At 40.3% G+C, this 136,981-nt stretch overlaps 22 protein-coding genes across 36 annotated transcripts; 9 read left to right on the top strand and 13 right to left on the bottom strand.

Annotated features, from left to right (window-relative positions):
• Positions 1–3,006: 3,006 nt before the first annotated feature.
• On the bottom strand, positions 3,007–4,507 carry RB195_002813 (uncharacterized protein; the record flags this gene model as incomplete). The annotated part of the gene is made up of 3 exons (XM_064200234.1): positions 3,007–3,221; positions 3,285–3,438; positions 4,352–4,507. 3 exons carry the CDS (start codon positions 4,505–4,507, stop codon positions 3,007–3,009), a joined length of 525 nt encoding a protein of 174 aa, XP_064056115.1.
• A 9,470-nt stretch (positions 4,508–13,977) lies between these two features.
• Positions 13,978–20,041, bottom strand: RB195_002812 (uncharacterized protein; the record flags this gene model as incomplete). Its single annotated transcript, XM_064200233.1, has 6 exons — positions 13,978–14,131; positions 17,363–17,462; positions 17,562–17,667; positions 17,738–17,908; positions 18,639–18,884; positions 19,847–20,041. 6 exons carry the CDS (start codon positions 20,039–20,041, stop codon positions 13,978–13,980), a joined length of 972 nt encoding a protein of 323 aa, XP_064056114.1.
• An 8,204-nt stretch (positions 20,042–28,245) lies between these two features.
• Positions 28,246–33,743, bottom strand: RB195_002811 (uncharacterized protein; the record flags this gene model as incomplete). Of its 2 annotated transcripts, XM_064200232.1 has the most annotated exons (4): positions 28,246–28,613; positions 29,029–29,186; positions 29,450–29,643; positions 33,693–33,743. In XM_064200232.1, the coding sequence occupies 4 exons, from the start codon at positions 33,741–33,743 to the stop codon at positions 28,246–28,248; spliced, it is 771 nt and encodes a 256-aa protein (XP_064056112.1). The 2 variants fall into 2 exon arrangements, with proteins under 2 accessions (XP_064056112.1, XP_064056113.1); XM_064200231.1 differs by lacking the exon at positions 28,246–28,613 and having other exon boundaries at positions 28,892–29,186.
• Positions 33,744–38,321: 4,578 nt separating this feature from the next.
• RB195_002810 (uncharacterized protein) lies at positions 38,322–39,271 on the bottom strand (the record flags this gene model as incomplete). Its single annotated transcript, XM_064200230.1, has 3 exons — positions 38,322–38,403; positions 39,043–39,077; positions 39,185–39,271. 3 exons carry the CDS (start codon positions 39,269–39,271, stop codon positions 38,322–38,324), a joined length of 204 nt encoding a protein of 67 aa, XP_064056111.1.
• Positions 39,272–49,594: 10,323 nt separating this feature from the next.
• RB195_002809 (uncharacterized protein) lies at positions 49,595–56,405 on the top strand (the record flags this gene model as incomplete). 2 transcript variants are annotated; one of them, XM_064200229.1, is made up of 6 exons in its annotated part: positions 49,595–49,748; positions 51,892–51,960; positions 55,126–55,202; positions 55,340–55,397; positions 55,664–55,720; positions 56,305–56,405. In XM_064200229.1, 6 exons carry the CDS (start codon positions 49,595–49,597, stop codon positions 56,403–56,405), a joined length of 516 nt encoding a protein of 171 aa, XP_064056110.1. The 2 variants fall into 2 exon arrangements, with proteins under 2 accessions (XP_064056110.1, XP_064056109.1); XM_064200228.1 differs by lacking the exon at positions 55,664–55,720.
• Positions 56,406–56,410: 5 nt separating this feature from the next.
• Positions 56,411–59,051, bottom strand: RB195_002808 (uncharacterized protein; the record flags this gene model as incomplete). Of its 2 annotated transcripts, XM_064200227.1 has the most annotated exons (4): positions 56,411–56,479; positions 58,665–58,730; positions 58,788–58,889; positions 58,944–59,051. In XM_064200227.1, the coding sequence occupies 4 exons, from the start codon at positions 59,049–59,051 to the stop codon at positions 56,411–56,413; spliced, it is 345 nt and encodes a 114-aa protein (XP_064056108.1). The 2 variants fall into 2 exon arrangements, with proteins under 2 accessions (XP_064056108.1, XP_013292566.2); XM_013437112.2 differs by lacking the exon at positions 56,411–56,479 and having other exon boundaries at positions 58,641–58,730.
• A 6,534-nt stretch (positions 59,052–65,585) lies between these two features.
• On the top strand, positions 65,586–72,544 carry RB195_002807 (uncharacterized protein; the record flags this gene model as incomplete). Of its 2 annotated transcripts, XM_064200225.1 has the most annotated exons (3): positions 65,682–65,819; positions 71,898–72,100; positions 72,472–72,544. In XM_064200225.1, 3 exons carry the CDS (start codon positions 65,682–65,684, stop codon positions 72,542–72,544), a joined length of 414 nt encoding a protein of 137 aa, XP_064056106.1. The 2 variants fall into 2 exon arrangements, with proteins under 2 accessions (XP_064056107.1, XP_064056106.1); XM_064200226.1 differs by lacking the exons at positions 71,898–72,100; positions 72,472–72,544 and having other exon boundaries at positions 65,586–65,828.
• A 489-nt stretch (positions 72,545–73,033) lies between these two features.
• RB195_002806 (uncharacterized protein) lies at positions 73,034–73,402 on the bottom strand (the record flags this gene model as incomplete). 2 transcript variants are annotated; one of them, XM_064200223.1, is made up of 1 exon in its annotated part: positions 73,034–73,402. In XM_064200223.1, the coding sequence occupies one exon, from the start codon at positions 73,400–73,402 to the stop codon at positions 73,034–73,036; it is 369 nt and encodes a 122-aa protein (XP_064056104.1). The 2 variants fall into 2 exon arrangements, with proteins under 2 accessions (XP_064056104.1, XP_064056105.1); XM_064200224.1 differs by having other exon boundaries at positions 73,034–73,285.
• A 114-nt stretch (positions 73,403–73,516) lies between these two features.
• On the bottom strand, positions 73,517–74,032 carry RB195_002805 (uncharacterized protein; the record flags this gene model as incomplete). Its single annotated transcript, XM_064200222.1, has 1 exon — positions 73,517–74,032. The coding sequence occupies one exon, from the start codon at positions 74,030–74,032 to the stop codon at positions 73,517–73,519; it is 516 nt and encodes a 171-aa protein (XP_064056103.1).
• A 175-nt stretch (positions 74,033–74,207) lies between these two features.
• Positions 74,208–74,984, bottom strand: RB195_002804 (uncharacterized protein; the record flags this gene model as incomplete). Its single annotated transcript, XM_064200221.1, has 1 exon — positions 74,208–74,984. The coding sequence occupies one exon, from the start codon at positions 74,982–74,984 to the stop codon at positions 74,208–74,210; it is 777 nt and encodes a 258-aa protein (XP_064056102.1).
• A 145-nt stretch (positions 74,985–75,129) lies between these two features.
• Positions 75,130–75,348, bottom strand: RB195_002803 (uncharacterized protein; the record flags this gene model as incomplete). The annotated part of the gene is made up of 1 exon (XM_064200220.1): positions 75,130–75,348. The coding sequence occupies one exon, from the start codon at positions 75,346–75,348 to the stop codon at positions 75,130–75,132; it is 219 nt and encodes a 72-aa protein (XP_064056101.1).
• On the top strand, positions 75,254–82,386 carry RB195_002800 (uncharacterized protein; the record flags this gene model as incomplete). The annotated part of the gene is made up of 5 exons (XM_064200217.1): positions 75,254–75,319; positions 77,046–77,142; positions 77,628–77,803; positions 81,656–81,773; positions 82,250–82,386. 5 exons carry the CDS (start codon positions 75,254–75,256, stop codon positions 82,384–82,386), a joined length of 594 nt encoding a protein of 197 aa, XP_064056098.1.
• RB195_002802 (uncharacterized protein) lies at positions 75,374–75,682 on the bottom strand (the record flags this gene model as incomplete). Its single annotated transcript, XM_064200219.1, has 1 exon — positions 75,374–75,682. One exon carries the CDS (start codon positions 75,680–75,682, stop codon positions 75,374–75,376), a length of 309 nt encoding a protein of 102 aa, XP_064056100.1.
• On the top strand, positions 80,500–82,349 carry RB195_002801 (uncharacterized protein; the record flags this gene model as incomplete). The annotated part of the gene is made up of 3 exons (XM_064200218.1): positions 80,500–80,668; positions 81,656–81,773; positions 82,250–82,349. The coding sequence occupies 3 exons, from the start codon at positions 80,500–80,502 to the stop codon at positions 82,347–82,349; spliced, it is 387 nt and encodes a 128-aa protein (XP_064056099.1).
• A 4,809-nt stretch (positions 82,387–87,195) lies between the features above and the next one.
• RB195_002799 (uncharacterized protein) lies at positions 87,196–91,682 on the top strand (the record flags this gene model as incomplete). Of its 2 annotated transcripts, XM_064200215.1 has the most annotated exons (7): positions 87,196–87,220; positions 88,901–88,955; positions 89,036–89,078; positions 89,156–89,771; positions 89,833–90,443; positions 90,645–90,836; positions 90,933–91,682. In XM_064200215.1, 7 exons carry the CDS (start codon positions 87,196–87,198, stop codon positions 91,680–91,682), a joined length of 2,292 nt encoding a protein of 763 aa, XP_064056097.1. The 2 variants fall into 2 exon arrangements, with proteins under 2 accessions (XP_064056097.1, XP_064056096.1); XM_064200216.1 differs by having other exon boundaries at positions 89,156–89,700; positions 89,753–91,682.
• A 4,304-nt stretch (positions 91,683–95,986) lies between these two features.
• Positions 95,987–105,475, bottom strand: RB195_002798 (uncharacterized protein; the record flags this gene model as incomplete). 2 transcript variants are annotated; one of them, XM_064200213.1, is made up of 10 exons in its annotated part: positions 95,987–96,070; positions 96,129–96,263; positions 96,905–97,015; positions 97,082–97,199; positions 97,317–97,429; positions 97,493–97,667; positions 97,775–97,843; positions 98,353–98,456; positions 98,532–98,596; positions 105,349–105,475. In XM_064200213.1, the coding sequence occupies 10 exons, from the start codon at positions 105,473–105,475 to the stop codon at positions 95,987–95,989; spliced, it is 1,101 nt and encodes a 366-aa protein (XP_064056094.1). The 2 variants fall into 2 exon arrangements, with proteins under 2 accessions (XP_064056094.1, XP_064056095.1); XM_064200214.1 differs by lacking the exons at positions 95,987–96,070; positions 96,129–96,263; positions 97,775–97,843; ... (1 more) ...; positions 98,532–98,596; positions 105,349–105,475 and adding an exon at positions 96,689–96,838 and having other exon boundaries at positions 97,493–97,684.
• On the top strand, positions 102,505–105,478 carry RB195_002797 (uncharacterized protein; the record flags this gene model as incomplete). The annotated part of the gene is made up of 3 exons (XM_064200212.1): positions 102,505–102,529; positions 103,229–103,444; positions 105,405–105,478. The coding sequence occupies 3 exons, from the start codon at positions 102,505–102,507 to the stop codon at positions 105,476–105,478; spliced, it is 315 nt and encodes a 104-aa protein (XP_064056093.1).
• A 1,052-nt stretch (positions 105,479–106,530) lies between these two features.
• RB195_002796 (uncharacterized protein) lies at positions 106,531–108,599 on the top strand (the record flags this gene model as incomplete). 3 transcript variants are annotated; one of them, XM_064200210.1, is made up of 6 exons in its annotated part: positions 106,531–106,570; positions 106,632–106,747; positions 106,833–106,926; positions 106,990–107,175; positions 107,869–108,240; positions 108,517–108,599. In XM_064200210.1, 6 exons carry the CDS (start codon positions 106,531–106,533, stop codon positions 108,597–108,599), a joined length of 891 nt encoding a protein of 296 aa, XP_064056090.1. The 3 variants fall into 3 exon arrangements, with proteins under 3 accessions (XP_064056090.1, XP_064056092.1, XP_064056091.1); XM_064200211.1 differs by having other exon boundaries at positions 108,185–108,240; positions 108,517–108,564; XM_064200209.1 differs by having other exon boundaries at positions 107,869–108,599.
• Positions 108,600–108,904: 305 nt separating this feature from the next.
• RB195_002795 (uncharacterized protein) lies at positions 108,905–110,298 on the bottom strand (the record flags this gene model as incomplete). Of its 3 annotated transcripts, none has more annotated exons than XM_064200206.1 (4): positions 108,905–109,077; positions 109,274–109,417; positions 110,123–110,186; positions 110,266–110,298. In XM_064200206.1, 4 exons carry the CDS (start codon positions 110,296–110,298, stop codon positions 108,905–108,907), a joined length of 414 nt encoding a protein of 137 aa, XP_064056087.1. The 3 variants fall into 3 exon arrangements, with proteins under 3 accessions (XP_064056087.1, XP_064056088.1, XP_064056089.1); XM_064200208.1 differs by having other exon boundaries at positions 110,266–110,292; XM_064200207.1 differs by having other exon boundaries at positions 110,126–110,186; positions 110,266–110,292.
• A 2,182-nt stretch (positions 110,299–112,480) lies between these two features.
• RB195_002794 (uncharacterized protein) lies at positions 112,481–112,987 on the top strand (the record flags this gene model as incomplete). The annotated part of the gene is made up of 1 exon (XM_064200205.1): positions 112,481–112,987. The coding sequence occupies one exon, from the start codon at positions 112,481–112,483 to the stop codon at positions 112,985–112,987; it is 507 nt and encodes a 168-aa protein (XP_064056086.1).
• A 382-nt stretch (positions 112,988–113,369) lies between these two features.
• Positions 113,370–117,202, top strand: RB195_002793 (uncharacterized protein; the record flags this gene model as incomplete). The annotated part of the gene is made up of 15 exons (XM_064200204.1): positions 113,370–113,451; positions 113,548–113,621; positions 113,808–113,932; positions 114,007–114,164; positions 114,298–114,369; positions 114,457–114,569; positions 115,469–115,546; positions 115,898–116,014; positions 116,070–116,153; positions 116,217–116,279; positions 116,342–116,420; positions 116,552–116,625; positions 116,722–116,818; positions 116,879–117,011; positions 117,091–117,202. 15 exons carry the CDS (start codon positions 113,370–113,372, stop codon positions 117,200–117,202), a joined length of 1,461 nt encoding a protein of 486 aa, XP_064056085.1.
• Positions 117,203–118,172: 970 nt separating this feature from the next.
• RB195_002792 (uncharacterized protein) lies at positions 118,173–132,188 on the bottom strand (the record flags this gene model as incomplete). 4 transcript variants are annotated; one of them, XM_064200203.1, is made up of 15 exons in its annotated part: positions 118,173–118,349; positions 118,410–118,518; positions 118,613–118,774; positions 118,840–118,910; positions 119,002–119,136; positions 120,674–120,804; positions 121,165–121,285; positions 122,547–122,662; positions 127,778–127,877; positions 127,963–128,128; positions 128,582–128,652; positions 128,741–128,851; positions 129,467–129,628; positions 130,041–130,131; positions 132,034–132,188. In XM_064200203.1, the coding sequence occupies 15 exons, from the start codon at positions 132,186–132,188 to the stop codon at positions 118,173–118,175; spliced, it is 1,878 nt and encodes a 625-aa protein (XP_064056082.1). The 4 variants fall into 4 exon arrangements, with proteins under 4 accessions (XP_064056082.1, XP_013292572.2, XP_064056084.1 ...); XM_013437118.2 differs by lacking the exons at positions 127,778–127,877; positions 127,963–128,128; positions 128,582–128,652; ... (2 more) ...; positions 130,041–130,131; positions 132,034–132,188 and having other exon boundaries at positions 122,547–122,660; XM_064200201.1 differs by lacking the exons at positions 118,173–118,349; positions 118,410–118,518; positions 118,613–118,774; ... (4 more) ...; positions 122,547–122,662; positions 132,034–132,188 and adding an exon at positions 130,892–131,097 and having other exon boundaries at positions 127,665–127,877.
• Positions 132,189–136,981: the final 4,793 nt, after the last annotated feature.

Raw genomic sequence — 136,981 nt, 5'->3', positions numbered from 1 at the left:
AAGAAACATGCTTGTGTGGGGACGATATCTTTTGAAAAAAAGGACCATATTCCCTGATATGGAACCATGGATTGCGGCCAAATACATTACATACAGGTATGTATTTGCGCCTCACTTAAAAATTAAAATTTAAATGCGATGATTTCTGTTTGGTCTTTTCCTGAAATGGCTAGATCTGTTTTAATTTAATTTTTCCTTCATTTTTTCTATGGAATTTCTAAATGTTATCCTTAAATAGCTCTTAGCTTTTTTTTCTGCTTTTAGCGGTTGTGGTAGCGGGTTAAAAAAGTTGGTAGTTTTTTTTCTCGACACTACAAAAAAAAAATGACTAGACTGCTGCTCAACAGAAGTGATTCTTTTCAAAACAACCACTAAAAAATAGTATGTATGACTTCACTGTACTCGCAAAAAGTTTGCTTGAAGAGGTGTAATCATAGGAATTTTAAATTATTGTACAAATATTCTGCTAGTGAGCGCCATCCAAGGCAGTAAGATTATGATGGATGAGACTGACAATCAAGTGCATACGGAAGTGGGTTTTATCATTACAAAGATGATTTTCGAAGGTTTATCGATCGAAAAAATGAAGAATAATATGTATATCATTGGTTGAGCAATATCGATTTGAAATGAACGATCTCATGCTACGAGGAAAAAATCTAGTTATATTCAAAAGTTCCTCCTGCTAAGAATCTGAGAAATGAAAGGATGTCGTCAGAAAGATGTGTCGGAAAGTTTGGTAGAGGGAAATTCTGCTATTCAAAACGTTTTTCTTATGAAAAATCTTGCACTGAAAAAAACTCACTATCGAACTAAAAAACACCGAAATGTATTGAATAGTTCTTATCATCTATTAATGCTACACATGCTACCAATGATGTGTTTGCTTTCAATACATAGGTCAACAGATAAGATATTGACTGCTAAGAGAAGAAAAAAAACATCTGACCATTTTTGTTTAGTACGAAAGTATAGCCGCTAGCGATTTTATCGAGGAGTTTTAGACCACTTACTCTTCCTTCAAAAAAGGATAAAGGAAAAAGTGTCTGGCGCTATCAATCCGCCTGGAATGCGCCCCCATGTTCACTTCAATTCAGAATCATTTGAGGTTTGCGAACGTGTAACTAGCCTGTACAATGGCTTGCGAGGGCTAGCCGATGCATGAAGCCAGTGTTTTTATCCTCTCAGACAAGTCTGGTACCAATTTATCGACCCCGGAGGGATGAAAGGCTTGGTTAACGCTAGAGCGGTTTCGAAAATTCGACCGTGCGGTCACAGCAACCTCTCACCGCCTGCGCTACACCCGCTACACCCATTACTCCTCCTTGAAGTATAGTATTTTTCTTGAATCTAGGAAATAAAATTTAAAGAACCTAGTTTTTTGAGTTTGTTTGGGAATTTGAGCTTTGCAGAGTCGAATTTCTAGTGAAATTGAAAGCATGTGTTTCTTGTCTTTTTCTTTCTCCCTTTTTATTTTAAGCATTTTATTAAAAATTTTGAGGAAGGAGGAGTTTTAGGGAAGCCAAACGCACACATATAAACTTTCCTGGCAGAAAGGCACGTTCGCTATTTTCTATTCCAAAGGTTCGTAGCAGATAAAAGTTCAAAGTAGCAGATTTCTCTGGAACTAGTGGAGGCCTGCAAGATTAGAGCTATTTTGTCTTGGAAATTGTAGGACTCAAAACACACATACAAATAAAACCCAAAACCGAAGCTCAAAAACACTCATGAAATAAAAGGTGAAACTTACTTCTTCTCTGTACAGAAAACTATATCACGGTTTTGGGGTGGTGCGGGACCCACAGCAAAACCGTAGAGTTGATTCAGATATTATATTGATGTTTCGCTTTTACATATGGTCCCGTTCCTGTCCCCTCAGCAGCTCATTCATTGGTTCCACTCAAATAGGGAGGCGAGAAGACATAATTGATCTCCGTCCGCACGCACTTGGATGCGGCGCGTGTTCAAGGGTGGCGCGTTGCAACTGAAATTGTCGTAGAGACCTGCTTCTTCCACTCCGTTTATTTACGACAATTAGACGGAGATGAGCGGAACCATGCTGAGTTCATCTACCCGAACCCGAACGCTACGCTTTCGCTATGGGTTTCGCAACACGTCAAAATCATGATACGCTGCCTTCAAAGGCATCGCCCACGAATCTGAGGTGGTACGGATTTCAGGTGGAGTATTCGTATACGGGATCGTAGATTATGGAGAGAGGGGTGATTCCGTCCGCTTCTTCCTAATTGCCGTAGAAAACGGCCTGGAAGATACGGCCTCGAGCGTTTCGGCGCAGTATTTCCTACAATGAGCTCGATTGGAGCGCGCCAGCCTTGTGCACGTGCCACATCCTCCGGGCCGTTTTTTTTACGGCAATTAGGAAGAAATGGACGGAATCATCCCCTCTCCATAATCTACTATCCCGCATACGAATACTCCACCTGAAATCCGTACCACCTCAGATTCGTGGGGTGATGCCTTTAGGTCAGTGTTTTTATCCTCCTTACTTAAAACTTACTTACTTAAAAACAACTTAACTTACTTTAAAACACAAATTACAGGAAAGCAATCGAGTTCTCCTAAATATGTCATAGAATTTTGTAGTTGCTCATTGAGGTCTAAGTGCAAAAATGTACAATATTTTCAAAGTGTATTAGCTTTGAACCTTGATTCGGACCTTGATAAGGATGTACAGACGAGTTCTGGAATGAAAAAGGAAAGGAGGTAAGGATGACGGTAGATTCAACTTGTTAACATCTTTATTGGTGAAACACACAATATTAGAAAAAATAAGGTCTTGATTTCATGCAAACACATCAAAAATAGACAAAACTTATCACAGGGTATCCACAGATAGATAGATATTCCACCACTTGGAAAACTCTTAATATCTTCATTTTGGCAAAGTAATTCGTATTAACTTTTCAATAGAAGAAGAAATTGCAGCACACATATGCCTATATCCAGAAGTTACGACACGGATTTTTCCTCTTTCGTTTAAAAATATTACACAAAAGATTTCTCGTTCTTCCTCTTGAATCGCGTTCTTCGATGATTATTTCGCATGTGCTGAACGAGGTCGGCCGTAAGTCGGAACGCTGCACCACAAACAGCGCAACAGTTCTCGCTGGCGACAGTTACACCCAATGCGGATTGCACCAACGGGTTCACGGTGCAATTCGGTGGCGTAGGTGGAATTGTGGAGGAGGGAAGAAGTGGTCCTAGAAATCTCCCGCTTAGTTCATGTTTGTTAGTATTTTTATAACAAATTTACCTAAACCCACCCATAGCGTGTGAAGGAGGAAGCATTCCTGAGACCGTAGGGTGCCTTGAAGACATTGGCGGCATTGTTGGGAGCGGAAATGGTTGCATAAGACCTCGCCGCATTGCCTCTTCGACAACTCGCTGTTGTTGAACTCGAGCTAGGTGGAAGTAGTTCTGAAAATACGACTATATTCATACTGAAAAGAGGATAAAAGGACACTGTCTGGTGTTATTCTTCTTGGGATCCGCGACCGCGTTCACTTCGAGACAAAATCGTTTGAGATTTACGAACGTGTGTCTAGCCTATATAGTGACTTGTAGGATGTATCAACTCAGTGCTTTATTCTCTCAGACAAGTCTGAAACCAATTTATCGACCATAGAAGGATGAAAAGCTTAGTTGGTTTTGGTGGATTTCGAACCATCAATCCATCTCTCATTAACAGCGGAACCGCCTACCTAGTGCGAAGGGAAGTTTGATTTCCTTCTTACAGCGGAACCGCCTACCTAGTGCTACACCAGCCCCTCTGAAAGAGAAATTCAACCAAAAAAATGACAGGAAGACGAGGAGAATCAGTTCAACACTTTTCCCTCTTCCACTGGGAATCCTTTGATTCCTTCTTGATAGACAAAATGTAGATTTCAAAAGTTTAAGAGTGAAGGGCGAGAAAAAAGTGTGATATCTAAGAATCTAGTATGAAACTGCTAAAATCCAGTGACACCACTTTTTTTGTGAGATTGATCTACATGCTTCCTCTCTTACTGAATCGAAAGGAGATATGAATCCTTATAACAAAGCATAACTAATTTTAAATTCAAAAAAAATCAAACAAATTTCGCTGCCTGGAGAAGGTGATACGTGCCTTAGACTTTTAAATTCGGATTCTCACGCTAAACGATTCATATTCGGTGCCTCGGTACGGTAGTAAACTTTTTAAATCTATCACTAGAACTAGAACTAAAACTAGTGAAAATTCTCGAAGATCGGCCTTATGACTGAGAAAAAATGCAGAATGTAGGTGAAACATCTGCAACAAGATCCCATGAATGAAAAATTCCATGAACTCCCATGAAAATTCACAGCTTACCTGAATTAGAAGTGGAATTGCTGGATTAGGGGCCCGTGCAAAGTCGATTGACGCGTTCGCTGACTGGTGCGGTTCGGCAGCTATTTTATCCTTCACGACGTCGGTGTCAACTGCTGGATTCCAAACTCGCGGTTTTTTCGCCACCGTACCTTCCATAATTGCTGAACATAGATGGACTACTATAAATTCTAAAATAGTTCACAAATTGCATATGAAAATGTTGCAACGATAGGATTAACGTCAAATAGCAGATTATGGAGAGGTAAATGAAAGAAAGTACGGAAGGAGGATGATGAGGAAATTTCTGGAAACTTTTAAAGGAACGATGTTGTCAATTGTGTTATCGCTAGCAAATATATGCGGGGAAAATAGAATCCGCAGAGCATTTTTTCATCCTAGAAATATTTTGCACAGGATCGAGACCATCTCACTTCTCCTGTCAACGCGACGCCATTCGCTGCCGTGATGTGGACCGGGGTCCCGCTGTGCATGTGTGCGACATCAAGCGTCAGTCTTACTGGTCGTTTACATACGAAATGAGGGTCTAGCGCCAGGCGACAATATTCGCAGGTACTCCGGCATACATTATCCATCTTACGAAGGTATTTACACCCCCAGATTGGTATACGGTAGTCGACGCGCAGTTATCAATATGCAGTTGAGATAAATCGGCCGGAAAATTCCGCAACAACACTGAACGTTACCGTAGCTGCTTATGCTAACTAACCTTAATCTATGGTGAGCCGGTGAGTCCCGGGAGAAGAAAGCAATCGTCAGCTATAACGGAATTATTAGGAAGTAAAATCCACGATTATTACCATCATTCGGATATCATTATGATTGCTTTGTGATGTAGTAACAAATCAGAAAGAAAAAGATGGAAAAAAGAAAGAAACAGAGGAGGAATATTGTGCAAGGTGTTGTTGATATTGTAAGATATTGTTTTTTCTTTTTTGGGAAAACCCAATAAGGAAAAAGTTTGATCAGCCCATGCTTTATAGCAAATAAGGAATTTTAATTACTATGTGAAGCAGTCCTGCCAAGAAAACAAGCCGTAGCGAATTCGATGAAATTATATTCAGAATTCCTAGAAAAATGCTCAGAATGTGCTAGAAATGTAGCAAAGAAATATGATTACGAGTTTTACTAGGATCTATTGGATCTACGGAGTATGCGCGTACTGTAACCTAATCATTCCCCAAAACAATCAATTATTGTTTATAGAGTCCAAATAACTTGTCGGCCTCGTCTAAACCATCCGTACGACCGTATTCGATATCTGCTTGCGCAATCTTGTCACACCTTCCTATTGAAGATTACTGTATAATCATCACTAAGTAGGGATAATTACAAGTACAGGTGCCATTTTGGAGGAGGTAAAGTTAACGGAAGAAGGAAGGTTACTGTATGATTATGAATTTAAGGGAAAATTTTGCATAACCATTGCAATGCACGTTTTTAGACAAACCACTGCCGCTGGAAACTTATGCACTCCTCAGCTATTCTGGATTTCACTCAGGTTTTTTTAGCCGCTTCAAAATCCTCCCATGCAAAATCTGACAATATTCCCCGTGGGTATGTCTGTCGTCAACGGGTTAGTGCAGAATTCATGGAAGAAGTGAAGGGAAACTATGCAGCAAGTGAGCGGATGCAAAAAAAGGCGACATCATGGATTTCGAGACGCACTGTGGAAAAATTTTGATTGAATTCTATGTCGACTTCACAAAACCACAGTTATTGTAGACTTAGGAGGTCCTTGGTGATTTTATAAACGAAATAATCCATTTTGAAGCGAGAAACTGTAATTTATTCAAGCCAGTGCCATATTTCAGCGCCAATACCAGATTTCACTGACAAGAAATTGCGTTCCCATTTCTAAAAAAAATGTTCTTACTCGGGCAAAGTGTGTCTTCTCTTTTTGGTTCAGCATTGGTGTGTGTATGTGACGAAGAAAACGAACAAATAAATACGCAGTGCACAACTTGGTTTCTTTTGGAAACTGTTACTCTTTCTGGATTTGTTTCAACGCATGCGGTTGTAAACGGTCTGAGGCCATCGGGTTTGGACGGACTCGATGGCCTTAAACCTCAAACAGAAACTGGTAAATGCATTCGATATTCTTTGATAATCAAGAGCCAGCAGGGAACCCGAGATTGCTTCGAGGTCAGCGTCTGTGTACGTGGGTGCCGTGGTGGGAATTTTGGAGTTAGCCCCAAGTGTTGAAAAAAATCCGATCAAGATAAGATTTGATTTAAAAAAGCTCTAGTGCTTTCTGCGCCTAAGTACCTTTTGCTAGGCCTTTTAATTAATTAATTTAATTGTTATATAGCAAAAAAAAGAAAAAAAAACACATTGATACATTTGCTGTTTCCTTATCAGTGAGGATTAATGAATTAGTTTTGGTGCACTTATTCCGCGTAAACGTCATATTCTTTTCTCTATTTATTCTTCACTAGTATTTTTCCCGCCAATATCGTTATTTCTTAGCGTTCGAGAACTACGGCATTCTCCAAATATATGTAGGAGGACTAAACGCGGCACTTTCGTATCTTAGATGATGTGTCCAACGTGAGAAAAGCTGTTATTTCACGACCATGCCCGAAGAAATCGTGAGAAATCGTATCGGAATAGGGGAACTGTATAACATTTCGTGCATCGACTGATCATCCAAGAAGAAATTGAAATGAATGGACGTGAAAAGAAAATCAGCTAAGTAGCTGGCTGGAAATATGTATGATAGAACTATTGATCGTTCAAAACTCCTATCCTGACCATGACTGACACTCTTTCAAAGGTTCGTCATTATCAATCGTCGTATTGTTTCCTTCATTGGTAATGGCAACCACTAATAAAAATAAAATTAAAATTTACTACTTTTCATGCACTCTCCACGGAAAACATAACAATTCTGTGCTAAAATGTTCCACGGGTTCCATCTTTAAGTGAGAAAAATTAACTTAAATACTTACAAAACCGTTTTCTCAACTCATTCCATGCTATTCAGAAGGAAAATGTTGTGGAAGTAACAAAAATTCATTAAAATACCCACCGCTTATGATCCCATGATCTACAGTAGATGAAAAAAATATGATTGTATTTTTGATTTTTTTTTGGAAGAAGATAGATATTCTTGTTAGGAAAATTTGATAGGAGGTACTATTTATAAACGCTGACACCTACATATAACTCTATTTCTAATGAAGTGTGAGACTTCATTCCGACGGAAGGATTCAGGACTTAATTATCTGGCAACAGTTTCCGAGAACAATTCAATAATTTTCAGGAGAATTCATAAAAATCTTTTCTAAGATTCTCTGGGTAGTTATTTTAATAAGAACTATGCTATAATATAAAGACAGATTTGAATAGAAAAATATTAATAAATTAAGTACAAGTATAAATATAAACGTAATATATAATATATGAATATAGAAATAGGAAATGTATATGTAATATACAGAAATATGCTGAGAAGGAACTGAAAACTGAGTGATTCGGCAGAATTCGGAATGACAATGGAAGTACAATCGAATTAATCAGCTCGCTGGCGAAGAGGAATCATCACCGTACGTACTATTCGCTATATTTACATGGAGTAGCACGTGTGTGTAAACTTCTTTATGTCGCCGTATGAAGATGTATTTGATTTCACTGGAACGTACATACAGTGAAATACCCATAATAATGTCTATTTTGAATGAATGCAGCTTCTATTTTTAGGTTGGAAACATTTTAAAAATACGAATCTGCGCTTGAGAGAATTTCATATAAACTTTTTCCTGTAACTTTAATGGAAAAACATATGAAATTTAATTTAATAGGAAAAATGAGTGAGAAAGGCGCTGAAACTTTTGAATATGTCAATAAAATAAATAAATAAAAATAACGCAATTAAATAAATAGTATAAATCGTTGATATGCAAAACATGAATATGTAGTAGATATATTAGCTGAAACGTTGCTTGATTAGGTGCTCCAAATGAATACGGTAGTTGAGAGGCAAAAATTGAAAAGAAAAACTCGATGGAATTCCTGTAAAAATATTTTAAAAAAGTCTTATTTTAGAAGAAAATCTGCCATTTTGAAAAAGTCTGAGCTGATTGAAGACATCTACAGGAGATGAACCATAAAATTTACTCCGAATGATCAGATAGCTAAGGATTTTGTGTACATTTAAAAAGACCTGAATATTAGCAACCAATTATGGAGATTCTATGTAAATGACAGGTCACATCCATTCAGAATGGAATGAACAGTTGTTAGATTAAAAAAAAATGAAAGAAAACCTCAAATGTAATGTGACCGGATGTTCTCCATCACAATAACAGTAAGGTATCATCGAGTTCTTCCTAGGAATCTGGAATAATCATGGAACTGGACTATATAGAATAGTTCTTTTCGTACTGAATCACTTATAGAAAAGAAATGACCACTTTGAGATTTAGTAAGACAGACGTATGATGAATATTGCATGCTTACTTTTGGGATTTTCTTCTATGAAAAAAAAAATTGTTGTTCTTATTCAATTATTCCAATTTTCATATTTTATTCGTCAGTGCCCCTTTCAGTTGATTTTCTTCAGTTCAACAAAAGATTAGGGAAGAGCGAACTCTGTGATGTAATTGGGACTCTTGTGTTCCAGAAAATATGAAGGCAATGAAAAGTAAAATTGAGAAATTGGAGGGAAAAATGCAGGATCAGTCGTGAAATCATGAGCGAGCAGCAATGCGTATGAGCACTTCGTTTCGCCGTTTTGTGTCCAGCACCAGCAAATGTGATTGAATACGAATATGACGAGATCGAGATAACGAGAAAAATCCAAAGAAAACCAATGACGAGCAACGACGAAAACCACAGTGTTAACGGATCCGCGACAACACGTTCGAGACATTTCGCGGTTTTTCCACGAATGCAACGGTACTGGACGACATCGTTCAGCTCGTGTGGACGAGGCGGTCGTGTTCAAGTGTTATGAGATATGTGAGCTGAACGACAACGAGAGATTCTATCACCATTGTGTGTTTGATTAAATTTGACGCCTCTAAGGGAGCCGACACCGCTATGCCGCCAGTCAGCGCGAGCGTCAAAGGACCAGCCGACACCTCCCTCGAGGTTTTCACAAGCGCCTCACGTATGTTGGACGGATTTGTTTAGCAAATAATTAACACATAATTCCTACAAAGTATGAGAAATTGGGAGAAATAAAGAAAGAATGTGGAGAAATGAGGAATAAGGGACGCTTAGTTAAGAGAAAAAAGTAACACGAACTACTACCAATGATGATATCCATAGTAGTGAATTAAAGGGCTATTCCAGAAATTTCTAACGAATTTCCTCGAAGCACTGCATAGCATTCATGCGTTGCAGAACGGAGCCATAAGGCTGCCGAGTGCGAACCGACCGCTATTGGTTCGACGTTGACAAATTATCCTGGTCGGATATACGATAGGGGCGGATAAACTGAAAAGAGGCGCACATACGTCATAAAAGCATAGTGTTACTCTAACGGTCACCACAGCGAGTTGCGGTACTGTAATAAGAGAATCTAATAATCAACAAAAGTAAGTTCCTATCAAAGATACCGTATTTTCACGTGAAATGGAAATATGATAGGTTTCTGGGAGATGTGTGTTATTTTTTTCTGAGGTCTCAGGGTAAAATTTATTTATTTCTCTCTATAACAACGTTAAAGAGAGAAATAAATAAATTAACGTTAACGTTTAACTATACTGTGCTACCGATAATTTTACATCTATTGGTGCTACGGTACATTTATATGACGAAAAATTTAATTGCACATACTGTAGGTCTCAAAATCAGGACAACAGCATTGTCCTGTTTTCCGTCGCATTATTTACGCATTAGAAAAAGGGATCAAATAATTGCAAATGTTTTAACATGGTCATTTTCAAAGCGACTTTTATTTATATTTTATATTATTTGCCTATTTAATTCACCTTCAATCAGAAACATGTGTAATAATGTAGGAAAATTACTGTTTCATGCCGAATCTTCCTGCGTGATTATCGGCACATACATGGAAGAATTCCTGGAATTCGCTGTGACCTGGAAGATGGAGATGAAGGAGGGAGGGGAGGAAGGGGTGGGGGGAGGGGGTATGGAGAACTCACCACCGTTGACCACTGGTTACTTGAAACAGCACAAAAATCGATAATTTCAACTCTTGGCTTAGTAGGGCCGTGAAAAAAAACTCAGTTAGGTCGTTTATGGGAAATATTTCAGCATGCGCATAAGTGTCGAAATTGAAACGTAACCATAAGGCGATTTTATGTCTCTTACGTCAAAGTGTACGAAAGAGCACTTTTCCACAACAACAGCATTCCGAGACGTTCGCCAGTTTGAATACGGCATTTGAAGCGGCGTGTCGGAAGGATTCAGAGAGTTGTCAATCCGTCAACTGCCCTTTTGCCACCAACAACATGTCGGCATCATATCCTCCAGCGGTTTGCAAGGCACTGCTAGAAGACGAGTCCTACGTAAAAAGCAGTGAAGGTCGATGACTTTTCAAGGATTCAACTCGAAAAGCCTGCTTAGCAACGTTGTGGAGGAAGTAACACGTATCTGGCGCAGCATATATGTCTGGTTCACAGTTGATTAGCATGTAAACGATGATTGTATTTGATTGGGGAGGAGAGAACGAGGCGCAAGATGTCCTCGGACAGGGCCTGTTGAGGAGAGGAGGCAGATGGGTTCGCTATTGAGCAACACTGCGGGAGACTCAAGGTGATGGCCAATCGAGCGTGGGTCGAAATGTGGCCGGGCGTGTTGAGGGGAAGAAACGCATCTGGAAAAAGTTCCCGAATCCATTTATCAAAAATCAAGCAATTTGTCATTGTAGGTGCAATACGAAGTCAGCTATTTGAAAACTCAGCTATCTTCTTCTTTGAGGAAGCAGTTAAAGGTGGCAGTTACACCAGATCCACCTCAAAAGACCGCCGATCGCCAGAAACGCACGCGCAATAGAGCACAAACCGTCTGTCGGTTAACATCCCGCCAATAATGTGAGGTAATGAGGCGTTAGTAAGGGTCCCACAAACCCGGCGATCGACGACTGTCACACACAAACAGACAAAATCAGCTAAACAAATTGACAGAGAGACAAACAATTGGAAAAGTGCTCCATAATTTATTGGAGGGAAGAATAAGAAGGATACCGTAACCCAACGTGCCAACGGCCAGGTAGGAAGGATCTTGCTGAAGTAAGAATACTACCTATCACTTCATTTGATCTATGTCTGATCAAGAAAGAAACAGTCAGAATGGAAAATAAATAAGAATGTGGGTGTTGGTCACGGAAGGAAAGGGAAGACAGAAGCACAAACTGATATCTCCGACCTTCGTAGAGGAAAAGTAGTAATTAATGAGATTGAGAATGGAGTGCACACCTTCAAAGGCTAAGAAGGTATGTCTTTGGAAAAAAGTCTGCAAGAGAGTATGAAAATCAGCAGGAAGAAATGAGCCAGAATTGGAAGCAAACAGGCAGGTCAGTTAATATATTCAAGTGTATCGATGGACGTTGAAATCGATAGTAGGTCGAGGAAATGTTTCCTGAATCCAATTTTCAAGTTCACGGTATTTCTTGCACAGTACTAGCGTATTCCGATTGGGATATGTATGTAAGCCACAGTTATCCAATTAGGTCTCGCTGGAGATCGAAGCAAATAAGATCCGAACACTCTTCCGGCTACCAAACAGCTACATATTCGCATGATTAAATGGGTTCCTTAAACTGGTTTGAATGAGGAAAATTAGAAGCAGTCCAAGGTTTACACGGTCAAACTCCTTGACTCCTTGAGCCGACGACGACAGAAGGACGTCTCTTGAATTGAATCGAATAACGTATGTACACGGGAAGAATTGTCTGTCTGTGCCTCTGCACACAGCATGAATACGTCTTAAGTGGATAAGCACAGATGGCGCGACCCTTCAGCTAATCGCCACCTTGCTCCAATTATGTCACCAGTATTTTGTACGCGATGATCACAGGTTGTGTCGATTTGCATAGTGTTGTCGGGAACGAAACAAATATGTCCTCACCTCCTCGAAGCGATGATGATCGGAAAACACTAATTCGCAGCATTGAGTCAGATCCATTCCTCAACGTTTCGCAAAGAAGATAAAGTGCACTTCGTTGATCACTCCTTATGGGAATGGGCCTACGCTTCCGCCGCCTACGTCTTTATTTGAGAATCGTTTGAGGTTTATGAACGAGCGTGAAGCCTTACAATGACTTGCGGGCCAGCCGATCTATCAAGTAAGCGTTTTTATCCTCCCAGACAACTCTGGTACCAGTTTACCGGCATCGAGGTTTACTGGTTTTCCTCCTTCCTATGCGAATTCATCGGATGCACTAGCGAGATTTGCCGCTTCTGTATGCAGGAAATTCCTGATCTCCTTTGCACAAATGAATCAGGATTTCACCTCGTTCTTCGCTTTTTTAGTTTTTTCGTAAAAAAAAAAACTCCAAAAATTTCTCGTAGACGATCATAACCGCCTAACTGATTTATCAGGACAGTGTTTTATCCTCGCAGGCAAGTCTGGTACCAATTTATCGACCCAGGAAGAATGAGAGCTTGGTTGAAACTAGGGCGGATTCGAACCTCCAATCGAGCGAAAGCCACAGAGGAATTTTTTACCGATTGCGCTACACCCGCCCCTAATGTTACAAATATTTATGGGAAATAGATCCGTACATGGAGTTTTACAGCTAAGTTCGACTTTTTTTTAGTAAATTCACTCAGGATAACGAGTAAACTGGCTTCCAATAGAGTTGGAGATACCAGCTTTAAGCTACGTAGTGCATTGGAAAAAGAATTCCCTGAACAGTGTAGGACGCTTCAGTGTTGAAGATGAAAGATACAAACAGAAACTCCTTTTGGAATCCATTCGCGGAAGTTACTTTAGATATCAAGGAGCAGAGATGCGGGGGAAGAAAACCATGGAATTCTCTCTCTTTTTTTCTTTTCTTTTTTTTTTGAAGAAGCTCTTTGGCCATGATTTCGAAGTTTAACACATCGTGAGTTTCTTCCATTGTTTCTACTGGAGAGTGTTTCATTATAATTTTTTCGCCTTGAATGTCCCGTAATTTCGCAACTAATTTATTTCTGATATAAACAAAATAGCTGGTTTAAAAACAACAAAAAAACCAAAATATTTAATTTTTATTGTTTACCTTCATAGATGCAATCATATATATTTTTTTAACAAAAATACTAGTATTATGCTTATACCCGGCACGACATGCATCAGAAAAATAAATATTAGTAAAAAATACATGGACAATTGAAAATTATCTTAACACCACAAATTAACACCACATATGTGCACTCATCATCATTCACGGAGGCGGAGCGATCTGCGCTGCGCTTCTGTAGCATCTTGATAGCTTTTTCTTTTGCTGTCTCTTGTTTTTTTCATCCCTTTACCCCACAAACATTTCCCCCACTCAAATAAATCTAAAATCGCTGTCACAAGGGTAAATATAGGTATCTGCACCGTCTACACATCTTATAGTGATAAGAGATCAAAAATTTGTGATTATATGGATCATGCGATCCTCAATGGTGCACTTACGAGGGACACGGTAAATACAGAAATTTAGGAAATCAAACAGCATGAATATTAGTCAGTGGTGTTCGAGAATCAACATAAGCATGCAAAGAAGATGTCGACGTTTGCGTGTCAACTGTTTGCCGGCTCACACGACTTCTTGAATGAGTGGAATCAAGGGACGATCTTGAAGAGTAGAGAGAGGTGGTCCTGAAAGGATGTGGTTGTCGAAGTTCTGAATTGAGATTTCTAGAACGAATAAACAAACCAACAAATAATTTGAATGAACAAACAAGTGCAATGGTGAGCAAGTAAAGAAATGCCGGGGAAAATGTAACTGGGGTTGGCCACTTAGAGGGGCCCTTATTTCTCGATGCTCTATACTGCTTTTTTCTCTTAGTAACATTAGCTTACATAGATTCTCTTAGCCTAATGCTTTAGTCTTAGGGCCCCGACTGATTTAATTATTTAATTCCAGAAATAAGGGTGCCACTGCGTCCGCAATTACATTTCACCCGAAATGCCTGGTCACGGCAGATTTAACAGTATTCCTACTCCAACAGTTGTGTCAAAAATACTGACTTGACTTGTGCACCCTAGCACACTGCACCTTTTTAAGCATCCTTCTGCCACTTTTTCCTCGATGGTAGTAATTACCCCTATTTTTCTTGTTGTTTCCTACAGTTTTTCAAATGCATCTTTTTGTTGTTTCAACGTTTTTTTTTCAAATGATTCAAAACAAAGCAAGAGAATTTTGCACCAAGAGAACAAGAGAATCAATTTAATGCTCTTATGAAACATTAAATTTGAATTTTTCCTCCACGTTTGTGGGGTAAAGTGTTTCTCGGCAGTTTAGACCTTCCATATTACAATTTGCGTCTAAGTGGGCCGAATTACTCCCAGGCAAGTACGCTGCGATTCGTTTCGCACCACAATAGCAGAGAGTTCTTCCGTAGTTCAGATTATGCTCATTGGAATATTGAAAATAAGTTCATTTTTGTATTACAAGTGCAGCAAGGTTTGGGCAGTTGACCCTTTCATAAAAAGTGCCGTCGCGGTTGTACAATGGAATGGATCTTAACGAATTCCCGATTGAATATTCTTCTCACTGTTTCAGTGTTATCTCAGTCAGTGTTCCAGAAAGAGCAAAAGCAACTGTATTGAGACGCTGTTATTTAGTTAAAGCTCTTCCAAACGTAAATAATGAGTGCATGTATTTGGCTACTGAATTCGAATCGTTTGGATTTTTCTTCTGAAGTTGAAGGTAGCAAATCAAGAGATTGACGAAGTTTAGATTCCTGTAGGCAAATAAAGGGTTTGGGTTGTGGATTACGAGAATGAGGACAATTCTCTCTAATCGTCCTGAAAAACGGCGCTGAAAGAGTCCTCAGTTCCTACTAGACGTTAGAACGCGCCACCCTTCTACACGCACGGTACCCTCAGCAGCCTATTTATTGGTTTTACATGAATAGGCAGCTGAGGAGATCCCATCGATTTTCCACCGCTCGCTTGTGGGCGCGGCGCGTGTGCAAGGGTTGCGCGTTGCAACTGAAATTGTTGTAAAAAAACTAACGTACAAAGCCTTTAGCCCTACGCCGTTCTTTAGGACACTCAGGACTAGAGAGAATTGGAACGATGTTGCTCGTAGCCTAGAACAAGAACTTTATATTGCCCCACAGAGACCCCAGGATAGTCAATTTCTTATACGCACTCATGCACTGTCTAATGGACAAAATGCATAAATTTTTACGGTGCATATGCTGGATCGATTCAATTTTGTGGTATGCTATTGCTATCAAAAAGAACTGCAGTGTAACCTCCAATCCACCTTTTCTCTCCATCCTCGTTCTCTTCATATTTATAATCTGTTTTCTGAAAAACTCTTCTCGTCAATGACGTTTTCTCAAATGTTAAATTTTGCTAAAATTTGGACGACGATGCTGTCGCAATAATCATAGGAAGTTTTCCGAGGATATAATCCTTCTCAGTGGTGGTCGACCCCGCTGTCCAAATGTATTTGCAAGTTTCAATGCGAGAGCAGCTACCTATCACAGAGGTGGTGATAACACCACCGAAAACGCGAGATAACTAACGACAAAACAGTTCTTTGTCGACAAAACACAGAAAGACTTGGAAATGTTTTCCAGGCCTACATTCACACGAGTGCTTGTCATTATTACTGTTTATTACTGCTTCGAAATGATTGCACATAGGGAAGGGAGGAGAGTTATGGAAGAAGTAGTGGATTAAGTGATGTAAATTACTTCGTTACGCAGGTATACTGTACGTTGTTCTGCGAGCGACCTTTATAACTACAGTATGCTTAGGACTCGACAGGTAACAGCAATAACTAGAAAATGACAGCTACGGCTTGTGTGTAGTTTCAGTTTCGCTTTTCCCCGGAAAGATTTTTTCAACTGCTAGGGAGGGGAGTGTGAACTGACCGGAAGATTATAAAATGGATAAAGGATAAAGTTTTTGCTTTTGATCAACCCGCTTGGGATGCGCCCCCAAGCTCACTTCAATTCAGAATCGTTTGAGGTCTACGAACGGGTAAATGGCCTATATAATGACTTTTGGGGGTTAGCTGATGTGTCAAGTCAGTGCTTTCATCCTACCAGACAAGTCTGGTACCAATTTATCGACCCCGGAAAGGTTTGGTGAGCACCAGGGCGGTTTCGAACCTCCGATTGATCGTGCAGGAAGCGGAACCTCTAACCGCTACACTACACCCGCCGTTATACCACATTACAGCCAGATACATTTTTTAGGAATGAGGTTGTGATAACTCACTGGCAGCTTCTAGCAATGATCGCTAGGTCATGCAGTAATGTCTAGTTGATTTTTTTTGGAAATTGCTATTATTTCTTTCTATCAGAGTTCAGCCATACAAAGATGATTGTCAGGGGTGTCACTGGAAAAGAAGCTTCAATTCCTATGCTTACTGTAGGTTCCAACGCTGTGTACAACGACATGAAGTGTGTTTAAAACTGTACCAACTTCATAACTCTTAGCTTTGACTGATCGAGGTGACCCTTTGTCTATGTTTTCCTTTTCCACACAAAATTCAAAACTTACATGTTTGATTTATGGCTGAACACCCAGTAAACACCCAATCAGCAAATATTTCGCATGTTTTGTTGTGGTAACGAGCAAATAAATGAGCTGGCTAGATGCCAAACTTTCAAATGGCTCACAAACTGTCATTTGAGAGTACATATGTTTATGTGATTTTAAATACGGTGATTATGAGCTTGTTTGGGCATTATCGCTGCATGACGTATGTCATATGACTCCGAAATGTGAGACCATTTCCGATTGTAAAGGACATCGATAAGTGGTGGTTGCTCTAATGCAAAGAGCTCTAGTGGCATTGTTAAGGGCACAACAATTCGGTTACATCTGTACGGGACCTTCTCCGCTTGTGAACAAAAAACATACCGGTAGTTAATGTATGTGACTCCTACGAAGGCGGTGAATGCGAGCAACGCTCCAGCTATTAGAAGAACATTCTTTTGACGATGGAGTTTGACAGAAAACGCTAGAAATGAAATTATGTCAACAAAAATGTGAATTTGATTTGTGGTGGCTATTGATTGGTCAGTTGTCATGACCAATCGGAACAATGCTTGTAATTCACATTCAGCTTTCCTTGGTTTTCGAAGAAGTGCACTTTCAGGCGACGGCAAGCAGGTGAGACCACAGCAAGAAAAAGTTTCCGGACAAGAGAAATGGATTGTGGAAACCTGTGCAGAGTTGTGTTTCATACTAGTGGTATTATCAGGCTGCACAAAAATCCACAAACTTAGAACTTACAGGTTTCCCATCCATATTGGCTTGGCGAAAAAGGAGATCGTGATAGGAAAGGGCATAAGAGCACCTAACTGATGAGGAGTTATGCTTGGAGTTCAACGAATAAATGACGTCATTGTAGACGAAGGTCATGGAGTTTGTTAGGTTTCCACCCGCACTTGTTTCCAGGAAACCCTGGAAAGGCTTGGCACTCATAAAAAGAAAAAAGAGGAAAAAAGAAAAGAAGGAAAACCATCGCCTACCAAAGTTTTCGTAAAATTTACGAGAGCTTTTATATATTTAATTTATACATTCATTTGTTTCATTTTCATATATTTTTTTACATAATGTTGTGAAGCACTTAGAACCAATCATGTGAAGTCATTCCAATAAAATAGTTAGGAATAAAAGGATTTTCCGCTAATTCTTTCACTGTACGATGCTCAAAGATGTGATGATAGCGGTGCTTTTATTACTTTGTCGTTGCAATAAAAGAGAACGCTGAATACGTTGCTCCAGGATGATAAGCGAGTGATTTCCTGTCCGAGCTATAATTTTTGATCTGGTAGGATCAACTTCCAGAAATTCTGATGTTGTCAACACCTTGGAATTCATAAGTGTACAATTATATTGCTTTTGTAAATATCTTTTTTTTTGTAACTTTACAATTCTACAATTGGATAATGCAAGCTCCTATGAGAAATTACCGAGACTACGAATTTTCCACTAGAAATTCCTCAAAAAGATTTTGTGGCTTTTGCAAATTCACTTTTATTGGACTTAATTAGAGCTGGAACTTTAATTCTTCCTAGCTGTATGTAGAGGCAAGTAATTACTGTTTATTACTTATTAAAAAATTCCATCGGTCTATTGCTGTCTCTAGAAAAGTCTGCTGAAAAAGTCAAGAGAAACACAAATGTCGTACCTTTTGGATCTTATCCATTTCGTTGTAACAACACTTTAATCCACAAGCTCTTTGACCAACGCTACACTGGTGGCTGATTTTTGTCAAACTGTAGGTCCTATCCGGAAAATCCGGCCTCCATTTCTCCAATTGATCTTCATCAACCACAAAAATTGGTACTGAATCGAGTATCAATGAGTCACCAAAGTAGAACGTCATTTCTGGTGGAAGCCGATTGTCGTTGAGGAAGTAACGCGTGCCGTCGATCTGCAAAAAATAAAAAAAACTGCACTTTCGAGGGCTCAAGTGTGCGGACAAACAATTGTAAACATCGCTGGGAAGAGTGATATGGAAAGTGCACGTAGGATTGTGGTTCTCCACGTGATATTCGTGAAGATAACGAAAAAGGGCAGGTAATGATTTGCGGTGTGTTTTGTCTACGAGGGTGGTAACTAGCTGCCGCAAGGTCCATCATCCTTTTCCCGCGTGTAAAAGCAGGAGAGAAAAAGACCACTTAGCAGTTGTATCATTCTGAGTGCATACCTCCAGACGTGCGACCACAGCCGGCGTTCAACCGAGTGACCGCGGCGCGTCCGCAGCAAGTCACCTTCTTTTGGCCTGACCTACCCTACCAAATCTCTCTTCCTCTACTCCAACGTGTGTCGCGATCAGTCAGTTGAGCTCAAACTTTGGAAACGGCGTCATAGACGACGATTGTGAACGGAAGCACTGGTGTTCCAATTTTTTTTTGGTTAGTAAACCACGAAAAAAACTCAAAAGTTTCCTTTACTTGCTGGAAATGGTTATTATGCATTTATTTCCATCTCGTTAGTAGTTATTTCCCACTGTTTCGCATAAAATATCTGCCGATGACTTAACAATAAGGTCTAGATTGAAACTGCCGGGATGAGGTAACTGCTCCTCACTGTCACATATGTATAACACAACTTTTTTTTTTACAACTTTTAGCGATTATTTAAGTTCATTGGGGAATTTCTATGAATCGATCGGACTGGAACCAGTTCTGTTGCAGACTCTTTGGAAATTAGCAAAAAAATTTTTCTATGAGAACCTCTAAAAAAGTCCCGTTTTGACAATCTCATGACCTGTGGTCATTCGAAAAACCAACCGCTACGAAAAGAAGGTTTAAGAGCAGAGTGGCATTTCTTCATTCAAAATAAAAGTAGGTTTTTCTCAAGTTATAGACCGGATACTGTAAACACACTCACCTCTAGACCTTTATTCTTCACGATAAGGTTGTTCATCCATTCGATCCCATTCTCATCTTTTCTAATTACCGGAATGGCATACTTTGCCACCAACCGTTTAACAATATTTACAGACTCCTTGATAGGAAAATGAGCGAGACAGGAGAGCTCAGAAGCGATGGAAATGTTCAGTAGGGATAGGAACAGAAGAATCATAACGAAACAAGGTCGAATCACTGCATAATTTCAAAATCGCCAGACTCTTCGGCGTCGTCGATCGGTGTTGGAGCTTAAATTGTTCCTCGGAGACACAGTGGTAGATGTGTAAGTAATACGAGCACACGGAGACGTTATGTCTAACACTTCAGCCGATGTCGACCTTATCAGTTGCCTAGTGATAACAACAAAAAAGTCCCCAGTGCAAATCAGTGGCTTTTGCTTATGTATTACTAAGACTAGGCTTACCTTATCCTTTAAAGGCTATTCAAAAGTGGCTCAAGTAGATCAAATGTTCCTCAAAAGTAAAAAAAGGCAAAAATAAGAACAAAAAGCAGAAACAAGAGCAAAAATTGCAAAAAACGATACTATGACAATTTAGAACGGCGGTTCAAGAATGTACATATCGAAATACTTTATCGGGAAAGCATTCCGAAGAAAAAAATGTAGAAAATTTTGGAAAATTATGAAAAATGAAAAGATATTGTTTCTGACAATGTTGTTGAGAAGATGTTTTCTACTTATGAGTTACATAGCTCCAGTAAAACTTCCTGTGGTTTACTTTGTGACTAATTTTTACTAAGACTAATTTTTGAATCACTCGAAATATCATCGAATTCAGGATAGGATAGATAGAAATACGTCTTTCTAAAGCATTTTTAACTAACGTATGCAGAGTCTCCGCGATAACTTTTTTCAGGATACAAATCAAACCTTCTGTGCTTGGCATCGTCATATTTTTTTCAAATCTTAATAGTCCTATAAATTTAAAAAAGTTTCAGAACATCGTCTTCCGTTTTTTAATGAGACCATAAATTCTTTTTTCTGGAATATTTTACAGTCTAAGTCGGATAACGCACAACTTGAGCTACATATGTACTATTTTTGAGGGACTATAATTACACCGGCTACTACTGCACTTCGGCGATTTGGAGCACATTTGTCATATTTATCCGTCTTTTTGTCGCGCTTAGCAATCAATTGTGGTTAATTAAATGTTGAGCACAGATCTACTTACTGGATTTGGTGAATATCATGGAAATTACGATTGACAAGTGAATGAAATTATGCGAGAAACCTTCTAAGCAACGCGTTCTTCTCTTCCTCCTTTTTCCTCGACAAAACCCAATTCCACTAGTTCCTTTCTTTTACTCCTGAAAGCGTGAATTGCTTCTAAATTTTTCACTCGGATCTATGCAGTCTTTCCGAGAAATCGCTATTAATAGAATTTCTGCAAGGATTTTTTTTGGTGCAACACCTCGTTAATTGACTTGTGTGCTAAATGTATAGGTGTTGGATGTGGTAATTCCAATTTTTGTATTACTGTGCTTTATTATTGTATTACTGCAGTCACAATATGCTGATAGATGGGTATCCACAGTAATGGCTCCAAGGAGCACGTTTAAGAACAACATATTCATTTCACCTTTCGTCTTACTACTAGTGAACAAACATCATCGACAGAAAATATTTATCTTTGTTACTTATTTTATCATATTTTGTTTTTTTTTTGTTATTTATTTTTATCTCACTTAAGCCGTTTCAAATGTCAGCTAATAACTATTGGATGATGGATAACGACTTTTTCTTCACTTTCCAATAAGCGGTCAAGAAATCTTTCCAAACAGCTGCCTCTAATTGTTCTTTTTTTCTAACAACCAGAAATATTATCGCTACGAAAACTTGAGCACAATTGAATCTCTATTGGATCTTCATTACGTGCTTAATGAAACGCTCCTTCAAAACTTATCTTATATGAGTTGGGTTGGGAAGAAATTACATGAAAAATTGTTCCCTTTGTCCTATGTATACACTTATGTATGTCCTTGATAAAGTGGATAAAGGATAAAGTGCAAGTGTTAATCAACCCTTGCGCTTGGGATGCGCCCCCACGTTCACTTCAATTCAGAATCGTTTGAGGTTTATTACAGTGACTTGCGGGGGCCAGCCGATGGGTCTAGTGAGTATTTTTTTATCCTCCCGGACAAGCCTGATGCTAATTTACCGACCCCGAAGCGATGAAACGCTTGATTGGCACTGCGATCATTTCGAAGCATCGATCCATCGTGGATATACAGTGGAATCTCTTACCGATTGCGCTAAACTCCCCACGAGTCCTTGATAGTTAGAGATTTCACGTGAGTTCTTCATAGTTTCCCAGAGGGAAGCGCTATAGGGCAGAAAGAGTGAAGTGGAGCGTAATTGACTTGTCACTTAGTCGTCATAAGATAGCAATATTTTCCCAGTAGACGGTGGAAATGCTGAAGTTAAGTTTTTTTTTATTCTATATAATATGTTGTATGTTCTATGTTTTATTCTAAGTAATACATTTTCCTTCTTAGGCAGTCAGAACAGCACTTAAAGTAGTTTAAGACGCTGAAAATGTTCTAATTTTTGATTGTTTTTGATCGTTTGCGTTCTCCAATCGCTGTCTTTTATAGCGACGGTAGAACCGATTTTCTCACGATTTTTTTCATACTGTCTTGATTCGTTTTTAAGGGAATTTTGAGCTCTTTCTTAGCACCCGTAGCACGATGCTCTAGTAAGTGAAATATCCTGAATATTTAGCGCTGAACAAAGCCGGCGTTCATCATCAATTGTGTTGCTTATGACAGGCCATCTATTTGTAAGAAAGGACAACTCGTTTAAGTGGTAATATAGCACCACGGTCGTTCAGCTCTCAACAATTTTCTGCAAGCCCATACATTTTACTGCATTCATGGGCTCGGATGCCATGCATAAACTAAACGACTTGTCCAACCCAAAGGCCCGGAACACATTCTTTGTTGTTGTGCAGAAGATCGCCATGCTTTGCTGTAGATAACATTCTCAACTTCAAATCTATTCACCATTTTGAATACGGTAAAATATATAATTTCATGTTTAGTCGGCTATTGTTTTGGACTTTTCATGCGCCCAATAGATAAAATTTGAAAAAAAAAACGACAGAAGATTAAGCGGACAGAAAAGAATAACCATGCAAATCTGAACTTGTCCCATATACTTTTGTGAGAAATGTTCCTATCAGCTTTCCTGTTAACTGCATGCGATATTACGATACCTGTGTTTCAGTGGACAAAAATTACTGAACTGCAGGGTATTCTACGACTACTTCCACGGTATCCTTCGTCTAGAGAATAAAATAAGACAATACGCTGATGCTGCGCTGTTTATCCGTTATTTTATGAGGAAAAAAAGCTATCGCAAATATTTTTCGGTGTATTCAAAGTGTTGAAGAGGCTGTTCGGGTTGTTATGTTCGTGCATATGTACATATGTGCACGGAAATAAATTCTTCTTGGAATTCGAAACAAAAACCGACTCTGAATAGGTATAAAATTGTAACATGGGTGTACGAATTACACTAGGGCTACGCATGCCGGGGTCATCTCTCGCATCTTGCCACTGCTTTTCATTCGTGATTTCCGCTTTTCTCTGATTTTTTTGCTTCATTTTCAAGTTTTTTTTCACACATGCAGATCAGCAGCTTACCTGTTTATCTCAGTTCATTACAAAAAACAGATTAATTTTCCAGATTTTGAGCATACTCAGTGTTATCCAGGAAAAGCCCGCTCCGAAAATGGCGGATGCGTGGCTATCCTGTCTCTTCGCTTATCTGTCTACAAGATATCGTCGTCTTAGAGAAGAAGGTCATTATGTGACGCGCCCGAAATCCGCAAAAAGTAGGTGAAAGATTACACTACTCGACATTTATCATCTCTTTTTATTTCTTCCTCATCTAACTCCATTAATTTTCATGTAGTTTTCAGTTTTCTAGGGAATTCAGCTGAAAAGGAAGCATTTGTGTAGCAAATATGTATGTACAATTCCAACAGTTTAATTTTATGAATTTGCGCAAAGTGTGCACGGTTGCGCTTCTTTTTCTTCGCTTTCTTGCAACTTCTTTCAACTGGATCCATTTAAAAGAAGAGAGGAAAGAAGCAGATATTCGGAATCACATGATCTGGCCGGCGAAGTTGTTTGCATTACAGAAAATTTCTTTTTTTTCATGCAAACCTTGAATCTTGCTGCTAATTACGTTGACCTTTCAAACCTCAACTCTCTCTCTCTCTTAATTGTATTCCAAAGAGCAACGGTTACAAAGAAACAGGAATGTCATCTGTCTAGCTTTGATACGGGACCGTGACATAATTGATATTGAAATTTTCGTTTTAGTTTTTAGCTTTATAATTCAAAAGTGTAAAGTAAATAACAAAAGAAATTAAAAAGTGTAAGTAAAGAACAAAAGAAGTATATTGATTTGCGCTAGTTCAATTAGTCAACTGTAAACCTTCGTTGACTTTTTGTTTTGGATTAATCTCCCTTCCCCACTGATAAGGATCAGAGGAGGGTTGTCTAAAAGTGGATAGTCTAGGAAGCGGCGAAATAATCCAGTTTTTTTTTTAAATTTCTTTTAGCTTTTATCTTTGTTTAAATGATCGTTAAAACGATTCTGAATCGAATTTTTAATGATGATGACATTTTAAGGAACTATGATGCAAGCGAAGCAACCGGGACGAGATTGACATTCACGAGATTTTCGTCACTGCTTCTTGTGATTCGTTGACGCGCTGCTTTTGTAAAACGATACTTCACGCTTTGATGCACAATGTAACATCTGTGTAATTATTATTCTCTTTCATCTTATTTTATTTTTTTCAAGTAAACATATGTTGCTTGTACTTGGAAGTAGTTCAATTCCTATGCCTATATATTTTATTCCTTTTCATTTGTTCAGATTACTGTAGTTTTCGAAATTATGGTATTGGCTATGCTACACGCGCTTGTCGATATTCGATAATCTGCTCTACATTCAAACGAAGAACTTGATGTCATACCACAAAGAAGAATTTCATTCGCATGAAGCTGAGAGACTGGAGGTTTAAGAACTCAGCGTAACGATTTTGGTACGCTCACATAAGAAATGTATACAATTGAACACAACTCTCATTAGCAATGGGAAAACTAGCTACTAGACGCAGTGAGAGGGGATCGCATGCATGCATATTTAAATACCCAACTGTGAAGGTCGTAGAAAATTTCCTCTGAAGTGTTGGACGATAAGAAAAAGAACGCTAGGGAATTGAGGGCACCAGTTTACAACTAAAAATAGATTTATGAAATTTATGATTTAGAACGGACGGTTGTAGCGTAGTCGGTAAGAGGTTCCACTGTGAGTGGACGATGGATCGATGGCTCGAAACTGCCTTAGTGCCAACCGAGCATTTCATCCCTCCGGGACCGAGGAACTGGTAAAAGGCTTGTCTGCGATGACAGTAACACTGACGTGGCACATCGGGAACCCACCCAAGCCTTTGTAAGGCTGCACGCGCGTTCATGCACCTCAAACGACTGTGGATTAAAACCGAACTTATGTATAGAGGCAGCGATTTATCACCAACATTCTATCCCCTATACTCGAAAATAGATTCGAATATTCAAAAGTATCTGTGCAAATTACTAATCAAACAGATAGTTCAAAACGAAGAAATCCCAGCCTCTCAATTAGTTTACAAAGAACTGGAAAATGTCTTAGTCTACCAATTTGAGGGAGCCACTGGTCTTTCCTTTTCCTACGTTTGAACTTAAAGTTTTTTTTTAGAATAAGATCTTTCAGGTTGAAGAGTAGTTATGAGTAGTTTTTGTTTGTTCTTGAAGTTCTTTTTTTTTATCTCAGCGCTGACAGCGTGAAAAATGATCATAGAATTGTTGACGTGCATGTAAGTGCTCGTGATAAAATATATAGGGGAACTGTTGTTCATCTTTGAAAATAGGTTCATGACATTTATGAACCTATTATTTATTTGATTTATTAGATTTTTTAAGAGTTAGAGTGATCGAGCTTAGCGCAATCGGAAGGAGTTCTGCAGTGACTGCACGATCGATCGATGGTTTGAAACCGCTCCGGTGCCAACCATGTCTTCCATTCTTCCGCTCATACATCGCAAAGTTGATGAATTAATACCAAGCCAGTCTGAGAGGTTAAAACACTGTATACTATATTGGCTGAGCGGTTATAACTGTCTACGAGAAAATATCTCGAGTTTTTACAAATAAAATCCTTTAATCGTTTGTGGTCGTTTGTGAAAAGAATCGTTTGTGCAAAGAACATCAGGAATTTCCTGCATACAGAAGCGGCAAATATGGCTAGTGCCTCCGATGAACCCGCAAGCGAGAGAGCAGAACCAGTAGAACCTCGTTCCGTTTTCATGGAGAGTAGATGAAGACGGTTCGTATTAAAACCAAAACGATTATGGATGCCCAAGCACTAACTAAGTGCAGCCATTTACCCAGGGAAGTGGCGCCTGCTTACATACCATGAGATAGGATCTAAACTCTGTCACAATGACCTGGCATTATATATCAGAAATCGACCAAAAACCTTTCAAGATGGACCTTCACGAACAGCGGATGCTTTTCAAGCATAACAGTTAAAAAAATCGGCTAGTTGCTGCTTAACGTGGCTCTGTTTGTACTAAACGCAATCAGGCATTTGAGTATACGCTCTGTGAACGTACGAGCTACACAACTTGGACAGTTATATGGCAGAAATTCCTCTTCTCTTCTCACCAACCTTCGATATCCTTCCCGTTACACCACGCAAGAGCCTCAAGCATGAAAGCAAACTGAGAGTCTCAGTGAGAAGTGAGCCTGGTGAACCACCGCCCACTCGGAATGTTACCCAGTGCATTGTCCCCCCATATTAACTTGTTAGCAACAATTGAAAATAATATCGGGGCTGCGTAAATAAGTCTTATTGCTACCTATTCACAGTAGCTTGTACGAAATGCAATCAGGCTTTTGAGAATACGCTCCAGATGAACTGCATGGGTGCTGTTGTCCAGTTCACTGCCAAAGCCAAAGCGAAATAGGTCAAATATCTAAGCATGAGGTCTTACGTAACAACCCTCTGTTTCATTATCCTGAGCTGCCAGCATTGACGGCTTGGAGGTACCGGCGCCACGAATAGCGCGGGAAGCGATAGCGACTAAGTCAAATAAGTCAACTCACATTATTTATTGTATTAGCCTGTCAAACAACCACAAAAGCAACAACAGAATTGCACTCAATGAATATTTGAAGAACATATGTCTTGAAAGGCACTAAAGATTCTTCGATCAAATGGCGAAACAAAAAATTACAAAAACTTTTGATGCTGAGAAGAGTAGGAAAAAGAAACGTAATAGTACTAAAGTAGCAAAAACACCATCTCTTCATATGTATCAACAATGGTATCTCATCACATTATACAACACTTTGATGAAAGCGTTTGGAATGGCTGACATCTATATTGATAATGAGAGATCAGCAAGCGATTTCCCTCAAAACAAACCTTCACTATGCATGTTACCGAAGAATAAAGGAATTTTCACGAAGGCAGAAAGTTTGATATCTTCTTTAGATATACAAAATCATGGAGAATTCTTAAGTCGGTAAATCTTAACCAAATTTAAAACGACATAAATATTCAAATATCATCCAAAAATATCATGGTTCGATGAGAGTCACCTTTTTTCTCAGACATGTCTTAGAAACAAAAGTACATGTTTCCCCGCTCACCCGAACAGGAATTGTTCCAGAGGAGAAGAGATAGAAAGGACCTAAAAAAGGTGGCTCGTCTGAAAGGATGAAACAGATGTGCTAAAAAAGATTTTCTGGAAGAAATGAGAAGCGTGTGTCTTGAGATATGGAATGGATAGTATGTATGAATAATGTTATATTCTCAGAAAATAACAGGACTTCGGAAAGGGTTCGTGGATAAAAGGTGCTTCTTGCAGGAAATCGAAACAGAGAAAGGAAAAGAAAACACAGCAAGGAATTACACTATGCACATCTGACGGATAATGGATAAACAGCAAAAATACTCCTCATACATATATTTATTTTTAAAGTTAATGAGATATGCAGGAGCAAAATTAGTTTGACTACATATTTTTCATAAACGCGTAACCCTTACCATTTCATAGTTTCTCATCCGTCGATGTATTCACCATGAGTGTCTACCACAGTGTTCCATCTTCATCTCAGGGTTACAACTCTCTGGGACTAGAAGGTGAGGGGGGAGAGGATACGGAATCTCAAAGAACAGCTTGAAAGTGAATGAGGTCAGTAGAGAGAAGTGAACAGTTTTCAGCTTCAGGGAATGCTAAGTGTGGTCATCTGACTGAGCGGAATCGGGGGAATAGGGAGGATGGAGACCGTTTCCTAACCCAGGGCTTCAAGTTGGTAACAAGCGCACAAAGCGACATACGAACGTGCGTTGTTGTGGGAGAAGTGAACGTCTCGGTCGATTTTCTCCGATTGCCACAGCCAACACGCAGGGCTACGGTGTGTAGAGTTCAGCGTCGACCGTCTGCTTGTCGGACAGCAACTTCTACTACCACAGCATTTCCCGCGAGACCCAGGCCGCAGATGTTCTGTGTGTGACAATTTGCCGAAAGAAGTGTTTCCGTCGTCGAAGCGGCGGAACCAGTTGTCGACGGTAGCGTGGACAGTGGTCCCCTTGCCCAAGGCCTCGTTCATATCAGCGGCAGCCTGACGTGCCTTATAGCGTTGCTTCATTTCGAAGATCCCTCATAGAAGACGTCGTTCTATTTGGATTACAATGGTGGCGCAACAGAGATGCGGCGCAGTCATGTACTTTTAGATACGTTCCAGAACCACCTAGCTTTTATAGAACAGAAAAAATGGGTGTCTCCGCTTTCAAACGTCATTTTTTAAACTGTAAAGGAATAACTAGCCAACCTAATGTATAATATCCGTAATAGAAAGTGCGGACGAAAATTGCTGTAAACTCGTACCGTAAACAATGTGTAATTCAATCATAAATGAAAAGTCTGGCTCTCAACTCCTAGTAAATCTTTGAACATAACCACCGTGCACAACAAACACAAACGATCACAGATGAAAATATTGCAAAGAATAAAGCGGCACTAGAGAATGATAGAAGTTTGTCGATCTTATCTCGTTCTCTTACAATCAGCTCACAATTTCTTAACGATCGTGGCAGTCGATCCACAATCACATATCGAATATCCATATCTGTATGGATTCGATTGTACGGGGTTTGACGAGCTACGATGAATATTGTGTTGATCGATGACCCAAGTGGCCATTCATAGCGCATTGGGAGTCGTAATGTACATCTAAATTAGATTGCAGATTAAAAAAAAACTCACTGCTGTTCTGAATTGGATGGAAAATTTATGCGAAACAAATTTTATCAAAATAGCCCCAGGAATGAAAGTGGTTGAATCAGAAGAAAGTGCTACCAATTTCCTGATCTACTTTTTCTTCTCATTGAACTGAACTCAGGATCGACCCTTTTATGTGAGAGAACTTCTTGTAAATCTATATATATATATATATATATATATATATATATATATATATATATATATATATATACCTTGGACAACTGTCGCAACTCGCTATAAGCGATACATCGTGTAACCGAAGTTGTGTGAAACGAGGCAATCGAGACGGGTCCGAGCAAACCGGGTCTGATGACAACAGATCCCATGTCACCAAAATCCCTGAGTTTTCCCTCAGTTCCGGTGTGACGACAGCATTTGAGGAATAGTTGCCGCAGCGTAGTTTGACCTAAAACGCAAAGTTTTCATGTTTATTATTAACAAGGCTTGAACACATTGATAAAACGTAAACAAAAAAATTGATCCTAACATACGCTGTGGCTGCCAGCAGAATTCAAAGCCGCGCGGTCTACGGTTTGATGGTTATTGAGCGCACCGTTGTGAACGCTCAATAACCACCAAGCACAGAGCACCCGCACGGCCCTGTCCTTGATGGTTATTGAACTCTGCGAACTCTGCAAGCAGCCTGTAGTAGGGTCAAAGCCAAATGAAGCACGGTGAAGTTACGTAAGCGCTAGAAGCGCTCGAAGCGGTACGGTGGAGTGCAGCGATGGATAGTGCAGGCACCTCTCGTCGCTGCAGTTTGCAGGGGTCCCACCTCGATTCAATCTGCTAGTTCCACCTCGTTGATTGAAACGGATTGGAGCGCAGCCGCTTACGCATGTGTACCACGGATCATGTCGTTTTGTCCCTATTACCCATTGAAGTTTGCGTTTTATTTTCATCGTTTATCAAGTTTTTCAACGCCTCAGATTTTTTTTTACATTTTTCTGTTATTCTAAGTAAGAAAAAACAACTAGTGTCGAAAATGCTCTCGTTGGCTTTTCCAAGTAACAATCGATTTCAGCCAATCGAGAGAAATCAGGGAAAATTTTAGAGAATCTAAACACCACCCTGTAGCGGAAAACGTTCTCCTCCAGTCAGATTTTTCCGGCACATTCACGGCAGTTTTTTTTTTCAACGGTTTATAATCTTTGTTCGCATTATTAAATTTAAAAAAAAACGCAAATGAACTATTCCTCAACCCTGCACTTCGATAATAAAAATGTTTACCTTCTCAGAATTTTCTCAAGATTGGCCACATTGTCTAAAATGTCTGCGATTATAATTATATGTCATTGTTTCCATCACTATTTAATTCCAAATAAATCTATCTATATCTAATCTAATTAAGCCACGGTCTCAGTGTTTTCGATCCGAGAGATCAAGGATGAGTTTTGGTACTGCATTTTCAAATGCATGCGTTCTTTGACGAGCTGCAAAGGGGAAAGTTATACTAACAATTTGTGCTTTCGACAGAAAATGAGATGGAAAATACAACAAATGCAAACAAATTTAGAGGTGAGGAGACTTTGCTTCCTGAGTGAAGTGGGGTTTTATTTAGCTTTAACGAACCGTTTAATGTTGCTAAAGTCAAAATATTGCAATAGGCGATGAACACGATTTGTTTATAGTGTAAAATAATGTTGATTCCCTAGAAATGTGAAACTGAAGTGATAGGAATCTGTCAGATTTTACTGTTCTGTACTGTTACTGTTCTAAGCGACACAAATTTCACCAAATGTCACACAACCAACAGAGACGATTAGCCGAATGCTGTCCTTCACAGTAAGGATTGCATAACAAACGTGTGAAATTGCTGAAAGCGCAATTAAATTAGCGCAGTCGGTGAGAGGTTCCGCCGTGACTACACGATGATATTTGGTTCGGAATCGCTCTAGTGCCAACCAAGCGTTTCATCTTTACGAGGTCGATAAATTGGTACCAGAGTTGTTCGAGAGGATAAGAAGACTGACTTGATACATTGGTTCCCCCCAGTACAGCCATTGTAAATGATAACGGCCGTTCATAAACTTTTCTCTTCGATCGAAATCGAAATCGAAAGGTTCTCGATTAAAGTCGCACGTATAATTGTATCCCTCTAAAGATTGAACAACGTAGAAATAGAAAGAAAACTGTGGAATAATTCCAAGTTTTTCTTCTACACAATGAAGACCGTTGAGGGAAATGTTTCGTTAAAATGAGAGAATGTTTCTTTAATTAGTTACCTACATACAAACAAATCCCATGAATGGACTAAAGCTACATATTGGGGGTACAAATAGGTTTTGAGGGATTTACAAAGATGACGTAACTAGCATTAAACCATCTTGTAACTGTATTCATATTAAGTCATGTTAAAGTGTCATCATTTTCTCTAAAAATCAGTATATATCATTTCGCTGAAGTGTGAACAACATGCCTTCTTCGTGCTCTGGCTATCTCAACCTTTGTGCCTACAAAACGCAATTTGCAGAAAGCGCTGCTCTTTTGTTTTAATTTGAAGAAAAGTGCAGCTGATGGACATCGATTGCTGTGTGAAACATATGGTGAACATGCTCCATCAATCCTCAAAGACATATGAGTACTGGATCCGGTCTTCAAAAAGTAGCGATTTTGACATTAGTGACAATAAACACGTCAGAAGACCAGTAAAGTTTGAAGGCGCTGAGATGGAGGCGTTTTTGGACTATGCTAAGCTCAAGAGGAGCTTGCTGAAACATTGGGAGTGACTCGACAAGTGATCTCAACCCGTGTTAAGGCCATGGGGATGGCAAAAACATGGAAACTGGACTCCGTATGAACTCAAGCCAAGAGACATTGAGCACCGTTCTTTCATATTCGAACAACTGCTCTAAAGGCAAAATTGGAAAGGTTTTTTGCACTCAATCGTGACGGGTTACGAGAAATGGATCCATGATGACAACTTAAAAATAAATAAAAAGCCAACCATTGTGACATTATGACAACCAGAAAATCGTGAGGTAAGCGCGGACATGAACATACATCAAAATCAGAGGCCGAAAAAAACCGAAACAAAAACCGAATATTCGTGGCAAGAAGCTTCTGTTGTGCATCTGGTGGGATCAGCTCGAAGTGATCTACTATGACCTACTCCAGTCTAACGAAGCCCTAACTGGGGAACGTCATCAACAACAATTGATGCAATTGAGCCGGGCAGTAAAGCTCAAACGTCCCCAATATGCGAAAAGACATGACAAGGTAATTTTTTACTACGAGAACGCCCCGACACATGTTGCAAAAATCGTCAAGGAAACTTTGGAAAGTGCTTCATTGGGATGCCTTATCCCACCCGCTGTATTCATCAGACATTGCTCCTTCCGACTACAATTTGTTTCGGTCGAGGTCTCAAGGTCTGGCCCTTCACGTCACTTCACTTCTTACGAAGAAGAGAAAATAGTTTCGATTTGTGAATTCTGAATAAAGCTTCAAAGTTGCAAAAAAAAAACCTCGAAGCTAATTTGTACCCCAGTATCATTTTGGTAGCTCCTACAGAAGCGGTGCGGATTTAATGGATGTCGAGTTATTGTAAGTTTTCATTCTGTCTGCGCAATTCACATTATGGAGTTCCTAAACGACAGCTTTCGTAGTTCTACGTGGTTAACTCAGATTTTTTTCGTCTGAGCATCTAGCAAAGGTTTTGTAAAAAAAATCTCTCAACCTCGTTGATCTAAAAATTGACTTAAATTATGTAAGTTGTCAAGAAATCGCCTTGTTGAAGAGCGCACTACCATCTTTTCTTCTTTCCCATACACAGGATTCAGAATAAAACGCCCTATCAGTCGATATCTAGATATACGCATATTTCTGTCCGTTTGGCAGCTTTTGACCAACAATAGCTATTTTTATACAGATTTTTTTTAAAGTTCAATCAATCCTAAGGATCATAAGAACCAAGGAAAAAGTCGCCACAAACAGGAAGTAACGAGTAATTCTCGTCAATTACTACTGCAACTTTTACAAAGTTTTTTTAAAGGGCGTCATGTCCTTGTCTACGACGATGTCTGCTGCATTTCCCTTGGAGAGGACGATGCAGATGTAATCTATTCCGAAGCCTCTTAATTTCATGAAAGTATGAGTGGAAGAAGAGGAAAAAAAGGAACACGTCTATAGTGATTAGTGCTTGGTGGAATGTAGCATAACTTTTCAATAATATTCTCTGACGATGTAATAACCCCTCCGCGACAGCGCGGTTCAGCAGCGAGCCAGGCAATTTTCAACGGCTATTTTTTATGATTTCGTGATCTTTGTAAGAAAAAAGTTTATTGTTACCTTAGTTAGTCACTTTAGTTAGTTTACTGATTGGTTTGTTATTACTTATTATTATTGCTTCATTGCTGAAATAAAGCTAGCAGAAGTCGATTAGCGCCATATACGCAAAAAAGCGCGCTGTCGTCAATAGGTTAACAAAGTATTAACTAGTACAAAAAAACTAACCGCTTCATTGAACTCTCTAGAAATCAGTAGAAGTAGAGCAACGGCTAGCATCGCTTTGTGAACGGAGACGAATGCCTACATATCCTTGCAAAACGTTGTAGGACAATCAGGAACAGCCTGAAATGATGAATCTCTGCTGTTCACTAACGAATCTACTAGCAACGCACTAGAAGAAACGATGTTTTTGAATGACGTATGACGAAGACAAATGCAGCGACGTGATAGGTAATTGCAGCAAAAATGAGACATTTGAAAAGGAAATTGAAGTGATAAATTAGTATTGACTAACCGGGGAGAACCTGGTTGTATGGGCAAATTTAGAAGAAAAAAGAGTTGAAGAGACAGAAAATATACGTTTTCTTAGTAAATAATCTGAAACGAACTACTACAAACTAAGATCCGGATGCTAGTTAGGAATAGTGCAGTTAAAGTGCAGAATTTCAAAACACATATTCATGCAACTGAGTGCATTTTTTTCAACGTGCTAACATCTTCTAATCTATCTTCGCACGCTTTGCGTGGAATTTTTAAATGTTCCATAACCAGGGTTGAGCTCTTCTACGTTGTTTTCCTGAATTCATTACTTTTAACCTTATTTGGAAATTCTGAAGTAGTGTTGAGCATGTTTCCAAGTTCACGTACTGTAAGAAAATCAAAGTGAAAGATAACTACGTAGCTATATATTTCCCAAAAGGAAAGAACTACATATGCATGGATGAGGGTGAGACTTGAAGTCATCCTGTGAAGGAGATGCGAGGTTTCTCTGGAAATATTCGTCCAAAATTTTCAATTTTTTCAAGTATTCTTTTCTTGAAACCACTGCACTGTTGACTAAATCCGAGAGTTCTTGTTTTGCCAGCTCCTTGGAGGTTTCGTTATCGACGTAAGATCCTCGCTGGTTCCGCCCATTTCTGCAGTCCGATTGATCCAACTACAGCTAAGCTGTGCTCTACGTATGCCATTTGGAAATTTATGTTTTCTTGGTTTGCAAACGAGGTTTTGGTGAAACTTCATTTGTGGCAAGAAGTATATACAACTTCGTTTTTATCAAAGGCCTGAGAATGGCCAGAGATTTCTGGCACTATGGATGTCTCGTCAACTCGTCTTCTTTCCTTGCCAACCAGCGATATCTTTCCAGGTATACCGCTGAGGATCCTCAAACAAGAAAACGAACTGATCGGTCTCATCGAGGAGTGAGCCTGTTGTGTCGCCACGTACTCAAATTGTCTCCTGGTGCATGTTTCGCCGTGATAAATACCAAATACAAATACTATGTAATAATAATAGTAGTAATAGTAATATTATTGTATTATATATTATAAACGTATTATTATTGTATTAGTATTGCAATATTAGTAACAACGATAAGTAGCAAAAAAACACAAAATCAGTTTAAAAAATGGGAAATAAACAGATTAACTGCAGTTTTTTTTTGTATCTGCTTGGGATAGAAAAGGACTAGCTATGTTCAGGAATCACAACACAAGGTTCCAGCAAAACAACTAATAACAAGTAATAATAACTGAGATTATTGAAACTTTCTGTCCAGAAATTAAGTTCCAGCAAACTTCGATGACAAAAAAGAAATCATAAACTCGCCCAAATTTCGTCAGTGGTACATCTTTTCCAGGTAACTGCATACGTGATGAATTCGGCGAGTTCATGATATTTTAAGAAGTAGATCGATGAACAATATTTGAAGAGGTAAGTTTAAGCGGTAACCATTTACAAAATAAACAAAATAAATAAGTACTGAGTAATATGAACATGTAACAGCAATGATGAGCAATGAAAATTCAAAATCAATTTACATAATGGGAATGTTGCTTGTTTTTTTTTGTATCTGACCGGGTGTGAACAAGGGCTGGCTATCTCCAGACTCCAAAAACGGTATGCCGTTCTTGGAAATTACTGTTCATATTTCACATCAACATAATCCTTGGACAAGAGGACATCTGAAATAAATTGTGCAATGTTCACTCGTCGTGCGTGCAACGTTTAGCTGATGAAAAGAAGAATGGCCCCAATCCAGCGGAAGGCAGACAAATGCACGATTTCAGCACACAGTTTTCTGGCACACTAGATTTGTGTTCGCGGATTTTCGTGTGTCACCGGTTCTATACCGAGATAAGCCAACAAAGCCCTCCGGATGTCAACAACATTAAGAGATAGATTTCCAAAGACAAGTCTTGCAAACAAAAAGGCTAAAACTGAAGGTAACGAGATGAACGGAAGCGAAAAAAGGACCAACGAGAAAAACTAAAATTTTCATATAAAATATCGAAATTATCTTACAAGAACATGTCTGTTTGTTCAAAAATAATGACATATAAAATGTGCTCATAATCAAAAAGAACATAATTTTCTCAAATATCATACACATGTTAGGAAATACCTGCAAAAACATTATTTTTTGTACATTTTCTGTATTCTGTATCCTGTATTTTCGCAACGCCCACCGATATCCGCTTTCTGTTAGAAATTGATACTATGGAGAAAATAACAACAACTATAAACATAGACACATCGTTGAATGACATCCTCATCTGCATTGCAACAGACTCGAACAGAATATTATTTTATTAAAGAACTAATCTTGGCTTTGATAGATATTTACAAAGGGTTCTGAAGAAAAATAAACTGCAAGAAAATTCAACGAGGCACTGACAACGATCAGAGTCATTATCTGTCCGGAAAGTTGGGTATAGCAAAAATTGTCGGGAAATTAATATAGCTGCGATAGTTCGTTAGGCAGCCTAAAGTAGGATTTTTGCTATAAAAGTTAGATATTCAGGAACACTGGGTATTCTATAAAGATAAATCAGATAAACAATAGAAGAAGAATGAAAAATGAAAGAAAGCAGAAAGCGAAAAAGATTTGAACATTGTAGAAAAACGAATAATTCTGTTTGAATAATGAGCAGGTTCTCGCCTATTTTCATTTTTCGTTTTGGTTGTCGAAACGAGTAATACTGATGAGAGCTAAAACAATTGAAAGATATATTTTTTGCAACTTTTTTCCCGAAATTCCGAGAGAATCTTCTATGTTTTCACGAATGTAGCACTAGCAAACTTTAGCACATGTCTTTCGATATTAGACGGTCCACTTCTTCTCTTGAAGTGACGTGATTCTTAGAAACCCAAATAAATATTTGTTCAAGATTTGAGAGTCAGGGATGCTCTAATGGGAAACAAAATTCTTTGACAACATCAGGAAGTCTAGTCGAAGTACGAGAAGACTAAGCAAACATAAGAACTTGTGTCCTTTGCCTGGAAGTGAAATGAATTCGCACAAAACAATAATAACAATAACGCAATTATCAAGCATCCATAATGGTTGTTCATTTCATTCTGTGTACTATAACAATAGTGTTATTTATTATTTATTGTTATTTGTTACTGTTGTTATTTATTTATTATTTGTTTATTTTGTATGTGGACGGCTGTGGCGCAGTCGGTTAGAAGTCCGTTGTAGCCACACGGTCGAGGGTTTGAAACCGCACTAGTGCAAACCAAGCCTTTCATCCCTTCGAAGTCGATAAATTGGTACCAGACTTGTATTGTATCAAGGCGAACTATTACAGGAGTCATTTGGGCCACCGAAAAATACTAGGATAACTATCTATTATATAAAGATATAATAAAAGGAAAAATACTATGATGACTATCTATACTTGCACATAAGCTTATTAGCAACCTTTAACGATCTGCCGATGCAAGCTACGAAGATTAAGCACGACGTCATTAAACTGACAGAGACGAGACGACGCCACCCGCTGAAAGCCCTTTATGAAACTGAAGAACTGTTCTTAGGGCTAGGCGAGAGAGAGAGAGAGAGAGAGAGAGAGAGAGAGAGAGAGAGAGAGAGAGAGAGAGAGAGAGAGAGAGAGAGAGAGAGAGAGAGAGAGAGAGAGAGAGAGAGAGAGAGAGAGAGAGAGAGAGAGAGAGAGGGAGAGAGAGAGATCTTGCTGTATTCGGTGTCGTCCACAACACAACAACACAACATTGAACTTTAAAAAGACACCAAAAAAAGATTGAACTTTAATATGGCAATGAATATTGGTTCTTCCGATTAACAGACGTCCCGAATCGAATGTTTACGGAAGAGAGAATGTGGATTAACACCAGTTTTGATTATTTTCGTCGCTTTCCGTCGAAGATCACGCTAAGATGAAGACGAAGTCGAACTATTCTACATGGACCTAGAGAACTTTTACAGAGACGACAATACCTTCTACAAGGTTATTGCTATCGATTTCAACGCCAAGATAAGAAGCGGTAGAACTTCACGGTTTATCGCACCTCCTGCAATGGAGTGAGCTGGAGGAGAGGATTTCTGAGTTCATCATCATCAGTTTATTATTGCAATCATAAAAACAATTCCAGAGGCCCTCCTCTCCACGCTGGCCGGAGAAGTCTTCCGTTAAACGGTACCGTAACGGAATTGACCACATCTTCATCAATAAAAAGTTTTGCCTTTTATTGACTATGATGTGGTCAATTTGACGGATGTCGCCATTGTAACAAAGTTTTGAACCGGATCGGAAAGATGAAGGAAGATTTTCGTCCAAGATGAGAGGAGAGAAAGCCGCAGTGTTCACAGAGCCATCATCGAGAATGATCTCTCCGCTAGCCGGCATTTGGGTAGATACCACAATGGACAACATCGATTGCAAATGTGATCGGCTCGTAGAACACCTTTACGACTGCCCTTAAAAAAGGAAGGTCTTAAGACTACCAAGGGGAGACTGTCTCCTTAACCTCTAGAGCTAAAATGCCACCGTGGAGTTGCATTCAGTGCAGGCAATATCTGGGCTGGTGAGGCTTTGCAAAGAACCAATAAAAGAATACCTTAAAGAGAGAAGGACAACCGTATAGGCTGAAGTAGCGGAGGCGGTCAAGAGCATTCGCCACATCCGACGAAACTTCGAAAATCGTAAACCAAAAATGACTCCTTTCTGAAACCATGACGAACCAATCGCAACATCGAAAAAGGGGATGCAGAAAATCATTCACGACTTTTACTCAGATCCTTCAACGCGCTCAAACCACGTCCACATCCCTCTTCGCAATCTGAAGACAGATAGACATGTCACTCCAGAGGTCCTCCTTTCTGAATTCCGATGTGACATCATGTCGGTGAAGCTTCGTACTTATCTTCACTAGTCATCTGCTTAACCTTTGTAGCGCTTATGACGTATATATACGTGAAATGCACTTTTTGTGCAGCCGTGCTCCGTCTGAGAGGTTAAATGCAATGTTCCTAGGCAATGCAAAACCTGCAATACCGTGCTGTTATATAAGAAGGAAGATCCACATTTCATGGACAACTATCTGTCAACTTACTTACTGTCTGTCATCAACAAGCTCTTCACAAGAGTAAACCTGAACAAGACTGGAATAGCATTACATGAAAGGGATCTATGGGAACAAGCAGGATTTTGAAAAGGATTCACCACGATAGACCACACACACACTATTTCAAAACTCACAGGAATATCGCAAGAGTACAAGATGCCGCTGAACCTCGTTTTCATCACCTTCAAGAAGTCCTTTGATTCAGTTGAGACGGAATTCATGGAGGCCTTGAACAAGCAAGACGTCTCGACTTTATAAACAAAGATACTTCTTGAGTCATGCAGCAAGTTCACAACCAAAATTTCATTCTACAATAATGTCACGATCAACGTGAAAAGAGAGATTCAACAGGGTAACACATCTCACTTCAGATATTCAGTTTTAGGCTCGAGAATGTAATTTGAAGATTGGATGGAACAACATTGAAGTGAAATTTGATGGCCGTTATACCCGCCCCGTTCTGCAAGCATGAGTAGAGTAAGGCAGAACGAATGCTGGTCGAACTTGATGAAACGTTTGAAAAGGTCAATTTCCTCCTGAAGCCGAGCAAGACAAGTTCATGAGGAACGAAATGATTTCTGAAGATCCATTTACGCTCAGCGAAATGGGTATATCCCAACTGCTCCAGCTATCTACGTCTAAGTCCGGAAATTAAGATGATGTACAATCTGTCCATTGAGCTGGGCAGGAGGAGACTGACGAAACATAGATTATTATCGAAGACGTAGTGAAGAAGACGAAGAACCTCCAACCTCGTGCTCATCTGTTCAACAGCACCGTTCTTCCTGTTCTGAAACGCGCAGGAAACCTGGGGTTTCCTCAAACCGAACGAAAATGCACTTAGTGTCGTAGAGTCAGTTGGAAGAATGAAGCCTATGGGCCTCGTGCTTTATGCAAGGTAAACGAGGATTCAAAGTTCAGCCGTACATCATCGATCGGAGACCAGAACCGGATATTTCAAGGGAAGTAAAATCAGATGAGACTGGCACGTGATGCCTCTGAGCGACAATCGTTGTACTGTGAGACTGTGTGTGACTGAATACCACGCAATATCAAACCCACTGCAGGAAGACACGCCGACTTTATGCTCAGCTTCTTCACGAAGTCTTTCAAAACAAGATGTTATGCTTTTTGAGTTCCTCGTGAGAAGAGAAGCCAGAAAGCAACCATTACACATGTTCGGGACCACTACACGAAGTATTATTGGGTCCCGCTCAAACAAATCGGCGAACAACATGTGATGCCAGATGAAAGTGAACTAAACAAACAGACAAAACCTCGTCCAAAAGTGGGGTAGAAATTCGATAAAGGGCATTCGTAGAAAAGACACCAAAGGAGAGAGAAGGGAAGAGGAGAAGAAAAAGCGAAAATGCAATTGAAAGGGCTAGGTTTTTCAATCAGCGAATTTCAAACTTTGCTCTTTTCAAACCTTATAGCAAACGGAGGGCACAAACATCTTCGCTTCACTACCTCAGAATCTTGATAACCCGTCCGTAATAGTTGATGGTCCGCGCACCCCATTTTTGATCCAGCAAATATTTCTTCGATGTGATATGATTTAAATACGGCTATAGAAGAATACCGTATGATAGTACCGTAAAGTAAGATCGTATGGTTTGTCATTGGGGCAATATGGATTCGAGATGTTACTGCATGGAACATTCTGGGAATGTTGCAAGTTGTTCAATAAAAGGGAGAGAAATCCACAGAGAAATGCAAAAATACCAATGGACGTGAATTTCAGATGTTCTCACTAAAGTAGGAGTAATTTATATAAAACGATATTCAAGGGAAGTGTCCGAAATTAAAGGAAAGTTATGGTCAAATCTCACCCAATGCATAAACATCTATGCAGCTCTAGTTAATTCTGGCATGCGCACTAATTGATCTCCCAATTAAAAGGGGATTATCGTATTCAACTTTTTCACTTGCCTTACAGTTAATGGGACATTTAATCAGAGACAAAGAGAATGTAGAGGAATTTTCCATTAAATCAGAAGAAAGTTTCAAATTATTGCAACTACAAAGAATCCCATTGAACTCACGCATCTAATTTTCAATTAAAAGGGGTATAAAGTGAAGAGGTCCCGAGCAATGCTAACCATGCATTGTAGCTTAAAGGCATCACCCCACGAATCTGAGGTGGTACGGATTTCAGGTGGAGTATTCTTCTAAGGGATAGTAGATTATGGAGAGGGAGGTGATTCCGTCCGTTCCTTGCTAATTGCCGTAAAAAACGGCCCGGAAGATGCGGCGCCGCACAAGACTGGCGCGCTCCAATCGAATCTCTTGTACAAAATAGTGCGCCAAAACGAATGAAGCCGTATCTTCCGGGACGGGACGTTTTTTACGGCAATTAGGAAGAAATGGACGGAATCAACCCCCTCTCCGTAGTCTCCCATCCCGTATACGAATACTCCACCTGAAATCTGCACCACCTCAGATTCGTGGGGTGATGCTTTTAAGGAGTAAAATATCGAGGGAAATCTATGAACATCATAACTTGAATTCATTCCAAGAAACCCACAGTTCGTGGAAGCTACATAGCAAAGTTATCATCATGCTTTGGAAAAACAGAAATTTGATGTTCCGACACGACACATGCATGGTTGATGATATTAAACAAGGAACACGGTAGGAAAACAATTACTGCTCGTGTTAAAAAAAACAGTGGCTTGTCTTTCATGTTATATTTATAGAAATCTTGTAAAGCTATAAATAACTGGAAACTAGTTGGAAACTAGTTAGAACTAGTTCAAAATATTTATGGGATAAAATTTTCCCATTCCCAATTTGTATCTATTCATCAAAAATTCAATTTTGCGACAGAACAAAAAGAGTTTCATCACAGCTCACCGAATCTTACTAGAACTTCAATCTACCAGTGCCGTAGGCTGTAAGGGGGTTGGAATAAGCCAAATAGATGAAGCTGTAGACAAAAACATTAACGATTAATTGAAACACTAAACAGATCGCAACTACGTTCGTAATTTACGAATGTAAATGTGAAAGTTGGGCGTGAATGGGGGCTGAACGATCGTTGGTCAGATGTAGCGTCACAAACAACGTTGTTAGGCGTAAAAATAATGCATATTGTAAATGGTAGGAATTTCCCGACCAGAATTCCCTTTCAAAAGGCACTTCATTATATAAAGCAAGCTTTTTTTTGATGGGAGCAAAGTAGTACTGAAATACAAGCATCAAAAAACATCTTTGTCGAAAAAGTAGAAATAGTAGAAAGTAGCCGAAGTTATCCACTCAGTAATTTTTCGTAGTAATAGATAGAGAATGCCCTCTTTATTATTTCGATAATTGCAAATGACTACATTACAGCTGCCTTTGAAAATGAATCTATACCAGGACCTTCTGGATGTTTATTTTTTATTTGTTTATTCAAATCCATCGGAGGGGTGCCCAAAACCAAACAAACTCGTCACATTCACTAAATGGATAGAATCTCATTCACAGTATAGAAGCTATAGCTAAGCACGAACGGAAGAAAAAACGGAAGAACACATAAAAGGACCGCATTATGCCATTAATCTTATTTCTGAATATTCACATGAATTTTCTTCATTCGAATGCTTCAGAATCCTACAGATGTCATTTAGTCACAAAAATGATTCAGTTCTGAAGCAATTTCATCAGTTCGACTCCTTTTTTGTCCTTCAACAGATGCTACAGTGGATAAAATCCGGGCCTTTCTGCATTATGCAAGAATTTTAGATCACTGCAAAACTCGGCAAGAAACTCAATGATTTATCTTTCATGAAAATTATTAAAATTTCTCTTTGCCAAGTCAGTTTTCAATATGATAAAGGATTCATTTCAACTTTATCTGAGCTCAGTAACAAAGCTTCCTCTTAATGAAGATTTTATTTTTACTCTGACGCTATAATTGAATGTTTTTTTCGCACAACTTCGTCGATACACCACCCAATGAAAGCAATAAATAATTCCTACAGATTTGTCTCTACGTTCGGAAATGGCGATCACGGCAGGATACACGTTTTGCGGAACTAGCTGTTGATGTCTTGCATGTGGACGATATTTTCTATTTGCGTCCAGCAGCAGCCTTTTGTACAGATATTACGTCTACCCAGAAACATTCACTGTCTATGAAATCTTCAATGGTCCTCTAAATGAACTTGCTGTCGACTACCAAACTGTCATTCAAAATCAAAACATCAACGATTCAGCAACTCTAGTCCTGGATCCTTGAAGAACGATGGCATGGAACGACCTTCGTATTTCACTAATCGGAACTACAGTACTGCAGTTCCCAATACTTTCTTCATCATTCATCACGAATCGCATCGCCGCTGCTTTTACCAAGCAAATGTTCTCAGGACACCTTTTTTGCCAGCGTTGCCGAAAGCATCAAGAAAACATCACTTTCACGTTCCAACGTCTATGAAATCAATAAAAAGAAAGTCATGAACGAGAGCAGAGTAATTCTTCAGTCTTATCAAGATAAAACTCATGTTAAAGGTTTTTGTCGAACTTTCAGAAATCAGCGCGAGTTCTACGAATACCTTTTCCTTTCCTTTTTATCCTTTAATATTCGAGGGATATGCCAATGACAATATTGCAGAAAATGAAGTTTCGGGGAGCTTGTCAAAACTTCCTGGAAGTATATTTGAATTCAATTCAATTGCTTTCGAAATGTATTTTCAAATTTTTACTATGCCTGTTGCTAAGGATTTCTACGCTTTGCGATGGATTATTCAGTCGAAGGAAAAAAGAAAGTCTCTTTTTGCGCTCATAAGAAATAAAATAGATCTGTTATGATGAGAAAACACACACATATCTCACAAAATTATTCGATGAAGATGGAAGTGAATTTATTATGCAAAGCACGCACATTCACAGGCGCACACATGCATGTGCACGTATGTGATTGAAAATAACCAGTAAACAATGTTCTCCAAAATGGAAATCAAAAATTTATATGCAACGAAAAAAGAAACAAAATTATCACACTAATTTAATTTCGCGTCATTCGTTTGTTTGAAAAAAAAAACCAAAGGCATAGAAAATTAATAGGGAACTGATGTAATGTGGATACAAGTGCTTTGAAATTAATCAAATTATTACAACAACAAAAAAGATAGAAACACACATAATTTCAAATCTATGTATGTACAATTTTATCTTCAAAATTACCCCTAAAAGTTTTAACTTCATTGAACAAATGCATAGAAGGATGTTTGAGAATCGATAAATTACCTGTTTCCACTTACTGCTGCACTTTTGTTCATGCCAGACACTTATGTTCTTTAATCTATTAAAAAATGTCAGCTGTAATGACTACTTTAGGTGCATTCGCTGAAAATGTCACCGCTGTGTGTCCTATAGCGAACAAAGGACGAAGGATAAAACCTCTGATAAAACCTGGGGCGTATCAGTTCGTTAGCGATGCGTCTACGCTTTCACTTCAATTAAGAATCATTTGAGGTTTTATGAAGACGTGTTGGCCTATACAATGACGTGCAGGTGGGGGTACCCGAGGTGTCAAGTCACTGTTTCTATTCCACAAGACAACTTCGGCACCATTTATCGGGCTTGGCTGCCACTAGGGCGGTTTCGAACCATTCATCGATCATACAGTAACAGAGGGATCCCTTACCGAGTGCGTTACACCTGCGGTAATAGTTCGGCGAAATGAATGACACCCACCCAGAAATTCGAGATTCTGTAGCTGGAACATTATATTTTCGTATTATATTCCGACTCAGAGAGACAAAAATAACTCTATTTTAGCTATCAGTTATAGTCATTCAAAGTGAATAGGATAATGTGTTTGGAGATCATGTAATGACGTAATAGGAAGAACGGGTGCGTAGATCTAATCAAGGACCATGAGGCGAGACGGAATTGTCAAGGGAGGAGACTTTTACAAATCCGACAACAAAGAGATTTGATCTTTTGGACGGAATCATCGACGAATGCATAATTTCTGCATTTGTAATGAAAGAGGAAATTTCACCCCGTTAAGAGTGACGTGTGAAATTTCCTCGACAAAAGCGGCTCTTCTTTAAGCATGTAAAGTAAATATTCAAAAGCAGTAAATAAAAATTCCAAGAAAAAGCAATTGACGACACGCAGTGAGAAGTAGGCTGTGTGGGATTCCACTCAAATATGCTCCCTGTTATAAGTAACAGAAAAAAAACCTTCCGAAAGTTTATCTAACCATATTTTCAAAGAAATTTTTGTAACTTTTTTTCTGAAAACTGTTGTACGAATTGCCATGAAATTCATAACAATTCGGTTACCACATGAATAAAAAATTAAGAAAAAGAAGAAAACAAGAATCTTCGCATAGGAAAATGTCAGAAATCTGTCAGAGTACCTTGCAGTTAGATATATCCTGGATATGTCTGAAAATCCTGACACTCTGATACGTCGACAGCGAAAGCAATTTTCATGTCATGATGTTTACACAGTAAATAGCTGGGCATAATAGCTACATAGGAAATCATAGAGTCACACTTGTCTCCGGAGTCCGGACGATGCATAAAGAGCAGAGCTACGTAAATAGATCGCCGTGGGAGTAGTGACACATGTGACAGCGCCTAAAGGATCAGCCTATTTGAAGTGAGCGGATACTTGTGGACGGAAGCCCTTTAGAATAGCTAAAATGAGCACGAGCTCAGAAATTTTGGAAAAATACTCATGTAGTGAGCACAGATCCGAATCGAAGCGTATTCAGCTTTTATAATGCAGATTCAAGTCTTCCTTTCCAATAAAAATGTGAACAATAAAAAAATGAAAAAAGTAAATTAGATAAGTAAAGTAGAATTTACTTCGCGAAAGCGTTCCTATAGTTCTGACTATTTCTAACTGTTAGCAGTTATTTTTGGATAAAGAAAAGTAGGGGATAAAGTCACTGGCTCATCAATCCACTTGGGATGCGCCAATGTCTTTTACTGCAATTCGTAATTGTTAAGATTTAGGAACGCGTGTTGGCCCATACAATTACTTGCGGGGACCAGCCGATGTACCAAGTCACTGTTTTATCCTCCCAGATTAGTTTGATGCCAATTCATCGACCCCAGAGGGATAAAAGACTTGGTGAGCACTAGGGCGGTTTCGAACCATAGACCGTACGGCTACAGCGGACCTCCAACCGGTTGCGCTACACCCGCCCAGTTACTTTTGATCCTTTAGTTATTTTTGAACAACCTCTAATTAAAGAAGTTAAAGAAAGTCTGAAAAAAGAGTTTTGGGAACTGAGGAAAACAAAAAAGAAAACATACGGAACGTGCAAACGATTGAGAAAATTATGAATTAACTGACAATTGCCGAGATCTTTCATCATGATATCACTCAACTGAACAAAACTGCTCCCTTATGTCTCGTAAACGAAGAAAACCCCTCCAAAATTTCTCCAACTATTATTAGAAAATATAAAAAACAAGAGAAAAATAAAGGAGGTGTAATATTGCTTTAGAAGGCTGAGGTAATTCGTCAGATATGAACTCGAAAGGTCTCCAGTAGTATAGAAAATAAAAAAAAAGCGACTAAAATGACTGGATGGTTAAATTTAACTTTTCTGTTTCGTTCTTTTGTAGAACGGAAGAATAGCTACGCGATTTTAAGGATTCATGCTCGTTAAATTCGATTTCATGTCACTATGGTCATCCAATCAGAGGCTAAAGAGGGACATTCCTTTCAGAAATAGCGAAATGCACTAATCTAGCACTCATTCTAAGTCGATATGGATATTCATCCAGCAGAAAAAAAGAGCTAATTGAAAGAAGCTGAAGTTGTTGAATAGCGTCGAGGATCCCGCACGGTTTCATTCTCGTATTTATAGATAATTAGCAAAAAGTCCCATTAGAGACGATCTCATTAGGAACAGGATCCGACTTAATGTAATACGAAGCCTTCGGATCTACGCAGAAATGCCATGATTCAGCGATAGTTGTGGAATTGCCTGTAAACGGAGCAGAACGCACTTTTCTTTGCACAAAACGTCCTGACGTAGTTCGGAGGAGGAATTCGGGGGATTTTTGCGAAAAAACGAAACGAAAAAAGAATTGGAGCTTTTAATTAATAGAAAATTTCAATGAAAAACAACTTATAGAATTTTAAAGGAACGATTTCACATGAACATCACCATCTGATGAGGTCATCAAGAATTGAAGATAATTCGAACGATACGTTTCTTGAATACCAAACTAGGGTAGTTCAAAATCATTTATTATGGACGCGCTGCCAGGCATTCCGACTTGAGTTGATGGGAAAATTTTGGCCATTTGAGGAACTCGAGGAAATTCTTCTTCTACTTCGTAATGCAAGTGAACTGCTTTCTGACTTTCTTTCGTCGTTGAGAAAAATGAAAAAGCGTCTAGGGCGTTGATCAACTCCAATGGGAATGTGCCTACAAATCCGATATCACTTCAGAATCGTTTGAGGTTTCGAACGATTCTGAAGTGATATCGGGTAGTGATAGGTAATGGATCCACAACTCACCACGAAACCTATCGATTGCGCTACGCCCGCCTATTTTTCATCATTCACTAAAATTACTCAAGAAAAAAGACAGGAACACGGAAGAAAAACAATATATGTCGAGCAATAATTATCGTGCACAAATTCACGTTGCAGGTTGCAGGTTAGCCTAAAGTGTGCACAAAAAGTGACCGTAGTTTCAACAGACTAAGCACGACTTCCTCAAGTGCTTCTGGAAAGATAACTTTCTAAGGAGCAAGGAGCCTTCTAACAAATCACCATGACATTTTTTTGTTTACAGATCTTAAGTAAAGACATTCAATTGCTTACAAGAAGACTTTGAAAAGTAAGTTCCAGTTATTGTATAAGATGTAACACACGCAACTCCAAAACTGCACACATCCATAGGAGATGGATTTGGATTTGTCAAAACGTCAAGGGGAAAAACTTTGGAAAACTTCGCACGAGCGCTTTTCATTTGGGAAAAATTATAATGTGCAACGAAAGGGCGTAGAAACAAAACTTGCCGCTCCTTTGCTAGCCGTTTTCAAAAAATGGACAGGAAAATGAGTTGGTTTTTTTTCTGGAGCGGATGCGCATTATCCGAAATAAAACAGCTTCCAATTAACCCATCGTAAAGTTTTCACCCAGCCGCCATTCTATGGTTTTTGCATGGCTACTTCTTGTAGTTATCTAAAATGCAACAAGTTTTGCATTTACACACATACTCGATTGAACTTAAATAGGAAAACGCCATAAATCTAAGTTAACTACAAAAAGCTAATTTTCGAATCATAGAACAACGCAACGGAGTACAGCTGAGTGGACGCCGCACATCAAAACAACATTTCGTAGGCGGCATACAAGGAAATTAACAATTTTGGGATCTATCGAATAGAAGATAAGGTTATGGGAGCAGACCACGAGTAAAGGTGCGACCACGCTCAATTTCCTTCCTAATTCTCCAGAAAATAAGATGGGAAACAAGCTTGTCGATCGGATTTCCGTAGAAGACGCCTAGTAACGTGTCACACCTAATGCTGTCTCCTCCGCCCGCTGGCGAACGCGGCGCGTGTGCTTGCGCTCACATAAGTGATGCGTTGTTAGGTGCTTCACAGTAAAATGGAAATCATCGCCAGCGCCGTTTTTCAGGACAAGAGAGATTCAGGGAAACGCTGATCGCGTTCATACTCGTGATCTTCACCGTTAACTCTATTTTTTCGTAGAGAGATTTCAAAATCTGCGATTTTCAGGTATGTTGCCCTTCTAATTGAGACCATTTTCTTAACGTTGGCGGCTTGGACGGGGTTCATTGACAAAAATAGCACACACATACACACAGAGTTTGAAATAATCAACTCGATTGTGTGCTTCTTTTCTTTTTTTTAGTCTTTTTTTTGGCATTGTTCTAGTCTCTAAGTGTTCTTAAGATCTTATGCCTCCTTAACGCAATGACCTCATGAAACCGTGAAAGAGTGCAATTAACCATTTAAAAGTCCTGAATATTTCTATGAAGTGAAACAAAAATTATTTTAAGTAGCAGAAAACTAAATGAGTATCGTGGGATCGCTCAATTTCTTTTGGTTTTGGGGTGTCTCGAAAATGAAAGGGTGAAGTGGAAAGGTGAAAAGCGATGAATTCGAAATGATGGATACGAGAGATGACCTTGATGTGTTTGTCCGTGGTTTTTGCTATGCGTAACTACTTACCGTTAGTTTATCATCAAGGCTAGCTGTCAGTCCATATAAAACCATCCCGCTCATTCAGTTTTCGGCAACGAGATGTTACTATTGTGTGCTATACTTTCTATACTTACGATAAGTTCAGTAGAAGGATTCTTCTGGGGCTCCTGCTGCTCTTATGGCGGTTATTCCACCTATCCTTCATACGGATCCTACCAGACCTATGGATCTTACCCATCCTACGGTTCCTATCCATCCTATGGATCCTATCCATCCTATGGATCATATGGGTCATATGGATCTTACGGGTCCTATGGATCCTACGGTTCGTATCCTTCCTACAGCTCATACGGATCTTCAATGCCTTCCTACCCATCCTATTCTTATCCATCTTATTCATCTTCTATGACACAACCAACGTACGGTGGCGGTCATACTGTATGGTATCCACAAGCGCTGGAGTACGTGCATCAACGATGGAGGGAACATGGCGAGGAGAACAATAATGCCATCACGAGGCCATATAAACCACGATACAGACCAAACTATGGCAATGACGGTGGGTTCTGTCGCTTGTTTGACTATCATAAATCTCTGTGAGATGCTGCACAAAATATTCTTTGCTTATTTTCAATTTGCATTTTTTTAGCCAAATTATTTTGCAGTAGAGCGTTAAAGTTACTGTAATGGTTTTTTACTTATAATTTTATACAAATGGACGGCAGTAACCAAGGAAACATTTCAGACATGAAATGGTAACTTTAGTAAATGAAGTTTCTTTTCTAGTAATACAAAAATTCTATTTCTACAAATAATTCCAGTAGAGCGAAAATATACCTCAACATTGTCTTGATAGGGAGAAGAGAGATCTTTCTTCCTTCACTTTTTTTGCATAGTTTTTACTTGAATAATGGATGGTTGTAACATATAAAAAGGAGAGGGAAATGTGGGAAATACAATTAGAATACAATTATAAGATTTTCTACTAGTAAAGATTTGTTGATTTAAAGGAACACTTTGACAAAGGGCAGTGCTTGTCACAGTTTTCGTTTTTTCGGATCTAATCACAACCTGGCACCTATTCATTTCTTTCGCAGGCATACCATGTGTCACCTGAGAAGTGTTACGTACCCAGTAAACCGCTGAGGGTCCGGATATTCGCAGGAATATGCAAACTGACAATTAAAGTATTTTGGGAAATATGGTATATGCAAATTGGAGGGATGGAACGCTTAGTTGCTGCCAGGGCGGTTGCGGTACATTCGCCTCTAGAGATCTTGGAAAAATCCAAAGTGTTTAACTCAGGAAATTGGGTGTCGAATGGACTTGAATGAGTTCCTTAAATTCGATTTCAACAAATCCAAACGAATATGCAAGCAATCATTGACAACAAAAGTATGTTAAGACATACAGTGTATTGAGACTGAATTTTAAGATTTGCAAAGTGTTATTAAGTAAAATTATAAAATAATAAGAAGAAAGGAAGAAGAAAGAGGAAGAAAAAAATATTGGAATTTCATGAAATTGCCAATGTCTGGATCGTGGACATTATAGATTTCGTGGTGTAGATTACGAGTACATGCTCAGTTCCCCTAATCGTCCTGAAAAACGGGGTGGAAACCGCCTTAGTTTCTGTTAGGTACTTGAAAACGTGCCATCCATGTGCACGCGCCGGTTCCTTCTGCAACCTATTCGTTGGTATCACTTGAATAGGCTGCACAGGAGACCTCATTGATTGTCGACCGCTTGCACGCAATTGCAACGCGTGCACAAGGACACATCCTGGCGCATCCTAACGTACCTCGAAGGAACTCTGGTCCCACGCTGTTTTCGAGGACGGTTGGGGGAAACTCAGTGTGATTACGCTCATATTTGTAATCTAAACCCCAAACTCCATACTGTCACCGAGCAATTCAAATATCGAAAATTTTATACGATACATTGCTCCTAAGGCAATTCGATTAGCACTATTACCACTTTTTTCTCGAAAGATATAATTCAGCGTGCAATATCTTCCAAGAACATCCAAAAAAAAACTCAAGTAAAATGTGCATATACAAGATTCTGAAGGGAAAAGAGTAAAGCTATGTAATTATGTGGAGTAGTTTTAAATACGATACAATTCCGCTCGGGAACTAATATAATACTCTACTACTCTACTTACTTGAATTGGTTGTCTCAAATGTCTATTTAAATTTTTAAAATGGATAGATAAAATAAAATAAAGGAAATTTTTAAAATAGGAACGCATGCTAAACACTTTCTTTGGCGAGACGATGCATTTATTATAGTGAACACTTTTATTTGAAAAAAAAAACTTGATGTGTAAGACAAAGAGCTTAGAGAACACTTGTGGTGGGAAAAATGACATTAAAGAGCGAAATAGGTGTAAACTCAATTTGTCGTACAGCTCAAAGTTAATTGCAATGAACGAGTGAAGTTTTTGTGGTTAACGAGTTTTTTGAGCGACGTCGATTGAGATGCGAATGAGTGATTCCTCAGTTATAAACGGAAAAGTGAGTAAAATGAAGAAAATAGCAGTTAAAAGTACAAAACAAACTTTTTTCACGGATACTAGGATGTTACATGAGATTTCCTTGATGTCATTAGTTGTTGTGATGTTTAAGATTTTCTACGACGTGAAGTCTTGGTCAGAATTTCATGAAGCAACTTTCAACATCCTAATGTTACTACGATTCCAGACTACAACAGTGCTCCACCTTCACCGCCGCAATATGTGGAACCACCGAGCAGCTATCGTCCACGATACCGTGAGTCTTGATATGTTAACAGAAAAGGGAAAAAAAACTATTTAAAAATAGTGAGGAAATAAGATAGAAAAGATAAGATAAAAAAAGAATTACGAATCCAGAATGTAGCGAACCCTTTTGGAATACCAGATAAAAGTGAATTTAAGAGGCAATTTCTGTCTAATGTAAGGTGCTTCTATGTTCACAATCAGAAAAGTGAAGGTTTGCAGTTTATTGGGTTTTTATATATTTATTTATTCACATACATTAACGGAGCACCAGGAAAAAAAGAAAACGGATTTGGGCAGGGTTTAGAGACCAATTTGGCACAAGGTGGAAGGAGCACGTTAGGATCGAGAGCGAATTTGAAGGGGGACTTTGAACAAGAGGGTTCACCAAAGTTCCTGATCCTTAAACGATGCTAACCACCACACTTCAGACAAGACCAAACCAGCCGAAGGATCCGGAAGTTAATGAGAAAAGGTTATTCAGAGATAGCTGAGAGAAGAAGGAGAGAAGAGGTAGCATGACGGAACAAATAAAAAAGGGATATAACGGCATGATATTAGTATCCTTGTTGGTGAATGTGCTTCAGTGAGCGAAATAAGCTTCGTGAGACGGAAGTAGAGGAGTGGCCGCGCAATCAGCTGAAAAGGATAAGTGTAGGATAAGGAGTGCAAGAAAAAGATAATTGTCAAAGACAACTAAGAAATATCATTGACGGGAAACTGTGATCAGTCCATATACTCTGTAAATAGCACCAAACATCAATATCAACAGAATTGCTATAACAGAGAAAAGAAGATGCGTCTAGACATCAATGTTCAAACGTATCTCAACTTTTTTCGAACTCGTCTTGAATATTCTACTGTGTTCGGCTTCAAGAGCTTAAGGAAGCAATAGCTCTAAAAATCTAGCAGTTCTAGAAGTTGTTGAGCATGATCAAAAAATTTCTATATTGAATTTTTGCGTAATGCAGGGTGAACCCAACGTATCGTATGAACTTATCTATCGATTTAGTATGGTGATTTTACTTTTGCTGATTCAAAGGTAGAGACCAGCTAAAGACACTATCAGTTAGATTAGTATGTCGAAGCCCCTCCAGTAAATCCAAGCTTTTGATTGGAAATCAGATAAAACTTTTCTAGCCAAGATAATAGTTAATCCCTGATTATATTCTCTATAACTTTCACCGGCGTTGGTAATAAGCTAACAAGATGGTGATTTTCCACCAATTTATTAATTATTATTATATAATATTAATTATTATTTGTAAAATTATTTTGAATGAATGAGTTAACAATTAATTTGTTGAAAATAATGTTAGAAGATTTTCGCGGCACAATCAAGCTGAACTCATTGCAGTCAAGAGGTCGAATTTGTGATGACAGAGTAAAAAAGGTTGTTGGGAAGTGCATGAAGGAAGGTGGGAGGTGAAAAGAAAAAAGAGAGCAAAGCAGAAACATTGGCAGCACAAAACCTTTCTATAGCACAAAGAATCGAAGATGTATATGGGCGACGTCGTTAAAATCGTCCTGGTCGTAACTCCAGATGATAAAACTAGGTATAATTTTTGATCTACCATACTCAGTCAAATCAAAATAAGAGGAGATAAGTAATTAACGGATATAATAAAATGTTAAATGTACTCTAACGACGAAAAGATACCCAAACCGTGGAGGCGCGCCATCATATTCCCCTCCACAAGACGTTATCCGTCACGAACCCTAGAACTTATCGAGGAATCTCCTTGTTGCGTGTTATGTACAAGGTTTTGGAGCGGATTATCCTGGACCGAGTTACTGAGCATCGCGAAGAAACAATGCGCGACGAGCAAGCTGGCTTTCGCCCTGACCGTTCTGTGATTGACCAGGTGTTCATCGTGAGGCGAGTGATCGCAATCTGGTAGGAGTATTTGAAAGTAATACAATTAGTTGAGCTTTGAAGTCGTTTTCGACTCTACTCATCGAGACCGTCTTCTCAACGCGCGCCTTCGCCGAGGAGTGCCAGAAAAATTCGTTCGCCTACTTGATGACACAACTCAACTGCTGCCGTTCGAACACCAGCCAGAAGTCAATATCATTCGAAGTAGTGACTGCAATAAGACAGGCAACAGTGGCAGGACCCTTCCTGTTCAATGTCGCCATCAATGACATCAAGGTAGTGCGAGTTTTTGGAGCTTTGGTGGGATTTTAAGAAGAAATTCCGTAACTTGATGTCTCCTAAAAGGTTGTCTTAGTATAGTTAAACTTTGTTTCTAAATTCGTTTGTTTTAATCTGAATAAAGATCAGCGGGTATTGAGCCTTTGTAAAAGGAACTACACGGAAAAACTGCATGAACAGAACCAATGCTTGATGACATCAAAAACAGCAAATTTTTGATTCCATTTTCTGTAATGTATGCATTTCTCCGTAAACAAGCGAAATTAATCACTGTGACTGATCCTTCGTCAACAGTGAATCCGGAAAATAGATAGAAAAACACGGCAAAGAAGAGCATAATAGGACTAAATGGAAAACTGAGGGAATGGTTATGGTATGATTTATCAACAAAGCAACATGCAGCTGTGCATACAAGGATTTCTAAGAAACAGTATGATCGAAGGAAGATATCCAAGCTCTGCTTAAAGGCATCACCCCACGAATCTGGGTGGTAGCGGGCTCAGGCAGGCAATGCCCAAACGGTCGTAGATTGTGAGGAAGAAGGTGATTCCGTTCATCTTTTCCTGCATCAGTGTAAACGGACGACCTCGGAACTGTTTCTTACGACGGCTTCTGTTGCAATGTGCAACCGTTGCGCCCCATCCCTCCTGCGATTCGTCGAAAACCAATTAGGACGAATCGCACACAGGGAGATACAGCGAGAAATGAACGCAATCGCCCTTTTCCCCACAATCTACGACCACGTATGGCTATTACCTGCCTGAAACCCGTACCACCCAAATTCGCGCGATTCTTTGGGGCTTAGGAGTACAGGAAACCCCGTCATTATTTGAAATAACCAGTTCTGTTGAAAAATACGACTGGTTGTTTGGCGTGATGTTGATGCCATGATTGCAGCTTTCAGAAAAGGCAAAATTCTCACAAAATGAATAGCGAAGCGACCATAGTTCACGTAGAAATCAACAGAGCCGGGAATTCCTTTGCAATAGGTCGTTTAGAGCAGAAATTCTATCACATATTCAGGTCCTTCAACGGATGAGGATAATTACGACTTCCAACCGAGAAACATCAATCAAGGACTCTCTCAGCCAAGCAATCATGTAGGTTTACTGCAGTGCAGAGGACTTCTAGAAGCATTCAGCGCTTCCTAATGCTTTCGCTTCTTTTTCTTTGGTAGAAACTAAGTTTTCAAAAAGTTAGACGTGCTCCAGTGATAGTACTTACTTGTTTGCTTTAGGTAAGCGAGCTAGGACCTGTACCACCAAGTGGCCCACCTCCTGGGATTCATCCACCAGGTATTAGCTGTGCATCCTACTTTAATGCCTGTCCTTAATAACTAATAAGGCAGCTCAAAAACCCAAATTACTCCGAGGGAGATGCGTAGGAATGAGTAGCTTCAAATAGTTCTAGAAAAATTCCCGTTGTCCGAGCTGTGATCTAACAATCGATCCGCTGGCATCATTGCTCGAGCTGATAGAAGCTATTTCGCGGATTTTATGGCGCTAGTTGTTGCTTCCGTCCTTTTTGAACATTCTCGGCGCCATTGAATCTACCCACTCAGTTCAACTTCGAAACGGATTCCTTCATTTCATTCTACTTGTAGGAATGGATGTCATAGGTAATCTATTTACTGCAAAAAGTGCAGCATTCCTGGTTCTATCTCTCTCCACCTCTTTCGGTTGAGTTAGCACTAAATTGCCTGTGTTTATTCTTCTGTGACATTCGTCCATGACCGAGGATTAACAAATGGTCTCTGAAATAAGCAAAGAATCTTTCTAACCCGGTGAAGTCCATCACAGAATAGTTCTGTGTAGAAATTGTTTTTTTTAGAATCTATCGTGATCTATGTTTGGCGCCAGATGAGTTCACCACCAAATTATAAAATTATACTGTTGCACACAAAATAAACACAATCGAGCTTTGTTTTGCGGTGGACATCAAAAAATGACACAAAACAACGTCGTAGTCAAAGAAAAGGAAGGAACATCCAGGAGAAATACACGGTGAAAAAGGAAAATTCTTCTTTTTCTCTGTCTTTTCTCCATCTACGAAATACACAAAATAGAACGTTAAAACAAATGGAATTTACATGAAATAGAAACACCATGTCGTTCTACGAACATATGATATCGGCTGAAATTTGTGGCAGAAAAACTTGTGATTGATGTTACAGCCTTATTTGAATATTTGCATTTCTTTCAGCTCCACCATTCCCAGAGCCACGTGAAGATAGATTGCGAATCGAAGGAGAAAAGAAGAGTTGGAATTCGGATTTTCGCAAAACACACGAAGAGAATCAGTAGAATACCTAATGAAGCCATGCGTATAATCTCAGTGCTTTTCCAAAGAATATCTTCTCATCTGAGTTATTTTCTTCCTGAATCAAAAAATGTATATTGTGAAGTGAATAAATGCTTGAGCAAGTCTTTTGTCAAAGCTGAAAAAGGGGAATGGCGTCGTAGAAAAAGTAGGAACACCCTCTTTGCATTTCTCGTTATTCCCCAACCAGAAACGCTGTAGTTAATGGAATAGAAAACAGGAAAATAGAAAGGAAGCGAGATTAACTGTTTAAAGGCATCACCCCCACGAATCTGAGGTGGTGCAGATTTCAGGTGGATTATTCTTATAAGAGATAGTAGATTATGGGGAGGAGGGTGATTCCATCAATTCCTTCCTACTTGCCGTGAAAAACGGCCCGGAAGATGCCGCACCGCACGAGGCTAGCGCGCTCCAGTCGAACTCCTTGTAGAAAATAGTGCGCCGGAACGCCCGAAGCCGTATCTTCCGGGTCGTTTTTTTACGGCAATTAGGAAGAAATGAACGGAATCACCCCCTCTCCATAATCTACTATCCCATGTACGAATACTTCACCTGAAATCTGCACCACCTCAGCTTAGTGGAGTGATGCCCTTTAAGGTGTAGCGGAATTTTACGAATATGGAGTAGTGTCAATAAAGTGGGAAAGGCAAGGTCAATTTTTGAATGACGTATGCTTGAGCCCTCCATGAAGCACTCCGGGCGCTTAGAGTATTATGTTTCATTCAATTCGGCTGTAAAGTTCAAATTGGATTATTGCCAAGAACGGGTTAGCAATGGGCTTCCCGGCTCCGTTCGCCAACAAAGCTACTTACTTCAAGCTAAAAAGAGAAACTCTAACTTTACATAAACGAAATTTTTCCAAAATCCCATATAATATCGTCAATATCTCTTGCAGATAATTGTGCACAGCAGTACATAAAAGTAATTATGTTCACGCCTTAGAGATTATACTATAGAAAAAGATCATATATACGGTCGGCGTGGTTCAGATGGTAAGAGGTCTCACTACAACAGCACAATCGGTCGATGGTTCGTGATCGCTCTAGTGCAAAACCAGCATTTCATCCCTCCGAGATCGATAAATTGGTGCCAGACTTGTCTGGAAGGGAAAAAAGCACTGATCTGATGCATCGGCTGGCCCCACCAAGTCGTTGTATAGGCCAGTTACACGTTCGTGAACCTCAGACGATTCTGAATTGAAGTGAAAACGTTAGCGCATCGTAAACGGGTTGATTAACGCCAGACACTTCACCTTTTGTCCTTCATACAATTATACGTTTGTTCCTTCTTTGGTTTTTCTTTCAAAAAGTGAAATCGTAAAGGTAATATACCGAAAATGGGAATAGCGAAGCAGTAGTGGAACACGAAAACGGTGAAGTAATGAATTTTGGCTTTGTATAAACGAAGAATCAGTTTCCAATATACTAGGGGTTTTCAAATAAAATATCGTTAGTCATATAACCAAGAATTTTACAACCACTGCGTTTAGTTTGCCCGCGTTCTGCTGCTTGATTACTAGTTCTACCTAGTTAATTCTACTTCTATTGAGTGCTTAGCCTTAAGTTTCAATTTCTAAAGCCTAGAATGGGATGCGTTATCAGCTTTATTCAAAATAAAGCAACCCCGTTATGCGCCTCTATGGTAGGGAGTAAGGGTTACGGTAGCCCGCATATTTGCACCCAAAATTAGCTACTGCAAAATATATTTGGCTCAAAACGACATGAAGCCCGGTGCAGTTGCGTAAGCGGCTGCGCTCGACACGGCGCGGTGGAGCGTAGCGGTTGGGATCGTTTAAGGATCCTCGCTACCACCACCCATCTCTGCAGTTCGTCATAGTTCCACCTCGCCTCCTGCGCAACTGTCCGTGTTTCATGTCGTTTTGACCCTAATATAATGATATCTCAAGCAACTACTGGATATTTCTCACAATCTTCCCTAGTTTAGTAGAGTATTCAATTAACTTAAGGAAATTAATGGAGAAGCGACGAAAACTTTATCCTGATTCTCCTCCCTCTCCTCCTTCTCCACATGAAGCACAAAGCACCTAAACCAACTATTTTCCTCTTTTTTTTGTCAAACCTCTTACCGTTTCCCGGACTTTCAGAGGCGCGCAATTTTGCTCTTTTACCCTATATCAGGGTTATTTACCCGACATTCCTACTTTTATGTGTTATTCGTTTCGTATTTGCAACTGTTTTATTCTTCATTCAAATTCTATGCTATGCAACTGGAACCATACGAACAACAGTTTTTCCTGTGAGCTCTCCTGTGTATTCAATTGTCAACTTGTCCTCTTTTCCTACTCCTGGCTAAATCTGAAAATTTTTATTATCGAGATCTGACTCTGTTTTGAATCATCCACTCACCTTTCTTGTAATAATTATGCTGATATGACCATGTGCAGGTATTTCTCCGCTTATCTGACCAGGATCTATCGAAAAGCATGAGTCTGGATTCTCGAGTGTTAGCTGAAAAGTAAATAAGTCAGTCTTCGGAGCTAAAGAAAATATTCGTTATCGCACCTTGTAATTTAGCGTCCGATCACTTAAATTGCTCATCCAATGTCTTGTTACTCCCGATTTGATAAGGAGCGGTAGACGCGGATTCTGGAAACATACAACACCATCCATCTCAGTGTAAAAATGAACACTTTCGTGTTTGAGAATCCTATTTATAGACATTTACAGAGCCATAGATAAAGATAATATGTTTTCACCCATATGATAGATAGAAATAGAACAAACAAACAAAAAAAAAACCTTTTTTTAAAGTCTTGGAAAGTGTGAGTGAAGGAAAGCCGAGAAAGTGAGGATTAGCGAGAGGATGCTGCTTTGGTGGGTGGGAACGTGTCAGAAAAGCGAGAATGAGTAAGGAAATAAAAACCGAAACAGCCTCTTCCGAAAATCCCAAGTGAAATCCGCCATTATTGGTGACGAGATAAGGCAAAAGGGCTGGAATCCAGTTTTAAGGTTTCTCTGGATACCGTAGTAGCGTCGTGATGCTGCACCTTCCGTCTGTTACCACTGGCGAAGAGAACATCGCAGTAGAAGTAGGTCCTACGTGAGGACATGGTCCCATTATTGCACAGGCCCTATTATTGCATACAGGACCTATGCAATAATGGGACCATGCTCTCAAATCCTCCTATCACTAAGAATGCGAAATAAAAAAAAAAAAAAAAAAGAACGTTAATTACTGCTGCAGAAACAGTTAATATAAATTGGTTTTTTTACAACAATGATAACAGCAGTGGTTTATTGTATGTTATTTCTGAGTCAGACTGGAGTGGTCAGACTCTTGGAAATGAAATCGACTGTGATCTACCTGAACATGCGTCTTATTGTCCTCTCAGGATTTGTCTTTCAGGTCGCATTTTCGACTAAGTGGTTGTAAATGAAGATGAAAAGCATCATGCTATATAATAACTGGCTTATTCTTTAAGATGTGTGTAATAATATTCGAGAAAGCAGTGAGACGGGTCCCACGGGAACGAATGGGCGCCACGATCCGGTAGTGCCGTGCGATAACTCCAAGTGAATTTGTGAAGAAGTGAATGAGACGTTGTGAACCTTTTCATAGCTGTGAAAACTGCACTTGTTGCGTTTCGCTCATATGTACTTCCCGCATATCTCCCTCATCAGATAGCCAACATTCTTTCTTCAGAAACTGGAAACACGCATAAAAAAATAGTAGCTAACTGTTCCCGCGAGCTGACATAGCTGACCTTATCTTTTTCTGTACAATTATGATTTTAAAGTCATTTTATCTTAGCTCATCACTCTCTAAGAGTTGAGGGAAAGGAAGAAAAAACTCATTTTTCAAATATCGTTTCCGAATTGCAGTGGTATAAAAGGAATATACGTGTAAAATCAAATTTGAATGCTTTCGAAAGAACGAAGAAAGGGACGTTAGAAAAATAAAATCTAACTTCGCAAAAAATTTCACTAGCTTTAGTTTTTATGGATCAGTGAAGTGAGCACTAGAAGAAGTCTGATGTTCGGCGTGAGTCGACTGTTTAGACTGGTTAAAAGCAGCGTACCACAAATCTGAAGTGGTGAGAGAATCCGCGGAAAAAGTTAGAGATGGGTTTAAATTGTGGGGTCAGTAGTAGCCGCCCGCCCTCTCTATAAGAGTCCTGAAAAACGGTGTCTTCCACTCCGCTTTTCCCGACGATTTCAGTTGCAACGCGCCACCGTTGTGCACGGGCGTGAGTGGTCAAAGATCGGTGATGTCTTCTCACCAGACTAAATAGTCTTCTCACCAACTAAATAGGCTGCTGAGCGGACCCTAGGCGTGTACATGGAGGCGCCTTCTAACGTATTTCGTAGGAACTAAAGCAGTTTCCACGCCGTTTTTTACAATTGGAGAGAGATGAGCGGAACAATCCCAGATTCCGTAATCTACAATCCTTCTCTAGCTTTTCCCGCGGATTTCCTCACTACGACAGATTCGTCTTATGCTGTCTTTAACTCATAAATAGTGGTGTTGTGTTGACGCTACAAGCTGATAATGGTAAGGTGATTGAAGCAAATTCAATAATAACCTTAATACGAAAAAAAAAACTCATGATGAAAAAAGTAGTATTCATCTCGAGTCATTTTTTGGCTTTTGACTCTGATCGAAGTCACTCAGAAAGTTTCATGACTGTTCACAGGAGTTTGTGAATACTCACTTTTAAAGGCATCACCTCACGAATCTGAAGTGGTGCAGATTTTAGGTGGAGCATTCGTTTACGGGATCATAGATAAAGGAGAGGGAGGTGATTCCGCCTATTTCTTTCTAATTGCCGCAAAAAAAGGCCCGGAAGATACGGTTTCGAGCGTTCCGGCGCGCTATCTTCTACAAGGAGTTCGATTGGAGCGCGCCAGCCGTGGGCCCACGCCGCATCTTCCGGGCCGTTTTTTACGCCAACTAGCAAGAAATTGACGGAATCCTCCACCTCTGCATAATCTACGATCCCGTTTACCAGTACTCCACCTGAAATCCGTACCACCTCAGATACGTGGAGTGATGCCTTTAATCTTCGATCTCACTCATTCTCTGACAGCACCAAATGCTCGAAAATCAATTGTTACTTAAAATCACCTGCCCGTCAATTAGAAACTACTTGAAACATACTTCTAAATTCATAAACTGACTGAACTTTTGAAAGTTCTTCTCTTGAAGATTTATTCAACGCTGCTTTTTGGTTGCCTTCAAGGATCAAGGATCATGAAAAGGATTTCATGTGGTTTTTTAAATTCTACCTGCTAAAAGAACATGTAGTTTTGGCCCTTAGTTCTTGAACATCTGGGGGAAAATTTTCTAGCACCTTTTGAATTTTCACAGTATTTTTTGCATTTGCTACTACTACAGTCGAGTTAAAACAACATGAAATTCGGCACAACTAGGTAAGTGGTGTTTGGAATCGAGATGGGACCACCGCAAACTGTAGCAATGAGTGCTGCTAGCAAGAGTCCCCTCGATCCTAACCATTACGCTCCACCGCACCTCATCGAGACCGCTTAACGCAATTGCGTACGTGCTTCATATCGTTTAGACCCTACTATACCTATACTATATTTGCTGAAGGTAAGGACTCGACCAGTCGTCTCTCTTCCGTCTGTCTCCCTCCTTCACAGGCTCTTCAGCACCTGATTGCTACAGGTGTCACATCTTCTAAACTCATTCTTCGTGACCGGTCATTCATTTATAACATTTATTTATTGCGTATCACTTTTATATGTAATATATCAAGAAGTTTCTGCAATTGTGCGCAACAGTGTTGAGGCCTTGTGTAGCAACACGAGTATTGCTTAAATTCTGGTAACTGCCAGTGGATCTCTCTAATTATGCCTACTTATATGAAGTATATGAAAAATATCCACGTATTTCAAAATTCATCGGGATCTGATGCTAATACTTGTGTCCATAACTGATGTGATGGTGACTTTCACAGCTGAGTAGGTCGATGCATTAAAACTTAAGCGCTAGTCCCAGAGGATCTGTGGCATGTGAGCCAAAGGTGCTCAGAGAAAAAAAAACGAAGACAGAGCTGGAATTGATAATGCTTTAACTCAACCAACTTCTTCAAACAGGGTTATCAGAAGTGAGTAGCTAAACCATATCATGTAGCACCTAAAAAGAAAAAAGAAAAGGGCAGAAGAAATCTTCGCATGTAACAACTTTATCCACACATTAATTGTATTCTCAAGGTTGTGGACATAAAAAGGCCGTTTGGATTGAATGGTGTAGCCTTTATGAAGGTTGCTGGGTACGAAACTTCTCAAGAAATGGGATACTCTACGGTTCTATGTGTCTTTTCTTTTTTGTTAGTACCTTTAGCCCCATGTCATGGATCCTCGAAGAATGATGCTTAGATCTTAGGGTCCCGGGTGACTCAGCTACTCACTTCTTGTGTTGACCTTTCGATTGATGAGCTGTCGCTGCTCAAATACTTCTGAAATAGGGAAGTGACATTTGACGGTTAAAGGCATCACCTCACGAATCTGGGGTGGTACGGGATTCAAGCGGACGGTTTCCGCCTGCAATTCGTTGAAAACCCATTCGGACGAACTGCAGCACAATGGAGCGGAGCACTGTGATTGCGCATTGTAACAGAAGCCGTCGTTAGAAAAAGCGTTCCGGGAAAGAGCGTTCCATTTGCACTGATAGAAGGAGACATGGACGGAATCACCCTCTTCCCCACAATCTACGATCCCGTATAGGCATTATCCGCCTGAGCCCTCTATTACCCCAGATTGGTGAGGTGATGCCTTTAAGAATGGCCCCTGTGCGCTGGGGAGGTTTTTGTGCGCGCCGTAGTATAAGTCGAGCAGAGCGTCCCTTCTCAGGACCATCTTTGCACGTTGTTTTAGCTCTCTCGGAAGTCCAAATTACTAACATAACTACAATCACATTTGAGATGCTGGTGAAACACAAATGCGCTGCAACAGCTAAATTTCAGGATTATCTTATGAATCCGTGCCAAAAAGAAAGAGTTTCCAAGTAAGGCCGCTTGCTCATCAACGTTGTTGTGGCACTTATTTTGTACTTTTCCTTCAATTAGGCTTACCAGTCTCGTTATTTCTGATTCCAGTACTCCTACAGATGTTGTGGATAATGAATATGTGAGTTGCCGAGAACTCAACCCAAAATTACTGCTGTGCATTATTTTTGTTGTGTGTGATTGCAGCCAGATTTCAGACCCTATCTTGAGCTTCTGCTAATCATTCCTATTGCTCTATTCTCGTTTTCAACTTGCCTAATGTATTTGGTAGTCGTTCGTCCGTTTCGAGAAGCCGCTTTAAGAATTACCAAAAAATTCTTGAATATGCCGAAAAATTTCATGCCGAACAATAATCTCAGCAGTCAAGAAGTTGTACCGCGGAGGTCACAGATAGCTACCTTCGACAGAACTTATGAACTTCAAAATAAAAAGTGAGCCGTGTACACTAACCAGGCTGTAAACCAATGTTACTTTTACAGACGGATCGTACAGTAGTTGCTCTTGGAAGTCCATGGATGAGCGGAATGAAACAGCGATGAATGAGAGAAGAGGAAGACTGTTCACAGCATCCGTCGAAAATGTCGAAGCGTCAAATGTCGAAGATGTCGAACAAGTCGAAATGTCGAAGCGAAAATGTCCTCGAATCCCACAAACAAACGGTGTGAAATTATCTACGATTGTTTATAAAATTGTCTTGAAAAATTTATCTTGGGATGCGAGCGGTTTTTGTCCGGTGTCATGAATCTACTGCAAATTTGACCACAGAAGACTATTGATAGGAACAGCCTATTTCAAATATTCCCTTGTGTTACCTTGTTAACTACACAAAAATAGAGAGTTAACGAAATGTTGATTGGTTATTCTAATCACCATTTTATTCCCTAAGGAATAATTAAGTTTTCAACAGATCACACTACATATTCGAGACAGTTTCAAAACGTTTATCTCTGCGCACATTCAGCGACGATACAAGCGCAGAATCCTTAATCACAATGAATTCCGACTCACTAAACATCAATTATCGCATTCTTTGCTTCACAAATATGTACACTAGTCTAAGCGCCCGGCTTACACCGAACATCAGACTTCTTGTGGTGCTCGCTTCGCCCGCCTTCCACTGATCAATAAAAATTGAAAGCAGTAGTATTTTCTGTAGAACTGAATTCGAGTTTTTTCAAAAAGTTCAAGTTTAGCTTTTTTTTCAACTGTTCCTTTGTTCTTTTGAAAATTTTGATTATTTATGAAAGGCTTTTTAGTTTTCCCCTCCGAATCCTTGATTTCCACCTTGATTTCGCACTTATATTCGTTTCATCCCGCCAGAATTCAAAATATATTCGAGATATAGGCTCTCGTTCTGTTTTTCTCCTCAAAAATTAACACAGAATAATGCGCTAACGAGAAATGACGTCAATGTCATCATCGTACTGATAAAGATAACATTCAACGACAGATCATGTGAACTGCTAGCTACTATTTCAGCAGCCATTTACATACGTGCTTCTAATTTTTAAGAGAAGGATCCGACCAACCTGATCAAGAAAATGTGCGGAGGAACAAACACGCGAAGGCGTACATGGAAGAAAAACGCAACACATGCAGTATTAACGGCTAGGAAATGGTTACCAACGTCTCATTTACTTCTTAACAAAATCGCCTGGGGTTATTTTACGGGACTACTGCACCGCGAGTGGCCAATTCAACGCCATAGGACTCGTCTCACCCCACTCCAACGCCTTCCAGCACCGGCGCGCCGGACTCACCGCACACACCTCAATCTGACGCCGTGTGACCTCGTCTCACTGTTCTCACTGTTTTTTGGAATTTCGCTATATATATATGTATATATATATATACAGACACACAGACACACACACAGACACACACATACATACATACATACACACAGAACTAGCCAGTTATTGTATAACATAATGACAAAAGCCGATTCTAAATGTCTTCATCCGGTTGACCGCGACGCGTGTTCTGGGGTTTTCCAACCAAAAGCTCACAAACATTCTCTCTTGTCATCCTGTTGGAAATATTCTTACCGGAAGCGGTGCACTACTCCGATTGAGATCACAGCGTGTGATCACAGTTTTATTTTCGGGTGTCCAGCGATCCAATCATAATTTCCGTCAATCAAATCTACTTCTACGAGTTCGAACTTTGCCGAAGTATGGCTCAAATCGCTCTAGAGATAACCGCAGTATTAAACCAAGGAAACGCGTACAACGTACGAAACGAACACTACCATGTTGCTTCCAGAAATTTCATGCCGGCAAAACCAGTCTCGAAGCGAAGCGAAGCGTACGGTAAACACCTGCCAACACTCGATAACGATCCATGGAAAGTGCTGTACTGTGCATTCGCTGACACTTCCCTGGCCGTGACTGTGTTGATGTTTGGAGCGGTAGTTTAGCGTAGTTTGAACTCGAAGAAGTAGATTTAACAGAAACTGTGGAGGGACATCTCAGATAAAATAAGAATCATATTATTCTGGAAATAGAGAATTGAATTAAAAGTTATGATTTTAAGATTTTGAAGAATTTTTAAGGCTCATGTATTTTTTAATGACATAGAAAACCTTTTTAAAAAGCATATAATACTTCGTATAAACGTCCTAATTTATTGCTATAAAATAGTGTTAAAGTTAATAGAACAAAAGGCCTGCATTTCTTTTGATCAATATAATAGGACATCATTCAACAACGTACCTCAGAGCACGAGATAACGGATGCATGCTTGAAGCTCATGATATTTCTTTCGATTTGTGCAAGAGAAATCTTTTCATTTCCTGAAAAATGTCGAGCACTTCCAATAAAATTCCTGAAAAGAAGTGATTTTGTTGTCACATCGTATCAAACGTCTAAAAAGTAAATTCTTTTTGTGGGGGAACAAAAATACATATTCCTCTACGTCATGAACGATGGTGTAAATCACCGCTTAACATAAGAATAATTCCAGAATTTTCTATCTTTAAGTTGCAACAGGTTTGCAGAAAGGTCATGGGCCCTGATTTCTTCTCCATTTCCTTTCTATGCACTTTCCGAAGAACTCTGCAGATCCTGTTTAGTACATACACTAGTCACGGATTAGTTTTTTTCTTTCACTTGCGTGCTGTAACTCTAGAAGAGCATTTTCACAGAATCGATAGTCTTTCATATTGTTTCGCATTTAAAAATAGAAAAAAAAGATTTCCGCTCCTCCATTACTTCAACAATGTATTGCATAAAACATTGGTTCCATAGTTTATGTAATAGCCGGGAACCGGGTTAACTCCGAAAATTAACTGATTTTGAGGACTCAAGCATAAAATGCGATTTGGAAGGTTAGAAATCAAGTACTTTCTAGTAATGTTTTTCCACTATAGCAAATATTCTCAATGTCATGAACCCAGCCATGACGATGTAAATAATTGCCAGGTACATCGTTAACCGACCGCAAATAATCATAGTGATTGTGGGTGTGTGTGTCACTTTTGCTACGTAACATTGTCTAGTTCCTTTCACTGCGAAAAAAAACAATTATATTAAAAAAAGATAATGATAAAGTCACTGGCGTATCAATCCACTTGGGATGCGCCAACGCGTTTTACTGGAATTCGTAATCGTTAAGGTTTTTGAAAGGCGTGTTGGCCCATACAATAACTTGCGGGGGCCTGCCGATGATCAATTCAGTGTTTTTATCCTCCCAGAACAATTATATTAATATAAAAAATGAATAATTTCGATTGTTATAATATTTTTTGACGTCTCAAGTAAGTTAAGGTGAAGAACAAGATAATTCTATGTTGTTTGAGATGATACACGAACAAAACCCCAGAGAGCTGTTTTTGTCATCAACTACTGATTAACCGCTACTGAATTATGTATAAAAAACAAAAGAGTGGTGTTCAAAACATTATCTCGTCATCTAACGCTCTTCTAACATTCACAACTAAATCAAATTCAAAAGTATGAGCTGTTTTTCTCATTTCTCCCAATTTTTAACAGAAGTTATAGTTATGTTAAAGATAAACCTTAGAAAAATATCCTCTACTACTTCTCTCATCTTAGGAATCAGTTCCATCTACTCTCCCAATGACCTCAACAGTTGTCGATGTAAAAAACTTCTAAAAATAAAATCATTAGCAAAAATTTGACACGGTTAAATGTTCTTCGCTGCATCTTTACAAGGGGATCAAAAGATCTAATCGGGATTAAACGTATCAAATGTACTTTATACTATAGCGTGCACATATTTTCTTTTGTACTATTTTTTTGTTTAACAACAGTAAACACAGCACATATAAGACCTAATTTTACTATTGATTACACCTTTACTTTCACGTAATCCTGGAATTATAAGAGAATCATTTTCACAAGAGAAGTTCAAAGCGCTTTAAAATTCTGATCAAAGATGAAAACTTTGAAACAAAATTCGTTTTTAACGGTTTGTAGTAATAAGTAGTATGATGTATATATTTATTGAATTGAATACACCCATAGGTGTGGCATAAAACAAAAACAAGAAAGAACAAAGCTCACTATAATTTCTTTTAAGTTTCATACAACAAATTTCGTCCATTTTAGTACACACTGAGTGGTTGGTTGACAAGTAGTCACTATCCACCTACAGAATATGAGAAATCCTCACTTGAGACCCACTTCCCAATTCTATGAACGTCTAGTGTCCAGGAATATTCTTCTCTCTGTGCAATCGCTATTTTGAGTTACATACTGCATAGAATTTTTAATTATTATTTTATTATTTTATTACTTTAAAATTATTTTGTTACTCAAATCGTCTGACAAATCTTGAAGCCAAATTTATGGAAACTTATGAAAACTGGCTGATGTGTCGATCCAGAAGTTCTTGAGCTCGCTGACGATGAAAACTATCCACATTCTAAAAGATACGAATTACACTCGTCGAGAATCGTTCAGATATGTGAGATTTTTAACATGAAGGACATATGCCCTATTATGGGGCCAAATGTGACAGTAGCATTTGGAATTGTATTCGCACAATTTTTTCTCAACAACCTCTCTCAAATATTCCCTTCGTCTGCTGTACGTCCACTATTATGCTGTACAATTTTTCATGAACGCTACAGACCCCCTAACACTACTTCTCAAAATTTTTATTGAACAATTTTGGTACATAGAGTGGTTTCAAGTTCCTCAGTTACTCTTTTTCAAAAGCACATCTTCTGTGAGTGAAGTGTCCAAGCTACAAATTCCTCTTAAACGGAGATACACTAATTTTTTCTCCGTTTATCACTTTTGAAGCAAAATATGTGGTAACTCTAAAAAAATGACTGATATGTGAATCAGAAAATTATTTTTTCATGCGAAAATTTAAACACTATCACGCTTTACATTAATTTTACCTAACAAACACTTTACACTTATTTTTCTACAGCTATCATTTTCGAAACAAAACTGATGGAAACCCCAGAAAGCCTGATTGATCTCTCAATCCAAAAAATTATTTTTCACAAACAAATTTTAAAAAGAAATCTTGCAAGAATTTTGTAAAGAATTACAATACGACTGTAGTGACTATTACTGCAGTCCATTAGTGTTGGAGATGGATTTTAACATTCAACTAATGTGAGTCCTTTGAAAAAATCTTTTATACGAGCATTGTCTATTGGCTGACGAAAGCCTTAGCATTACGATAATCCTCACAAATAAATTAAAAGATATCATTTGTAAATCATTCCGCTACGTTCCTTTACCGTTTCGAGCATTTTCGTTGTTTATGGTGGACAAATTTCCTTACTCTTCCCTAAATTTGCGATATTTGCGATACGATATATGTGATATAGATATTAAAACAATTTTAGAGTAGTCGACGCGACATTGCAGTAGTCTTGCTACGATTTTTATGTCGTATATTGAATACTGTAGGAATTCATGATACCTTTGTTCATTTGGTTATCTTTTTTCTTGGAAATCACTGGGGAGGATAATTGAATACCCTTTAATTGTAGCTGTGACTACGTACATATTAAGCAGAACTAACCAGGAGAAAAAGGAAAATGTTAGGTTTTTTGCATGGGATTCTGCTAGTCTCGATTTGAAGAGCAGTACGTCACTCGAATATATCAGCTGGATGAAGACTTTCACGCTTAGATTACACTCAGATGTGTGAATTCAGACGATTCCTTTCGAGCACGAAAATGTGAGAATTCACTTCAATTTTTCTCTGACCATATCGGCTGCATTTTGGCGATGCAACCAAGTTTTTGCTGCCACACATGTACGTTCCTCCGAAACCACCTACAACATGCCATCAACCAATAAAAGACGAAGACTTTGGCGTATCAGTCCTGGCTTGAGTTGCGCCCTCCTTCTCCACTGCAGTTTGGAATCGTTGAGGCTTTTGGAATGCGTGTGAGCCTTGTACAATGACTTGTTAGAGGTAGAGTTAATGTTCAATTCAGTGTTTTTGTCCTCCTTGACAGGTCTGGTACCAATTCATCGACCCCTTAGGCATGAAAGGCTTGGTCGGCGCTAGGGAGCATTCGAACCATTTATTTGTCGTGTGGACACACTGGAACCACTTACCGACTGCGCTTAACCGGCCTTATCAACCAATAGTACAGAAGAGGCCACAAATCACAAAACAAAATCCACAGAACGTTGACTCTATAGAGAGGCTAGTCGTCACAGTTGAAAACGAGCTCTTTACGTGGTAAATAAGTCAGAAGGTGGAAAACCTCGAAATTCCAAAGATTTTCGTACAGAAAATTATGTAGAGTAAGGAATTGTGCAACTGGAAGTAAATGTATATGTTGCAAACGATGGTGATGATTAGTTTCTTCTCCCCCGATTTTTTGGTGTTAATTAATGTTCTACGCAACTTTGGGAATAAGAGTAACCTACAGTAACATAACATAGTAAGAAACAACATGTTTTTGTTCCCAAACATCCAACAAAGTACATATTACCATAATTTTATTAGCTCCAATTTTTCGCTCGTCGTGGCAACGAAAACAGCAGTTGCAAGGTAGAAGCAGACGGCATTTCAGACCTTTTGAAGAAATATAAAAGAATAGTATAAAAGAGTAGAAAATTAATTCCGAAACTTTTTGAAAATGTTTCATGGAAAATGTAGATACACAGGCACTGATTAAGTTACAATGCTCTGTATTTTTGATCGGACGTTAGCGCTAACCCCTCCAGAAACACAGTGTTTTGTTCACAGTGGTATGCACGCATGTTCCTTGAATGATCTGCAACTAATCAACCACAGGAGAAATTACTGAATATTCAATTGTTTGCTAAGATAAATGGGATCTGCTCCAACAATAAATGAAATAAGTGAAGTGAAAAGATAATCTTCACCGACGATTTTTTTTAGTTGCTTGAAAAATTTCCCTCCGTTCCAATTACTTGACTTTTTCAGTATTGTTGTTGTCGGTGTCAAGTAGGACGTAAAGTGCAACTCATTTTCCTGAATCTCAAAAGAACTCCTCTGTTTGTTAGTTCTTTTCATTACTAATTTTTGTGCTTGCGGCATTATTCAAGTTTTTTTTGTGCGCTTCTGAAAGGTATAAAAGTGAAGGAAAATTAGCATTTTCTGAAGCAGTTCTCGCACATGCTCTCGTGACTTTCAAAGAATTTCCTACTCTACATTTATTTCTATCGAATTTCTAGTCTGATTCTCATGTCAAGGTGCCCCCGAATGGAAGGTGCTACATTTATTTCACTTAACTTTAGTGTTAAAATGATCGTATGTCATCTTTTTCTGCATCTTAACCTTAAAGTCATGTTTGCAACGCTGTAAAGCCGATGTGATTGGTATTTCAGTTACTGTACCTCTGAAAACACATAGATATTTCAGTTACTGTACCTCTGAAAACATATAGATATTTTAGTTACTGTACCTCTAAAAACAAACCTTGTACTCTTGGCCTCGAATAACACTCACTACTAACAACTTGGATCAATGATCTCGGCTTACAGTACCACAAACCAACAGCCGCAGTGCTCAGTAACTGTTCATAAAAAAAATGAGGGGTGATTTGGTAGGAGTCGAGTAGACGCCTATATTCACCGGATAATGTTTTCGTATCCAACAATGAAGACAGATTACCACTCGAACCTAGATACAAGTGCTATTTTTGCTTTCCTCCGGCAACTTCGGGATTTTTCTGGCGGTAGTCGATAAAACCGCAGAAATTTCTTCACAAACTTTTCACAGTTAATCCATTCTTTATCGTTAGATTAATGGATTCATTAATCTTTAGATTTTTGATTTCAAATTGCACAAATACACGTAACATTGTCATCAAATAACAAGCAATGAGGAATGGAAAATGAGTGAAATAATTACCTTCTGGTCATCACACCCATAGAAAAACAACGACACCCACTTGAAGCGTTCGCACACTAGAATTAATACCAACTCTTCATCTCACGACCATTTCTATATGATCTTCAATGTTCGTCGTGAAATTATTCGAGCATTCCTAATATTTGCAAAATATTTCGATTAGGTTTGTGCAATGCATGGTCTACGTGTAGCGCTACTGGTCGTGAATGGAATCATATCATTGACTGGAATAGCAGCAAATCTTATTCTACTTGTTATAATATATGTCGCCACACCAAAGCCTATACGAACGTACAGTGTTTTGATTATTAACTACGCTGTAACCGACCTTTTTACGTCTATGGCACAAGCAATAACAATTCCTAGGTGAGTCTGCTTTCCCCTTTTCCTTAAAATATGAGCTCATCCATATTCCATTTCATGAAAATCAATCAGCAATATCCAGTCATCACAGAACCGTAAGGTGTGCAAGTTTGCACTGACGGTGTACATATAAGACGTTATCCACTGCTTGCAATCATTTAGTAGTTTAACACTAAACTTAGCATTAGATACAGTCGCGTTTCGATATGCTCGCCCGATCTACACAGCAAAAAAATCACTTTTTAAATGGTCACTTTACTCCTATATTTCACTTTTTTATTGCTTCACTTCTACCGTGTGACTTCTAACCTTCTCCCGTTAGAAAAATTCTACTTGTTAATACTACTATTAATATTCTATGAGCTTTGCTTCAGGATGGTATTGACTACATACAGGCCCATCGGCTCAACATCTCTTGATCACCTTGATCACCTTGACTCCCGTTGATCTTCGAACTGGTCGAGCGGGCGCCAGTAATTCTTCCATTTGTCCCGATCACGTGCCAAAGTAGCCCAGTGGTTCCTCCTTTCGCGTGGGACGCGAAAAGCGTCATATTTTTCTTTGAAGTACTTCATGAAGAAATTTGACCATCGGATCGGCGGTCTTCCTGTAGTGCGCTTAATATCGCAGGGAACCCGCTCGCTCACGGCTCTGGTCCAACGGTTGTCATTAAAGCGCATCACGTGTCCGGCCCAACTTTTTTTTTATTTTCCTTGGCAAACGCGGCGGCGTCTCTAATCTTAGGAGAGAACTTCGAATCCCATCCCTCACTTGCGCGAAACGGGATACTTCTAGCATCACCCTCTCAATTGCGCGTTCAATGACGCTCAGCGCGTTTTCTTCCTGCTTGCGAAATGCCGAGGTTTCCGAAGCATAGATCAAAGCAGGAAGTACGGTGGTGTTGAAGAGGTGAGCACAGAGCTGGGTGTTCCTGGTCTACTTCACTACATCCTCGATGCTCTTGTACGCTCCCCAAGCCGCTCGTCTCCTCCTGCCCAGCTCGGGGGTCAGGTCGTTCATCATGTTCAGTTCCCGACCCAGATAAACGTAGCTGGTGCATTCGGATATGTTCGTTCCGTTGAGCGTGAATGGGGCATCCGAGACCCATCCGTTCCGCATGAACATCGTCTTTTGTAGATTCAGCTGAAGACCGATGCATCCACATGTTTCGTCGAATTCGGTCAGCATTCGTTCCGCTTGGCTGATGCTAGGTGTTACCAGTACGATGTCATCAGCAAAGCGCAAATGGTGTAGCTGCCGACCATCAACCTTCACTCCCATGTCGTCCCATTCCAACTTTCGCATTGCGTTCTCGAGGGTGCTGTGAATATTTTGGGTGAAATTGTATCACCCTGTCGGACCCCCCTTTTCACGTCAATGATGATGTTCTTGTAGAATAGCGAAATTCCGGTCGTGAAGTTACTGTACAACTCTCGAAGTACCTTTATGTACTAGAGTAGGGACGCCTTGGTTGTCCAAGGATTCCACGACCGCTTCCGTCTCAACTGAGTCGAAGGCCTCCTTTAAGTCGATGAAGGTGAGACAGAGCGGCATCTTGTACTCTCGTGATACCTCGATGAGTTTCGAAACAGTGTGAATGTGGTCAATCGTGCTGAATCCTTTTCGAAACCCTGCTTGCTCGCATGGCTGTCCTTCATCCAAGACTTTTTCAATCCTATTAAGGATTACTCTTGTAAAGAGCTTGTAGATGACGGACAGTAGGCAGATTGGGCGATAGTTGCCGATGTCATGTGGATCTCCTTTTTTATACAACAGCACGGTCTTGCTGGTCTTCCACTGTTTAGGAACCTTGCATTCCGACAGATAACGTGTAAAGAGCCTCGCCAGGGTGTTGATTAGTACTGGCGGAAGGCTCTTCAGGTGTTCTGGTCTTATTCTGTCGGGACCGGGTGCCGTACGATTTCTTACCGACATGATAGCATGTCGTATTTCGGACGGGAGAACCTCTGGAATGACTTGTCCATCTTCCCTCAGATGGTGAGAGACAAGTGGACATGGTTGTCGAAGAGATCAGAGTAGAAGTCGTAAATGATTTTCTCCATCCCCCTTCTTGATGCAATGGCTGTTCCCTTTGTGTTCCGGAGAGCAGTCATCCTCGTCTTGCGACTGGCGAAGTCTCGACGGGCATAGCGGATGCTTTTCCTCGCCTCTGCAGCTTCAGCCAGCACTTCTCACTTCTCTCTTTAACGTCTTCTTTTATCGCCTCTCTACAAAGCCTTGCGAGCTCGGACGTGAGTTCTTGGTTTCCTGCGGCTCGTGCTGCTCCACGCTGGCGTATCAGTTCAAGAGTTTGAAGAGACAGGTGTCTCTTGGTGATTTTAAAACTCTCAACCTTCTTCGCACAGTCGTGAAGGTGTTCAACGAGCAGGTCATATTCTTCGTCGATGTTGCCCATTGCGGAATCTTCCCAAAAGCCGGCTAGCGCAGCGAAGAGATCCCAGTTGATGAAGGTCCTGGGATTTCTCTCTCTAAACTTGGCAGCTTTCCCTGCTCTCCTTGTGAAGGAAAATCTTCCTCGGAGGAGGCGATGGTCCGATTCCGTGTACAACTTTGGTACAACACCGACGTCCGTCAGGCAGAACTTTTTATTGACGATGATGTGGTCTATTTCATTACGGTACCCTCCACCGGGTGACTCCCACGTCCAGCGTAAAGAGGAGGGCTTCTGGAATTGCGAGTTCCCATGGATGGTCTTAGTCGTCATGATGAACTCGGAGAGCCTCTCTCCCTGGTCATTCCATTGTAGGCCGTGGGTCCCGATGTGAAGTTCCTCCGGCGTTCCTCTTAGGCCAACATTGGCGTTGAAATCGCCAATTATGACCTTGTAGAAGGCATGATCTTCTCGGTAGAACTTCTCCAGGTCCATATAGAAAGCTTCGACTTCTTCTCTAGCTTGATGTTGGAGCGTAAGCGACGAAGATAGTCAAAGTTGGTGTTGGACCACATCTTCTCATCCGCAGATATCCGATTCCGGTCGTAAGTTGTTCGAAAGAGTCGATGTTCTTCGCCGTTCAGGTGTTGACGAGGATGCCAACTCCACCAACACCTCCACTGTCGCATGTTCCTAAGAACAATTCTTCTCCAGTCTCATATACGGCGTTGAGAGGGTGACGTCGTCTCGTCTCGGTCAGTCCGATGACGTCGTATTTGATCTTCTCGGCTTCCATCATCAGATCTTCGATGGCCGCTTCCGATGCAAGCGTACGTGCGTTATAAGTACAGATCGACATCCTAGTCCTTTTCCGTTTCGGTAGCCTACATGACCCCTGCAACCCCAGGTTGGGGCAGGTTGCAAGCTTCTAGTCCCATGAGTTTCTGGGAGAACTTCCGTTCTTCCGGAGTGGACATTTGGAGCTTATTTGTTGGAGGCGACTCCAAACCGCCTCCCTTGCATCTCCCAGTCACTTGATTGCAGACTTTTGGCCGGACCGACGTGCGGGATACAAGGATGTCATGAGTCAGTCCTGGCTCAGCAGAAACAAGGAGTCCATCCCCTGAATCCACCTGCGTCTCTGGGCAAGCACAAGGTCGCTTTTGGTCTGCGATTAGCCCCCTATCCGCCATCCGGGGACGCGCCACGTAGCCTCGCGACTAACCGGCTGTAATCCCTCTAGTGAGGGAGATCCGTGGTCAATGTCAACATCTCTGCCTGATAAAATTACATGATCACACACCGGGTCACATCCAAAAATGAGGTATCGTCAAGAACCCTCCTAAAAGTTGTTTTTCGATAGATTGAAGATCCTGTAAAAAAAAATCAAGAATCTAAAATAGGAGAAAATTAAGTGATTTGATAGGCAAACCCTCGCAACTATACCTTCAACCTCAGCGGGTTTTTTTTGTAGAAAGTGGAATAGTCCTTCTGCTTTCTTAGAATGCATTACCCCAAAACCTAGGACTAAGACAAAATGAGAAAAGAGCACAGTCAGATTTTAATACAGTTTTTACTCACAGTGGCTCCAACTTTAGTAAGATGAAGAATTTTTGAGAGCCTATGCCTTCGCACTGAATGCAATTACAGACTTCTAAACGGCAACAACTCTCTTTTTCTGGTTTTCTACGGTGGATGCTCACAGATCGGCTACAGTGCTTGTTTATTTTCGTTTGCCATCGAAGCGTTTGGCTTCAGCCATAGCTTGAATTCGATTCTGCTGTCAATTTGCTATAGATATTTTTCATTACGATACGGAGTGCCAGAACGAAAACCGATCATCATCCTCTGCTTAGTCACGTCTCTACCATCGTTGATACCAGTGGTGAGTTTTTTTTTTTATCTTCATTCACAGTGACTCCAACTTTAGTAGGATGAAGAATTTTATAGTCCACGGCCAAATGAGAAAAGAAAATCAATACTTAGTCTAAAGACATTACTTCCGAATATTTTTATTGCATCTAAGTGTGCTTTGTAAGAATAAAAAATCTATATTTTTGTAGCGTTTTATTATCTTCGCAAAACTGTCTATTTTGACGCAAAAGCATTATGAGAAAGCAATGTAGGAGCAAAAGTGTAGACGATCTGCTAAACGATAGACAAACAATTAACTCACAGCTGCAAAAACAACAACAATCTTAAAGTAGTTAAAGAACGATCGTTCATTGAATTTGCTGCTAGCGAAAAACCCGTGAATGGAGAGCAACTTCTTTGGATAAATAAATCACATTTATAACAGCAAATTTGTTGGAATAGGAGTTCAAGAATAAATCAGAAATCTGACTGTATTTCTTTATTAATGAAAACTTATTGCTAAGAATTATTCGACTTCGAGTGATTTCAGTAAAGACTTCTGAAAGTCTTCTTAATTCCTTTATTTGTATATCCTGCGGAAAAAAATCCTACGGTACACCTATGACAGCTCCAAGTATAAAAATAAAACATATGTGGCAGATTTAAGCTACTTCGCTTATTATCATCACAATTTTTTTGCAGTTCACGTTATGGCAAAAATGGGTCAACGAACCTACGATTCCACCTCATATCAGCCAATTTCTCGGCGACATAAAAGGGGACAATTTGGTTTTTGCAGGTTTGTTACGATTAGAAATAATTGTGAAGATTGGGAATCAAAAAATCATGTAGCGCTTCTTGCAACGAAACTAGCAGGCTTCCAAAGAAACTCGAGCTTCATAGGGCAACCTGAGCATGGGGCCCACAAGATGTTCTCGGGCATAACGTGGTCCTCTTTTGCGAAAGAGATCTGTGCCGTCGATCCTGAGCAGAACCTTCGTAGGTTCCGCAGAGCGGAAGCTTCTTTCTCGTCCGCCGAAACTCCCTCCAGACTTTTTTGTTTCTCTATGATGCAAATCAAACCAGCCAGCTAGTTTTATTCCAGAATCCACTCGTCCCTAGAGAATTTATCGTGTATATATCTTTTCATGTCCAAATAACTACTCAACAATTAATTCTTGGATTCGTAGTCCTTGAAAAAAAGATTGAAAGAAAAGATAATGAACCATCGTCTCAATTTTCCGCAAAAATAACCGCAATATCGCAATAAGTTTTTTTTTTCAGGCATAACGAACGCATCAGACATACTAGTACGAGGTGTGCTGATTTTCTATGTTCTTCCATGGTTACCTATTATGATTACCATAAACGTATTGAAAAGCAAGATGTATGCACTAGTACGCAGTCGTGCTACCGTATTCAGCACTGAGACACTTCGACTGCACGGGAATCTGATAAAGGTTTGTCAAGCAACGCTCAACTGCTCTTAGCACTTGGGCACTAATGTCACACAGGAGTACGTATGTTATTCTACACTAACCACTAACACTTTTTCCATGAACGTGTGCTCTATCCAGCTAGTTCATGATGTGAAGAAACGCATAAAGTCGCTAGCATTGTCTCGCATATACGGAAGATCAAGGAAATTCCTTGCCAGAACGTCTATGAAGTTTCTAAAATTGATTCTATTTCTTTAATTGTGCCTGACACGAGGTTATTACAATCCTTTGTTCCTGGCTACCGTTTCCTGGCTAACAATATCGCCCTCTTCAGAGCCTGAAAAGGTGAAATCGAACGTGATTAATCCGATCAAACGCCTTATCCACCCAACAAAGAAAGTCCTACGTTTACTGTTGGGCCTCAAAGCTATCAGTAGAAGAGAACATCGTACCTCTTTTCTTTCTTCTTTTTGGGATATGAAGGGGATATGTTTAGGACAACAATGATGATCCCGTCTTTTTTTGGAACACCATTAAAGTTCAAAGGATAAAGTGTACGGCGTTGAACAATTCCTATGGAGCTATGCCTACGCGTTCGAATTCAGTTTAGAATCGTTTGAGGTTTATGCGCTCTGTTTATGCAAGTTTATGCAGTTGTGCAGGATCACAAAGATTTACGAGGCGAACCAATGTGCAAAGTGAGTGTATTATCTTTCCAGACATGGTTGGTACGAATCTATCTACATTGGATGGAGGAAGGGCTTGGTTGACACTAATGGGTTTCGGACCATCGATCGATAGTGCAGCCACAGACGAATCTTTTCCGACTACGTTGCATTCACCCACCAAAAGTCCCTTCTAGCTATTGGTTAATGGTTCTGCATGAGCAGTATCATCCTAATCAATGTTGACGCTGCATAAATAGAACTTCGTGGATCTTACTCATGAAATTTAATGCAATAGATAGGTAGATATTTAAGAGCTCCTTGAAGAAATAGAAGAAAGACCTAATTTTCTATAGCATTTGGAACAATAGCTCTCCATGGTAGTGCTGTTAGTTTGGGGAAATATCTTCGTGCTACTTCAGCATATGCATTGTTTCCTGCACACAGGGCCCTGCCATTTCGGGACTTGGAAGGTATGGCGACCGTTGAGAGGCGATCAAACCTCAAGCTGCTCAGGACGTCTTCAATTCTCGACTTAAGCGACACATACACGACTCGCCATGGAGAATGTTTCAGAGTTTGTACTTGAATCCCAACAAAGAAGAAGGTTCCGTCGCAAAATGTAGGCAGTGTTGACATTGTTGTGCACCTACCTGTCTTCCATATTGTCGATTCATTCAACATCCTCTCACCTCATCAGGCCATTCTTCTCCGCCTTCTTCGCCAAAAACCCATTCGCATCATCTGCTGCTGCCCACCAATATAAGAAGCTGATGAATCCGAATTGGACGCGTTTCATGACGAGTAAGAGCAAGTGATCCGAAGCGGAATACAAGATCGGAAGTTTTGGAATAGGGAACCGGAATGGAAGAACAGCGATCGCCTTGAAGGGTTGTTGTCTGCCTCTCGCCTCTTTTATGGGAAATATCTTTTCATGGAGAAAGATAATCGTCGGTGGACATGGTCGTGGTTCTAGTCACCGCCTTCTCAGTGCGGAAAAACGACTTTACCTCATGATGGAAAAGAACATTTGCTATCCACCACGAAGAAGGAAAGAAGTTTCTCGATGATTATTCCGTGGTGACTGACACATCAAGGAGGACCTAATGGTGGTCTACGACCTACTGCACAGATTACTGCGAGCCTGTGCTGAACATACCTCGAAGCTGCACACAATAAACTTTGATCGGATTTCGAAGACCACCATGGAATTGTTGTAAAGAAGAAGGATTTTGTGGCTTCACCCGAATGTGGGTGTAGTGTAGCGGTTGGAGGTTCCGTTTCATGCACGATCGATCGGAGATTCGAATACGCAAGAGTGCTCACCAAGCCTTACATCCCTCCGGGGTCGATAAATTGGTACCAGACTTGTCTGGGAGGATGAAAACACTGAATTGACACATCGGCTAAGTCATTGTATAGGCCAGTTACATGTTTGTAAACCTCAAACTATTCCGAATTGAAGTTAATGGGGGGTGCATCCCAAGTGGATTGATTAACGGCAGAAACTTTATCCTTTAACTTTATCCGAATGCATCGCACATTGAGCGGTTAGTAGCAATTGCTAACTGCAGAGAAGTCTTACAGGATGATCTTCCGAAATACAGGCAGAAGAAGGTTTGGAATGCAGCAGGAAGAACGACACGTCTAAACAAGTGGCGCAGCCACCTTCTCGAATATAATATTCCGCTAAAAGCCTTGCTGAGCGAAGATTGTATTCACACCTCTTCTCGTCGTGAGATGGAAATTACTACGGAGAGGTCCTATTCTAACCTTTTTCTTCGTTAGCTTTTGTATCAAGGCCGATCATCCCCAATGGTGAAGCTCCCTTCGAAAGTACAAGTCGCTATCAAGTGCACGAAACTTGGCACAGCCTCGAACCTGATTTTATATCAGCAAACTTTCTTGAGGCTGGTGGCCATCCGCTTAATGTAATTCTAGCGGCGCATGTCTTATCTTCAGAATGCAAAAATCTCAGACCTGTAGAAAACCTCTTGAACCGTTCTTATTCACAGGAGATGTACCTGAAGGACCTCGTAACTGCCGTCCGCTATGTTTGCTGAGCGTCTTGTACAAAGTGTTCACCAGGATCATTACACACGCATATCTAGGACGCCGGATGAAGCTCAACCCCGAAAACAAGTTGGATTCCATCAAGAGTTTACCTTCATGGACCACATCCAGACGGTGTCGAGGGTCATAGAGGCGCTGGTCGATGAAGGTGTGGAGCGGTTGTATGTGAGGACAATAGCCAGTCGCTACGATCAATGCACCACTAAGATAGGCAGACATCGCTTTACCCTCTAAGAACCTATTTACTACCCACAGAGCTCTTCAGAGATCTCTTCTGAACTTCAAGCGGCGCACATAACACCTATCTGATCTTCGCAGCTCCGTCTTAACAGCATTTTCTCATCTTCGCGACCCAGCTGAATATATATCAAATCAAAACACAGATGGACCGATGATATTATGAGGGGAATCGGCGATAGATGGACCAAAAGAACGCTAGAGGTGATCCCAAGAGATGCTAAGCGCGCTCTAAGGAGGCTGCCAACGAGATGAGGTGATGGTGGTGTAGTACGGTTAAGGGACATCGTCAACGTCACTCACGAAACTTGAGAACATCTTGCAGCGAAACGCGTGGAAAAGGTGCCAAGTACCACACATCCAGTAAAGGCGGACCAAATGAGTATTTACGTATAGTGTTATATTTTTCCACTTAGTCACTTTAAAAAGTCTCTGGCTTATCAATCAATCATGGATGCAGCAAAGCGTTCAACTCCAAAAACCTACTTTGGAATCGCTGAGGTTCACGAACGCGTGTTGGGCTGTACAATGACTTGCGGGTCCACTCGATGTATCAACTGTTCGTTTGCATCCTCTCACACAAGTCAACTAAGGACATCAACTCTCCGGGGTTGATAAGTTGGTACCAACTTACCAACCCCGGAGAGTTGATGTCCTTGGTTGACTACTAGTCGGCGACTTTGAACACCGATCGAGCTCTAACAGCTGGACCTCTGATCAACTCTACTACACCCCAAGTTGTGGCCTCATTCAATCGGGCACTTTTGTGGCATTTTACTAATATATCACCACATGTGATTAATTAGGTTATTAAATGAAGCTACTTAAATACGTTCTCACCTCGCATGGTATTTTCACATCGAAATATCTTGCCACATAGATAAAACCACATTTGCAGGCACTTACAACACAGTCGCTGACACCATTTCTTCACTTGATAACATATATTTGCTTTGTGGTTGCACAGTACGTGGAATCAAGCATCATCACGGAGATAATTATGTTTATGCCAACAGGTGGGATCATTTCTGTTTGTTATTTTTTTACACTTTCAAGCACCAAAATTGATAAGACAGAGTTTACTTGGAAATAGTAGTCCACAATGCTGAAAATGACGTAATGGTACTTAACTTCATTGATTTCCATGAGCTGTAGTCAGTATTGGTACTGATCTTCATTAACAGCTGACGTTTCAATACCATGAGATCAGTAAAACCGAACAATTCGCACGCACCCAACACTAAGAACACGCTTCCGTGTATCCTCTCACTACTTCATATGCAGAAGCCAGCCACAAATTTGTGTCGAACAAATTGCGAAATTTCCGATGAATCACGTTCACTTTGAAAAAAATTTAATTCGCAACGTGATAACGTGTTACTTCAAAATTCGCTTGGTTCTTAATAAATGAGTCATACCATATGTTCTTTCTTATATGTTTTACCTTTACGACTATTGTTTAAAAAAATATGCACTCACAACCTTATTCTAGGAATTCTTTCCATCGTCACTCCGATCATCAACATCTACTATATTCGACCATACTGCGAAGCGTTCAAACGATGTCTACTATGCCGCCCGAAGCTGACTGAAAATAGCCGATCGAAAGTTGATATGGTTAGGGCGTGAAGCTACTCTCGAAGTGGGACACAAGATGAATCACCAACTTCAAGATTTCCCAAGATCTTATTTTTGAATTTAAATTTCTAGCTACATATCGGGTTATTGTAAATAGGTGTTTCTTCGAAAAAAAAACCGATTTCCATCATCATAATGAATTGTTAACTTAGTATCGTAGGGCACAATAAGTGCTATTTATTAGTGCTTTAATTTATGGTTGCAAATGAATGCTGGTTTAGAACTGATTTTCTATCTTCTCTTTATGACCTATGATCCTTTTCCACCTTCTTTGCTCAAGCGGGGACCAGTACTACTGCCATTTGTAAGAATCGCGTACCAATATTGCCCTGTAGCTTCTCCTCGCAAGAGGAACTCGAAAAACATATCTTTCTCTGAAGGACTTCATGAACACCATCGGGGTGGAGGCCTTCCTGAAGTGCGTTTTACATCCAGTAATTCACAGTCCTGCGATTGTCGTTCATATGCATCAATTCCCTAATCCACGTACTTTTACTTTTCTTGGCATATTCGACACCTGGCAAAGTGAATTTCAAATACGTTCCTCCTCTTGCGTGAAGCGGGATACTCCTAACATCACCTTTTCACTGATTCAACTGTTTTGTGACACTGGCCGCATTTTCCTCCCGCTTGGTAAACGCCCAAATTTTCGAAGCGTGGGTCAGAACAAAAAGAACGGTGGTGTTGAGTAAGTAAGCATGGAGCCAAATGTTCTCAGTCCTCTTCACTACATCATCGGTGCCTTTTGTGCCTCCAAGCCGCTAGATTCCTTCTCCCCGCTTCGGTGGTTCATTTCGTTCTTCATTTTTATCTCCAAATAAGACAAGCATAACTTCTGCAGTCGGATATGTTCATTCCATTGATCACAAATGGAACATCCGAGACTCACCCGTTTTCTAAGAATCGTCCTTTGCAGCTCACCTAAAGACCGATGCATTCAGATGCTTCGTCACGTTAAAGCAGCATTTTTTCCGTTTGGCTGATGCTGAGCTTTATCAGAACGATTTCGTCAGTAAATCAAAGATAAGCCCTCTCCCTTGTTAAACCCCTCTCTTCACGTTGTTATTATGAAACCAGTCTGAACGTCCGGCTAAAGCCGGACTTCAGACTTTCTGCGGTGTTCGCTTCGCTCCCCTTCACTGACCAACGGAAATAAATATTAATGCTCTTTTCTGTGAAATTAGACTTGTGCATCTCTAGCAATCTTTCTTCATCGTTTTTTTTTCTATTATAAATAAAGGCAAAAGATGTCATATTTTTCTTTCTAACCGCGTCATTTCTACATTTGAAGAATAGCTTCAAACACTCTGTCGATTCCAATATAATGTAGACACACTTTGAAAGTATTTCTCGAAATTATGGTTTTCCTCCTGTTACCCTCCAAGAGCTATCAATGAATGATGTTTCAGCACAAAATGACGTGAAAGAGTTTATCCTACTGATAACGATAATGTTCTACGTCAGATCATGTAAACTGTTTGCTACTATTTAAGCAGCCGTTTAGATGCATCTTCCACTTTTTGAGGAAGGCATGCTACCAAGTTGAGGCGAACGGAGGAAGAAATGAAAAGCAACGCGCTCTTTGGCCATAGCTATGAACCATCCCATTTACCTTTTGCGACACGCACACGAAGTTATTGAGCGCCAATCCGACGCCGATGGACCCGTCGCACCCCCTTCCATAGGTACCTGGCGCCGGCGCGCCAATGCGACACCGCGGGACCCGTCGCAACCCTTTTTATAGCTATCTGACTCCAGCGCACCAATCCGATGCCGGGTGGACCCGTCGCACTCCCTTTTTCGAATTTCGTGACACACGGACAAACACAAACACACACGCACACACATACACGGACTAAGCTCGTTATTATATATCATGATGGCGACGTTTTTGCGATATTTCTGGTGGTTCTGAAGAGCTGTGTATGGGATCAGTTGTGATAAACCCTTCTTCACTTAAGAATTACACTTGTGAAGAGCTTCTTAGTTACAAACACAAGGCAGATTAGACTGTACCCTATGTCATGTGGACCTTTCCATTGCTTAGGAACCTCGCATTCCGACAAATAGCTAGTGAAGAGCCTCGCCAGTGTGTTGATGAGAACTGCCAGTGGTTATTTCAGATGTTCAGGCTTGATTTTGTTGGGACCGGGTGAAGTACAAATCTTAATAGACTAAATGACATTTAGAAGTTCCGAAGGAAGAACCTCTGGGATAAAATAACTACCTAGCCTCAGAGAGTGAGAGGCAAGTGGACGTGGTTGTGGGTAATCCGTAAATGTCCTGAACGACTTTCTCCATTCCCGTTTTCGATGCTGTAGTTGTCGCATCTCGATTTCAGAGGGCGGCCATTTTTGTTTTACGATCGGTTCCGACGGGTGTACCGAACGCTTTCACCCCACCCCTCCCCCTCATGCCACTATAACCAATACTCCTGTTCTTCTCTCTTTGAGGTCTTTTTGTCGGTTCTCTGCAAAACCTCGCGAGCGTGGACCTTAGTTTGCTGTTGTCTGCATGTTGTACAGCTCAACACTTATTAGCTCTAGAGGTTCTGGAGACAGACGTCTCACAGTGATCCTAAATTCTCCGTTTTTCTCATACAGTCGTGAAGATGTTCTACAAACCGATCATACTCTTCGTCGATGTCGTCCATTCCGGGTATCTTCCTAAGGTGTCTAGCGAACTGAAGAGGTGTCAGTCAATGACGTTCTTTGTTCTGTTCTTTGTCTTCATTTTTTTGAACTTTCTTCTTTTTCTTTTCTTCTTCTTTTCGCATCAAGAACAATCTTCCCTGACGTTCCCATATCGTTCAGAACTTAGGTACAACATTCCTTAGGCAGAACCTTTTACTGACCATGATGTGGTCAATTTCCTTTTCTCCACGGCTGGTTCACATGCCCAACGTAGAAAGGAACGATACTGGATTTGCGATCTCCAATCGGTGGTCTAGGTCGCCGTAGTAAGCTTGGATAATTAATATATTCCTCCCTATTCCGTAGCAAGGTGTGAGTCCTTTGGCGTTCGTCTTGTGCGAATTTGGCCGTAAAGTCACGAACATTGCAGAAGGCGTTACTTTTCCTGTAAGAGTTCTTCAGCTCCGTAGGGAAAGCTTCGACTTCGTCTTCGTCATAACTTAATGTTGGAGCGTAAAAGAGGATGAGAGTCAAAGGTGCGGTTGGACCACATTCACTCTCAGACGTCCTACTCGGGCCGTCATTTGTTCAAAAGAGTAGAGTCGGTGTTCTTTTGTCATACTCGTATTGACAAAGACAGCAACTTCAGTAACTCCTCTACTGTCGCATGTTCCTAAGAGTAGTTTTTCGCCAGTATCACGTGCAGTATTTAGTGGGTGGTGTCGTCTTGTCACGGTAAGTCCGAAGACGACGTATTAAATTTTCCTGGCTTGCATTATCAGATCTTCAATGGCAGCTTTCTATGCAAGCATTCTACGTGCCTTGTATTCATGGATCGTCACCGTAGATCTTTTCTGTTTCGGCAACCTAAGTGACTCTTCTAACCCCGTGCTTCCGAATATTGGAGACTCTTGGTGGAATATCGCGTTATTCCGAATAGACAAATGGAGCTTATTTGTTTGAGGGTGCTCCAAACCGCCTCCATTGCAGTTCGCACTCATTCGATTACATGGTACTGCCCGCTTCGACGCGTGAGTTCTCGAAACAATCCTGGCCCAGCAGAAGCAAGGAATATGAACCCAGAATCCACCGCGGACCAAAGGCGACTTTTTACCTTTCCTGCGTTTCTTTTATTTGCTAATGAAGAAACAGCACATTAGGGATAACTTTTTTGGCCTCAGAGATTTCATAGTTCCTATTCGTATTACCAAGGCTCCTTTTTAAATTTGGAAAATACTCAAAACAGATTCTTTTTAGTTCTGTTTTACAACATATTTCTGAGAAAACAAAGTAAAGGTGTTTTTTTATGAGGTTGTTTAGACTTAAAAGCTATTGGATTTCTGGATGAATTTCCATGTAATTTAGAGAATAGTTAGAGGTAAATGATGATTCAAGAGTACTGAAAAGCAGAAATCAAAATGCACCAACACTTTTTGCTTCAAATGAAGTTGAAGTGAGAAGTTTCTATATAACAAAATATATGGATGTTCAAGGGTGATGAAAAAAATGAGTCAAATGTGAGAAAATAAAAGAACTGGAGTGGTCATTTTGTTGTGCGTAGAAATAACTCAGTTGGAAAGGCAGCAAGAACAGCAGCAGGAAGGTCAGTTGAAACTAATTTTGATGGAAGAGTGACTTTCTGAGAAAGGGTCTGAAAAGAATCTTTCTGAATAATAGACATTTCTTAACAAAAAAAAAACTCTTTTATCATTCCGGAACACCAGAGGGTGTTGAATAATTTATTTTTTAGTTTCTTCAAACATCAGACACTTCTCGCGATTCCACCTTCTCTCCACTACTCCGCGCTCTTAACGTTTTCCAGATTTCTGCGACACTCTGGAAACTCACACACACAAACTCACACAAAATCATACGAAGAATAGAAAGATATATTTTACAGTTTCGCAAAGGTTAATCATATGATTCATACTACATCATTTCTACATTGCAGTGCATAGACAATGACCTGAACCTTCATTATTGCAGCGAATATTGTTGTCATCAATATTTTCACGGATGGTCATCGTTATTCTCGAATCAGCATTCTTTATCGATGATGTTCGCGCTATGACGCATCTGAAGAACGCTTCAAGCTTTGATCAATTATATAAAAGAAAGTGCGACGGAGTCTTTTTGGGTGCCGTCGTCGCTTGGCACCATTGATAGCATGAAGCTCGTCCTGCTATATCTCGGTACGTTTTCCTCTAATTCATAGTTTCAAGTTCGTGGATAGAATGCTGGGATAGTGGTTTTAAATAGGTCTTTAACACATTGGACGTATTTTTTTTAAATTAAGATCCAAATCTTCATGCAGGATTTAAGGCAGAGAAGGTTGCATAATGTTCTTCGGTCAGAATAGTGAGCGCCAGAACAAAAAATCGGCTTCAACTGCAACAGAAGCTTAGTTTTGACGGTTTTTTACAGCCGTTTAATTCAAAAAAGAAAGGCAGCATTTATACTTTAGTATTTACATTTATACAATGCTAGCGGTGGAAAAATGAAATGACGAATTTGTGGGATGTTTGCAATGTTTGTTTGTTTGTTTGTTTGTTTTCACCCTTTTTGTCGCTTTCCATAATTTTCTCCAACTCTGTGTCCATTTGTTCAAATCACACATTCGGAATCATGATTCACACTGCAATTTTCGAGATTCCATATTGAATTTTTCAAAATAAAATCCAAATATCTTTATGAATTTTCGAGTCTAGCTGTTCACTTTGCAAACGAGTGAAATGAGAGCCTATTGGTAATGAAGCATTTTTTCAAACTTTGCATGCTTTCAGACCCATCGCACCGTCTTTTTTGCTTGTTTGTCAAAGGTCTCTAGATGATTCTCCCAGCACTTTTTCTTCAAAGGAACCTCTAAAATGGTGTAATCTATTGATCATTATGCCAAGTACTAGGGGTTCTCTGCAAATTTTCCGCTCACCCAAAAAAAAAGTTATGTTCACGCTTACTGAATATGATTCCCATACTGTGATTGCATGTTTGACCAAATTCTTTGCCATAACTAAATAGCATATGGATTTACACATTTCTAAGGTTTTTTCGTCTTACTCTTGAAATCTCTTTTTACTAGAGTCCATGTTCGACTGTCCCTCAACATTGGTATGTTGAATAGTGAACTTTAGTGATTCGCTTCATCTCTTACCCACATTATTCAATACGTTACTGTATCGCCCTTTAACATTACTTTAATGATCTTTGCTTGCGACCGAAGTTCCGGCGTTGTCTCTTTCGGTACAGCCTCGAAAGCCAAAAGTAAGTAACTCATCTCCACAATCACCTCATCCCTTTGCAGGAAATTTTCAGACGGTTGACATACACAATAAACATGTCGAATGGGGCTTATCGCATGTAATGGAAATGGTAACGTAGCAGACCCTCCAACTCGTGCCAAAACTGACATCACAAGTGTTCTTGTGGGGAACCCATGAGGCTCGTCCGGTTGACCAAAACTCGCAGAAATTTCGAGACGAGACTAGTTCCAAGGATCTGTGATCCCAATGCGATCATTCTCTTTGTTTATCTTTCATCTTACAGTGCTGTGGTCATGGATTCAGAGGACAAGATTTTGTATGATGTATTTTGCGCTGAGCACTGAGAGAGATAGAAAGTTTTGATTTCACGAGCCCATTTTGGTGCTCCCCCACCCGAACACACAGTGTTCGCCGCCCCAACTTCCGCTATGTAGTTGTCGTCCCGCACGGAGCACTTGATATCACTCGCGATGATCACTTTGGCTTCGATTTTCCCACGCGCAGGAGAAAGCGATAATGCCGAAGCTTGGCCGTAAATGAAAATCAGTACCAATGTTGGCTACAGCACAAACAAATTGATAATAGCCTTCTTATTATCATTACTCATTCCAGGCCTAATTCTCCTAAACGACATCGAAGTTAGTCAACAGCTACCCAGAAAAAGAAGGCAAGAAATTGCAAGTGTTCGGATTAGAGACAAACACCTATTAAACAATAGGAATTGAACACACTATTCATTCTTTGCAGAAACTACGACAAGCTGCCAAATCGACGTATAACAAAGGATCAAGTGAGACTTTTCAATATACGACTGATTCTATAATAAGTTGAAAATTTATCATGTGTCGTTGATAACCGTTTTGACAGAATCACCAGCAGCATTCATCAGCTGACATAGCAACAGACGCAACAATTCCTACTAATGGCCTCTTAACTTCGACTAACATCACATCAACATCGTCATCAGCGGATCCCACACTTGACGAGGTCTCAACGACGGACGTGACCACTTCTACTGCTACCGATCAGTCAGCTTCGAGTACTGATCCCACATCAACATCAGCGGATCCCACACTTAGCGGGATCTCAACGACAGAGGCGACCACTTCTACTGCTACCGATCAGTCAGCTTCGAGTAGTGACCCCACATCGTCATCAGCCGATCCCACACTTGACGGGATCTCAACGACGGACGTGACCACTTCTACTGCTACCGATCAGTCAGCTTCGAGTACTGACCCCACATCGTCATCAGCGGATCCCACACTTAGCGGGATCTCAACGACAGAGGCGACCACTTCTACTGCTACCGATCAGTCAGCCTCGAGTACTGATCCCACATCGTCATCAGCGGATCCCACACTTGACGGGATCTCAACGACGGACGTGACCACTTCTACTGCTACCGATCAGTCAGCTTCGAGTACTGACCCCACATCGTCATCAGCGGATCCCACACTTGAGCGGGATCTCAACGACGGACGTGACCACTTCTACTGCTACCGATCAGTCAGCTTCGAGTACTGACCCCACATCGTCATCAGCGGATCCCACACTTGGCGGGATCTCAACGACGGACGTGACCACTTCTACTGCTACCGATCAGTCAGCTTCGAGTACTGATCCCACATCAACATCAGCGGATCCCACACTTAGCGGGATTTCAACGACAGGGGCGACCACTTCTACTGCTACCGATCAGTCAGCCTCGAGTACTGATCCCACATCGTCATCAGCGGATCCCACACTTGACGAGGTCTCAACGACGGACGTGACCACTTCTACTGCTACCGATCAGTCAGCTTCGAGTACTGATCCCACATCAACATCAGCGGATCCCACACTTAGCGGGATCTCAACGACAGAGGCGACCACTTCTACTGCTACCGATCAGTCAGCTTCGAGTACTGATCCCACATCGTCATCAGCGGATCCCACACTTGGTGGGATCTCAACGACGGACGTGACCACTTCTACTGCTACCGATCAGTCACCTTCGAGTACTGATCCCACATCGTCATCAGCGGATCCCACACTTAGCGGGATCTCAACGACAGAGGCGACCACTTCTACTGCTACCGATCAGTCAGCTTCGAGTACTGATCCCACATCGTCATCAGCGGATCCCACACTTGACGGGATCTCAACGACGGACGTGACCACTTCTACTGCTACCGATCAGTCAGCTTCGAGTACTGATCCCACACATCGTCATCAACATCAGCGGATCCCACACTTAGCGGGATCTCAACGACAGAGGCGACCACTTCTACTGCTACCGATCAGTCAGCTTCGAGTAGTGACCCCACATCGTCATCAGCGGATCCCACACTTGACGAGGATCTCAACGACAGAGGCGACCACTTCTACTGCTACCGATCAGTCAGCTTCGAGTACTGATCCCACATCGTCATCAGCGGATCCCACACTTAGCGGGATCTCAACGACAGAGGCGACCACTTCTACTGCTACCGATCAGTCAGCTTCGAGTACTGATCCCACATCGTCATCAGCGGATCCCACACTTGGCGGGATCTCAACGACGGACGTGACCACTTCTACTGCTACCGATCAGTCAGCTTCGAGTACTGATCCCACATCAACATCAGCGGATCCCACACTTAGCGGGATCTCAACGACAGAGGCGACCACTTCTACTGCTACCGATCAGTCAGCTTCGAGTAGTGACCCCACATCGTCATCAGCGGATCCCACACTTGACGGGATCTCAACGACGGACGTGACCACTTCTACTGCTACCGATCAGTCAGCTTCGAGTACTGACCCCACATCGTCATCAGCGGATCCCACACTTGACGGGATCTCAACGACGGACGTGACCACTTCTACTGCTACCGATCAGTCAGCTTCGAGTACTGACCCCACATCGTCATCAGCGGATCCCACACTTGACGGGATCTCAACGACGGACGTGACCACTTCTACTGCTACCGATCAGTCAGCTTCGAGTACTGATCCCACATCAACATCAGCGGATCCCACACTTAGCGGGATTTCAACGACAGAGGCGACCACTTCTACTGCTACCGATCAGTCAGCTTCGAGTACTGATCCCACATCAACATCGTCATCAGCGGATCCCACACTTGGCGGGATCTCAACGACGGACGTGACCACTTCTATCACTTTTGCGGAGTCATCACAGACTGCTACTTCAACGTCGAAATCAACCTCTACACCTCGTAATGAAGGATTCACTCTGCTAGCAAATTCTTCCATAATGACCACCGCTGGGTGGAAAACCACACCGATATCTTCCAAGATTAAGCAGAACAAGACGGATATATCAGGTGCAAAAAGTCAGTTTTTTTCTTGGAGTGGAATGCTTCATATAAGTTTAGTTGTTTATCTTCTGCTCGAATATATGATATGATATATTTCCTATAACACAGCTACATAATGTTGTAATAGCGTGTTTGATTTAGAAGATGTTCATGTTTCCTTTTCCGCAGTGTTCCTTTGGGGAAATTATTGACGAACTTTTACGATTACCATTCTGACGTGTTCCGAAAAAATTTCTCAAATGTGACTTTCGCAAAGGTACCATAGCTTCCGAAAATAAAGTGATGCTCTTCTACTATACTATGCGGTTTCTATTCGTTGTAAACAGTAAGTTATCCAGAATCCAGAATGTCAAGAGGAAACGAAAGAACAAGACCGTCAACACTTTTCTACTTGGGGTAGTGTTCCGGCGTTTTGTTCAGAGGCACAAAAATCTGAATTTATAATGCTTCATCACAAGGTTGCTACTCAACAAGAAAACAAATCTAGAAAGTCGAGAAATTGAAGAAAATTTGAAAATTGACATTATCTGCTTCTATGCCATGATAGAAGTATTGCCGTGAATCCAGCAGTAAAATCGTTCTGTTAGTAATAAGATGCCATTTACATCTGACTGCATAAACCACGACATAAACCATGTCACGAATCTGACGTGGTGCGGAACCCGCAGTGAAACCGTGGAGTTCGGGTAGCAAGCAACGCAGATCCACTCATATCCTCCTAGTCGTCGAAAAAGGCGTGGAAGACGCCGTTTTGTACGACGATATCAGTTGCGACACGCCATCCTTGTGCACGTGCTGCATCCACAAACAAGCGCGGTAAGAACTAAAGTGGTTCTCACCCCACTACGACGATTATGGGGAGGTGAGCGGAATCACCCCGGGTCTCGCAATCTACAACCTCACCTCTGGCTTTCCTTGCGGATTCCCATTGCTGGAATTCTGTCTAACTCACCAACTTTGAAAGAGGGAGCTGCACTGAAAATTATCTTCTTCGCCAGCTGTTCCCTTCGTTGCTTCGATAGGGCTTGTACAGAAACATCCATAATGAACAAGTTTATTCGCAATAACTCAGTAGTGAATACAGTGAAGTTCCCTTCAATCATAAACTTTGCACAACTGTTTGGTTTGTTTCGTTTTTGCGGTAGATTCAAAGACGATTTTTAGGAAGTGCGGTATTGCAGCCGCCAATTCAAGTTTTGCAATTCTAAACTCAACAAAACATATTGCGTCTGGGGTGTTAGCTAAGTCGTGCTGTGTAGTGTCCCATCGTCAACGTCAAATCAATCGATATTTTTGAAAATCGTTGCTCTCTGTATGAAATAAGTCTACATCTTTTTTTATATTGCAGAAAAAAGGGGACAGCGCATCCGTGGATGCCAGATCGTACATGTAAGTATAATACAGAAGTATATATCTCGCCATACTAGTCTATTCCGCCGAATTTCTTTTCACTGCCATGGGTTTACTGATACCATGCTCTCCCAACATCGAAAGGAAAAGTTTATAAGAAAAAAAAAACTCCCGATAGTCTCATTTTTTCTACAAAGTGGAGCAAAACATACGGTGGATTGTTTTGGTTTCCCAACAAAGTCCGACGATTAAAACGTTCACATACGTTCATCAAAAAACTTACGAGGACAAATCTACAAATCCGAAAGCAATTTCATTACATTTCCATCTTCGCAGCACTTCACTAATGGCTTCACAGATGCCCATGTTCATTCATTGAAGTCAATTCTGGGGATCCTCCGATTGTGTCAATGACTCATCTTCTGCAAAATGGAAACCATTTTGAATGACGTTCCTTTTGCTATTCAGGAATAGCTAACAACATAACATTTGCGACACTGAAAACACGTTAAAGTCAGAATTCATCGTCAACACTAACACAGCATCGTTCAGCTGGAGAGGGACTTCAGCGCAAATGTACCTGGAAGGGACTATTCTTCCAATTTCCTTAAACTTTATTTATTTTATTTATTTATTACGCTCAAAGGAGTGCCCAGAGTAAGACGCAAGTAACGAATACAAACAAACAATGGAAAATCCAGCAAGGAGAAAAGAGTAGAACGAGAATAAGCAGAGATAAATCACGCGAACAGTAAGCAAGGGAGGATTTAGTAGTTTCAAAAAGCACATAAACTTGACAGGGTGGGAATTAAGACTCTTGGAAAATAAGAAAGTCTACGTAGGCTATAAAAAATTAATGGCTTACTTAAACTATCGAGCCATCCGCGACTACGTTTGACGTCATTTAACATGCTGAAATATATTCAGCGTATAAATTAAATCAATCAACCATTCTCCAAAAAAAAAACGAAATCAGCAAGTTGGTGCTCGTCCCCAATCTATGCTTTTTCAGAGGGGAAAGCTAAACTGCAAGAATTCGATGTATGGAACTTTGACAAATCGTTCAGATTAAAATATTACAATATGTTAGTGTTACATTTAAATTCCACATCTGAAATTATTCCAAAAGAGATCTCACCGAGCTCATCATTGGATACCACCTACTGGCTTCCCCTAAGTAAACGAAATTGTATCTTTTCTATAATTGAGACAAAATAACGCCAATGGGGGCGGGTGTAGTGTAGCGGTTAGAGATTCCGCTTCCTGCACGATCGATTGGAGGTTCGAATCCGCCCTTGTGCTCACCAAGCCTTTCATCCCTCTAGGGTCGATAAATTGGTACCAGACTTGTCTGGGAGGATAATTCGTACACCTCAAACGATTCTGAATTGAAGTGAACGTGGGGGCGCATCCCAAGCGGATTGATTAAGGCCAGAAACTTTATCCTCTATCCTAACGCCAATGAAATAATCGTACAAATAGTAAGGAAGGTGTTGTCGAACAAAGATTAGTGAAAAATATGAGCTGAACCTCGATTTCTTTAAATTTAAAAAGATCGAATTTGCACGGGGAGATAGCGGTTACGATCGAGAAGGAAAACTTGCTAGCATTATTCATCGCTGTAGTTTGCAATGGTCCCATCTCGATCCTAATCTACAATGCTCCACCGCTTCGAACGGAGCTGCATACACAACTGCACCGACCTTCAAATACCGTTTTGACCCGACTATAGATACTACATATTATAAAAAAAATGGTGATCAAGTTCCGCATCAACCCGTTTGCAGCACAAGTGCGGGCACTTCAAAACCTCTGTCATTACGTTATTCCTAAAATCACCTAACTGATGGTACTATCAATGAGAAAAAAAAAACTTCCAACCTTTGTGTCAATTAGTCCTTGGTCCTTGCTAAGCCAGAAATCGTCGACAATTGCTTCATTTTCATCTATTGATAGTTGCTGAATGTGTATGTGAGTCGCATTCGCAACAGTAAGTATAGTATATCCATAGTCGTTCAGCCTGAAATAAATAAAGTACTACCAAAGTGACAATTTATAAAAAAAAATCCGACTGGGGAACCTCTTGGCGCTAAACGGAACTGGGTGCTTGTCAAATTTGGTACCAGAGGAGTGACATCCCTAGAAGTAAATAATGCGTAATTTTATAATTTCTCACAGATATCTCCCTAAGAGGAGGAAAAAAGAGACCTGCGCAAAAAGAAAGAGCGCTTTCTCCGGGAAAATTGATATACGGGACCAAAAACTGATTAAAATTAGAAGCAGCATATCATGAAATTAACGATGTTGAGGTCTGTGTGGGGCAATACTAAATTATTACTTGTAGATTATGTTACATTGTTCAATTCCTACTAGTGGCCCTGGAAAACGATGGGGGAAACGAACATGGCTCCTACGAGGTAGAATGCGCCGACCTTCTTAAAGGCATCACCCCACGAATCTGAGGTGGTAGGGATTTCAGGTGGAGTATTCGTATACGGCCCAGAAGATACGGCTTCGGGCGTCCCGACGCGCTATTCTCTACAAGGAGCTCGTAGGAGCGCCTCAGTCTTGTGTACGCGCCGCATCTTTTTTACGTTGTTTACGGCAATTAGGAAGAAATGGACGGAGTCCCCTCTTGATAATCTACTATCCCGTATACGAATACTCCACCTGAAATCCGTACACCTCAGATTCGTGGGGTGATGATTTTAAAGCGCCGCATTCACGAGAGAACGGTCGAAAATCAATTGTGTCTCCTCAGCAGCTTCTTCCAGCAAAACCAATGAATAGGCTGCTGAGGGAGTCGGAGAGCGTACAGCGGTGGCGCGTTCTAACGTACCTCGTAGGAAATAAAGCGGTTTCTTCGCCGTTTTCAGAACGATCAGAGGGGACTTGAGCAAGGCCACGCACTCATAATTGTAATCTACGTCCCGAACCCTACATTTTCCTATAGAGACTCCAGGTGCTGCCTTTGAAGAAGAACAGTGGCTACACAGACAACGACAACGGACAACGAACAACACAAAATCGGAAATGAACAAAATCAATAGGCAATAAATATGTATGTACATACAGCAGAGCCGGTGATAATGTACGTTGGTGCGGCTGGGTTGTGGTAGCAATCCTTCTAAAGTTATATTAGATGATTCACTCGAATACCTCAACTTACATTCTCCGTATCTTACCGAGTTCCAGTACTTTCCATTTGCAACTGGATAGAAGCGTTCATAGTAATGAACATGTCCCCAAAAACCTAAGTCCACACCGTAATCAAGAAAAGGCTTCTCCAATCCGGGCAGATCATCGTAACCGACTCTGATCTTTAAATAGAAATAAGCATTTAAAGGTATCAAGATTCATTGAATGGACTTGTGCTGATTACATTTTTCAAACTTTCTAAAATGGATCCTGGAAAGCTTATTCTACAGAGCTTTCAGCTAACTGTACATGTCACGTCGGAAATAGGTGTGAAACAAACCGCAAAACTCCTACACTGGTGGAACTATACCCCAATTTGTCAACAAAATTGAGCTATATTGTGAAATTCGACAATAAAATGTTGTTAGTATACGACAGAAGCCGTCTTTGGGAAAATATAGTATGAACTTATTTCAATTTTTTTTTTCAAGAACCGTTGGCAGAATTCATTCCTACGTCTAATTCGATTTCAGTGTGCAAAATAACCTCAAAAGTAGTCTCAAATGGCTCAAAAATTTAACACATTGAGAAAAATGGCTCCTTCCAACTACATTTGTGCTGAATTTCCTCTCCAGTTCAACGATGATGTGTTAATGTTGACGATGAATTCTGAATAAGGGTTCGATCGGCTGGCGCGACGCGTTTCCCGTAACACACAATCCTTCTCTGCTTGACTCATACTCTCTGCTTCCTCTCCCTGGAGCAATCGAAGACACATCGCACTCACCAGGTTGAACATATTTGGCGCTAACTATGCACTAACCATGGAGCTGTCCGATCCAGAGCAGTCATCGTTATGAGCTGCCGAACAGTAATATGGTCGGTGAGAAAAGGTCGCAATCCATGGTGTTTGGTGACGATTTGAGTTAGCAGACTAACAAAATTGGAAATTTTGACGAATTTTGCAGGCTTAGCAGGAATCGAAAGGATAGTCACGTACTTTAAGATCATTCACAAGCCAATTGTACTGAGCCAATATTGGCTGCTTTCCAAGTTCTTCATAATATCCGTAATATTCAGTGCTCAATGCTACCCAATGCACTGGACCAAGATCAAAACTGAAATGAAAACAAGCTCCCAGAGTGTGCTCTTTCGCTAAACAAGTAATTCCCTTGGCATTTTTGTACGTACACGAGAAGACCGCGAAAATTAGTTGGAAATATTCCTAGCCGTACCTGTAAAATTGATTTTGCTCGTAGTCGTTCGGAGGCATCCAAAATCGTTGACGGAAATTGGTGAAGTTTCCATCTTCATATTCATGATTTCCAGCAACTACCATGTAAGGGATCTTGAATCACATCAATAAATAAGTGAATGTGTTCGAACAGCGCATATGATTTCAAATGCTCACTCGTGAGATGACCGGTTCCAGCTGATTCATGAACTTGTCGCCGTTTACTCCGTCATCGCTCTGCAGGTCGTAGGAGATGTCACATGAAATGTTAAGATTCCGAATTGTAACCTTTAAAGTTCTTGCTCTTCCTCCAAAATTTTCGTTATCCTCGCCACTACCTTTCAGAGATCTTCTGCATTCTCTTGTCATCTTTTTCGTAGTTTAACCCAGGGAAGCTCAATGGACCAGTCACTTGCACTTGTGCTTTCACGGCCGACCGCGAGTTTACCTGGCACAGACCTTTCCTGACATTTGTTTTCTGCCAAAGGGACACCTCTCCGGTCATCCAGAGAAACTAAGTCATTGGGTCTATAAAAGAAGGAAAGACAAGATGAAAGCGGAAATTACCGTACCCTTTAGGATAGTTAAAGTATAAGACCACCCCCTAACGGGTAGTGTATCACGAAATCGACGAAATACGGTAACTATAAAAAAAACATGTGAAGGTGCAGATTACGGGTACGAGTGTGACCTAGCTCAATTCCCTCTAATCGTCCTAAAAACGGTGTGGGAAACACTTTTGTTCCTACGAGGCACGTTCAGCAGCCTATTCATTGGTTTCTTGAACAGCCTGGTGAGGAAATTCGATTAATCTTTGACCGCTCGCTCGTGTACGCAGCGCGTGCACAGAAGTGGCGCGTTGCGTATGATTTCCTAGAAAAGAACGCCGCCTTCCACGCCGTTTTTACGACGATAAGGAGAGATGAGAGGAGCCACGCTCGTTTCTGTCTTCTACAACCCGAACTCTACGTTTTCCCCGAGATTTTCTATCACGTCAATTCCGTGACACGTTGCTTTCAGGTGTAACAACGAAGAACCTACCAATATGCACAATGAAGTCAAACATCCCGCTCATTCCGTCCCGAAGAATGCTTGCTGTGGAATTTCCGTGATGACGTCCAAGATCACCAAAAATACAGGCCTAAACTCATCGCATAATTAAGGAGAGAACTGTTGAGAGGATTTTTAAGTTTTCACACTATTCTCCCTTACTTACTCGGTATGTACCCGGATATTCTGACAAGGTTTTGAACTGGAACGATCGCTTATCAATTTTATACCCTGAAAAATCCAGAACTGCACTTAATATGCAACATCAAATTAGGTTGTGCGCGCTCTCAGTTTTTTCGAAATATCACGTTGCTTTGCAGATAGATCAACAGAAACTCCAAAGAATCCATTTGCTCCTTAAGCAGCAAGAGCATCAAAAAGAATACTAAAGTTTTGACAAATTCCTACAGTACGCGGTTGATGGTAGAAGGTTCTTCATTAAAGCTCTGTGTGAGTAACGGGTGATATTGCCAGTAAGCCATTGGTTTTGAGTTCCCTCAGCTGAGAATTGCAAATTATTCGGAGAGGTGCCGTACAGGACTGTTGAGTTGTCTAAAAGAGATATTATGTATCGTAATCCGATTAAATTATCTATGGCATTCTTTACGTTGATTCACAGGAGAGGAAAGACGACCGAAAGCGGTTCATTTCATCAGAAAAATTGAAATCCCACCTTTTTTGAATGTTGTCCAGACCACTGCCATTACGGAATAGTTTCCCTGGAAGCTCAGGTGCACCTGTTCCGGTGCAGCAAGCACAAATGGACATAGAAAAGCAAGAAGAATAGTTCGCATTTCCAGACTAACGGGAATTGCAGGTCACTATCAGAGCGAATTCCGAGCGCTGATATAATGAGCAGGAGGGCTTATTAGGAAGATGACAACCGGAAATGATAAGGAGTGGTCAAAGATTGCATGAAAAATAGCCCTACCACCCACTAATAAATACGCCTTTTCCACGAGAAAACCCTAAGAACGCACGAAATCACTGTAAGATCAAATCATTTGAAAAGAGCTTCTTGAAATATTCGTTAAATTTCGCAAATACCTAGTAAATTCAGCTTATTGAGAGGTTGCTGGAAATTTCCTCGGTAACACAAGATATGCTGGAACTCTGCCTCTGAAACTAAAAGCAGGAAAATTTTTCGTCCATTAATTTTCCGTTCATAATGGACCCAAAGTGATTTAAATCTTTAGTTTTATAACACACAAGACGATCAAATGGAGTCAGTTCGAGTGACACCTCCGCGCTGCCCCACTGAGCTGATATAGCGTTATTTCTGAACAGATATTTCAATTAAATCGATCAAATTCTGTCTGTATGCCGATTCGAGTTCGGATTGTTTACACCTCAAATTATGCAAATTCCGACAACTCACATGAGAGATTTTGCTGCTGATCCGGTTTTTAAGGAATGTTTGTGTTTGTTTCTCTAGAAATACGTGCTTTTGATCAGAGCGAACTATACTACCTTTTATCAGCTCACCGTAAACATTGCACGACGCAGCTGAACTTGTTATCTGAACTGAAACGGACCCTAAGCTGAGCTGTTGATGTTTGACCACTGTAGGAAGTTACTAACCCTTTGTTCAAGACTGACTTCTCGCTCAGAAACAAATCTTGAATCTATAGATGCCGTACCGAACACATAGATGCCGGCGAAAAATACCAAAAACCTTACGTTTCCGGAATTCGATTACCATTAATGCTGAAAAAATAACGGTTTTATTATTTGTTAAGGTGAAATTTCACGAATCCCAACTTTGAGCTTCCGATTACTGACTATTTAAGACTAACTCTGGAATGATACACAGCTCTGAGCACAGTACTTTTATAAACTTGAACAGCAAGAATACACTGATTTTACTGGGTTTGCAGTTTTGCGAAGATATTTTTAAGAACTATGTTGAAACTATACTTGAATACTCCCCTAACAACACTGATTATGCATGCGCTATCTATAGCAGTGGGTGTAGTAACTAGCATAGCAACTGATAACCAGCAAGTAATGAATTAGAACGGAGACAATTTTTAGAACAATTTTCTGTAATTCTGACTGTTACTGTCACTATTCTGACGGTTACTATCACTATTCTTTTCTTTAATATCCCGTAGAATCAGAAATGTAGCGAGGAAAAAAAATCCCGGGTGTACAACTGATTGAAATATTTTCTCATGAGCTGTTTAGCGGATGACGATGTCGTTAAATTGTTCCTAGAAACCAGGTGGTCCGCTATTCCACTGATCCCCTTTACCTACCTATATACAAAGTGGTCCACATAAAGCGTGATGACCTATAGAAAATCCAAGGATGCGGCGATTCCTTGGCACAAAGAAGACGGTAATGACATTGACTAGGCCTTCCAGCAAGATTCGCCGCCAACATTCGCGCAAAAGAGGCAGTGGTATGAGACCAATCCTCCGGATTTCTGGAAGAAAGTGTTCGACCGTCAAACTCGCCTGATCTCAATTATTTGGATTTTGCTGTTTTTTCGTTTCTATAACGAAAAGCCGGCTTTTTTCAAGCACAAGTAACTGAATTCCCTGAAATTTGAATGTAGTAGTGGCATCCCTCGGGTGTTGGAAGGAAGGTGGGACCGAGACCTTTCAGTGTACAACAACTTAGCATTTAGTAATCATGGACTAGTGGATCGGTTCAATGCTGCTGCGCATTTCTGCGGCTGATCGTCTTAGGCTTCCTGCAACTGAGCCCATCACCGCTTCAATGCCATCTGGAGTTCATCGAGAACATCAGTAACCTGGTGGTTTCTTTTTCAGAGCATTGAAAAACTCCTCCTCGAGATTCTCAACCCATGTATGGATGGCGTGGAAAGTCGGAACGCGGCATGACGTCTTAATTTGTAATCACGTAGGAATTTCCGTTGGGCAGCAGTTGCACTACCATCATTTTTGTAAAATGAGCTGACAGCAAATGCACGTTCGTGAAGCGACCAACTGGTCCGTGATAACTAAATGGCATGTGCTTGTATACTGAAGGATGCCACTCTCATCTGTCTAACAATTCCTCAGGGCTGCCACTACCACATTCAAATTTTTCCGTTTTTCTTTGCCACCCTGTAAATCAAAAGCAGTCGCAGTCATCAGAACAAATTTTAAAAAAAGTTGATTATGATCATCAGGAAACTCTCATTAATGCATAGATGTCCAATAATCCTACTACTGGAAAAAATTCCGCTGTTTTTACATTCCTCAAAGACAGTGTTTGAGCAAACTAGCTAAGGTTCAGGATTCGAGTTGTTCTCAAGTATCATGGTGAAATTGTAGAACACCTACAAATTCAAGAGGCATCAGTTTATCCAACGAGGTAACTCCTTACACCGATAGAATGGAAACGAGACAGAATGTAGTGGATCCACTTTAAAAAACCACTATTCACACCGGTAATGGACTTCACGCTAAAACGCTTTTAATGAAAATCTGCCCCTGTAGGGTATGGCGGTGAAGATATTAACGGCAATTTCAATTGCTCGAAGTACAGTTGTTACTACCTCTTCAAACCTCAAACCCTACCTCGTCCGTAAAAATTCCAAATAACTAGAAATTGAAGGAAAAAAGGCTTTGAACTCCCTGTGCATTTGCACAGATATAACCAGATATTAGGAGGCATTTCGAGAAAATAAAAGGTGTACAACTTGTAAATTTTATTTTGTAATAACGATCTTAACGGTCTCGATTAGAAATAAAGAGGGGAAATTCTAATTGCTGCGTAACTGGATGGAACCACAAGTTTATGCACAGAAGTTTGTGAGGTTTTTATTATGCTCAAGTTTTTTTTTCTGCTAGCCGCTGTATCACCTTATCAAATTGCTGTAGAGAATTATTTGCTGCTCAAAATAGGGACTATGCCTCTGGGGTCGATAGAATTGATTCATCAATGAATTCCAGAAAGCACCGACACCAACTCCAGAAAATGATTCATTCGAAATTTTAATAACGGACAACCTTAATATCATCAGCAATATTTTCTGTTAGGATTGTCTGTCGAATGCTATTTCTTCTCAATGACGTTTTCCTGTGAGAAAATTATGAGCGCTTCTTCGTCATTGTGGATCAGTACAAAAGCAGCGACAGCGTCACTAATCATCATCCATTCGCTTCGGAGCACACTTCGCTTAAAATATGAAACTTCTCTTCGCATTATTCGGTACGTTTAGTCTTCTTCTCCTAGAATAGGCTCTTTGTAGGTTCGTCGAGGAAAAACCACAGCCTTTTTTACTGCGTTATCTTTAGTTATAGAGAAATCCCCGTCAGCAGAACTGCTGGTTTTAGTTTATAGAAGTGTTTTATTCTGGTTTGTAGACAGTTTGTAACATTTGTATGTCCACAAACTTCATGAATTAAAACAGCACAAAATTAAAGGCATCACTAGTCTATTGTTTCTCCTGTAGAGTCTTGAAATTCTGGACGCAAGGAAAAGTCTTTTGGCATAAGTTTGGAGAAATATTTCTAGCTAAGCTGCGAATACATAATGGAAAGTTTTCAAAGAAGGTTACATAACCAGTATTTCCAGGCAACTCCTAATTACATAAATTTTATTAACACCGTCGGAGCTTTGAAACTTCTCCATCACTGTCCACCGAGATATTTTTGTGATCATTTATGTTGATTATCTTTTTTTCCTTCATCGCTGCATAGATTGCTGCGCGTATGTAGTTATTTTATGTTAGCATCGACGACTGATCATTGATTCAGGTTAGTCAATTATTCTGCCATGTGCACTTATCAACTCTAACATTCATCAAGCTAAAAAGTTTTCTAAGTGGGCGTATCAATGCCTTTAACAAATCACTCCTTCCTGAATCGTGTAGTGCATTCAAACAAGCCATAAAAACAACTTTTTCAGTTCTGGTCAATCTGTTGGCGGTCGTTGACAGCGGAAATAATTCCTCTCCTAGTAATGTAACACAAACACCTGCCGAATCATCAACAACCGCAGCAAGCGAAGCTGCTCAGACTTCAACTACTCTGTCAACGTCAACAACTGAGGTGAAAAGCACGACGTCAGCCACAAGTCCACCGACCTCCAGCACTACCTCAGCGACAACGTCAAGGCTCGATAGTACCGAGAACCCACCCTCCAGCAGTAGCATATTAGGCAGTTCTACCTCATCGACCACCGTTAAATCTAATTACAATCAAAGCACACCCACTATTCATCCTCAGAGCACAAGTTCTGTCTCCTCCTCAGCGCCAGGTACCGGGGAGCCAAAGACCGAAGCGCCAAAAAACGCTAACTCTGTGCTGTTTGGGCTTTTACACATAATTGCAAGCTTGTTTTTCTTACGTTTATAACTTTCGTTAGAGAGTAAGTGCAAATCGAGCCTTTTTTAGTTCAATTGTTTGTTTTGACGTATGTTCATTAATAGACAGATTTTATGCAATTTTTTGCGCATTTCGTGTAACTTATTTTTGAACGAAGTGATGTCTATTTCTTATATCTTCAAACTTTAACTAGTCTTGTAAATAAACCATCAATAAACAAGGTCGTTATTATTAGCACGAAAAAACGTAGGTGTAAAAAAGACTTGAATTATGATTGGGATCCTAAATGTGTTGCGAAAATTGAAAGTGCCTAAAGTTCATGTCACAAACTGGGTTCCTTAGCCATTAACAGCACATAATCCAAGCTGACAGCAAAGAAGGCAATTAGCAAAACTTTACTCCTGCTTAAAGCGAAACATTACCTAGAAATTATTTGAACGAAGCAGGCAGCGTTCGAAGGTACGGTTCGAGGTTCGAGACGATGATCCTAAATACTTCCTCCACCAGAAATCTAGCAATGGTGGAGTCAAATGCAAACTTTAATTTTAAGCGCAGAACTGAATGTCTGTTATTTTTCAGTGGTAGAAAGTTTAGGTCAAATAAGCATTTTCGAGAGTATGTATAGGTTCGTGATGACATTCGGTTCTAAGATTATAATAGGGTTTTTGAGGTGCTGAGATGTTGTCTTCCAGACTTTGAATACCTACATATAGCCTAGAGTTATATAATGTTAATCACCATGAAATTCAACTTATTGTTTTGTGGAATAAGATCAGGTAAGGATTTAAAATAAATGCTTTGAGTGCTCATGAATTTCGACTTCAATTAAGACAACAAGGCTATTTTTATACGAAGTATTTTTTTCTTTAAAAAAATGATGTTTTCAAGTTGACAACATCCCAGAACTTCGAAAATTTCATTATATTCCCCAAACCCAATATTATCACGTACTGCTTGTGACATATAATTTTACAAATAGACCATGACTATAAGAATCTTCCGTAGAGGTTTTCTTTCTGGAACAAATATATCCTCCAAAAAAATAGGTAAACGATAAAATCGCGAACAGCTTCGGAAGCATTTTGGATTCACTACAAGAGCCCAAAAATGTAAAGATGAATGGCTCTATATCACGCGCGAACTCTCCCACATTTAAAGGTAGCACACCACGAGCCTGACGTGGTGAGGGGATCCATCGGGGAAGGTAGAAATGGGATAGTGGATTGCTGGATCCAGGGTGGTTCTGCACAACTCTCCCTAATCGTCGTAGAAAAAAAACGCGGAAACCGCTTTGATTCCTGGGAGATATGTTAAAACGTTCCTTCTTGTGGACTTTCCGGTCCCTTCATACAGCATAGTCATTGGTTTTACTTGAATACGCTGGTGAAGAGACATCACTAATCTTCGGCTGCTCGCAGTTGGAGGCGGCACGTGCGAAGGATGGCGCGATGCAATTGAAATCGTCGTAGAAACTGTCTTCCATGCCGTTTTTTTTTACGACGACAGAGAAGAAATGAGCAGAACCACCCAGATGTCGCAGTCCAAAACCCCAACTCCAGCTTTTCCCACGGATTTCTTCATCAATTCATATTCGTGGTATGCTGCCTTTAAGGTTTCAATTTGATTGCGCCAGTCACCTCACCATGGGTATCGAGCAGCGGCAGGAAAATTCTCCGATCATAAGATACGATTTACACTTACAGTTGTTACTATGAGACCCAACAGTAGACTTAGGATTTTCCTCATTTTGTTTATAGGTCGTCTGATCGGAAGAGTCACGTTCGATCTCACTCTTCCATGCTCTGAAGAAGATGAATTTACCGAACATTAGCCAGTAACAAAGAACTATAACAACATTGTCTCATGCTGAAGATAAGGACACAAACACCGAATCATCCTCATGAGGGTTTGTTGAAAGTCTTAAATCAAAGACTTAAATCAACCGATTTCTAGAGGTTTCTGGGTCTAGACGATATTTCATCTATCGTGGACATTATGAGAGAGCATGGGAAAATGGCAGCAAAAACACTCAGAATGAGAATTCCTCAATGATTTGTCATTTGGAAACACCCAATGACTTATCATGGACCATGGCAAATCTTAGGAAAAATATTTCAGAACATTTCATTCCTTTTTTTTCAATGCAGCATTGTATATTTAAGGAATTTCAGTTGGAAAATTCGTGCCTCGCCGTTTCTGGATCGGTTCTGTTGCAATTTGGACGTTTTGAGACCAGCATATTACTTGCGATTTACTCCGATTTGTGTATTACTCGCATTTGTCACTAACTCAGCGATTTCTTATGGGTAACAAAACATTAAAAATGGTCTACGTTTGTTTTTGTCCTGACTTATTTGACTTGATTTAATCTGCTAGCTGATATTCCGACGCGATTGCGTGAAACCTCGCCGAAGCGTGTCGTTCTTAGACACAGCAGTCCTTACCTATTACTACTGTTATTTACTCATTTTATTTTATCTATCATTACTGATTCAATTATGATCATTTTTCGCAAATTCTCTAGCAACAGGGCTTCTACGTATCCGTTCAATACAAATCCCACTAAAGATCTAGGACTGCAGAAGAATAAATAGAAATAAATAAGTCTTTGCAGTTTCCGTTATGAAGGAAGTGACAAAACACTGAAGAACGCTGAGCGTAAAAAGCTGGTGAAACAGCACAGGGAATGTGGTTGTTTTTCGTGGTTTCATGACTTCCCACACCGAATTGCACCTCTTTTGAGAAAACAGCGAAAATTTAATGTATTAGTACTCTCTGAGTATTCGTAGTGCACCAAACTAGAGATTATCGCCGACAAGAAAACAACCAGTTAGAAACCAATCGTTCCCTTAGAAAGTTCATTTTGTTATTTTCAACCGTAGGATGAGGTTGCTACTGTTACTACGCTTCATTACTCTATCCTGTAAACTTTCTCGTATTCTCGTACTCGTACAAGGACAAACCCAACGAAAAGTTTGTTCCAGATACCTTCAATTTATGCCAAATTATAAACGATCATGATGTGTATTTTTCCGGAAACTGCACACATCTAGTACTTTCTCCTCATGGTTCTGTAATGGTTCATCCGCTACTTTATGACGTGAATATTATTTTACATTGCCTTCACAATGATATCACTATTAATTGTCGAAAGTTCGCCTTTTTGACGTAATTGAGACTTGCAGAAAATTAAAACGGCAACAAAAATATACAAATTTCATCTAATGGACTCAAATCTAACACAAATTAGTGAGAAGAAAAGGGTAAGGTTGGCAAAAGGTGAGCAGGATTTTAAAATCTTTTATTGAAGTAGATTGTTCATTAATCTTGCTTGAAATTCAGATGCAGAATTATTTTTGGTAAATAACACTCGACTAGAAAAATTGCCTGATTTCGACATAGAAGATGGGAAACGAATAAAACTGAAGATTATTGGAAATCCACAGCTGAACACTACACAACTGCTGCAAGAGTGCAGAATGAAGCGCTGCCGTGCCAGAACAGTAAACTCTATTCAAATGCCGTTCAGTGAGTAACCTAACATATAACATAACATATAGTGGAGTCAAAACGACAAGAGGCACGGCGCAGTTGTGTAAACAACTGCGCTCGTAGCGGCGCGCTGGAGGCAGCGATTGGAATCGAGGTGGGACCAACGCGAACTGCGGCAAAGAGTGGTGCTACCGAAGGTTCTCACTCGATCGTTACCGCTACGCTCCACCGTACCGCTTACGCAACTGCACCGCGCTTCATGTCGTTTTGACCATACCATATTTTTGATTGGAAATCTACCTAATTTCTTTCAAAACGGAAGAAGATTAACACGATCAGCAAAGGGAAGTTCGCACTCTTCACCCTAGTAGAAATGTAGTTCACGAACATATTACGCGATAGAGCGCAAGAAACTCATCGTCATCTTCGCAATCCAACTAGTTCAACTCAAATAAGCAGCAAAGGCTACCCCATCTAGACAGTCGCAGACCCACTGCATACCGCCATCGTTCTTCTAGTTGTAATAAGTTGCATCGTTGGGGACACCGGTGCAACCAAGGCTTTTCCACACATCTTTTTCGGACATCCGACGCATATTCGTGATCTTCATCCCTACTCTTTCTATTCGCATAGATATTTTAACATTGTCGCCAAGGTAATACGGCACTAACTGTCTTCAAGTTTCAAAAAGTGCTCGCCAATTCACTTATAATCAATATGTGTTTCCAGCGTGCGCATTCGAACAACCATTACCAAAAAGGTGTAAAAATATCAGCGGTACAGTATACTTAAAGGGAGGTGATGAAAGTGTGCAGCAAATAGAAATTATATACGGCACTCTTGCTCTCGTCAACAGCAACATGACAAGTTTTCCAAAATTGGAGAAACTTCGACTGATTCAACAACGGATCGCTCGGCCTGTTCTCGTTATCGAAAACAATTCAAATCTGCATGAACTCGATGAACTGTTCGGACTTAATTTTTCCATTCTCCATCCCAAGAAGGCGGTCAGAATTGAGAACAATCGTAATTTGTGTATTGGCAGGAACTACAGTCACGAACTTTTCGCAATTCAATATCTTCATAGTGTACGAACATGCGGTATGTACATATGTATAGTCGGACGAAACGACATGAATCACGAATGTAGTTGCGGTGCGTACGCGCTCGAAACGGCAGCAGTTGGAAGCGAAGTGGGACCATGGCGAACTTCGGAGATTGGTGGCGGTAGCGGAGATCCTTGCACGATCCCAACCGCTACGCTGCAACGCTTCGCTTCAAGCACTGCGCTTGCGCAACTGTCCGTACTTTATGTCGTTTTGACCCAACTATATTATTTTGATTTGGCAACATTATTCAGTAAGATCATATTTTCAGGCTCTACAGTCCTTCCAAATCTTCTGCTCTCTTTTAAACCATGGATAATCTTGCTATTCTTATCAGTCAAATTTCAAAATTAGAAATAGATCTCAAGGATACCACTTCTTTACATTTCTTGCAGAAATATTTTCTTCTCTATGTGATAGTATTTAACTGACTTTCTTATGTGGTCATTGTAGTATTTTCGTTCATTATAAAGGGCTATCATTCAGACGATGCAGAACTTTCAATGCAGAATTCATTATGCTGCCAAGTGCCAAATTAAGTAATATTAAGCAGCAAAACTATGCCATAATGGACTCAAATTCTCTCAAAATACCGAAATCATGTAAGGGTGAAAATGTCTAGAGAGAATGTGATTGGAATGGGATATTCTCTGTGCAATTTAAGATGCACCCGAACCAACTGCGACCAGTTCAGAGAACGCTGGTCCCACCATTTCCGCTTCTGGAAGGATCTTGAGGAAATCCGGTGAAACGCAGCTGGTCGTAGAGTTGATCTTTGCATCGCATTCCGAACGTCCATGCAGCCAAGATTTTTCGCTATTTTTGCCAAGTTCTATAAAACATTACTAAAAAATATAAAAATCGAACAGTAGTAGACCAACAGAGAGGATATTTCTGGAACCAGAAGAAAAATCGAGGCTTCACAAGAAAATCGCTGATCCCTCCTCCTTTGCTTGTTTTTTTTACGATTAAGATCTTTCTATAGTTCTATAATTCTGAGTGAAGTTCATGCCAAACCGAGTGGATACCTGAACTTTCTCGTTTTCCACTGATGAAAGCAGCTACTGCTACATTGACGGCTTTCTCTGCTGAAGGGGATTCCAACGAGTTTGCGGTCGGCGCTTTACCCTTAGCAGACGACTTTGACCCAAGTTCGCAGATGGCGCATTGGACTGAAACAATTGAAACAACGGTAAATGTTGAACAGTAACAAAACCACAATAATCAATGGATAAGCGGGATCCTTTTCATGTGATACATCATGTGATGCCGAGTCCGGTAACAGGAAGCAGCCACTAACTTGAGCTCAGCGCACACTGAAGAAGTCAAATTTGAGGTGCTATCACAGAGAAGGAAAGTGTTACCGCGATGTCAAGAGGAGGAAAAAGGTAGCCAAAAAGAGGAAAAGAAGATGAAGAAAAGAATCTAGACAGTACATGACATATTAGGAAAAAACTTAAGCGTACGAAAGACAGCCCATTTAGCGACCGACCAGGACCTCTGGATGTGTGCTTTCTGCATCTGTGGGTGATGCAAAGAACGTTTTTTTTTTCTATAACCCTCTTCTAGATCAAAAATCAAGAGGAATGAGTGATGAACATGAAGCTCGTCGGAATTGCGTAAGTGGCTGCGCTCGAAGCGGTGCGGTGGAGCGTAGCGGTCAGGGTCGAGGGAGGAGCCCTGCTAGCACAACTCATCCGCTGCAGTTTGCGATGGTCCCACCTTCATCTCAATCGCTTTTCCACCGCTTCACTTTGAGCGCAGCCGCCTGAGAAGCTGCGCGGAGTTTCATGTCCTCTAGACCCGAATATATATGCTCTAACCATAGAAATACGTATAGTAGTCAAATCTAGAAAAAAAGAAAAAATTGCTGTTACTACTGTGGCTGAATTCCTTGTTTTTCTTTTCCGAAAGTGATGACACCGTCAGTGCTCCCTGGACCTAAACAACCCCATGTCCCAATGTTTGATTGAAGTGTTAAATACAAAAAAAGAAAAAGGTTTAGAAAATGAAAACCTACAATGAAGCAGAGAAGTAGCAGCGACATCAGCATAGCCGGTCGCTGTCGACGTTGAATTGAGGGATTGTGTTGCTTAGGGATTTTAGTCGAGAAAATTTCGTTACTAGGCAGCTATATAAAACCTAGCTCTAATGGTTTGGTTAAATGAGAACAGAAACCATTTTTACACCTATTACACCACATTTTGGACAAATAAACGTCAAAGCCAGTATATCTAAGAAGAAAAACAAAGAAGTTCAGGCAAGATTCTCAGCGACAACAACGAAAACCACAAACATACACTATCGTTTCCAACCATGGTCGGGTCAAAACAGCATGAAGTTCGGTGCAGTTGCGTAAGCGGCTACGCTCGGAACGATGCGGTTGAGTGCAGCTGTTGGGGTTAGTAGGAGACCCTTACTAATGCCACTCATCGCTCACTTCGAGGTGGTCCCACCTCGATCCTAACCAATACGCTCTAACGCATCGCTTCAAGCCCAGCCGCTTGCACAACTGCACCGAGTTTCACATAGTTTTTACTCGACGATATGATTCGAAATTTCGATCTCGTCAGATATTTGGACCGTAAAAAATGGCAAATCCCAGTAAGCTACTTCCTTCGCTCCTTCAAAAAGATTTACCATTGTGTACAGTCACCGTCGCAAGTCTTCAACCGAATGACAGACTCGTAAGTCAAAGTAGGAACATTTGACTATGACAGCCTTTCTCTGCTGCATTCGCAACTCAGGGCTTTTTCATCGACTTATTGAGAGGATCAGTAGCATCATTCATGACCTTTCCTGACTCATTTATATTAAAATCAGCTTTTGTGGACGTTATAGCATTGTAGAAGCCCCACTATAGTATGAATGAACTCCTCATTCAGGCTAATGAGATCCAAAAAAACTCTGCAAAATGTCGCGCTCTGCTGACATTGTGACAATGCGGTCCTTTAAATAAGGAGCTCGTGCTAACAGGTGACTGAAGTTCGTACTGATGGGATTTCGTGTTGTTGATTCTTGTTTGTTGAGATTTTTTTCTTTTGGATATGAATAGCTTATAGACATCGCCGTGTTTATTTGCTTGTGCAGTGTTGCCTTACTAGAAGGTGATGGAAGAATTTTTCAAATTTGCTTGGAAACTCTCAGGAAAACATAGTCACTTTAGAGAAGGATCGTCCACAAGTTCGAGAGTAGATCAATATTTCTCAGACGTCTTTGTGAACTCCTTTCATGTCGTAGCGGTTTTGCAGTTACTTCATTGTACCAGATGGTTCTTTTCGAGTCCGTTGTTTTTATTTATTAGAAAGTTTGTGTTCTTGTGTTTAACTTTTGTTTAAATTTGAAGTGAAATAATCATCGAAGGTTTTTATTTTAAAAGTAGGGTGTGGGCGAAGTTAATGCCTTTTGCTTATATTGATTTGCGGCGGGAAATTTTGTTTATGTCGAAGACTGTAACAACTTCTAAATGTCCTTTTGTTACATTTGAAAGTTACGTTGGTTCTTTATTTTTAATTTGAGCACAAAATTCCATGCACTTCCAATTTCCACTTCCAAATTCAATTTTGTAAAATTCCTGTATAAATTCCAGGAGTTAAATGGAAATACGTTCTCGAATATCCTTGCGTTCTCCTCTTTCCGCAAGTGTTCTATTTCTCATCTAATATTTAAGGTATACGTAAATACTTCAAAAGATAAGTTCACGAAAGTGTAGTTTTGGTCCACCTTCTCTTCCCATTACATCGGTGGCTTTACAAAAAAAAACCAATCACAACACGATTTATGAGATGTTTATAGTTGTATACCTAGTTCCTTCATTCTTTCTGATCTCTGTTTACGCTTCGGCGCACCAAATTTGTAGAATGTTTGTTGTGCCCTATTGTTTAGATAGTGAATTATTTGCGCATATAGACCTACATTGGCACCTTTTTAGCTTTGTGATATATATATATATATATATATATATATATATATATATATATATATATATATATATATATATATATATATATATATATATATATATAACAATTCTCTTGACACTTTTTGTGCTTCTCGTCGAAAGTGTTCAACCGGTTGTGCGACTGAGGCAAGAAAGGGAAGATAGGGAGTATGTGTCAAGTAGAGAATGAACGCATGATAGCGTTGCGCGGTTTCCTGGTTGAACATATTCGGTGCCGATTACATTTTGCCTTATTCATGTGAATTTTATAATTTATAATTTAGGATTTTACAGTATGTCGTCTGAGACTCAAAAACCTGCCATTATGAAGCTGGTGACGAATGATGGAGAGAATTTCGATGTCCCTCTGGACGTGATTCGGCTTTCCACAACCATCAACACTATGCTTCAGGATCTTGGCTTGGATAACGAATCGAACGACCCGATTCCCATTTGCAATGTGTCCGGTCCGATTATGAAGAAAGTGCTGCAGTGGTGTACATTCCACAAGGACGACCCACCAAGCACTGATGATTCCGACAACCGCGAGAAGCGCACTGACGATATCCCAAGTTGGGACGTGGAGTTTCTGAAGGTTGATCAAGGCACCCTTTTCGAGTTGATTCTTGCTGCGAACTACCTCGACATCAAGGGCTTACTTGATGTCACATGCAAGACAGTGGCCAATATGATCAAAGGCAAAACTCCAGAGGAGATTCGACGCACATTTAACATTAAGAACGACTTCACTCCAGAAGAGGAAGAGCAGATACGCAAGGAGAACGCGTGGTGTGAAGATTGACAGAATATTTCGGCAAAATACTTCTATGACTTTAAAAGAATTCCCCCGCCTCATCTTCTATATTCACGCATAAGCCTTCCTCTTTCTTCGTTTTCTTGAAGATTATTAGATATTAAAGTAGTCGCATTATCCTATTCATTTTTTCGTAATGTGCAGTGTTATTCGACTAAGTCATTTTGTAATATTATTACATGGATGCAACCGTCGTTGTCATTTTCTTCTATGCTGTACAAATAGAATAAATAAAAATTTAGGTGTGATTTGATTGCCATCGCTCATAAACTTCCTTCAGATTCTTGATCTGCAGCTATTTTCATTTATATTATCAATAGGTAATTCTTCTCTCTTAAATTAATAACAGGATATTATCGCCACGTTCTAGATGTCCGATTCATCAAGCTCAGAGGGAGAAGAGATCTCAGAGCCTGTTCGTGAGACCAAGAAATCAGCAAAGAATAACAAAGGTACATAAAAGCTATGAAGCTATTTTTATCATTCTTCTTCTCTTACGATACAGAGACAGGAGATACGATACAACTTCCTTCTTTTTCTCGTTATAGATGGGTCACCGTGCGTGAGTGGAGACGAAAGCCATGGGGAAGAAAACGTGCAACCGAAGACTTTCAAGGAGCTAGTCAGTCTTTTCGTTTCCTTTTACGTCTTTTTTCATTCTTGAACCATTAAAACGGCCGCAGAGACTTCAGAGCCGCGAATGTCGACCCAAGTTCTCATAGCTTTCCATTTTGTTTCTCACTGAGGCAGAAAGTGTTTTGTTAGCTTTTTTCTCCATTTTCAAAAAACGGTTAATTTTCTTTCTAAGGGTGTCTGCGATCCACTTTGTGAGGCATGTGAAAGGTTAGATTGGAAGGCGCCGTCGAAAATACAATCAGCTGCTCTTCCGCATGCTTTGAGTGGGCGAGATGTGATTGGATTGGCAGAAACTGGGTTCGTTTTTTCTTCCCTTTATTGTTTTTTTTTTATAAGAATGTTATTTGCTTGTTGAATTTATCTATATTAAGCTCTGGAAAGACAGGTGCTTTTGCTTTGCCGATTTTGCAGTCATTACTGGAAACTCCACAAAAACTTTTTGCGCTTGTACTTACACCGACAAGAGAACTTGCTTTTCAAATTGCCCAACAATTTGAAGCGTTGGGCGCTGGTATCGGCCTTATAGTCGGTGGGTTCATACGATATTATTTCACATGCTTCTTTCTCTTTTCTTTGCATGTTACTGTTAATTCGCATGAATCTTTTGTCAGCCATGGAGTCAATATGGTCATACCATTTTTAACATGTCGTTAGATTTTTAGCAGTCATTGTCGGTGGCGTTGATATGACAACACAAGCACTTGCCTTAGCTAAACGTCCCCATATTATTGTTGGTTAGTTGGCATAGGATCTATGTATTTCTTTGCAATCCAGATCCTTTTGTTCTTGTATTATCCACTCATCGCTCCGCAACTTTTCAGCTACTCCCGGCCGTTTGGTTGACCATTTGGAAAACACTAAAGGTTTCAACTTGCGTGCACTTAAGTACCTAGTTATGGATGAAGCTGACAGGATTCTAAACATGGATTTTGAGGTTATTCGTCGTTATCGTAACTGTTAAGTGAGGTAAATGTATATTGATGGGGTACCTTTTGATTGAGGCTTCCAATTTCCAGCCCAACAACTTCAATTCCAAAATCATCCCCAAGTTCATTCCAAGATTACAGAATTTTTCAAGCTTTCGAATTATTGAGTTTTTTTTTTTAGTTTATGTGCATTTGGACTTTCCGATGTTTTGAGTTTCCGGATTTCTAATTCTTCCTCCCAAAAGTTTTCCCTCTACATTTTTTAAGGTTGTATTTTCGGGTGCGTTTTTCTTGCCTTTTCATAAGTGTAATTGAATCATGATGACTTGTCATAAAAGGAGTAGCCTTCATCCTGTTCTTTCGAATACTAAATGCACCTAGAACACACTTCGAAAAGATGAACGTCTGAATCCTCTGCTCACATCGGATTTTTGAACTTTTTAGTAATTTAAAAATTCTGAATGCATTTTTTTCGACTAAACGAATATAGGGGCAAATGTTCTAATTTTACTGAATTCAATCAAAAGTCGAGTTACTTGCTAAGGGAGAAGTATCCAGCCCACACATTCTCCGCCTTTACGCCTTTGAATGCGGCTGTGGCTAGAAGTCGTATTTGAATATATCTTCGAAGGTGTAGATCTGTATTTTTCATCATAAGTCCTGAGAGTACTAACTGTTATAATCAGGTCAAAACGATTTGAAACTCGGTGCAGCTTCGTAGGCTTCAACCTGGCGATGCGAAACTGGTGATTGTGATCGAGGTTAGGTCCTCGCTATCTCCACTCATCCCTCAGTTCGAGTCGCTCGCAAGTGCACCGAGGTTCAGATCGTTGCGAATAGACTTTAGTTGTTCATCTGTTCTTGACGCAAACCTCTTCCTTATTTGTATGCTTCCACACAATTTTAGGTTGAACTCGATAAAATCTTACGAGTAATACCGAAAGAACGCCGGACTTATTTGTTCTCAGCTACGATGACTAAGAAAGTAAGTTCTTCCGCTAAGTTTCGGTGCTCACCAGATCCTGGCGCTGGTTGTAGTTGTAAGCACGTTAGATAGTAATGTCCATCCCTTTCTAAGAGTATTGAGAATGTTTTTCATTATTACGACTGTTCAAAATCTGAATTTCTATCTCAAGATGATACTAGAAAACTCAACCTTAGCACGAATTGAAGTCGAGGTTCTAGTATTCCGTTGTACGACAGTTAAGAGTTTCCGAAACCTGATTACTCTTAGAGTGTCGTAGGATCCTATTTTATTTTCGTATTTTTTTCTCTTGGGTTTTTCCTTGATCCCGACTATTTTATTTTACTGAAGAAATTTTCCACTGATCTTTAGGTTGCTAAACTTGAAAGAGCTTCATTAAAAGATCCAGCTCGTGTAGAAGTGTCGACGAAATACAAGACTGTAGACAAATTGAAGCAGCATTACCTATTCATTCCGTTCAAGTACAAGGCAAGCAAATATGCTAAGAAACCGGAGTACCTTTGCAACTTTTTGAGATATTTAGGAAGCGTATCTGGTATATCTGTTAAATGAACTTGCTGGAAACACTGCGATCGTGTTTTGTGCTACTTGCAACAATGCTATGCAAGTAAAATTTTGTTTCAACTGGTTCTTTCCTATTCTGAACTTAATGTATTCTTTTTTCCTGAAGACGGCAATGCTACTAAGGCAGTTAGGGATGCAAGCAGTCCCTCTTCATGGTCAAATGGGTCAGGTTCGCTCTTCAAAAAATATTTGCTTCTTTAGAGTCCTCTAAAGGGCTTTGTTTTAATTCAGGAGAAGCGATTAGGTGCTTTAAATAAGTTTAAAAGCAAGGTGAAGGATATTTTGGTTTGTACCGATGTGGCATCAAGAGGTCAGTGTTGCATGTTGCTTCATTGGGGTTTTCTACGATTCGTTTAGCCATCATTTTCGTGTGTTTCTAAACTTCTGTTGTTGTTCGAAAGATTACAAAGCTTCTACTATATCTGATCTCTAAATATTTAGGTCTTGATATCCCACATGTCGATCTTGTCGTTAATTATGACGTGCCATCACAATCAAAGGATTACATTCATAGGGTTTGTTTTTCTTCCTTTTTCTGCTGATCCCTCTGGATTCGTTGTGTTAGAGGTGAAATTTTTCTTCTTGAATCTTTGAACCATTTGCTTGCACAGGTGGGACGAACCGCTCGAGCAGGTAGGGCAGGTTTAGCCGTGACTTTTGTCACCCAGTATGATGTCGAAGTTTATCAGAAAATAGAAGCTCACATAGGTAAGCATTCCTTTTTGCTAGTAATGTTGTTCATTCATTGTTATGAGATTGTATTTAAAGGTAAAAAGTTGACGGAATATCCATGTGTAGAGAAGGAAGTAATGTTATTGGTGGAAAGAACCCAAGAAGCAAGCGAAATGGCTGTTAAGGAAATGAAGGAGATGGCTGAGAAGAAAAAGAAAGGGAAAAAGCGGTAGGAAATGTTGCCTTTGTTTGTTTTGTTTGCAGTCCCTGTCATTTGAACTTTTTTTTTTACTATTAACGCCTTGCAGTGGTTTGGAAGACATCGATGATTCTGAGGAAATGCCTGCAAAATTCAAAAAGTCCTTAAAGGGGAAAAAAGGAGGAAAGTTGAACATACGTAAGGGACCTAAGGCTCGATGATGTATACTAAACGTTGTTTTATCATGTTTTGTTCTGTTTACTGTTGTTTCACGTAGTTTCCTCTTTTCTGTATGTTTAAATCCGACTTTTGTTTCTGCCTTCATCTCGCTTTCATCTGCTGTCGAGTAAGTGGTTTTGATTCCATCAAATCCAAAAAGAAGCTGCGTTGATCTTTTCTCCTTGACATCTAGATTTCATTGATTTCATTCTTCAGTCTAAATAATCAAATTCGAAAAATTCTGCATTATCGACTCCAATTATAGCCTGATATCAAGTTATAAGCCACTTATTTCAGAGAATTTTTTACTGTGCAAATTGCAGGAGTTCAGATGGTTGTTATTTGTTATGATTCTTCGTTATTTCTGATTGTTGTTACAGATATTTTAATTATCACTATTGTGAATAGCACGATAAATTTAGTTTGGATTTCTCTCCTTCTACCCCTTCAGAACTGATCACTTTCACTGTTTTTAAGAGTGTAGGAAAAGTCATATTCAAGGAATCCGAATCTGACTATTTAATTTTTCAAATGTTTTGCGTAGCCTACCCTGGTGCTTGTCATTCACTCGGTACACCGACAAGTGCTCCTTTAGAAAATAGTCGAATCTAAAGAATAGCACTGATCGGAAGCAAAATAATTCCTTTCAGAAGGTTAAACAGTCAGAAATTTGAAGGGCTGAGTTTATCATGAGTAACTTGTGTCTCTTCTCAATCTCGATCCCTACCTTCGTTTAGCGCATATCAAGGACTGAAACGGAAAAAAACATTTATTTCCGTACTATGTACAATATATAACAGCTCATTCTTGTTAAACAGACAGTATGGACAGAGGTATCGAAATCGAACAGTTTTCAACAAAAAATCCACTGAACAAATGGTAATAGTATCTTGCAGAAATAAAGTAGTGGGTCGTGCCATCTCAGCAGAGTACTGATTTCCCTGTTCTGAATCTCAATTAATTCCATTCGATTCAAAAATGAGATGACCATTTATTCCGCTTATCCGGGTCCCCATATTTCGAGCACTGTCGTCGAATATATTCTTCGGAGACGGATTTCCGGTCGTACACCCAACCAATGGCGGCAAATGCGTCGATGAAAATGCACGTCCAGTTCAGCTTCAGTGAATATTCAGAAGCACGATAGTCCTTAAGCAAGAAAAAAATGCTGTAAATGGCATGCATCATATTCCGAGATATATGTTTCACCTGTGGGAAGGTGTGGTGGAAATTATGTCCACCTTCACCGACTGCTGTAACTGATGTCCACACCGATTCAACGGGTGTGATACGAGAATCGTAAGGTTTGTAGCCGAACCTGGAATAGCGGAAACAATCGATAACGATTGTGTGACATCGAAATATCTAATAGTAATATTAAATGAAATAGAGAAGAAGATACAAATCCTTACATGTGAGCAACGCTATTAATGAACCATGTAGAGTGAAGAAGGAAGCAGTATCGGAAAAGCGCCGCAGTATAGAATGCAACGAACGGCGATTCACCCCAAAACCGAACTGCAACGGCTGTTGGAAGAAGAAAACACAATAAGATAACCAATGTGAGGTAGTACCTAAAAAAAATCTTGAAGATGTATGATGTAGATGTTAAAAACTAAGAAATTTCCCAGTTACTAACCTTCTTTGGAACATCAGTACGGGATCAGCGTACAAATCCGAAAGATCAAGTTTCTTCCCTTGTTCTTTGATCTAAATTCATACGACTCTCATAAGTAGCGAGCAAACATACAAAAAAAAAACGCATTCAAAACTGAATAAAGGAAGGAAAGTAGAATTTCACCTGCGGATGCTTGTTTACTAGTAGCCAGCCCATATGCGAGAAGAAAAATCCTCGATTGGTGTTATGCGGATCGGCGTGGGTATCTGTCCATTTGTGATGGCATCGATGATCTCTGGCCCATTCAATGATGTCATTCTTAAAGAATTGTTTTAATTCGCAAACTCATCCACTTTTTCCTGCATAGAGCACAGAAGCACTATTATTTTTCGTAGTGTTTGTTTGTGCCCAATGTAACTGACTTCTCTTGAGACCAATTCTTCATTAATCTATATTTTTATGCTTAAAAATACAGATGCATTCAATATTTCTAGATTTGCAGCCAGTCGCAAACACTATCTAATCTTATAATAAATGAAGACAATTTAATGAATTTTTAATGAATGATAATGAATTTGGATATACAAATTAGAAACCGATCCTCAGCTATTTGTCGGCTTCTCATTTTTGCTTGGTAGCTTTTCTTTAACCGTGAAGAGCGGATACCTTATTGTACCCCACCCCACTCCCCACTCTTGCTCGCCCTCCACGTAACGATTATTCGCACTCAGCTCTTGGTAAACGTTCCACCTTCCTCTAATCTTGGACGCACTAAGCCAGAGTGCGCTGTGAACTCGTTTACCGGTGTTTCACAGGTGCGCACAAGTTCATAAGGGAAATTCTTGCTGAACACAGGTTCGTCCTAGATTTACGAAGAGAGATTTTTTAGTACTACGACTACGACTGGACGATGCTGATCGCGCACGAAAAACGAACAGAAATTAAATATTTGCAAGCTGAGACCTTAGAGACTTCGACCTAAGATCTAATTGAGACCTTCCCTAAGGCTAACTAATCCAACTCATGGGACTTTATAAGAAAAAAAAGAATGACAATGCTTCTTGGATTTCAAATGATTGACCGTTCTTTAAAGGGTGTGGCACCAAGCTAATTGTTTGCTTTCCTTCTTCGCTGTGGTCAATCTTTTTTCCTCATTGCAAAGGGGGATTCGTCCACATTAAAGGCATCATCCCACGAATCTGAGGTGGTGCCGGTTTCAGGTGAGTTATGCCTATACGGGGTCGTAGATTACGAGGAGGAGGGTGATTCCGTCCATTTCTTCATAATTGCCGTAAAAAACGGCCCGGAGGATACGACTTCGAGCGTTTCGGGACGCTATTTTCTACAACCAGTTCGACTGGAGCGCGCACCACATCTTCCGGGCCGCTTTTTACGGCAGTTAGGAAGAAATGGACGGGATCACCCTCCTTCCTATAATCTACGACCTCGTATAGGCATAATCCACCTGAAACTGACACCATCCCAGATTCGCGGTGTGATGCCTTTACGAGAAGACATGGTCTGGAGCGTGGTGAAAAAAGGAGGTGCTCGGTTATCATGATTGGATCATTTAAAATGCTTAATCATTTTTAAGTGTTGTTGCATTGATTCACTTTTTGCGCAAGGACTCGAATTCACAAATTTGATTAACTTAATCTAAATTGAGTTATTAATTTCGCTAGTCATAACAACTTCGTCCCATCTTTTCTCCCCTGACCCCCAAAAAGATGTTCCCCCTTTTCCAAAGTTGCCATTTGAAAATGAAGTTTTTTTTTGGATTTTTGCTTGCACTTATAGACTGTGAAGGGACTATTTTCGCTTATAACTGATTTTTTTCAAATTGATAAACATATACCTGGAACGCCGTAGTATCCATAATCATCAGAAGAATCCGATAAGGAAGGTTAGCCTTATAGGCTCTATGAGACCATAGACGATGAGCTCCAGCTGTTACACCGATCGCTCCTACCACATGCAGGAAGAATGCTAAATTAAAAAAAAAGCACTTGAGACATTTTGATCCTTGCAACGATGTTTTGATTTGTCCCCAATGTTTTTGATGTGAAAGCCGGAAAAGGAGTTCTTTATGAGATCAATGAACGATCAGCGAGAGAACGATGCGTAGTCACAGATACGTAAGTGCAGCAGGTGTTCTGCAGCGGAGCTGATAAGCCGATAAGAGGCTATTGTCTGGTGAAATGGCGCTACTTCGCAATAATATCGGCGATAATTTCCAGAAAGAAGCTATCAATTTGTTCGTAGAAATCGAAAAACACACACCGATAATTTCTTTTTCTTTTTGATTGTGATTATTTTACAAAAAAAAAAACGCGTAAAAGTACCCACACCAGAAGACCGTTGGCCATTTGGCAACGAAAAGAAGTTGATAGAATCCGATCAGAGCTCCAACGTGCAGTGCGGCAAATAGTATTACATTTCTCCAACGAATTTCCATCTCGTATGGGATCTTAAAAACTTTCCGAATACAATGAATATTGCTGAGACTACAGTATATGAATGTACAAAGTGGTGTAGTGTCGCTTGGGTTCAATGGAGATGCTACGTTAACCAATCACAGCCCTTGTTTGTCACTCGCTCTTCATTTGCCAGCCTAACTCTCCTGTATCACTCATTTCAAACTGCTAGTGGTAACGATCCAAAAACAGGCGTTTTTTCCCGAGTACCAACAGATATTTGTTTTTTTCTTTTGCGGATTTTGATTAAAAACGATACATAGATTAATTTCTCTGACTCCATAGTTCTTTGAACCTTATCTTAGTGGTCAAAACAAAGCAGGAATGATAATAAGTGATCTACAGGAAAATCTATGGCTCCGTACTGTATGTAGTTTCCAGAACTTTTCCATTTCTCTACTGCATGTAAGCTGAAACCCTGCTTAATCTATGTATTGTTTTTAATCAAAACCAGCAAAAAAAATCTATTGACACTCTGTAAAAAGGCCTCCTTAATTGTTTGCGCTGTTGTCGGTTTGATCTCATACGCTGCTACAAAATCTCCTCTTTGGTTTATGATTGACGAAAATTTGCAGCAGTAGCATGTATTTCTTATCTGTAAAGCATGATGACGCGAATTTCCCGTATCGGCTTCACTTTGGTAAAAGCATGATACAAAAAAGAAGCATTGTATTTTCAATCATGGCAAGATTGGAGATAACGGGAAAATCGAGCAGAGAGAGAGCATTGTATTATGAACTGGTCAATGAAGCAAAATGTATCTTGAAATCTTTGAACGAAATTTAATTTGATTTAAATTTATCCATGAAAAGTTTATTCTCATAGTTGCAGAGATAAACCGAATAAGATAAACATATTTTCGAAAAGGTTACGAGATATGAATACGTTTTTAAAGTAAATATCCAAAATAGTTTTGCATAGAAAATTATTGTATCCAGTTACTACCCTTGTAAATACGCTACACATTGGTAAATGAGAGTATTGGCAAACGTGAATGCTTTCTGACCCAAAACTGGACGACGATTGTTTTTTTTTTACGTGGACACGACCAAGGATTCATACTTTCACTACTACTTATACTTCATACTGACCTAAAACTTAACGTGAGTACTATAAGTGTTTTTTTTTTCAAATATTATGGTCTTTCGCAAGAAAAAAAAATTATTTCTTGTTATTTACTTTTGCGAGCCTTCACTTTTCCCTTCCACTGTTCCTCCCTTCTATCAGCGTTGAACAAAAAATACGAAATATTACCTTCTCGCCTTCCTTGAGTAATTTTTCGACCTCGTCAAGTTCGGCAGCCAGAAATTGATCGGTGATCAACTTGTCTGTGTGTGGTTTCCTCGATTGTGCAGTAATTATCGTCATTGCTGAAAACTTTTATTAACCATTCCAAGTTCTTAAAAATAAGAAAACTTTTTCTAAACGACTTTTTTTGAAAGATGAATTAACAAATTTACGACAAATTAATTTGGGTTGCATGACGAATACATTTTTACAACAAAGTAACAAATTTTCATCATCATTCATCTCCAATTTGAAAGAGAAGGGAACGGAAGGAAAGAAAAAAGGAAACGAAGTATGCCAATGTGGATGACTCTTTTATTGCAGCCGCATGCTAAAACGGAAGCTATCGCAATGCTCACGTTTTTCATCCATTATCAGAAGATCACGCACTTCTTTGTCATAACTCCGGAACTCTTCTTATCAGCAGCGAAGATATGCTGTCATATGATGGATCAGCTCACAAATCATTTTTTAGGAACGAAAAGTGATACGTAATGAGTAGAAATGGTTTTTTGTGAGAAAAAAATCGAAAAATTTGTTGCGATCTGAGGTTAGAGGCCAATTTGAAGCCTTCTTCGTATATCAAATTACCTGCTTCCATTAGAAGTAGGACCTCTTTGACTGTAGTTAAACACTGAAAACGGAACCGAGACTGTGCTCGAGATCAATGCTGCATTTTTCATTTCTGCTTTCATTTTTGTGGAAACGAAATTCGCTAACTTTCGCAAGTTTTCGCGGAATTTGATTTCATTGGCTTTGGAGGAAACTTGTGCATTCCAGATTCCACTAAAAAACACATACCGTTTTTACAGAGTGGAAGAAAACCTCACGCGCAAGGTTATTATTAATAGATAGTGCTACACCCACGAATGATAATTCGAAATCAAATTTTAAAAAATACCAAAGGGAGCTTGGTTACGATCGCATAACGAATGAAGGAAATGTGCAGATAGTGAAGATATCTGATAACAACATTTGAAACAGCAGGTGAGAACGTCAAAGAAAACGAGAAATCGTTTTCTCTATGTCTACTTCTGGGAATGATTTCGAAAGAACAGTGAAAAAATGTCAACATTATCACAGACGTTGTTTGCAACATTAGGACGTTCTCTGCTCTTAATAAGTATGGTCAAGTGTTGTAGAAATGTATACGGTATCATAAGTCCATCATAGGTCACAACAAACGTCCCAAATCAAACACAAATCGAAGAATACTCAAGAATACTCCGACGGAAGTTGTACAGTAGTAAACACGGTGCCCGCCTACTGACGCACCAGTTTTATACTGGTGGGAGTGGCGTGCGCGGTTTTGTAGGTGGTAAAAGGCCGTCGAACGGAATTCGACCTCATCGTCCACACCAAAGTACAAATGTCACGAAAGACATTAACTCGCCTGCAAACGGTTTCTCTTCTGTTCTACACGAATCATACAGTATGTCCTAAGATGTAAACATATGACTCTGACGCAAAAATGGGAGAACATGGATGTTCCCTTACCTTCATAGGGGGAACGGCTTCATTATTGGTGCGAAAACAGTCAATAAAAGTTCATGTAAAGGAAGAAGTTAGAAGCAACAGTGTCAAGAAGAGATAAATGAAAGTATGAAAGAAAGTTCAATCCTGAGAGCTTCATTAAAGGCATCACCCCACGAACCCGGAGTGGTACGGATTTCAGGTGGAGAATTCCTATGCGGGGTCGTAGATCGCGGAGAACAGGGTAATTCTGTTCATTTCCTTCTAATTGCCGTAAAAAACACCCCGAAAGATGCGGCACGTGCACAAAGCTGGCGCGCTCCAATGCAGCTCTTCGTAGACAACAGCACCCCGGAACGCTCGAAGCCTCATCTTCCGGGCTGTTTTTTTACGGCGATTAGGAAGAGATGTATTGTTGTGTGGTTACGGTCAATCTTATCTGTTATGGAGACCATGTAGATAGAATAAACACCATCATGCTAGAAAAATTCTCATGACTTCTTTGTTCTGTGTAGAACATGTTGTTTAGTCTGTTTACGGAATCAGAATGATAATGACCACTTTATTATATTCGCAGGGCTTTCAGTGCATAGTAGAGTCAAAACGACACCAGGCACAGTGTAGTTGCGTAATCGGCTGCGCTCGAAGCGTTGCGGGCGAGCGCAGCGGTTGGAATGAGAAAGGAGGAACCATAGCGAGCAGCAGCGAGAAATGGAGTTAGCAAAGCAAAGCATCCTCCCTCCATCCCAACCGCTATGCTCCACAGCGCCGCTTTGAGCGCAACCGCTTACGCCACTAGACCCGTGCTTCATGTTGTTTTGACCCTACCTTATATTTGGGTGTCAGCAATTTTAACTGATCGAATTAAACGACTTAGTTAGGGTTAATCTAGGAACTAGATAACTCTATTTTGTTATATTATTTACTGTATAAATTTTGCTTAGTGCATTACTACAGTCATAAACATGTAAATCTGAGAAATCGTAATCAGCACTTTTTGTTTCTTCTAATGTGAAGATGTTCTTCTAACCGCCGTATTAGTAAAAGTAAACTTTCTTCTTGATACAATTGCATATGATTAGTAAATAATTAATTTATCTAGAAAGATGAAATATGCAGTTAAATCCATAAATATTCGAAGCATAAATATACTGGTAATAAGTAAGAGAAAGGTCTGCTAGAACTAGACTAGTATCACCACCCTGTGGGTTTTTGTTTAAATGTCTTTTTTTTGTTTTTCTTTTACAATTACCTCATTTTTATGACTAAGACGCGAAAACTGTTTCCCGCTCACGTCGCTGTTAGCGCAAACGACCAGAACGCAGACTAGTGAGCACTGATGGGAGCTCAGAAAACGAAGACTAGTGGTGAAACGGATGTTGTGCGGATTGCCTTAGTCTTGTGGAAGGACTTCCAATGAGCTAAGTAGCGGTGCTTGATCTTACCACCACCATACCTTTCTTATCATTACATTATAGAGCAGTCACCGTGAATCAACAGAGTGAAGCACGTGCATTGCGGAAATGGTCAGATTTCTTAGACAATCGCACAGGAACATCTCAGCAAACAAAAGAAGCAAACACATTTTCAGTAAAATATTAGCAGAATTCACTGAAGAGAAGAATACCCAAATTCTTGGCTATCTGTTTACTTTATTTACTGGAACTATAACTGCTGGATCTGCAGAATCTTCTAACAAAGCCTCTTAGGAAAGTGAAACGGAGTTTCAGCTAATGGACTGCTACTTTAAATGTATAAAATATTATTAATGTTCATTGTCAATGACTACTTCCAGGTGTAGCCTCATACAGTCCGTTTGCTTCCATTTTGCTTGTATTTCTTAGGCAAAAGAGGAAAAACGAATCCACGGTCCCGATGGCAAGCAAGTAAAACACTTAGCTAAGGAAAAACATGTATCTTTGTACATATTATCACCTACATATTACATTTGTTCCCGTAATCTATGTTCTTTGTTGGACAGTCGTTCTTTTCTGTAACATCTATAAAACTGCTAACTTTTTTTATTTGAGGGGTAGGATTTGGTGGTGTTTCGTTAGGACTGGGGGGATTTCGTCATTCTTCCATTGCCGTAAAAACAGCCCGGTGATACGGCTTGGCTTTTGGCGCACTTTTTCTGGGGGGCCTCTGCGGCGCCGCACTCCGGGCCGTTTACGGCAATTGAAATGGCATCCACCCCATTCCGTCCCATCCCATACGATACTCCCCAATCTGCACCCCTCGATCGCCTTTAAACACACATAGAAAAAAATTTTTGATTTGAAAAATTGTGTCCACCCCTTCTCTAATATTGTAAGTTTTGAAATCTTGGGAAACTGCACGTTTCGACAAATTATCGCGCCATTCTCTCGTGAACTAAACGTCGCAAAAAATGACCTTTAAATCGAAGTGAATGTCAAAAGACCACAGAGCTGCGACAGTTATTTACACCGAACAGGTCATAAAAATAGAACAGGCTACAGTAAGACTCGTACGCTACATCTTGTTGCAATCATCCGATGGGTCGCGCACTTTGCCCTCTGAGGAGACTTTGTTCCCTAGATTTTTTTAGTGACAAGTGTTTCGAAGTTTGATGAACGAGGACGATTTTCTTCCTGCAAGTGACCGTCTCAAAGAAGGATATGGACGGAGGGTAACTCATTTTTGCATATCTTTTTTGTACGCTGAGAAAGATCCAGGATTTAAGAATAATCTAGTACTTTTAGATCGCTCTTTCCTCAGTCAAACATCTGTTTGAGGTGAAATTAAACAACTTATGAAATACTGCGAGAAGCTGTTCATCACGATGAAATCATATATCAAATAATTGATGATTCGATTATACACATTGTTTCGCGGAAGGTCACGAAGTTTCAAACTAACATTTGCAATCAAACTGTGTTTGACTGAAACCATTGATAAAAGGATCGGAATACTTTCTCCTTCGATTTTTTCGACAAACTATTCGACAATTTCAAAGATAGGAGCAGTGTGGTTTCGATCATTGTCATATTTTGTTCTCAGATCACTACTACATAGCACAGTAACGCTCCTGAGATTAAGAGACTAAGATTATGGCTGAATTCTTCGAACGAATCTTTCACTGTGTATTCGAAGCCTTCTCACAACGATTCAAATATCAGCCGTATGCGCACAAATAGGAACTTGACAGAATTTCACAGGATTTCTTACTCTTTCGAACAATCTTCTTCAATAGTCTAAAAACAGCCATAAGTTCCAATCCATGAGTTAAACAAATACAAGTTTTTTTCACGTCCGTTTCGTGAATTCTACAATTTTAAGCTTCGAGAAAAATTTTATTTGATCGACACAGAGACAACACGAAATAGATACAATCTTCATTGGAAAAGAAGGAAGAAAAACCTAAAAGAAAAGCTCTCATAGCGGAATGGAAAATTGGAGAATTGGAAAAAAGGAAACATGTGTAGCGAATTGACGATACGGAATATTGGAGATACGGAATATTGCTGGAGAATGTTGTTTATTTGGGCTTTTTTTGTTACCTAGGTCTTTACCAGATCTTCCTAACTGGGTGTGATGCGCTTTTTCTTAGAGCCTTACATCAAATGAAATTCTCACCACAATTCTGTAGTGCTATTTTGGTGTTATCATCCGATAACAAAATAAAAATCTTGGATATGTTTGCCGCTTCTCAACGTCTTTCGGCCCATCCCAAGCGTTCCGCAGTTGATGAAAATATTGATCACCATCCGTATTATCCACAACTGCTCGCCTTTGATGACGCATCCACAGGAAACAATTATAAAAAATAACAAAGTTGATGCAGAGAAGGCGGTTAGCAGATACCTGTGAGGAAAAGAAAATCGTTGAAAAGCGGATGACCACAATCAAAGATTATTGGGAAATGTAAATCGCGAAACTTCCAACTCACGATTTCACTAGCACGAACTGCGTAACCAACTAATCTGAAATCTCTTCTACGTAAACCATCATCAATAAGCATAACAAAAGCAACTATAAGTATTGTTGCAAGAACTTCACTTATTGCGATATAAGTGTATATCGGAGCTGATCTGCAGTTTTCTTTGTGTTGAAACCTTAAAAAAGCGTCTAAAACGACCTGAGAGAAAGAACAATTTTCCAAATTCTTTCTCTTGAGCCTTTTATTTTATACAGCTGGGTTAAAAAGACTCGTTTGTGGTGCAACTTATGGTGGGACACTCGTTAGCACGGCTCCGGCGCAGTTCGGAACACCCACCGTACTGCTCCGAAATCCTGGGTAGTTGCACCACGAGTCATGTCGTTTCGACCCGTCTGTACCTGGTAGAAGCTCTTCTCTATTTGTTCTGTCTGCACCGCTGACTACAGTCACGGATAACTAACTACAGTCAGCGTAGGGATTCTTTCTTCTGATGACCGCAACGCGTCTGCCTATTCTGGCACTCGTTTTCTGCTAGACACATGCTTCCTCTTTGCTCAGCCGTGATCAAATCGAACTGGCAGTACCGTCATCGGAATCGAGGTTTTTTGATGGAAGTGGGCAAACTTACTTATCTTGAAGGGAAATAACCTCTGTTTCTCGTCTAAAACAGCTCCTATAGACTCGCACAGACAGTGCAATCTGAAAAAGTACGATTAAAAAATAGTGGAGAATCTAAGCAGGCTTTATTTTCATGTTGTTACAGAAAAGAACATTGATAAGGATTTACCAGAAAGTAAAGAAGTGAATAGGATATGTAGTACACAAGTTTTAGCGTACTATCCTGGTACATATCCATAAACACAATAAGAAATGTAGCAGCACCAGATGATGTGAAAACCTGCTATTTTGTTGTTACAGATGCACCGAGTCTTCAAAAGCTTATCTCAATTATCCTGCTAAGTGATCTTTCGTATGATTTATACAGATACAGTATCTAAGAATATCTGCCATAACATCGACAGCTAAGAATAATGTTACGGTGTATATGCCTTCCGTATGCATGATTAAAGGCATCACCCCACGAATCTGAGGTGGTACGGATTTCAGGTGGAGTATTCGTATACGGCATCGTAGATTAAAGAGAGGGAGGTGATTCCGCCCATTTGTTCCTAATTGCCGTAAAAAAAACGACCCGGAAGATTCGGCGCCGCACAAAGCTGGCGCGCTCCAGTCGAACTCCCTTTAGAAAATAGTGCGTCAGAACGCCTGAAGCCGTATCTTCCGGGCCATTTTTTACGGCGATTAGGAAGAAATGGACAGAATCACCCTTCTCTCCATAATCTACTATCCCTTATAAGAATACTCCACCTGAAATCCGTACCACCTCAGATTCGTGGAGTGATGTCTTTAACTCTCAAATGTTCCTCATCAGAGCTCGCTCAAATCGATGAGGATCCACACTACCGATTTTAATTTTGTTTCTCTTCTCTAAAAAAACATGTTTAACGCTAACCACAGCTATCACAATGGAGACTGAAATGAAACGTGAAATATATTTCTCATATGAAGATACTGCCAAAACAGCTACGCTTCGTTCAATGCAGGTCGCCAAATTAGCGACGAAAAACATCGATTCTGTGTAGCGTTGGATGAGTAGCACATTGCGTACACGCATCTATAACGGATAGATTATTTCGAAGAAATGAATTTTTTAAGTGCGTAGAACAATTGTAGAGAGTAATGTCGTTTTCTGTCAAACTACAATTAAAAAAGTGTTTCCTTTTTGTTCGGTGTCAATGATATAATCATTGTTATTCTCAGTGGGGCTGTTCTTTCTGATGAGCACATTTTCAATCCCGATTCTGTCGAATAAAGATTTTTTGGAGAGAATTTTAATGTGACATGTGCAAAAACGACATTTTTTTAATATTTCAATAACCCTAATACTTTTCAATTTTGCGGATGCAAAATGGAGCTTGGAGAAAGAATTGTGATCCCTAAAGAAAGTACTTTGTTTCCGAACGCTGATTCGGTGAGAGAATTGGTCCAATGCAAGAGGATGATATCTAATTTCTTCTTAACCACACCTGGTCCATGTTCATGAAGTCCATTACCGCAGCGATAAAATTTAATGACGCCGAAAATTGTCCGCTGAACGTTAGCATTAGCAGTAGAATCCTGAAACAAAATCTTGAAAAAAGGCTATAAAATGTGTTCGGTTTATAGTTAGTAGTGAGGATAGGGGATAATGTCTCTGGACCATCAATTCGCTTTTGATGCGCCAACAGTGTTTCACTGCAATTCGTGGTCGTTGAGGTTTTGGAACGTGCATTGGTCTTACAATGACCTGCGAGGTCCATGCGATGAATAAAGTCAGTGATTTTTTTGTCCTCCTAGACAAACCCGGTACTAATTTATCGACCCCGGAGGGATGATGACGGACGGATGGTTGGTACTAGGGCAAGTTCCAACCATCAACCATGCGGCCACCGCCGAACTCTTACCGATTGCACACCCTGCGGAGTTGAAGCGACGCCATACGGCACGTCAGGTGGTCGCTAAGGCTGCTCGCAGAGTTCAGAGGTTCGGCAGCTCTGTGGTTTTGATGGTTATTAGGCGCACTGTTGTAAACGCTCAATAACCATCAAGCTGCCCGCAGAGTTCAGAGTCTGCCGCCGAACCGCGCAGCCTGCGCGGCTCTGAACTCTGCGGGCAGACGAGGCCTTAGATGAGGAGACCAGTACCCATGCTCCAGTCATCAACCGCTTCCGCCATTCCGACTAGGGAAATTTCTCTTTCCACACACAGGACATTGGACCGTGGGGATACTGTGGTGGTAGCTACTGTAAAACGATCTACATCAAGGTCTGTACGCGGAAACTTTGTAAGTTAGCCACCGTAATGCGATAAAAGAAAAAAAAACCGTGCTGCAGCTCACCTCCTCCACGACAACGCACGGCTGCATGTCACCTCAGCAACTCGCCACCGACATGAAGCCGTGAGCTGGTAACAACTTCTCCCATCTAACATAGCTCTCAGACCTCTCTCTGCCATAACACCTATTCCGTACTCTTCCTTCCGTTCTTTGAGTCCCAGCAACCCATCCTCCGGTCCTAGAGAAATCCTCCTAGGCAGATGGAACATTGTGATAGATGCTCATTGTGAACAATGATGATCATTGTAAGATTAAAGGCAACATACCACGAAACTGAGGTGGTGCGGATTTCAGGTGGAGTATCCGTATACGGGGTCGTAGATGATGGAGAGGGGGATGATTCCGCTCATATCTCCCTGCATCGTTGCAAACGCCATCTATTGCAACGCTCCACCCTTTGCGCTGCCTCCGCCCTGCGATTCGTCGAAAATCAATTCGGACTGCCCCGATAGGGTGTAAGAAACGCTACGCGTGCAATAGTGGCGCGCTGCAATAGAAGGCATCGTATAAAACTGCATTCGGGGGCCGGCTGCTTGCAGTGATTCAGCGAGGAATGAGCGAACCACCCTGGTCTCTACAATCTACGAGCCCGTATACGGATACTCCACCTGAAATCCGTACCACCCCAGATTTGTGGTATACTTTCGTGGTTGCCTTTAAGAAACTATGGAATTGGATTTTGGATTTCCTTCTGTTGAAAAGAATGTTTCGCATCAGAATGTGTCAAATTTAATGCACTCAGACCAAATCAGTTTTCACAGGAGAATTAAAAATGAAAAGGCTGGCACTTACCTGAAGTTATTATGCAGAAAACGCCTAGTAAGCATCAAATACCACAGAGGAAAAGCAGTTATAGTTCCAAGTACGTATATAAACAGTGCAGTAAAGCTTAGTGAAGAATATTCAAGTTTCATGGCTAGGTTGAATAGTATGTTTTACTGAGATTACTGTACACATAAAGATGTCGCACATTATGGCAATCACGGCTCATACTTACAACAGACCAGAAATTGAAAATTGGTTGTACTTTTTAATAGGGTCCGCGTATAAATGTTTGATTGTTTCCTAAACTTGATGGGTTTGCTTCCAGCAAACGCAATCAGGCACCTGAGTTTACGTCTTGATCTACGAAATATACAACTCACACTGTCACATTACGAAAGTTTTCCAAATATTGCAGAAATGTGTTGTCGTCCAGCACCCTGCCGAAGCCCGTACCCTCGTAAATGAAATGCCTGAAGAGTACACGAAGACTATTTCGACAAACACATGTCTCGTCACGTCGAACTGCGATCGTCATCACGTGAACTCCAGCAAGTCGCTCTGCGAAAACCCGTTTACTGCAGTGCAGGAAATAAGCATCGTAGATTGCACCATTCTTAATATCGATAACTACACTACTTGCTGCGACGATGCTGGTGAAAGTAAAGTAGCAGGCTGTGCAGCAGTTGTGAAGAATGACTACAGCAACTTAGTGAAGGAATTTGGACCAACATCATCAAGATCCGCTTTTGTACGGATACGGAATAGCAGAAGGCTGAAAGTCTAGATTGTAAGTACTCACACACCTACGGAAAACCGTTGACGACTGTAACAATGACGCCTTTCATAATGGACTCAGTATGTAGATGTCCAACATATCGAGCCAACAGACGACGATTGTCGGAACTGATGCGAATACAGGGATGGAACACGAATAACAATGGAAGTCGTATGCGCAGCATCAGCATGCGAAAAACTTGAGCCGTTTTAGCACCATCAGGACGTCTCTTGGTCGATGTAGTGGCATTTGCCTCGAGAGGCACAAAGTTGCAAGATGTTATAAACTTTGTGTCGGAATTAGCTGCAGTTTATGGTCTGCGACTCTTCCCTGACAAGTGCTTGAAGATGTGAGTCTTCTTGAGACCATCACTGAGAATCAAGGTGGACGGGTAACCTAATGATGAGTTCAGCTTCTGGGGGTGAATGCTAAAAAATGATGGCAGTTACGACACCTTTAATACATTTAACAAACATTTAACAAAGATGCGCTGAATCCAATTCGGCATTCAACTCACTGACAAGGTCAATCGTGGTAACGGAACACGACCCTCTCGAATGAATGAGAAAATTGGTAGCTGACAGGAGCAAAGAAATACCATTTACTAGAAGACGCAAATTTGTTGAAATGCTGTTGAAATACTGGTATTGAAATGTTTTCATTTTTATTCTATTCTATTTCCACTCTAAAATCTATGAATTATCTTCCAATTTTGATTAAAGCACATAATATGACCGAAAAATAAGATAATCATGTGCATAGCTCGAATTGCAGAGGGACGAAGAAAAAAATAACGGAAAAAATCAACATTTTGTCCCTGCAATATGACAATGTGGCCTCTTAGGTTCCACTTCCGGCTGAGGTAAATTTTTGCAAAAGAGACAGAAAGTTCAAACAACTCCTAAACATGAAGAATTTCAGAAGAAGGTTTGCCCTAAAAAAGTCGCAATGCTGCTTTTTCCACCTCCTTGTCTTTTTGGAATTTTGATAGGACGAAATTTAAAATTTTCCGACTTTTTTTTTGATTTCTCCCATATAAATTCTAAGAAAACCAGACGATCCGGAAAAGAGAAATTTCGTACATAGAGGTTTTCTATATGATCCATCCGAATGTAATTGTGATTTTTTGAAACGGTGTCCCCTTTTTGTTTTGGAATGGAAGAATCGCCAAAATCCCAATTTTCGCTCACCCACCGAGAAGTGAGTGATATTGAATAAAATTCAATAACTCGGAGTAACTTAGAGCAAAGCAAATCATCTCCCAGTTTGTCGCAGCCGAGGATTTTCTCTATCAGATGCTATATCAACTCTTCTCCGGGCCCCGCCTTTTTTCGAAATTTTTGATGGGACAAAGATGGGAAAAAATGCTATTTTTTCCAATCTGTCCTATCAAATGAGGTGGAAAAAAACGCGTTGTGACTGTTTTTCTTTTGATGCTCTTATAACAAAGTTATTCGCGACCTCCTAGACCTAACAATGTGCACAGAATCTGGGCTTTTGTGATCATTAAATTTTCTTAAATCCACTTTTAAAGTGCTTTAGACTACGTAAAATTCAATTCTTTTCTTTTAGGGGTTGTTTCAAGTTTCTATCTCTTTTGGGAAAAATTGCCTCAATGGGGTGTCCTGCGTAGTCTCATTATTACATTGTCAATTCAATTCGGCATTGTCAAAACCGAATGTTAATGCTTCCATTTTACTGTCCGACGCCTGGAACTAAATATAACATTTGTAATTTATGTAACCATTTAATATTATTTATTGTAATATATTGTAATGTATGTAATTATTCAATTACCAGTTTGAATGTCCGGCTAAAGCCGGACTTCAGGCTTTCGGTGGTTTTAGCTTCGCTCCCCTTGACTGATCAATGAAAGTTAATGATAGTGGTGTTTTCTGTAAAATTAGATGTGTTTTTTAACAACGCTTTCCTTCTCTTCTTTATATTATAAATTAAGGCGAAAGATTACGGAGTTTTCCTTCTAAACGCGTCAATTCTACATTTGGAGAATATTCGACCATCAGCTACAAACACTCCGATGCCAAAATAATATAGGTACAATTTGAAAGCACTACTCGAAGTATGGGTGTTCCTCCTGATTTCCCCCAGAAGTTATCACAGATTGATGTTTTAACATAAAATGACGTGAAAGACATCATCCTACTGATAAAGATTCCACGTCAGATCACATAAACATCTTGCTACTATTTATGCATCCGTTTGCATGCGTGTTTCCACTTTCTGAGAAGGGCATGCTACAAACTTGAGGCGAACGAAGAAGGAAACAGATACGTGGAGGAGTCATGAAGGTGAAGAGCAAAGCGCCCACGGCAGTGCTCACGGCTATGAAAAGGCTCCAACCATTTATCTGTTGCGTCATGCACGCTAAGTTATTGCGCACCAATGACCGGCTTCACCGACGTCGGTGGATCCGTCGCCCCCGATGTTATAGCAATCTGGCGCCGGCGCACCAATCTGCCGCCGGTGGACTCGTCGTATCCCTTCTCTAGGTATCTGGCGCCGGTGGACCCAACGCACCCCCTTTTATAGGTATCTGGCGCCGGCGCGCCAATCCGACACCGCAGGACCCGTCGCAACCCATTTTATAGCTATCTGACCCCAGCGCACCAATCCGACGCTGGGTGGACCCGTCGCACCCCCTTTTTCGAATTTCGTGACACACACACACTCACGGACTAAGCTCGTTATTATATACCAGCCCGAACGTCCGGCTGAAGTCGGACTTCAGGCTTATTTTGGTGTTCGCTCTGCTCGTTTTCACCAACCAATAAGAAATAGCAGCAGCGACATTTTTTTTTGGGAAATTAGAATTGCTTTTTTATCAAAACTTTATCCATTTTGTTTTACTCTTAAGTATAGTTATATAGTATAGAATGATTTTGTGGTTTTTCCTTAAACTTTCACTGCTATATTTGGAGAGATGTTTCCCGCAAACCTCCATAATTTGAAACATTATTCGAAGTACGAGTCTGCTCCGTTCTCAGCTATTAGCAAGAATGATGTGCTATAATGGAATGACGTGAATATCACTATCATGATATATAAAAACGAGCTTAGTTCGTGTGTGTGTGTGTGTGTGTGTGTGTGTGTGTGTGTGTGTGTGTGTGTGTGTGTGTGTGTGTGTGTGTGTGTGTGTGTGTGTGTGTGTGTGTGTGTGTGTGTGTGTGTGTGTGTGTGTCACGAAATTCGAAAAAGGGGGTGCGGCGGATCCACCCGGCGCCGGATTGGTGCGCTGGGGTCAGATAGCTATAAAATGGGCTGCGACGGGTCCCGCAGTGTCGGATTGGCGCGCCGGCTCCAGATACCTACAGAAGGGGGTGCGACGGGTCCACCGGCGCCACATACTTATAGAAGAGGGTGCGGCGGGTCCATCGGCGTCAGACACCTATAGAAGGGGGTGCGACGGGTCCACCGGTGTCGGTGGGCCCGGTCAGTGATGCGCAATAACTTATTGTGCATGACACAAAAGATAAATGATTGGAGCCGTTTCATAGCCGTAACCACTTGGCGCTTTGCTCTTCACCTTTACGACTCCCCCGTGTGCATATTTCCTTCTTCGTTCGCCTCAAGTTTTTAGCATGCCGTTCTCAGAAAGTGGAAACACGCATCCAAACGGCTGCTCAAATAGTAGCAAGATGTTTACGTGATCTGACCTGGAACGTTATCTTTGTCAGTAGGATGATGTCTTTCACGTCATTTTATGTTAAAAATCATTCTGTGATAACTATTGGGGGAAATCAGGAGGAACACCCATACTTCGAGTAATGCTTTCAAATAGCATCTATATTATTCTGGCATCGAAGGAATGTTTGTAGTTGATGGCCGAATATTCTCCAAATGTAGAATTAATGCGTTTAGAAGGAAAACTCCGTAATCTTTCGCCTTAATTTATAATATAAAGAAGAGAAGGAAAGCGTTGTTAAAAAACACATCTAATTTTACAGAAAACACCACTACTATTAACTTTCATTGATCAGTCAAGGGGAGCGAAGCTAAAACCACCGAAAGTCAGTCAGTCAGTCGTCTTTAGCCGGACATTCAGACTGGTTGTAGTAATAAAAATAACGTTCTACGTTAGATCGCGTAAACTGTTGGTTACTATGTACTGTATTTAAGCAGTCGTTTGCACGTCTGTTACCTTCTTTTGAAGAAGGATGAAAACAGTGTTAGGGAGACATACTGGGAAATAGATATGCGAAGGAACCATGGAAACCTATTCTACTGTGTTGGGGCTCCCGCGCACTCCGACGCAATGGAATCCGTCTCTCCCCCTCCAGCTTTCTGGCACCGGCGCACCATTTCAACTCCGTGAGACCCCCCCCCCCCATTTTACAGCTATCTGGCTCCGGGGCACGAATTCGACGTCGTAGTACACATCTCACCCAATTTTACCGCGTTGAGGTTCCAGCGCAGAAAACCGACGCCATAGTATTTGTCTTCCTCTGAGGAATTTCTTGACTGAGACACACGCATACACAGACGCAAACACGTGGAAGAATAAGCCCGTTATTGTACAGCATGATAGTTTGCAA

Source organism: Necator americanus, chromosome IV, assembly GCF_031761385.1.
Source record: "Necator americanus strain Aroian chromosome IV, whole genome shotgun sequence".
Taxonomy (NCBI): domain Eukaryota; kingdom Metazoa; phylum Nematoda; class Chromadorea; order Rhabditida; family Ancylostomatidae; genus Necator; species Necator americanus.
Note: the sequence above shows the minus strand (reverse complement) of the source record. Positions and strands in the feature narration are given on the sequence as shown.